Genomic DNA, 144,179 nt, shown 5'->3' with positions numbered 1-144,179 from the left:
TCTGTCGTAACAATGCTCCATGACACCTGCCATCATAATATTCCACGGCCTTGTCATCACAAGGCTCCATGACCCTTGTCATCACAATGCTCCAAGTTCCATGTAATCACAATGCTCCATGCCCTTGTCATCACAAAGCTCCATGACGCATGTCATCAGAATGTTCCATGGTCTTCTCAAAATGCTCCATGCCCTTGTCATCACAATGCTCGAAGACTCCAGTAATCACAATGTTCCATTCCCTTTTTCATCAGAATGCTCCATTAGATTTGTCATCACAAGTCTCCATGGTCATCTCCTCACAATGCTCCAAGACCTTGTCATCACCATGCTCCATTCCCTTGTCATCACAATGCTCCATGACCCCTGTCATCACAATACTCCATGAACATTTTCAGCCCAATTCTCTATGACCTTCTCATCACAATGCTCCATGACCAATATCATCACAATGCTCCATGACCACTGTCATCACAACACTCCATGACACCTGACAACATAATGATCCGGGACTCTTGTCACCACAGTGCTCCATGACACCTGTCATCACAATGCTCCATTCCTTTGTCAGCAAAATGCTAAATGGCCTTGTCATTACAATGCGCTAGGCGCTTGTCATCACAATACTCCATTACTGTTGTCATCACAATTTCCCATGAACCTTGGGATCACATTGCTGCATGCCCTTGTCATCAAAATGCTCCATGCTCCTTGAAATCAAAATGATCCATGACCTCTGTCATCACAATGCTCAAAACCCTTGTGATCACAATGTTCCATAACACTTGTCCTCACAACGCTCCATGATGCCTGTCATCACAATACTCCATGCCCTTTTCATCACAATGTTCCATGACCATTGTCATCACAATTCTCAATACACTTGTCATCACAATGCTCCCTGACACTTGTCGTCAGCATGCTCCTTGAAACCTGTCACCAAAAGGCTACACGCCTTTTTCATCACAAAGCCCCATGCCGTTTTCATCCCAATGCTCCATGCCATTGTCATCAAAATATTCCACAAGCTTGTCATCAGAAAGCTCCATGACCCTTGTCATCACAATGCTCCATGCACTTGTCAGAACAATGCTCCCTGACCCTTGTCATCACAATGCTCCAAGCCATTGTCATTCACAATGCTCCATTACCTTTGTCATCAGAATCCTCCATGACACTTGGCATCACAATGCTCCATGACATTGCCATCATAATGGGCCATTACATATGCCATCACAATGCTCCCTGACACCTATCTTCACAATACTGCATGACCTTTGTCATCACAAAGCTCCATGACCCTTGGCATCACAATGCTCCATGTCATTGTCATCACAATGCTCCATGAACCCTCTCATCACATTGCTCCATGCCCTTGTCATCACAAAGCTCCATGGCACTTGTCATCACAATGCTCGAAGCACTTCTCATCACAATGCTCCATGCCCTTGTCATTACAATCCTCCATGACCCATGTATCACAGTGTACCGTGCCCTTGTCATCACAATGCGCCATGCCCACTCTCATCACAATAATCCATGAAATATTTCAGACCAATGCTCAATGCACTTCTCATCACAATGCTCCATTACCTCTGTCATAACAAGCTCCATGACCCCTGCTATCACAATGTTCCACGGCCTTGTCATCACAAGGCTCCAGGACCCTTGTCAGCACAATGCTCCAAGACCCATGTAATCACAATGCTCCATGCCCTTGTCATCACAAAGCTCCATGACGCATGTCATCACAATGTTCCATGGCCTTCGCCTCACAATGCTCCATGCCCTTGTCATCACAATGCTTCAAGACCCCCGTAATCACAATGCTCCATGCCCCTTTTCATAAGAATGCTCCTTTAGACTTGTCATCACAAGTCTCCATGGTCATCTCATCACAATGCTCCAAGACCTTGTCATCAACATGCTCCATTCCCTTGTCATCACAATGCTCCATGACCCCTGTCATCACAATACTCCATGCACATTTTTAGCCCAATGCTCCATGACCCTTGTCATCACAATGCTCCATGCCCTTGTCATCACAATGCTCCATGCACTTGTCAGCACAATGCTCCCTGATCCTTGTCATCACAATGCTCCAAACCATTGTCACCACAATGCTCCATTACCTTTGTCATCAGAATCCTCCATGACACTTGGCATCACAATGCTCCATGCCATTGTCATCACAATGCTCCATGACCCCTGTCATCACAATGCTCCGTGACTACAGTCATCACAATGCTCCGTGACTACAGTCATCACAATGCTTCATAACGTTTGTCATCACAACAATCCATGCCCGCGTCATCACAAGGCTCTGTGACCTTTGTAACCGCAATGCTCCGTGACCCTTGTCATCACAATGCTCCATGCCTTTGTCAGAACAATGCTCCATGACCCTTGTCATCAAATTGTGCCATGCGCTTTTCACCACAATGATCCACAACCTTGTCATCGCTATGCTCCATAAACCTTGTAATCACAATTCTCCATGCACTTCTCATCCAAATACTCTCTCACATGAGATATCACAATGTTCCATCACTAGTCATCACAATCCTCCCTCACCCCTGTTATCACAATGTTCCATGACCCCTGTCATCACAATGCTACATCCCCTTATCAGCACAATGTTCCATGACCCCTGACATCACAATGTTCCATAACCCCTGTCATCAAAATGCTCCATGACCCTTTTCATCCCAAAGCTCCATGACCCCTGGCATCACAATGTTCTATAACCCCTGGCATCAAAATGTTCCATTACACTTTTCATCAAATTGCTGCATGACCCTGTCATCAAAATGCTCCCTGCCCTTCTCATCACAATGCACCACACACTTGTCATCAAAATGCTCCATGACCTTTGTCATCACAAAGCTCCATGACCCTTGGCATCACAATGCTCCATGTCATTGTCATCACAATGCTCCATGAACCCTCTCATCACACTGCTCCATGTCCTTGTCATCAAAAAGCTCCATGACACTTGTCATCACAATGCTCGATGCCATTCTCATCACAATGCTCCATGACATTGTCATTACAATCCTCCATGACCCATGTATCACAGTGTACCGTGCCCTTGTCATGACAAACTGCCATGCCCACTCTCATCACAGTAATCCATGAAATATTTCAGATCAATGCTCAATGCCCTTCTCATCACAATGCTCCGTTACCTCTGTCGTAACAATGCTCCATGACACCTGCCATCATAATATTCCACGGCCTTGTCATCACAAGGCTCCATGACCCTTGTCATCACAATGCTCCAAGTTCCATGTAATCACAATGCTCCATGCCCTTGTCATCACAAAGCTCCATGACTCATGTCATCAGAATGTTCCATGGTCTTCTCCTCACAATGCTCCATGCCCTTGTCATCACAATGCTCGAAGACTCCAGTAATCACAATGTTCCATTCCCTTTTTCATCAGAATGCTCCATTAGATTTGTCATCACAAGTCTCCATGGTCATCTCCTCACAATGCTCCAAGACCTTGTCATCACCATGCTCCATTCCCTTGTCATCACAATGCTCCATGACCCCTGTCATCACAATACTCCATGAACATTTTCAGCCCAATTCTCTATGACCTTCTCATCACAATGCTCCATGACCAATATCATCACAATGCTCCATGACCACTGTCATCACAACACTCCATGACACCTGACAACATAATGATCCGGGACTCTTGTCATCACAATGCTCCAAGACCCCTGTAATCACAATGCTCCATGACCCCTGTCATCACAATACTCCATGAACATTTTCAGCCCAATGCTCCATGACCATTGTCATCACAATGATCCATGCCCTTGTCATCCCAATGTTCCATGACACTTGTTTTCACAAGGCTCTGTGACGCTTGTCACCACAGTGCTCCATGACACCTGTCATCACAATGCTCCATTCCTTTGTCAGCAAAATGCTAAATGGCCTTGTCATTACAATGCGCTAGGCGCTTGTCATCACAATACTCCATTACTGTTGTCATCACAATCCTCCATGAACTTTGGGATCACATTGCTTCATGCCCTTGTCATCACAATGCTCCATGCTCCTTGAAATCTAAATGATCCATGACCTCTGTCATCACAATGCTCCAAACCCTTGTGATCACAATGTTCCATAACACTTGTCCTCACAACGCTCCGTGATGACTGTCATCACAATAATCCATGCCCTTTTCATCACAATGCTCCATGACCTTTGTCATCACAATTCTCAATACACTTGTCATCACAATGCTCCCTGACACTTGTCATCAGAATGCTCCTTGAACCCTGTCACGAAAAGGCTCCATGCCTTTTTCATCACAAAGCCCCATGCCCTTTTCATCCCAATGCTCCATGCCATTGTCATCAATATACTACACAAGCTTGTCATCAGAATGCTCCATGACCCTTGTCATCACAATTCTCCATGCACTTGTCAGCACAATGCTCCCTGACACTTGTCATCACAATGCTCCAAGCCATTGTCATCACAATGCTCCATTACCTTTGTGATCAGAATCCTCAATGGAAGTTTGCATCACAATGCTCCATGCCATTGTCATCACAATGGGCCATTACATATGTCATCACAATGCTCCCTGACACCTCTCTTTACAATACTGCATTACCTGGTCATCACAATGCTCCCTGCCGTTCTCATCACAATGCACCACACCCTTGTCATCAAAATGCTCCATGACCTTTGTCATCACAAAGCTCCATGACCCTTGGCATCACAATGCTCCATGTCATTGTCATCACAATGCTCCATGAACCCTCGCATCACATTGCTCCATGCCCTTGTCATCACAAAGCTCCATGGCACTTGTCATCACAATGCTCGATGCCCTTCTCATCACAATGCTCCATGCCCTTGTCATTACAATCCTCCATGACCCATGTATCACAGTGTACCGTGCCCTTGTCATCACAATGCGCCATGCCCACTCTCATCACAATAATCCATGAAATATTTCAGACCAATGCTCAATGCACTTCTCATCACAATGCTCCATTACCTCTGTCATAACAAGCTCCATGACCCCTGCCATCACAATGTTCCACGGCCTTGTCATCACAAGGCTCCAGGACCCTTGTCAGCACAATGCTCCAAGACCCATGTAATCACAATGCTCCATGCCCTTGTCATCACAAAGCTCCATGACGCATGTCATCACAATGTTCCATGGCCTTCGCCTCACAATGCTCCATGCCCTTGTCATCACAATGCTTCAAGACCCCCGTAATCACAATGCTCCATGCCCCTTTTCATAAGAATGCTCCATTAGACTTGTCATCACAAGTCTCCATGGTCATCTCATCACAATGATCCAAGACCTTGTCATCAACATGCTCCATTCCCTTGTCATCACAATGCTCCATGACCCCTGTCATCACAATACTCCATGCACATTTTCAGCCCAATGCTCCATGACCCTTGTCATCACAATGATCCATGCCCTTGTCATCACAATGCTCCATGCACTTGTCAGCACAATGCTCCCTGATCCTTGTCATCACAATGCTCCAAACCATTGTCACCACAATGCTCCATTACCTTTGTCATCAGAATCCTCCATGACACTTGGCATCACAATGCTCCATGCCATTGTCATCACAATGCTCCATGACCCCTGTCATCACAATGCTCCGTGACTACAGTCATCACAATGCTTCATAACGTTTGTCATCACAACAATCCATGCCCGCGTCATCACAAGGCTCTGTGACCTTTGTAACCACAATGCTCCGTGACCCTTGTCATCACAATGCTCCATGCCTTTGTCAGAACAATGCTCCATGACCCTTGTCATCAAATTGTGCCATGCGCTTTTCACCACAATGATCCACAACCTTGACATCGCTATGCTCCATAAACCTTGTAATCACAATGCTCCATGCACTTCTCATCCAAATACTCTCTCACATGAGATATCACAATGTTCCATCACTAGTCATCACAATCCTCCCTCACCCCTGTTATCACAATGTTCCATGACCCCTGTCATCACAATGCTACATCCCCTTATCAGCACAATGTTCCATGACCCCTGACATCACAATGTTCCATAACCCCTGTCATCAAAATGCTCCATGACCCTTTTCATCCCAAAGCTCCATGACCCCTGGCATCACAATGTTCTATAACCCCTGGCATCAAAATGTTCCATTACACTTTTCATCAAATTGCTGAATGACCCTGTCATCAAAATGCTCCCTGCCCTTCTCATCACAATGCACCACACACTTGTCATCAAAATGCTCCATGACCTTTGTCATCACAAAGCTCCATGACCCTTGGCATCACAATGCTCCATGTCATTGTCATCACAATGCTCCATGAACCCTCTCATCACACTGCTCCATGTCCTTGTCATCACAAAGCTCCATGACACTTGTCATCACAATGCTCGATGCCATTCTCATCACAATGCTCCATGACATTGTCATTACAATCCTCCATGACCCATGTATCACAGTGTACCGTGCCCTTGTCATGACAAACCGCCATGCCCACTCTCATCACAGTAATCCATGAAATATTTCAGATCAATGCTCAATGCCCTTCTCATCACAATGCTCCGTTACCTCTGTCGTAACAATGCTCCATGACACCTGCCATCATAATATTCCACGGCCTTGTCATCACAAGGCTCCATGACCGTTGTCATCAAAATGCTCCAAGTTCCATGTAATCACAATGCTCCATGCCCTTGTCATCACAAAGCTCCATGATGCATGTCATCAGAATGTTCCATGGTCTTCTCAAAATGCTCCATGCCCTTGTCATCACAATGCTCGAAGACTCCAGTAATCACAATGTTCCATTCCCTTTTTCATCAGAATGCTCCATTAGATTTGTCATCACAAGTCTCCATGGTCATCTCCTCACAATGCTCCAAGACCTTGTCATCACCATGCTCCATTCCCTTGTCATCACAATGCTCCATGACCCCTGTCATCACAATACTCCATGAACATTTTCAGCCCAATTCTCTATGACCTTCTCATCACAATGCTCCATGACCAATATCATCACAATGCTCCATGACCACTGTCATCACAACACTCCATGACACCTGACAACATAATGATCCGGGACTCTTGTCACCACAGTGCTCCATGACACCTGTCATCACAATGCTCCATTCCTTTGTCAGCAAAATGCTAAATGGCCTTGTCATTACAATGCGCTAGGCGCTTGTCATCACAATACTCCATTACTGTTGTCATCACAATTTCCCATGAACCTTGGGATCACATTGCTGCATGCCCTTGTCATCAAAATGCTCCATGCTCCTTGAAATCAAAATGATCCATGACCTCTGTCATCACAATGCTCAAAACCCTTGTGATCACAATGTTCCATAACACTTGTCCTCACAACGCTTCATGATGCCTGTCATCACAATACTCCATGCCCTTTTCATCACAATGTTCCATGACCATTGTCATCACAATTCTCAATACACTTGTCATCACAATGCTCCCTGACACTTGTCGTCAGCATGCTCCTTGAAACCTGTCACCAAAAGGCTACACGCCTTTTTCATCACAAAGCCCCATGCCGTTTTCATCCCAATGCTCCATGCCATTGTCATCAAAATATTCCACAAGCTTGTCATCAGAAAGCTCCATGACCCTTGTCATCACAATGCTCCATGCACTTGTCAGAACAATGCTCCCTGACCCTTGTCATCACAATGCTCCAAGCCATTGTCATTCACAATGCTCCATTACCTTTGTCATCAGAATCCTCCATGACACTTGGCATCACAATGCTCCATGACATTGCCATCACAATGGGCCATTACATATGTCATCACAATGCTCCCTGACACCTATCTTCACAATACTGCATGACCTTTGTCATCACAAAGCTCCATGACCCTTGGCATCACAATGCTCCATGTCATTGTCATCACAATGCTCCATGAACACTCTCATCACATTGCTCCATGCCCTTGTCATCACAAAGCTCCATGGCACTTGTCATCACAATGCTCGATGCCCTTCTCATCACAATGCTCCATGCCCTTGTCATTACAATCCTCCATGACCCATGTATCACAGTGTACCGTGCCCTTGTCATCACAATGCGCCATGCCCACTCTCATCACAATAATCCATGAAATATTTCAGACCAATGCTCAATGCACTTCTCATCACAATGCTCCATTACCTCTGTCATAACAAGCTCCATGACCCCTGCCATCACAATGTTCCACGGCCTTGTCATCACAAGGCTCCAGGACCCTTGTCAGCACAATGCTCCAAGACCCATGTAATCACAATGCTCCATGCCCTTGTCATCACAAAGCTGCATGACGCATGTCATCACAATGTTCCATGGCCTTCGCCTCACAATGCTCCATGCCCTTGTCATCACAATGCTTCAAGACCCCCGTAATCACAATGCTCCATGCCCCTTTTCATAAGAATGCTCCATTAGACTTGTCATCACAAGTCTCCATGGTCATCTCATCACAATGCTCCAAGACCTTGTCATCAACATGCTCCATTCCCTTGTCATCACAATGCTCCATGACCCCTGTCATCACAATACTCCATGCACATTTTCAGCCCAATGCTCCATGACCCTTTGCATCACAATGCTCCATGTCATTGTCATCACAATGCTCCATGAACCCTCTCATCACTTTGCTCCATGTCCTTGTCATCACAAAGCTCCATGACACTTGTCATCACAATGCTCGATGCCATTCTCATCACAATGCTCCATGACCTTGTCATTACAATCCTCCATGACCCATGTATCACAGTGTACCTTGCCCTTGTCATGACAAACCGCCATGCCCACTCTCATCACAGTAATCCATGAAACATTTCAGATCAATGCTCAATGCCCTTCTCATCACAATGCTCCGTTACCTCTGTCGTAACAATGCTCCATGACACCTGCCATCATAATATTCCATGGCCTTGTCATCACAAGGCTCCATGACCCTTGTCATCACAATGCTCCAAGATCCATGTAATCACAATGCTCCATGCCCTTGTCATCACAAAGCTCCATGACGCATGTCATCAGAATGTTCCTTGGTCTTCTCAAAATGCTCCATGCCCTTGTCATCACAATGCTCGAAGACTCCAGTAATCACAATGTTCCATTCCCTTTTTCATCAGAATGCTCCATTAGATTTGTCATCACAAGTCTCCATGGTCATCTCCTCACAATGCTCCAAGACCTTGTCATCACCATGCTCCATTCCCTTGTCATCACAATGCTCCATGACCCCTGTCATCACAATACTCCATGAACATTTTCAGCCCAATTCTCTATGACCTTCTCATCACAATGCTCCATGACCAATATCATCACAATGCTCCATGACCACTGTCATCACAACACTCCATGACACCTGACAACATAATGATCCGGGACTCTTGTCATCACAATGCTCCAAGACCCCTGTAATCACAATGCTCCATGACCCCTGTCATCACAATACTCCATGAACATTTTCAGCCCAATGCTCCATGACCATTGTCATCACAATGATCCATGCCCTTGTCATCCCAATGTTCCATGACACTTGTTTTCACAAGGCTCTGTGACGCTTGTCACCACAGTGCTCCATGACACCTGTCATCACAATGCTCCATTCCTTTGTCAGCAAAATGCTAAATGGCCTTGTCATTACAATGCGATAGGCGCTTGTCATCACAATACTCCATTACTGTTGTCATCACAATCCTCCATGAACTTTGGGATCACATTGCTTCATGCCCTTGTCATCACAATGCTCCATGCTCCTTGAAATCTAAATGATCCATGACCTCTGTCATCACAATGCTCCAAACCCTTGTGATCACAATGTTCCATAACACTTGTCCTCACAACGCTCCGTGATGACTGTCATCACAATAATCCATGCCCTTTTCATCACAATGCTCAATGACCTTTGTCATCACAATTCTCAATACACTTGTCATCACAATGCTCCCTGACACTTGTCATCAGAATGCTCCTTGAACCCTGTCACGAAAAGGCTCCATGCCTTTTTCATCACAAAGCCCCATGCCCTTTTCATCCCAATGCTCCATGCCATTGTCATCAATATACTCCACAAGCTTGTCATCAGAATGCTCCATGACCCTTGTCATCACAATTCTCCATGCACTTGTCAGCACAATGCTCCCTGACACTTGTCATCACAATGCTCCAAGCCATTGTCATCACAATGCTCCATTACCTTTGTGATCAGAATCCTCAATGGAAGTTTGCATCACAATGCTCCATGCCATTGTCATCACAATGGGCCATTACATATGTCATCACAATGCTCCCTGACACCTCTCTTTACAATACTGCATTACCTGGTCATCACAATGCTCCCTGCCGTTCTCATCACAATGCACCACACCCTTGTCATCAAAATGCTCCATGACCTTTGTCATCACAAAGCTCCATGACCCTTGGCATCACAATGCTCCATGTCATTGTCATCACAATGCTCCATGAACCCTCGCATCACATTGCTCCATGCCCTTGTCATCACAAAGCTCCATGGCACTTGTCATCACAATGCTCGATGCCCTTCTCATCACAATGCTCCATGCCCTTGTCATTACAGTCCTCCATGACCCATGTATCACAGTGTACCGTGCCCTTGTCATCACAATGTGCCATGCCCACTCTCATCACAATAATCCATGAAATATTTCAGACCAATGCTCAATGCACTTCTCATCACAATGCTCCATTACCTCTGTCATAACAAGCTCCATGACCCCTGCCATCACAATGTTCCACGGCCTTGTCATCACAAGGCTCCAGGACCCTTGTCAGCACAATGCTCCAAGACCCATGTAATCACAATGCTCCATGCCCTTGTCATCACAAAGCTCCATGACGCATGTCATCACAATGTTCCATGGCCTTCGCCTCACAATGCTCCATGCCCTTGTCATCACAATGCTTCAAGACCCCCGTAATCACAATGCTCCATGCCCCTTTTCATAAGAATGCTCCTGTAGACTTGTCATCTCAAGTCTCCATGGTCATCTCATCACAATGCTCCAAGACCTTGTCATCAACATGCTCCATTCCCTTGTCATCACAATGCTCCATGACCCCTGTCATCACAATACTCCATGCACATTTTCAGCCCAATGCTCCATGACCCTTGTCATCACAATGATCCATGCCCTTGTCATCACAATGCTCCATGCACTTGTCAGCACAATGCTCCCTGATCCTTGTCATCACAATGCTCCAAACCATTGTCACCACAATGCTCCATTACCTTTGTCATCAGAATCCTCCATGACACTTGGCATCACAATGCTCCATGCCATTGTCATCACAATGCTCCATGACCCCTGTCATCACAATGCTCCGTGACTACAGTCATCACAATGCTTCATAACGTTTGTCATCACAACAATCCATGCCCGCGTCATCACAAGGCTCTGTGACCTTTGTAACCGCAATGCTCCGTGACCCTTGTCATCACAATGCTCCATGCCTTTGTCAGAACAATGCTCCATGACCCTTGTCATCAAATTGTGCCATGCGCTTTTCACCACAATGATCCACAACCTTGTCATCGCTATGCTCCATAAACCTTGTAATCACAATGCTCCATGCACTTCTCATCCAAATACTCTCTCACATGAGATATCACAATGTTCCATCACTAGTCATCACAATCCTCCCTCACCCCTGTTATCACAATGTTCCATGACCCCTGTCATCACAATGCTACATCCCCTTATCAGCACAATGTTCCATGACCCCTGACATCACAATGTTCCATAACCCCTGTCATCAAAATGCTCCATGACCCTTTTCATCCCAAAGCTCCATGACCCCTGGCATCACAATGTTCTATAACCCCTGGCATCAAAATGTTCCATTACACTTTTCATCAAATTGCTGCATGACCCTGTCATCAAAATGCTCCCTGCCCTTCTCATCACAATGCACCACACACTTGTCATCAAAATGCTCCATGACCTTTGTCATCACAAAGCTCCATGACCCTTGGCATCACAATGCTCCATGTCATTGTCATCACAATGCTCCATGAACCCTCTCATCACACTGCTCCATGTCCTTGTCATCAAAAAGCTCCATGACACTTGTCATCACAATGCTCGATGCCATTCTCATCACAATGCTCCATGACATTGTCATTACAATCCTCCATGACCCATGTATCACAGTGTACCGTGCCCTTGTCATGACAAACCGCCATGCCCACTCTCATCACAGTAATCCATGAAATATTTCAGATCAATGCTCAATGCCCTTCTCATCACAATGCTCCGTTACCTCTGTCGTAACAATGCTCCATGACACCTGCCATCATAATATTCCACGGCCTTGTCATCACAAGGCTCCATGACCCTTGTCATCACAATGCTCCAAGTTCCATGTAATCACAATGCTCCATGCCCTTGTCATCACAAAGCTCCATGACGCATGTCATCAGAATGTTCCATGGTCTTCTCAAAATGCTCCATGCCCTTGTCATCACAATGCTCGAAGACTCCAGTAATCACAATGTTCCATTCCCTTTTTCATCAGAATGCTCCATTAGATTTGTCATCACAAGTCTCCATGGTCATCTCCTCACAATGCTCCAAGACCTTGTCATCACCATGCTCCATTCCCTTGTCATCACAATGCTCCATGACCCCTGTCATCACAATACTCCATGAACATTTTCAGCCCAATTCTCTATGACCTTCTCATCACAATGCTCCATGACCAATATCATCACAATGCTCCATGACCACTGTCATCACAACACTCCATGACACCTGACAACATAATGATCCGGGACTCTTGTCACCACAGTGCTCCATGACACCTGTCATCACAATGCTCCATTCCTTTGTCAGCAAAATGCTAAATGGCCTTGTCATTACAATGCGCTAGGCGCTTGTCATCACAATACTCCATTACTGTTGTCATCACAATTTCCCATGAACCTTGGGATCACATTGCTGCATGCCCTTGTCATCAAAATGCTCCATGCTCCTTGAAATCAAAATGATCCATGACCACTGTCATCACAATGCTCAAAACCCTTGTGATCACAATGTTCCATAACACTTGTCCTCACAACGCTCCATGATGCCTGTCATCACAATACTCCATGCCCTTTTCATCACAATGTTCCATGACCATTGTCATCACAATTCTCAATACACTTGTCATCACAATGCTCCCTGACACTTGTCGTCAGCATGCTCCTTGAAACCTGTCACCAAAAGGCTACACGCCTTTTTCATCACAAAGCCCCATGCCGTTTTCATCCCAATGCTCCATGCCATTGTCATCAAAATATTCCACAAGCTTGTCATCAGAAAGCTCCATGACCCTTGTCATCACAATGCTCCATGCACTTGTCAGAACAATGCTCCCTGACCCTTGTCATCACAATGCTCCAAGCCATTGTCATTCACAATGCTCCATTACCTTTGTCATCAGAATCCTCCATGACACTTGGCATCACAATGATCCATGACATTGCCATCACAATGGGCCATTACATATGTCATCACAATGCTCCCTGACACCTATCTTCACAATACTGCATGACCTTTGTCATCACAAAGCTCCATGACCCTTGGCATCACAATGCTCCATGTCATTGTCATCACAATGCTCCATGAACACTCTCATCACATTGCTCCATGCCCTTGTCATCACAAAGCTCCATGGCACTTGTCATCACAATGCTCGATGCCCTTCTCATCACAATGCTCCATGCCCTTGTCATTACAATCCTCCATGACCCATGTATCACAGTGTACCGTGCCCTTGTCATCACAATGCGCCATGCCCACTCTCATCACAATAATCCATGAAATATTTCAGACCAATGCTCAATGCACTTCTCATCACAATGCTCCATTACCTCTGTCATAACAAGCTCCATGACCCCTGCCATCACAATGTTCCACGGCCTTGTCATCACAAGGCTCCAGGACCCTTGTCAGCACAATGCTCCAAGACCCATGTAATCACAATGCTCCATGCCCTTGTCATCACAAAGCTCCATGACGCATGTCATCACAATGTTCCATGGCCTTCGCCTCACAATGCTCCATGCCCTTGTCATCACAATGCTTCAAGACCCCCGTAATCACAATGCTCCATGCCCCTTTTCATAAGAATGCTCCATTAGACTTGTCATCACAAGTCTCCATGGTCATCTCATCACAATGCTCCAAGACCTTGTCATCAACATGCTCCATTCCCTTGTCATCACAATGCTCCATGACCCCTGTCATCACAATACTCCATGCACATTTTCAGCCCAGTGCTCCATGACCCTTGGCATCACAATGCTCCATGTCATTGTCATCACAATGCTCCATGAACACTCTCATCACTTTGCTCCATGTCCTTGTCATCACAAAGCTCCATGACACTTGTCATCACAATGCTCGATGCCATTCTCATCACAATGCTCCATGACCTTGTCATTACAATCCTCCATGACCCATGTATCACAGTGTACCGTGCCCTTGTCATGACAAACCGCCATGCCCACTCTCATCACAGTAATCCATGAAACATTTCAGATCAATGCTCAATGCCCTTCTCATCACAATGCTCCGTTACCTCTGTCGTAACAATGCTCCATGACACCTGCCATCATAATATTCCATGGCCTTGTCATCACAAGGCTCCATGACCCTTGTCATCACAATGCTCCAAGATCCATGTAATCACAATGCTCCATGCCCTTGTCATCACAAAGCTCCATGACGCATGTCATCAGAATGTTCCTTTGTCTTCTCAAAATGCTCCATGCCCTTGTCATCACAATGCTCGAAGACTCCAGTAATCACAATGTTCCATTCCCTTTTTCATCAGAATGCTCCATTAGATTTGTCATCACAAGTCTCCATGGTCATCTCCTCACAATGCTCCAAGACCTTGTCATCACCATGCTCCATTCCCTTGTCATCACAATGCTCCATGACCCCTGTCATCACAATACTCCATGAACATTTTCAGCCCAATTCTCTATGACCTTCTCATCACAATGCTCCATGACCAATATCATCACAATGCTCCATGACCACTGTCATCACAACACTCCATGACACCTGACAACATAATGATCCGGGACTCTTGTCATCACAATGCTCCAAGACCCCTGTAATCACAATGCTCCATGACCCCTGTCATCACAATACTCCATGAACATTTTCAGCCCAATGCTCCATGACCATTGTCATCACAATGATCCATGCCCTTGTCATCCCAATGTTCCATGACACTTGTTTTCACAAGGCTCTGTGACGCTTGTCACCACAGTGCTCCATGACAACTGTCATCACAATGCTCCATTCCTTTGTCAGCAAAATGCTAAATGGCCTTGTCATTACAATGCGCTAGGTGCTTGTCATCACAATACTCCATTACTGTTGTCATCACAATTTCCCATGAACCTTGGGATCACATTGCTTCATGCCCTTGTCATCACAATGCTCCATGCTCCTTGAAATCAAAATGATCCATGACCTCTGTCATCACAATGCTCAAAACCCTTGTGATCACAATGTTCCATAACACTTGTCCTCACAACGCTCCATGATGCCTGTCATCACAATACTCCATGCCCTTTTCATCACAATGTTCCATGACCATTTTCATCACAATTCTCAATACACTTGTCATCACAATGCTCCCTGACACTTGTCGTCAGCATGCTCCTTGAAACCTGTCACCAAAAGGCTACACGCCTTTTTCATCACAAAGCCCCATGCCGTTTTCATCCCAATGCTCCATGTCATTGTCATCAAAATATTCCACAAGCTTGTCATCAGAAAGCTCCATGACCCTTGTCATCACAATGCTCCATGCACTTGTCAGAACAATGCTCCCTGACCCTTGTCATCACAATGCTCCAAGCCATTGTCATTCACAATGCTCCATTACCTTTGTCATCAGAATCCTCCATGACACTTGGGATCACAATGCTCCATGACATTGCCATCACAATGGGCCATTACATATGTCATCACAATGCTCCCTGACACCTATCTTCACAATACTGCATGACCTTTGTCATCACAAAGCTCCATGACCCTTGGCATCACAATGCTCCATGTCATTGTCATCACAATGCTCCATGAACCCTCTCATCACATTGCTCCATGCCCTTGTCATCACAAAGCTCCATGGCACTTGTCATCACAATGCTCGATGCCCTTCTCATCACAATGCTCCATGCCCTTGTCATTACAATCCTCCATGACCCATGTATCACAGTGTACCGTGCCCTTGTCATCACAATGCGCCATGCCCACTCTCATCACAATAATCCATGAAATATTTCAGACCAATGCTCAATGCACTTCTCATCACAATGCTCCATTACCTCTGTCATAACAAGCTCCATGACCCCTGCCATCACAATGTTCCACGGCCTTGTCATCACAAGGCTCCAGGACCCTTGTCAGCACAATGCTCCAAGACCCATGTAATCACAATGCTCCATGCCCTTGTCATCACAAAGCTCCATGACGCATGTCATCACAATGTTCCATGGCCTTCGCCTCACAATGCTCCATGCCCTTGTCATCACAATGCTTCAAGACCCCCGTAATCACAATGCTCCATGCCCCTTTTCATAAGAATGCTCCATTAGACTTGTCATCACAAGTCTCCATGGTCATCTCATCACAATGCTCCAAGACCTTGTCATCAACATGCTCCATTCCCTTGTCATCACAATGCTCCATGACCCCTGTCATCACAATACTCCATGCACATTTTTAGCCCAATGCTCCATGACCCTTGTCATCACAATGATCCATGCCCTTGTCATCACAAAGCTCCATGCACTTGTCAGCACAATGCTCCCTGATCCTTGTCATCACAATGCTCCAAACCATTGTCACCACAATGCTCCATTACCTTTGTCATCAGAATCCTCCATGACACTTGGCATCACAATGCTCCATGCCATTGTCATCACAATGCTCCATGACCCCTGTCATCACAATGCTCCGTGACTACAGTCATCACAATGCTTCATAACGTTTGTCATCGCAACAATCCATGCCCGCGTCATCACAAGGCTCTGTGACCTTTGTAACCACAATGCTCCGTGACCCTTGTCATCACAATGCTCCATGCCTTTGTCAGAACAATGCTCCATGACCCTTGTCATCAAATTGTGCCATGCGCTTTTCACCACAATGATCCACAACCTTGTCATCGCTATGCTCCATAAACCTTGTAATCACAATGCTCCATGCACTTCTCATTCAAATACTCTCTCACATGAGATATCACAATGTTCCATCACTAGTCATCACAATCCTCCCTCACCCCTGTTATCACAATGTTCCATGACCCCTGTCATCACAATGCTACATCCCCTTATCAGCACAATGTTCCATGACCCCTGACATCACAATGTTCCATAACCCCTGTCATCAAAATGCTCCATGACCCTTTTCATCCCAAAGCTCCATGACCCCTGGCATCACAATGTTCTATAACCCCTGGCATCAAAATGTTCCATTACACTTTTCATCAAATTGCTGCATGACCCTGTCATCAAAATGTTCCCTGCCCTTCTCATCACAATGCACCACACACTTGTCATCAAAATGCTCCATGACCTTTGTCATCACAAAGCTCCATGACCCTTGGCATCACAATGCTCCATGTCATTGTCATCACAATGCTCCATGAACCCTCTCATCACATTGCTCCATGTCCTTGTCATCACAAAGCTCCATGACACTTGTCATCACAATGCTCGATGCCATTCTCATCACAATGCTCCATGACCTTGTCATTGCAATCCTCAATGACCCATGTATCACAGTGTACCGTGCCCTTGTCATGACAAACCGCCATGCCCACTCTCATCACAGTAATCCATGAAACATTTCAGATCAATGCTCAATGCCCTTCTCATCACAATGCTCCGTTACCTCTGTCGTAACAATGCTCCATGACCCCTGCCATCACAATGTTCCACGGCCTTGTCATCACAAGGCTCCAGGACCCTTGTCAGCACAATGCTCCAAGACCCATGTAATCACAATGCTCCATGCCCTTGTCATCACAAAGCTCCATGACGCATGTCATCACAATGTTCCATGGCCTTCGCCTCACAATGCTCCATGCCCTTGTCATCACAATGCTTCAAGACCCCCGTAATCACAATGCTCCATGCCCCTTTTCATAAGAATGCTCCATTAGACTTGTCATCACAAGTCTCCATGGTCATCTCATCACAATGCTCCAAGACCTTGTCATCAACATGCTCCATTCCCTTGTCATCACAATGCTCCATGACCCCTGTCATCACAATACTCCATGCACATTTTTAGCCCAATGCTCCATGACCCTTGTCATCACAATGATCCATGCCCTTGTCATCACAAAGCTCCATGCACTTGTCAGCACAATGCTCCCTGATCCTTGTCATCACAATGCTCCAAACCATTGTCACCACAATGCTCCATTACCTTTGTCATCAGAATCCTTCATGACACTTGGCATCACAATGCTCCATGCCATTGTCATCACAATGCTCCATGACCCCTGTCATCACAATGCTCCGTGACTACAGTCATCACAATGCTTCATAACGTTTGTCATCGCAACAATCCATGCCCGCGTCATCACAAGGCTCTGTGACCTTTGTAACCACAATGCTCCGTGACCCTTGTCATCACAATGCTCCATGCCTTTGTCAGAACAATGCTCCATGACCCTTGTCATCAAATTGTGCCATGCGCTTTTCACCACAATGATCCACAACCTTGTCATCGCTATGCTCCATAAACCTTGTAATCACAATGCTCCATGCACTTCTCATCCAAATACTCTCTCACATGAGATATCACAATGTTCCATCACTAGTCATCACAATCCTCCCTCACCCCTGTTATCACAATGTTCCATGACCCCTGTCATCACAACGCTACATCCCCTTATCAGCACAATGTTCCATGACCCCTGACATCACAATGTTCCATAACCCCTGTCATCAAAATGCTCCATGACCCTTTTCATCCCAAAGCTCCATGACCCCTGGCATCACAATGTTCTATAACCCCTGGCATCAAAATGTTCCATTACACTTTTCATCAAATTGCTGCATGACCCTGTCATCAAAATGTTCCCTGCCCTTCTCATCACAATGCACCACACACTTGTCATCAAAATGCTCCATGACCTTTGTCATCACAAAGCTCCATGACCCTTGGCATCACAATGCTCCATGTCATTGTCATCACAATGCTCCATGAACCCTCTCATCACATTGCTCCATGTCCTTGTCATCACAAAGCTCCATGACACTTGTCATCACAATGCTCGATGCCATTCTCATCACAATGCTCCATGACCTTGTCATTGCAATCCTCAATGACCCATGTATCACAGTGTACCGTGCCCTTGTCATGACAAACCGCCATGCCCACTCTCATCACAGTAATCCATGAAACATTTCAGATCAATGCTCAATGCCCTTCTCATCACAATGCTCCGTTACCTCTGTCGTAACAATGCTCCATGACACCTGCCATCATAATATTCCACGGACTTGTCATCACAAGGCTCCATGACCCTTGTCATCACAATGCTCCAAGATCCATGTAATCACAATGCTCCATGCCCTTGTCATCACAAAGCTCCATGACGCATGTCATCAGAATGTTCCATGGTTTTCTCCTCACAATGCTCCATGCCCTTGTCATCACAAAGCTCCATGACGCATGTCATCAGAATGTTCCATGGTCTTCTCAAAATGCTGCATGCCCTTGTCATCCCAATGCTGGAAGACTCCAGTAATCACAATGTTCCATTCCCTTTTTCATCAGAATGCTCCATTAGATTTGTCATCACAAGTCTCCATGGTCATCTCCTCACAATGCTCCAAGACCTTGTCATCACCATGCTCCATTCCCTTGTCATCACAATTCTCCATGACCCCTGTCATCACAATACTCCATGAACATTTTCAGCCCAATTCTCTATGACCTTCTCATCACAATGCTCCATGACCAATATCATCACAATGCTCCATGACCACTGTCATCACAACACTCCATGACACCTGACAACACAATGATCCGGGACTCTTGTCATCACAATGCTCCAAGACCCCTGTAATCACAATGCACCATGACCCCTGTCATCACAATACTCCATGAACATTTTCAGCCCAATGCTCCATGACCCTTGTCATCACAATGATCCATGCCCATGTTATCCCAATGTTCCATGACCCATGTATTCACAATGCTCCAAGACGCTTGTCATCACAGTGCTCCATGACACCTGTCATCACAATGCTCCATGCCTTTGTCAGCAAAATACTACATGACCTTGTCATTACAATGCTCTATGCACTTGTCATCACAATACTCCATTTCCATTGTCATCACAATCCTCCATGAACTTTGGGATCACATTGCTTCATGCCCTTGTCATCACAATGCTCCATGCTCCTTGAAATCAAATAATCCATGACCTCTGTCATCACAATGCTCCAAACCCTTGTGATCACAATGTTCCATAACACTTGTCCTCACAACGCTCCGTGATGCCTGTCATCACAATAATCCATGCCCTTTTCATCACAATGCTCCATGACCTTTGTCATCACAATTCTCAATACACTTGTCATCACAATGCTCCCTGACACTTGTCATCAGAATGCTCCTTGAACCCTGTCACGAAAAGGCTCCATGTCTTTTTCATCACAAAGCCCCATGCCCTTTTCATCCCAATGCTCCATGCCATTGTCATCAATATACTCCACAAGCTTGTCATCAGAATGCTCCATGACGCTTGTCATCACAATTCTCCATGCACTTGTCAGAACAATGCTCCCTGACACTTGTCATCACAATGCTCCAAGCCATTGTCATCACAATGCTCCATTACCTTTGTGATCAGAATCCTCAATGGAAGTTTGCATCACAATGCTCCATGCCATTGTCATCACAATGGGCCATTACATATGTCATCACAATGCTCCCTGACAACTCTCTTTACAATACTGCATTACCTGGTCATCACAATGCTCCCTGCCGTTCTCATCACAATGCACCACACCCTTGTCATCAAAATGCTCCATGACCTTTGTCATCACAAAGCTCCATGACCCTTGGCATCACAATGCTCCATGTCATTGTCATCACAATGCTCCATGAACCCTCTCATCACATTGCTCCATGCCCTTGTCATCACAAAGCTCCATGGCACTTGTCATCACAATGCTCGATGACCTTCTCATCACAATGCTCCATGCCCTTGTCATTACAATCCTCCATGACCCATGTATCACAGTGTACCGTGCCCTTGTCATCACAATGCACCATGCACACTCTCATCACAATAATCCATGAAATATTTCAGACCAATGCTCAATGCACTTCTCATCACAATGCTCCATTACCTCTGTCATAACAAGCTCCATGACCCCTGCCATCACAATGTTCCACGGCCTTGTCATCACAAGGCTCCAGGACCCTTGTCAGCACAATGCTCCAAGACCCATGTAATCACAATGCTCCATGCCCATGTCATCACAAAGCTCCATGACGCATGTCATCACAACGTTCCATGGCCTTCGCCTCACAATGCTCCATGCCCTTGTCATCACAATGCTTCAAGACCCCCGTAATCACAATGCTCCATGCCCCTTTTCATAAGAATGCTCCATTAGACTTGTCATCACAAGTCTCCATGGTCATCTCATCACAATGCTCCAAGACCTTGTCATCAACATGCTCCATTCCCTTGTCATCACAATGCTCCATGACCCCTGTCATCACAATACTCCATGCACATTTTTAGCCCAATGCTCCATGACCCTTGTCATCACAATGCTCCATGCCCTTGTCATCACAATGCTCCATGCACTTGTCAGCACAATGCTCCCTGATCCTTGTCATCACAATGCTCCAAACCATTGTCACCACAATGCTCCATTACCTTTGTCATCAGAATCCTCCATGACACTTGGCATCACAATGCTCCATGCCATTGTCATCACAATGCTCCATGACCCCTGTCATCACAATGCTCCGTGACTACAGTCATCACAATGCTTCATAACGTTTGTCATCACAACAATCCATGCCCGCGTCATCACAAGGCTCTGTGACCTTTGTAACCACAATGCTCCGTGACCCTTGTCATCACAATGCTCCATGCCTTTGTCAGAACAATGCTCCATGACCCTTGTCATCAAATTGTGCCATGCGCTTTTCACCACAATGATCCACAACCTTGTCATCGCTATGCTCCATAAACCTTGTAATCACAATGCTCCATGCACTTCTCATCCAAATACTCTCTCACATGAGATATCACAATGTTCCATCACTAGTCATCACAATCCTCCCTCACCCCTGTTATCACAATGTTCCATGACCCCTGTCATCACAATGTTCCATAACCCCTGTCATCAAAATGCTCCATGACCCATTTCATCCCAAAGCTCCATGACCCCTGGCATCACAATGTTCTATAACCCCTGGCATCAAAATGTTCCATTACACTTTTCATCAAATTGCTGCATGACCCTGTCATCAAAATGCTCCCTGCCCTTCTCATCACAATGCACCACACACTCGTCATCAAAATGCTCCATGACCTTTGTCATCACAAAGCTCCATGACCCTTGGCATCACAATGCTCCATGTCATTGTCATCACAATGCTCCATGAACCCTCTCATCACACTGCTCCATGTCCTTGTCATCACAAAGCTCCATGACACTTGTCATCACAATGCTCGATGCCATTCTCATCACAATGCTCCATGACATTGTCATTACAATCCTCCATGACCCATGTATCACAGTGTACCGTTCCCTTGTCATGACAAACCGCCATGCCCACTCTCATCACAGTAATCCATGAAACATTTCAGATCAATGCTCAATGCCCTTCTCATCACAATGCTCCGTTACCTCTGTCGTAACAATGCTCCATGACACCTGCCATCATAATATTCCACGGCCTTGTCATCACAAGGCTCCATGACCCTTGTCATCACAATGCTCCAAGTTCCATGTAATCACAATGCTCCATGCCCTTGTCATCACAAAGCTCCATGACGCATGTCATCAGAATGTTCCATGGTCTTCTCAAAATGCTCCATGCCCTTGTCATCACAATGCTCGAAGACTCCAGTAATCACAATGTTCCATTCCCTTTTTCATCAGAATGCTCCATTAGATTTGTCATCACAAGTCTCCATGGTCATCTCCTCACAATGCTCCAAGACCTTGTCATCACCATGCTCCATTCCCTTGTCATCACAATGCTCCATGACCCCTGTCATCACAATACTCCATGAACATTTTCAGCCCAATTCTCTATGACCTTCTCATCACAATGCTCCATGACCAATATCATCACAATGCTCCATGACCACTGTCATCACAACACTCAATGACACCTGACAACATAATGATCCGGGACTCTTGTCACCACAGTGCTCCATGACACCTGTCATCACAATGCTCCATTCCTTTGTCAGCAAAATGCTAAATGGCCTTGTCATTACAATGCGCTAGGCGCTTGTCATCACAATACTCCATTACTGTTGTCATCACAATTTCCCATGAACCTTGGGATCACATTGCTGCATGCCCTTGTCATCAAAATGCTCCATGCTCCTTGAAATCAAAATGATCCATGACCTCTGTCATCACAATGCTCAAAACCCTTGTGATCACAATGTTCCATAACACTTGTCCTCACAACGCTCCATGATGCCTGTCATCACAATACTCCATGCCCTTTTCATCACAATGTTCCATGACCATTGTCATCACAATTCTCAATACACTTGTCATCACAATGCTCCCTGACACTTGTCGTCAGCATGCTCCTTGAAACCTGTCACCAAAAGGCTACACGCCTTTTTCATCACAAAGCCCCATGCCGTTTTCATCCCAATGCTCCATGCCATTGTCATCAAAATATTCCACAAGCTTGTCATCAGAAAGCTCCATGACCCTTGTCATCACAATGCTCCATGCACTTGTCAGAACAATGCTCCCTGACCCTTGTCATCACAATGCTCCAAGCCATTGTCATTCACAATGCTCCATTACCTTTGTCATCAGAATCCTCCATGACACTTGGCATCACAATGCTCCATGACATTGCCATCACAATGGGCCATTACATATGTCATCACAATGCTCCCTGACACCTATCTTCACAATACTGCATGACCTTTGTCATCACAAAGCTCCATGACCCTTGGCATCACAATGCTCCATGTCATTGTCATCACAATGCTCCATGAACCCTCTCATCACATTGCTCCATGCCCTTGTCATCACAAAGCTCCATGGCACTTGTCATCACAATGCTCGATGCCCTTCTCATCACAATGCTCCATGCCCTTGTCATTACAATCCTCCATGACCCATGTATCACAGTGTACCGTGCCCTTGTCATCACAATGCGCCATGCCCACTCTCATCACAATAATCCATGAAATATTTCAGACCAATGCTCAATGCACTTCTCATCACAATGCTCCATTACCTCTGTCATAACAAGCTCCATGACCCCTGCCATCACAATGTTCCACGGCCTTGTCATCACAAGGCTCCAGGACCCTTGTCAGCACAATGCTCCAAGACCCATGTAATCACAATGCTCCATGCCCTTGTCATCACAAAGCTCCATGACGCATGTCATCACAATGTTCCATGGCCTTCGCCTCACAATGCTCCATGCCCTTGTCATCACAATGCTTCAAGACCCCCGTAATCACAATGCTCCATGCCCCTTTTCATAAGAATGCTCCATTAGACTTGTCATCACAAGTCTCCATGGTCATCTCATCACAATGCTCCAAGACCTTGTCATCAACATGCTCCATTCCCTTGTCATCACAATGCTCCATGACCCCTGTCATCACAATACTCCATGCACATTTTTAGCCCAATGCTCCATGACCCTTGTCATCACAATGATCCATGCCCTTGTCATCACAAAGCTCCATGCACTTGTCAGCACAATGCTCCCTGATCCTTGTCATCACAATGCTCCAAACCATTGTCACCACAATGCTCCATTACCTTTGTCATCAGAATCCTTCATGACACTTGGCATCACAATGCTCCATGCCATTGTCATCACAATGCTCCATGACCCCTGTCATCACAATGCTCCGTGACTACAGTCATCACAATGCTTCATAACGTTTGTCATCGCAACAATCCATGCCCGCGTCATCACAAGGCTCTGTGACCTTTGTAACCACAATGCTCCGTGACCCTTGTCATCACAATGCTCCATGCCTTTGTCAGAACAATGCTCCATGACCCTTGTCATCAAATTGTGCCATGCGCTTTTCACCACAATGATCCACAACCTTGTCATCGCTATGCTCCATAAACCTTGTAATCACAATGCTCCATGCACTTCTCATCCAAATACTCTCTCACATGAGATATCACAATGTTCCATCACTAGTCATCACAATCCTCCCTCACCCCTGTTATCACAATGTTCCATGACCCCTGTCATCACAATGCTACATCCCCTTATCAGCACAATGTTCCATGACCCCTGACATCACAATGTTCCATAACCCCTGTCATCAAAATGCTCCATGACCCTTTTCATCCCAAAGCTCCATGACCCCTGGCATCACAATGTTCTATAACCCCTGGCATCAAAATGTTCCATTACACTTTTCATCAAATTGCTGCATGACCCTGTCATCAAAATGTTCCCTGCCCTTCTCATCACAATGCACCACACACTTGTCATCAAAATGCTCCATGACCTTTGTCATCACAAAGCTCCATGACCCTTGGCATCACAATGCTCCATGTCATTGTCATCACAATGCTCCATGAACCCTCTCATCACATTGCTCCATGTCCTTGTCATCACAAAGCTCCATGACACTTGTCATCACAATGCTCGATGCCATTCTCATCACAATGCTCCATGACCTTGTCATTGCAATCCTCAATGACCCATGTATCACAGTGTACCGTGCCCTTGTCATGACAAACCGCCATGCCCACTCTCATCACAGTAATCCATGAAACATTTCAGATCAATGCTCAATGCCCTTCTCATCACAATGCTCCGTTACCTCTGTCGTAACAATGCTCCATGACACCTGCCATCATAATATTCCACGGACTTGTCATCACAAGGCTCCATGACCCTTGTCATCACAATGCTCCAAGATCCATGTAATCACAATGCTCCATGCCCTTGTCATCACAAAGCTCCATGACGCATGTCATCAGAATGTTCCATGGTTTTCTCCTCACAATGCTCCATGCCCTTGTCATCACAAAGCTCCATGACGCATGTCATCAGAATGTTCCATGGTCTTCTCAAAATGCTGCATGCCCTTGTCATCCCAATGCTCGAAGACTCCAGTAATCACAATGTTCCATTCCCTTTTTCATCAGAATGCTCCATTAGATTTGTCATCACAAGTCTCCATGGTCATCTCCTCACAATGCTCCAAGACCTTGTCATCACCATGCTCCATTCCCTTGTCATCACAATTCTCCATGACCCCTGTCATCACAATACTCCATGAACATTTTCAGCCCAATTCTCTATGACCTTCTCATCACAATGCTCCATGACCAATATCATCACAATGATCCATGACCACTGTCATCACAACACTCCATGACACCTGACAACACAATGATCCGGGACTCTTGTCATCACAATGCTCCAAGACCCCTGTAATCACAATGCACCATGACCCCTGTCATCACAATACTCCATGAACATTTTCAGCCCAATGCTCCATGACCCTTGTCATCACAATGATCCATGCCCATGTTATCCCAATGTTCCATGACCCATGTATTCACAATGCTCCAAGACGCTTGTCATCACAGTGCTCCATGACACCTGTCATCACAATGCTCCATGCCTTTGTCAGCAAAATACTACATGACCTTGTCATTACAATGCTCTATGCACTTGTCATCACAATACTCCATTTCCATTGTCATCACAATCCTCCATGAACTTTGGGATCACATTGCTTCATGCCCTTGTCATCACAATGCTCCATGCTCCTTGAAATCAAATAATCCATGACCTCTGTCATCACAATGCTCCAAACCCTTGTGATCACAATGTTCCATAACACTTGTCCTCACAACGCTCCGTGATGCCTGTCATCACAATAATCCATGCCCTTTTCATCACAATGCTCCATGACCTTTGTCATCACAATTCTCAATACACTTGTCATCACAATGCTCCCTGACACTTGTCATCAGAATGCTCCTTGAACCCTGTCACGAAAAGGCTCCATGTCTTTTTCATCACAAAGCCCCATGCCCTTTTCATCCCAATGCTCCATGCCATTGTCATCAATATACTCCACAAGCTTGTCATCAGAATGCTCCATGACGCTTGTCATCACAATTCTCCATGCACTTGTCAGAACAATGCTCCCTGACACTTGTCATCACAATGCTCCAAGCCATTGTCATCACAATGCTCCATTACCTTTGTGATCAGAATCCTCAATGGAAGTTTGCATCACAATGCTCCATGCCATTGTCATCACAATGGGCCATTACATATGTCATCACAATGCTCCCTGACAACTCTCTTTACAATACTGCATTACCTGGTCATCACAATGCTCCCTGCCGTTCTCATCACAATGCACCACACCCTTGTCATCAAAATGCTCCATGACCTTTGTCATCACAAAGCTCCATGACCCTTGGCATCACAATGCTCCATGTCATTGTCATCACAATGCTCCATGAACCCTCTCATCACATTGCTCCATGCCCTTGTCATCACAAAGCTCCATGGCACTTGTCATCACAATGCTCGATGACCTTCTCATCACAATGCTCCATGCCCTTGTCATTACAATCCTCCATGACCCATGTATCACAGTGTACCGTGCCCTTGTCATCACAATGCACCATGCACACTCTCATCACAATAATCCATGAAATATTTCAGACCAATGCTCAATGCACTTCTCATCACAATGCTCCATTACCTCTGTCATAACAAGCTCCATGACCCCTGCCATCACAATGTTCCACGGCCTTGTCATCACAAGGCTCCAGGACCCTTGTCAGCACAATGCTCCAAGACCCATGTAATCACAATGCTCCATGCCCTTGTCATCACAAAGCTCCATGACGCATGTCATCACAATGTTCCATGGCCTTCGCCTCACAATGCTCCATGCCCTTGTCATCACAATGCTTCAAGACCCCCGTAATCACAATGCTCCATGCCCCTTTTCATAAGAATGCTCCATTAGACTTGTCATCACAAGTCTCCATGGTCATCTCATCACAATGCTCCAAGACCTTGTCATCAACATGCTCCATTCCCTTGTCATCACAATGCTCCATGACCCCTGTCATCACAATACTCCATGCACATTTTTAGCCCAATGCTCCATGACCCTTGTCATCACAATGATCCATGCCCTTGTCATCACAATGCTCCATGCACTTGTCAGCACAATGCTCCCTGATCCTTGTCATCACAATGCTCCAAACCATTGTCACCACAATGCTCCATTACCTTTGTCATCAGAATCCTCCATGACACTTGGCATCACAATGCTCCATGCCATTGTCATCACAATGCTCCATGACCCCTGTCATCACAATGCTCCGTGACTACAGTCATCACAATGCTTCATAACGTTTGTCATCACAACAATCCATGCCCGCGTCATCACAAGGCTCTGTGACCTTTGTAACCACAATGCTCCGTGACCCTTGTCATCACAATGCTCCATGCCTTTGTCAGAACAATGCTCCATGACCCTTGTCATCAAATTGTGCCATGCGCTTTTCACCACAATGATCCACAACCTTGTCATCGCTATGCTCCATAAACCTTGTAATCACAATGCTCCATGCACTTCTCATCCAAATACTCTCTCACATGAGATATCACAATGTTCCATCACTAGTCATCACAATCCTCCCTCACCCCTGTTATCACAATGTTCCATGACCCCTGTCATCACAATGTTCCATAACCCCTGTCATCAAAATGCTCCATGACCCATTTCATCCCAAAGCTCCATGACCCCTGGCATCACAATGTTCTATAACCCCTGGCATCAAAATGTTCCATTACACTTTTCATCAAATTGCTGCATGACCCTGTCATCAAAATGCTCCCTGCCCTTCTCATCACAATGCACCACACACTCGTCATCAAAATGCTCCATGACCTTTGTCATCACAAAGCTCCATGACCCTTGGCATCACAATGCTCCATGTCATTGTCATCACAATGCTCCATGAACCCTCTCATCACACTGCTCCATGTCCTTGTCATCACAAAGCTCCATGACACTTGTCATCACAATGCTCGATGCCATTCTCATCACAATGCTCCATGACATTGTCATTACAATCCTCCATGACCCATGTATCACAGTGTACCGTTCCCTTGTCATGACAAACCGCCATGCCCACTCTCATCACAGTAATCCATGAAACATTTCAGATCAATGCTCAATGCCCTTCTCATCACAATGCTCCGTTACCTCTGTCGTAACAATGCTCCATGACACCTGCCATCATAATATTCCACGGCCTTGTCATCACAAGGCTCCATGACCCTTGTCATCACAATGCTCCAAGTTCCATGTAATCACAATGCTCCATGCCCTTGTCATCACAAAGCTCCATGACGCATGTCATCAGAATGTTCCATGGTCTTCTCAAAATGCTCCATGCCCTTGTCATCACAATGCTCGAAGACTCCAGTAATCACAATGTTCCATTCCCTTTTTCATCAGAATGCTCCATTAGATTTGTCATCACAAGTCTCCATGGTCATCTCCTCACAATGCTCCAAGACCTTGTCATCACCATGCTCCATTCCCTTGTCATCACAATGCTCCATGACCCCTGTCATCACAATACTCCATGAACATTTTCAGCCCAATTCTCTATGACCTTCTCATCACAATGCTCCATGACCAATATCATCACAATGCTCCATGACCACTGTCATCACAACACTCAATGACACCTGACAACATAATGATCCGGGACTCTTGTCACCACAGTGCTCCATGACACCTGTCATCACAATGCTCCATTCCTTTGTCAGCAAAATGCTAAATGGCCTTGTCATTACAATGCGCTAGGTGCTTGTCATCACAATACTCCATTACTGTTGTCATCACAATTTCCCATGAACCTTGGGATCACATTGCTGCATGCCCTTGTCATCAAAATGCTCCATGCTCCTTGAAATCAAAATGATCCATGACCTCTGTCATCACAATGCTCAAAACCCTTGTGATCACAATGTTCCATAACACTTGTCCTCACAACGCTCCATGATGCCTGTCATCACAATACTCCATGCCCTTTTCATCACAATGTTCCATGACCATTGTCATCACAATTCTCAATACACTTGTCATCACAATGCTCCCTGACACTTGTCGTCAGTATGCTCCTTGAAACCTGTCACCAAAAGGCTACACGCCTTTTTCATCACAAAGCCCCATGCCGTTTTCATCCCAATGCTCCATGCCATTGTCATCAAAATATTCCACAAGCTTGTCATCAGAAAGCTCCATGACCCTTGTCATCACAATGCTCCATGCACTTGTCAGAACAATGCTCCCTGACCCTTGTCATCACAATGCTCCAAGCCATTGTCATTCACAATGCTCCATTACCTTTGTCATCAGAATCCTCCATGACACTTGGCATCACAATGCTCCATGACATTGCCATCACAATGGGCCATTACATATGTCATCACAATGCTCCCTGACACCTATCTTCACAATACTGCATGACCTTTGTCATCACAAAGCTCCATGACCCTTGGCATCACAATGCTCCATGTCATTGTCATCACAATGCTCCATGAACCCTCTCATCACATTGCTCCATGCCCTTGTCATCACAAAGCTCCATGGCACTTGTCATCACAATGCTCGATGCCCTTCTCATCACAATGCTCCATGCCCTTGTCATTACAATCCTCCATGACCCATGTATCACAGTGTACCGTGCCCTTGTCATCACAATGCGCCATGCCCACTCTCATCACAATAATCCATGAAATATTTCAGACCAATGCTCAATGCACTTCTCATCACAATGCTCCATTACCTCTGTCATAACAAGCTCCATGACCCCTGCCATCACAATGTTCCACGGCCTTGTCATCACAAGGCTCCAGGACCCTTGTCAGCACAATGCTCCAAGACCCATGTAATCACAATGCTCCATGCCCTTGTCATCACAAAGCTCCATGACGCATGTCATCACAATGTTCCATGGCCTTCGCCTCACAATGCTCCATGCCCTTGTCATCACAATGCTTCAAGACCCCCGTAATCACAATGCTCCATGCCCCTTTTCATAAGAATGCTCCATTAGACTTGTCATCACAAGTCTCCATGGTCATCTCATCACAATGCTCCAAGACCTTGTCATCAACATGCTCCATTCCCTTGTCATCACAATGCTCCATGACCCCTGTCATCACAATACTCCATGCACATTTTTAGCCCAATGCTCCATGACCCTTGTCATCACAATGATCCATGCCCTTGTCATCACAAAGCTCCATGCACTTGTCAGCACAATGCTCCCTGATCCTTGTCATCACAATGCTCCAAACCATTGTCACCACAATGCTCCATTACCTTTGTCATCAGAATCCTTCATGACACTTGGCATCACAATGCTCCATGCCATTGTCATCACAATGCTCCATGACCCCTGTCATCACAATGCTCCGTGACTACAGTCATCACAATGCTTCATAACGTTTGTCATCGCAACAATCCATGCCCGCGTCATCACAAGGCTCTGTGACCTTTGTAACCACAATGCTCCGTGACCCTTGTCATCACAATGCTCCATGCCTTTGTCAGAACAATGCTCCATGACCCTTGTCATCAAATTGTGCCATGCGCTTTTCACCACAATGATCCACAACCTTGTCATCGCTATGCTCCATAAACCTTGTAATCACAATGCTCCATGCACTTCTCATCCAAATACTCTCTCACATGAGATATCACAATGTTCCATCACTAGTCATCACAATCCTCCCTCACCCCTGTTATCACAATGTTCCATGACCCCTGTCATCACAATGCTACATCCCCTTATCAGCACAATGTTCCATGACCCCTGACATCACAATGTTCCATAACCCCTGTCATCAAAATGCTCCATGACCCTTTTCATCCCAAAGCTCCATGACCCCTGGCATCACAATGTTCTATAACCCCTGGCATCAAAATGTTCCATTACACTTTTCATCAAATTGCTGCATGACCCTGTCATCAAAATGTTCCCTGCCCTTCTCATCACAATGCACCACACACTTGTCATCAAAATGCTCCATGACCTTTGTCATCACAAAGCTCCATGACCCTTGGCATCACAATGCTCCATGTCATTGTCATCACAATGCTCCATGAACCCTCTCATCACATTGCTCCATGTCCTTGTCATCACAAAGCTCCATGACACTTGTCATCACAATGCTCGATGCCATTCTCATCACAATGCTCCATGACCTTGTCATTGCAATCCTCAATGACCCATGTATCACAGTGTACCGTGCCCTTGTCATGACAAACCGCCATGCCCACTCTCATCACAGTAATCCATGAAACATTTCAGATCAATGCTCAATGCCCTTCTCATCACAATGCTCCGTTACCTCTGTCGTAACAATGCTCCATGACACCTGCCATCATAATATTCCACGGACTTGTCATCACAAGGCTCCATGACCCTTGTCATCACAATGCTCCAAGATCCATGTAATCACAATGCTCCATGCCCTTGTCATCACAAAGCTCCATGACGCATGTCATCAGAATGTTCCATGGTTTTCTCCTCACAATGCTCCATGCCCTTGTCATCACAAAGCTCCATGACGCATGTCATCAGAATGTTCCATGGTCTTCTCAAAATGCTGCATGCCCTTGTCATCCCAATGCTCGAAGACTCCAGTAATCACAATGTTCCATTCCCTTTTTCATCAGAATGCTCCATTAGATTTGTCATCACAAGTCTCCATGGTCATCTCCTCACAATGCTCCAAGACCTTGTCATCACCATGCTCCATTCCCTTGTCATCACAATTCTCCATGACCCCTGTCATCACAATACTCCATGAACATTTTCAGCCCAATTCTCTATGACCTTCTCATCACAATGCTCCATGACCAATATCATCACAATGCTCCATGACCACTGTCATCACAACACTCCATGACACCTGACAACACAATGATCCGGGACTCTTGTCATCACAATGCTCCAAGACCCCTGTAATCACAATGCACCATGACCCCTGTCATCACAATACTCCATGAACATTTTCAGCCCAATGCTCCATGACCCTTGTCATCACAATGATCCATGCCCATGTTATCCCAATGTTCCATGACCCATGTATTCACAATGCTCCAAGACGCTTGTCATCACAGTGCTCCATGACACCTGTCATCACAATGCTCCATGCCTTTGTCAGCAAAATACTACATGACCTTGTCATTACAATGCTCTATGCACTTGTCATCACAATACTCCATTTCCATTGTCATCACAATCCTCCATGAACTTTGGGATCACATTGCTTCATGCCCTTGTCATCACAATGCTCCATGCTCCTTGAAATCAAATAATCCATGACCTCTGTCATCACAATGCTCCAAACCCTTGTGATCACAATGTTCCATAACACTTGTCCTCACAACGCTCCGTGATGCCTGTCATCACAATAATCCATGCCCTTTTCATCACAATGCTCCATGACCTTTGTCATCACAATTCTCAATACACTTGTCATCACAATGCTCCCTGACACTTGTCATCAGAATGCTCCTTGAACCCTGTCACGAAAAGGCTCCATGTCTTTTTCATCACAAAGCCCCATGCCCTTTTCATCCCAATGCTCCATGCCATTGTCATCAATATACTCCACAAGCTTGTCATCAGAATGCTCCATGACGCTTGTCATCACAATTCTCCATGCACTTGTCAGAACAATGCTCCCTGACACTTGTCATCACAATGCTCCAAGCCATTGTCATCACAATGCTCCATTACCTTTGTGATCAGAATCCTCAATGGAAGTTTGCATCACAATGCTCCATGCCATTGTCATCACAATGGGCCATTACATATGTCATCACAATGCTCCCTGACAACTCTCTTTACAATACTGCATTACCTGGTCATCACAATGCTCCCTGCCGTTCTCATCACAATGCACCACACCCTTGTCATCAAAATGCTCCATGACCTTTGTCATCACAAAGCTCCATGACCCTTGGCATCACAATGCTCCATGTCATTGTCATCACAATGCTCCATGAACCCTCTCATCACATTGCTCCATGCCCTTGTCATCACAAAGCTCCATGGCACTTGTCATCACAATGCTCGATGACCTTCTCATCACAATGCTCCATGCCCTTGTCATTACAATCCTCCATGACCCATGTATCACAGTGTACCGTGCCCTTGTCATCACAATGCACCATGCACACTCTCATCACAATAATCCATGAAATATTTCAGACCAATGCTCAATGCACTTCTCATCACAATGCTCCATTAACTCTGTCATAACAAGCTCCATGACCCCTGCCATCACAATGTTCCACGGCCTTGTCATCACAAGGCTCCAGGACCCTTGTCAGCACAATGCTCCAAGACCCATGTAATCACAATGCTCCATGCCCTTGTCATCACAAAGCTCCATGACGCATGTCATCACAACGTTCCATGGCCTTCGCCTCACAATGCTCCATGCCCTTGTCATCACAATGCTTCAAGACCCCCGTAATCACAATGCTCCATGCCCCTTTTCATAAGAATGCTCCATTAGACTTGTCATCACAAGTCTCCATGGTCATCTCATCACAATGCTCCAAGACCTTGTCATCAACATGCTCCATTCCCTTGTCATCACAATGCTCCATGACCCCTGTCATCACAATACTCCATGCACATTTTTAGCCCAATGCTCCATGACCCTTGTCATCACAATGCTCCATGCCCTTGTCATCACAATGCTCCATGCACTTGTCAGCACAATGCTCCCTGATCCTTGTCATCACAATGCTCCAAACCATTGTCACCACAATGCTCCATTACCTTTGTCATCAGAATCCTCCATGACACTTGGCATCACAATGCTCCATGCCATTGTCATCACAATGCTCCATGACCCCTGTCATCACAATGCTCCGTGACTACAGTCATCACAATGCTTCATAACGTTTGTCATCACAACAATCCATGCCCGCGTCATCACAAGGCTCTGTGACCTTTGTAACCACAATGCTCCGTGACCCTTGTCATCACAATGCTCCATGCCTTTGTCAGAACAATGCTCCATGACCCTTGTCATCAAATTGTGCCATGCGCTTTTCACCACAATGATCCACAACCTTGTCATCGCTATGCTCCATAAACCTTGTAATCACAATGCTCCATGCACTTCTCATCCAAATACTCTCTCACATGAGATATCACAATGTTCCATCACTAGTCATCACAATCCTCCCTCACCCCTGTTATCACAATGTTCCATGACCCCTGTCATCACAATGTTCCATAACCCCTGTCATCAAAATGCTCCATGACCCTTTTCATCCCAAAGCTCCATGACCCCTGGCATCACAATGTTCTATAACCCCTGGCATCAAAATGTTCCATTACACTTTTCATCAAATTGCTGCATGACCCTGTCATCAAAATGCTCCCTGCCCTTCTCATCACAATGCACCACACACTCGTCATCAAAATGCTCCATGACCTTTGTCATCACAAAGCTCCATGACCCTTGGCATCACAATGCTCCATGTCATTGTCATCACAATGCTCCATGAACCCTCTCATCACACTGCTCCATGTCCTTGTCATCACAAAGCTCCATGACACTTGTCATCACAATGCTCGATGCCATTCTCATCACAATGCTCCATGACATTGTCATTACAATCCTCCATGACCCATGTATCACAGTGTACCGTTCCCTTGTCATGACAAACCGCCATGCCCACTCTCATCACAGTAATCCATGAAACATTTCAGATCAATGCTCAATGCCCTTCTCATCACAATGCTCCGTTACCTCTGTCGTAACAATGCTCCATGACACCTGCCATCATAATATTCCACGGCCTTGTCATCACAAGGCTCCATGACCCTTGTCATCACAATGCTCCAAGTTCCATGTAATCACAATGCTCCATGCCCTTGTCATCACAAAGCTCCATGACGCATGTCATCAGAATGTTCCATGGTCTTCTCAAAATGCTCCATGCCCTTGTCATCACAATGCTCGAAGACTCCAGTAATCACAATGTTCCATTCCCTTTTTCATCAGAATGCTCCATTAGATTTGTCATCACAAGTCTCCATGGTCATCTCCTCACAATGCTCCAAGACCTTGTCATCACCATGCTCCATTCCCTTGTCATCACAATGCTCCATGACCCCTGTCATCACAATACTCCATGAACATTTTCAGCCCAATTCTCTATGACCTTCTCATCACAATGCTCCATGACCAATATCATCACAATGCTCCATGACCACTGTCATCACAACACTCCATGACACCTGACAACATAATGATCCGGGACTCTTGTCACCACAGTGCTCCATGACACCTGTCATCACAATGCTCCATTCCTTTGTCAGCAAAATGCTAAATGGCCTTGTCATTACAATGCGCTAGGCGCTTGTCATCACAATACTCCATTACTGTTGTCATCACAATTTCCCATGAACCTTGGGATCACATTGCTGCATGCCCTTGTCATCAAAATGCTCCATGCTCCTTGAAATCAAAATGATCCATGACCTCTGTCATCACAATGCTCAAAACCCTTGTGATCACAATGTTCCATAACACTTGTCCTCACAACGCTCCATGATGCCTGTCATCACAATACTCCATGCCCTTTTCATCACAATGTTCCATGACCATTGTCATCACAATTCTCAATACACTTGTCATCACAATGCTCCCTGACACTTGTCGTCAGCATGCTCCTTGAAACCTGTCACCAAAAGGCTACACGCCTTTTTCATCACAAAGCCCCATGCCGTTTTCATCCCAATGCTCCATGCCATTGTCATCAAAATATTCCACAAGCTTGTCATCAGAAAGCTCCATGACCCTTGTCATCACAATGCTCCATGCACTTGTCAGAACAATGCTCCCTGACCCTTGTCATCACAATGCTCCAAGCCATTGTCATTCACAATGCTCCATTACCTTTGTCATCAGAATCCTCCATGACACTTGGCATCACAATGCTCCATGACATTGCCATCACAATGGGCCATTACATATGTCATCACAATGCTCCCTGACACCTATCTTCACAATACTGCATGACCTTTGTCATCACAAAGCTCCATGACCCTTGGCATCACAATGCTCCATGTCATTGTCATCACAATGCTCCATGAACCCTCTCATCACATTGCTCCATGCCCTTGTCATCACAAAGCTCCATGGCACTTGTCATCACAATGCTCGATGCCCTTCTCATCACAATGCTCCATGCCCTTGTCATTACAATCCTCCATGACCCATGTATCACAGTGTACCGTGCCCTTGTCATCACAATGCGCCATGCCCACTCTCATCACAATAATCCATGAAATATTTCAGACCAATGCTCAATGCACTTCTCATCACAATGCTCCATTACCTCTGTCATAACAAGCTCCATGACCCCTGCCATCACAATGTTCCACGGCTTTGTCATCACAAGGCTCCAGGACCCTTGTCAGCACAATGCTCCAAGACCCATGTAATCACAATGCTCCATGCCCTTGTCATCACAAAGCTCCATGACGCATGTCATCACAATGTTCCATGGCCTTCGCCTCACAATGCTCCATGCCCTTGTCATCACAATGCTTCAAGACCCCCGTAATCACAATGCTCCATGCCCCTTTTCATAAGAATGCTCCATTAGACTTGTCATCACAAGTCTCCATGGTCATCTCATCACAATGCTCCAAGACCTTGTCATCAACATGCTCCATTCCCTTGTCATCACAATGCTCCATGACCCCTGTCATCACAATACTCCATGCACATTTTTAGCCCAATGCTCCATGACCCTTGTCATCACAATGATCCATGCCCTTGTCATCACAATGCTCCATGCACTTGTCAGCACAATGCTCCCTGATCCTTGTCATCACAATGCTCCAAACCATTGTCACCACAATGCTCCATTACCTTTGTCATCAGAATCCTCCATGACACTTGGCATCACAATGCTCCATGCCATTGTCATCACAATGCTCCATGACCCCTGTCATCACAATGCTCCGTGACTACAGTCATCACAATGCTTCATAACGTTTGTCATCACAACAATCCATGCCCGCGTCATCACAAGGCTCTGTGACCTTTGTAACCACAATGCTCCGTGACCCTTGTCATCACAATGCTCCATGCCTTTGTCAGAACAATGCTCCATGACCCTTGTCATCAAATTGTGCCATGCGCTTTTCACCACAATGATCCACAACCTTGTCATCGCTATGCTCCATAAACCTTGTAATCACAATGCTCCATGCACTTCTCATCCAAATACTCTCTCACATGAGATATCACAATGTTCCATCACTAGTCATCACAATCCTCCCTCACCCCTGTTATCACAATGTTCCATGACCCCTGTCATCACAATGCTACATCCCCTTATCAGCACAATGTTCCATGACCCCTGACCTCACAATGTTCCATAACCCCTGTCATCAAAATGCTCCATGACCCTTTTCATCCCAAAGCTCCATGACCCCTGGCATCACAATGTTCTATAACCCCTGGCATCAAAATGTTCCATTACACTTTTCATCAAATTGCTGCATGACCCTGTCATCAAAATGCTCCCTGCCCTTCTCATCACAATGCACCACACACTTGTCATCAAAATGCTCCATGACCTTTGTCATCACAAAGCTCCATGACCCTTGGCATCACAATGCTCCATGTCATTGTCATCACAATGCTCCATGAACCCTCTCATCACACTGCTCCATGTCCTTGTCATCACAAAGCTCCATGACACTTGTCATCACAATGCTCGATGCCATTCTCATCACAATGCTCCATGACATTGTCATTACAATCCTCCATGACCCATGTATCACAGTGTACCGTGCCCTTGTCATGACAAACCGCCATGCCCACTCTCATCACAGTAATCCATGAAACATTTCAGATCAATGCTCAATGCCCTTCTCATCACAATGCTCCGTTACCTCTGTCGTAACAATGCTCCATGACACCTGCCATCATAATATTCCACGGCCTTGTCATCACAAGGCTCCATGACCCTTGTCATCACAATGCTCCAAGTTCCATGTAATCACAATGCTCCATGCCCTTGTCATCACAAAGCTCCATGACGCATGTCATCACAATGTTCCATGGTCTTCTCAAAATGCTCCATGCCCTTGTCATCACAATGCTCGAAGACTCCAGTAATCACAATGTTCCATTCCCTTTTTCATCAGAATGCTCCATTAGATTTGTCATCACAAGTCTCCATGGTCATCTCCTCACAATGCTCCAAGACCTTGTCATCACCATGCTCCATTCCCTTGTCATCACAATGCTCCATGACCCCTGTCATCACAATACTCCATGAACATTTTCAGCCCAATTCTCTATGACCTTCTCATCACAATGCTCCATGACCAATATCATCACAATGCTCCATGACCACTGTCATCACAACACTCCATGACACCTGACAACATAATGATCCGGGACTCTTGTCACCACAGTGCTCCATGACACCTGTCATCACAATGCTCCATTCCTTTGTCAGCAAAATGCTAAATGGCCTTGTCATTACAATGCGCTAGGCGCTTGTCATCACAATACTCCATTACTGTTGTCATCACAATTTCCCATGAACCTTGGGATCACATTGCTGCATGCCCTTGTCATCAAAATGCTCCATGCTCCTTGAAATCAAAATGATCCATGACCTCTGTCATCACAATGCTCAAAACCCTTGTGATCACAATGTTCCGTAACACTTGTCCTCACAACGCTCCATGATGCCTGTCATCACAATACTCCATGCTCTTTTCATCACAATGTTCCATGACCATTGTCATCACAATTCTCAATACACTTGTCATCACAATGCTCCCTGACACTTGTCGTCAGCATGCTCCTTGAAACCTGTCACCAAATGGCTACACGCCTTTTTCATCACAAAGCCCCATGCCGTTTTCATCCCAATGCTCCATGCCATTGTCATCAAAATATTCCACAAGCTTGTCATCAGAAAGCTCCATGACCCTTGTCATCACAATGCTCCATGCACTTGTCAGAACAATGCTCCCTGACCCTTGTCATCACAATGCTCCAAGCCATTGTCATTCACAATGCTCCATTACCTTTGTCATCAGAATCATCCATGACACTTGGCATCACAATGCTCCATGACATTGCCATCACAATGGGCCATTACATATGTCATCACAATGCTCCCTGACACCTATCTTCACAATACTGCATGACCTTTGTCATCACAAAGCTCCATGACCATTGGCATCACAATGCTCCATGTCATTGTCATCACAATGCTCCATGAACCCTCGCATCACATTGCTCCATGCCCTTGTCATCACAAAGCTCCATGGCACTTGTCATCACAATGCTCGATGCCCTTCTCATCACAATGCTCCATGCCCTTGTCATTACAATCCTCCATGACCCATGTATCACAGTGTACCGTGCCCTTGTCATCAGAATGCACCATGCCCACGCTCATCACAATAATCCATGAAATATTTCAGACCAATGCTCAATGCACTTCTCATCACAATGCTCCATTACCTCTGTCGTAACAAGCTCCATGACCCCTGCCATCACAATGTTCCACGGCCTTGTCATCACAAGGCTCCAGGACCCTTGTCAGCACAATGCTCCAAGACCCATGTAATCACAATGCTCCATGCCCTTGTCATCACAAAGCTCCATGACGCATGTCATCACAATGTTCCATGGCCTTCGCCTCACAATGCTCCATGCCCTTGTCATCACAATGCTTCAAGACCCCCATAATCACAATGCTCCATGCCCCTTTTCATAAGAATGCTCCTTTAGACTTGTCATCACAAGTCTCCATGGTCATCTCATCACAATGCTCCAAGACCTTGTCATCAACATGCTCCATTCCCTTGTCATCACAATGCTCCATGACCCCTGTCATCACAATACTCCATGCACATTTTTAGCCCAATGCTCCATGACCCTTGTCATCACAATGATCCATGCCCTTGTCATCACAATGCTCCATGCACTTGTCAGCACAATGCTCCCTGATCCTTGTCATCACAATGCTCCAAACCATTGTCACCACAATGCTCCATTACCTTTGTCATCAGAATCCTCCATGACACTTGGCATCACAATGCTCCATGCCATTGTCATCACAATGCTCCATGACCCCTGTCATCACAATGCTCCGTGACTACAGTCATCACAATGCTTCATAACGTTTGTCATCACAACAATCCATGCCCGCGTCATCACAAGGCTCTGTGACCTTTGTAACCACAATGCTCCGTGACCCTTGTCATCACAATGCTCCATGCCTTTTTCAGAACAATGCTCCATGACCCTTGTCATCAAATTGTGCCATGCGCTTTTCACCACAATGATCCACAACCTTGTCATCGCTATGCTCCATAAACCTTGTAATCACAATGCTCCATGCACTTCTCATCCAAATACTCTCTCACATGAGATATCACAATGTTCCATCACTAGTCATCACAATCCTCCCTCACCCCTGTTATCACAATGTTCCATGACCCCTGTCATCACAATGCTACATCCCCTTATCAGCACAATGTTCCATGACCCCTGACCTCACAATGTTCCATAACCCCTGTCATCAAAATGCTCCATGACCCTTTTCATCCCAAAGCTCCATGACCCCTGGCATCACAATGTTCTATAATCCCTGGCATCAAAATGTTCCATTACACTTTTCATCAAATTGCTGCATGACCCTGTCATCAAAATGCTCCCTGCCCTTCTCATCACAATGCACCACACACTTGTCATCAAAATGCTCCATGACCTTTGTCATCACAAAGCTCCATGACCCTTGGCATCACAATGCTCCATGTCATTGTCATCACAATGCTCCATGAACCCTCTCATCACACTGCTCCATGTCCTTGTCATCACAAAGCTCCATGACACTTGTCATCACAATGCTCGATGCCATTCTCATCACAATGCTCCATGCTCTTGTCATTACAATCCTCCATGACCCATGTATCACAGTGTACCGTTCCCTTGTCATGACAAACCGCCATGCCCACTCTCATCAGAGTAATACATGAAATATTTCAGATCAATGCTCAATGCCCTTCTCATCACAATGCTCCGTTACCTCTGTCGTAACAATGCTACATGACACCTGCCATCATAATATTCCACGGCCTTGTCATCACAAGGCTCCATGACCCTTGTCATCACAATGCTCCAAGTTCCATGTAATCACAATGCTCCATGCCCTTGTCATCACAAAGCTCCATGACGCATGTCATCAGAATGTTCCATGGTCTTCTCAAAATGCTGCATGCCCTTGTCATCACAATGCTCAAAGACTCCAGTAATCACAATGTTCCATTCCCTTTTTCATCAGAAGGCTCCATTAGATTTGTCATCACAAGTCTCCATGGTCATCTCCTCACAATGCTCCAAGACCTTGTCATCACCATGCTCCATTCCCTTGTCATCACAATGCTCCATGACCCCTGTCATCACAATACTCCATGAACATTTTCAGCCCAATTCTCTATGACCTTCTCATCACAATGCTCCATGACCAATATCATCACAATGCTCCATGACCACTGTCATCACAACACTCCTTGACACCTGACAACATAATGATCCGGGACTCTTGTCACCACAGTGCTCCATGACACCTGTCATCACAATGCTCCATTCCTTTGTCAGCAAAATGCTAAATGGCCTTGTCATTACAATGCGCTAGGCGCTTGTCATCACAATACTCCATTACTGTTGTCATCACAATTTCCCATGAACCTTGGGATCACATTGCTGCATGCCCTTGTCATCAAAATGCTCCATGCTCCTTGAAATCAAAATGATCCATGACCTCTGTCATCACAATGCTCAAAACCCTTGTGATCACAATGTTCCATAACACTTGTCCTCACAACGCTCCATGATGCCTGTCATCACAATACTCCATGCCCTTTTCATCACAATGTTCCATGACCATTGTCATCACAATTCTCAATACACTTGTCATCACAATGCTCCCTGACACTTGTCGTCAGCATGCTCCTTGAAACCTGTCACCAAAAGGCTACACGCCTTTTTCATCACAAAGCCCCATGCCGTTTTCATCCCAATGCTCCATGCCATTGTCATCAAAATATTCCACAAGCTTGTCATCAGAAAGCTCCATGACGCTTGTCATCACAATGCTCCATGCACTTGTCAGAACAATGCTCCCTGACCCTTGTCATCACAATGCTCCAAGCCATTGTCATTCACAATGCTCCATTACCTTTGTCATCAGAATCCTCCATGACACTTGGCATCACAATGCTCCATGACATTGCCATCACAATGGGCCATTACATATGTCATCACAATGCTCCCTGACACCTATCTTCACAATACTGCATGACCTTTGTCATCACAAAGCTCCATGACCCTTGGCATCACAATGCTCCATGTCATTGTCATCACAATGCTCCATGAACCCTCGCATCACATTGCTCCATGCCCTTGTCATCACAAAGCTCCATGGCACTTGTCATCACAATGCTCGATGCCCTTCTCATCACAATGCTCCATGCCCTTGTCATTACAATCCTCCATGACCCATGTATCACAGTGTACCGTGCCCTTGTCATCACAATGCGCCATGCCCACTCTCATCACAATAATCCATGAAATATTTCAGACCAATGCTCAATGCACTTCTCATCACAATGCTCCATTACCTCTGTCATAACAAGCTCCATGACCCCTGCCATCACAATGTTCCACGGCCTTGTCATCACAAGGCTCCAGGACCCTTGTCAGCACAATGCTCCAAGACCCATGTAATCACAATGCTCCATGCCCTTGTCATCACAAAGCTCCATGACGCATGTCATCACAATGTTCCATGGCCTTCGCCTCACAATGCTCCATGCCCTTGTCATCACAATGCTTCAAGACCCCCGTAATCACAATGCTCCATGCCCCTTTTCATAAGAATGCTCCATTAGACTTGTCATCACAAGTCTCCATGGTCATCTCATCACAATGCTCCAAGACCTTGTCATCAACATGCTCCATTCCCTTGTCATCACAATGCTCCATGACCCCTGTCATCACAATACTCCATGCACATTTTTAGCCCAATGCTCCATGACCCTTGTCATCACAATGATCCATGCCCTTGTCATCACAATGCTCCATGCACTTGTCAGCACAATGCTCCCTGATCCTTGTCATCACAATGCTCCAAACCATTGTCACCACAATGCTCCATTACCTTTGTCATCAGAATCCTCCATGACACTTGGCATCACAATGCTCCATGCCATTGTCATCACAATGCTCCATGACCCCTGTCATCACAATGCTCCGTGACTACAGTCATCACAATGCTTCATAACGTTTGTCATCACAACAATCCATGCCCGCGTCATCACAAGGCTCTGTGACCTTTGTAACCGCAATGCTCCGTGACCCTTGTCATCACAATGCTCCATGCCTTTGTCAGAACAATGCTCCATGACCCTTGTCATCAAATTGTGCCATGTGCTTTTCACCACAATGATCCACAACCTTGTCATCGCTATGCTCCATAAACCTTGTAATCACAATGCTCCATGCACTTCTCATCCAAATACTCTCTCACATGAGATATCACAATGTTCCATCACTAGTCATCACAATCCTCCCTCACCCCTGTTATCACAATGTTCCATGACCCCTGTCATCACAATGCTACATCCCCTTATCAGCACAATGTTCCATGACCCCTGACATCACAATGTTCCATAACCCCTGTCATCAAAATGCTCCATGACCCTTTTCATCCCAAAGCTCCATGACCCCTGGCATCACAATGTTCTATAACCCCTGGCATCAAAATGTTCCATTACACTTTTCATCAAATTGCTGCATGACCCTGTCATCAAAATGCTCCCTGCCCTTCTCATCACAATGCACCACACACTTGTCATCAAAATGCTCCATGACCTTTGTCATCACAAAGCTCCATGACCCTTGGCATCACAATGCTCCATGTCATTGTCATCACAATGCTCCATGAACCCTCTCATCACACTGCTCCATGTCCTTGTCATCACAAAGCTCCATGACACTTGTCGTCACAATGCTCGATGCCATTCTCATCACAATGCTCCATGACATTGTCATTACAATCCTCCATGACCCATGTATCACAGTGTACCGTGCCCTTGTCATGACAAACCGCCATGCCCACTCTCATCAGAGTAATCCATGAAACATTTCAGATCAATGCTCAATGCCCTTCTCATCACAATGCTCCGTTACCTCTGTCGTAACAATGCTCCATGACACCTGCCATCATAATATTCCACGGCCTTGTCATCACAAGGCTCCATGACCCTTGTCATCACAATGCTCCAAGTTCCATGTAATCACAATGCTCCATGCCCTTGTCATCACAAAGCTCCATGACGCATGTCATCAGAATGTTCCATGGTCTTCTCCTCACAATGCTCCATGCCCTTGTCATCACAATGCTCGAAGACTCCAGTAATCACAATGTTCCATTCCCTTTTTCATCAGAATGCTCCATTAGATTTGTCATCACAAGTCTCCATGGTCATCTCCTCACAATGCTCCAAGACCTTGTCATCACCATGCTCCATTCCCTTGTCATCACAATGCTCCATGACCCCTGTCATCACAATACTCCATGAATATTTTCAGCCCAATTCTCTATGACCTCCTCATCACAATGCTCCATGACCAATATCATCACAATGCTCCATGACCACTGTCATCACAACACTCCATGACACCTGACAACATAATGATCCGGGACTCTTGTCATCACAATGCTCCAAGACCCCTGTAATCACAATGCTCCATGACCCCTGTCATCACAATACTCCATGAACATTTTCAGCCCAATGCTCCATGACCATTGTCATCACAATGATCCATGCCCTTGTCATCCCAATGTTCCATGACACTTGTTTTCACAAGGCTCTGTGACGCTTGTCACCACAGTGCTCCATGACACCTGTCATCACAATGCTCCATTCCTTTGTCAGCAAAATGCTAAATGGCCTTGTCATTACAATGCGCTAGGCGCTTGTCATCACAATACTCCATTACTGTTGTCATCACAATCCTCCATGAACTTTGGGATCACATTGCTTCATGCCCTTGTCATCACAATGCTCCATGCTCCTTGAAATCTAAATGATCCATGACCTCTGTCATCACAATGCTCCAAACCCTTGTGATCACAATGTTCCATAACACTTGTCCTCACAACGCTCCGTGATGACTGTCATCACAATAATCCATGCCCTTTTCATCACAATGCTCCACGACCTTTGTCATCACAATTCTCAATACACTTGTCATCACAATGCTCCCTGACACTTGTCATCAGAATGCTCCTTGAACCCTGTCACGAAAAGGCTCCATGCCTTTTTCATCACAAAGCCCCATGCCCTTTTCATCCCAATGCTCCATGCCATTGTCATCAATATACTACACAAGCTTGTCATCAGAATGCTCCATGACCCTTGTCATCACAATTCTCCATGCACTTGTCAGCACAATGCTCCCTGACACTTGTCATCACAATGCTCCAAGCCATTGTCATCACAATGCTCCATTACCTTTGTGATCAGAATCCTCAATGGAAGTTTGCATCACAATGCTCCATGCCATTGTCATCACAATGGGCCATTACATATGTCATCACAATGCTCCCTGACACCTCTCTTTACAATACTGCATTACCTGGTCATCACAATGCTCCCTGCCGTTCTCATCACAATGCACCACACCCTTGTCATCAAAATGCTCCATGACCTTTGTCATCACAAAGCTCCATGACCCTTGGCATCACAATGCTCCATGTCATTGTCATCACAATGCTCCATGAACCCTCGCATCACATTGCTCCATGCCCTTGTCATCACAAAGCTCCATGGCACTTGTCATCACAATGCTCGATGCCCTTCTCATCACAATGCTCCATGCCCTTGTCATTACAATCCTCCATGACCCATGTATCACAGTGTACCGTGCCCTTGTCATCACAATGCGCCATGCCCACTCTCATCACAATAATCCATGAAATATTTCAGACCAATGCTCAATGCACTTCTCATCACAATGCTCCATTACCTCTGTCATAACAAGCTCCATGACCCCTGCCATCACAATGTTCCACGGCCTTGTCATCACAAGGCTCCAGGACCCTTGTCAGCACAATGCTCCAAGACCCATGTAATCACAATGCTCCATGCCCTTGTCATCACAAAGCTCCATGACGCATGTCATCACAATGTTCCATGGCCTTCGCCTCACAATGCTCCATGCCCTTGTCATCACAATGCTTCAAGACCCCCGTAATCACAATGCTCCATGCCCCTTTTCATAAGAATGCTCCATTAGACTTGTCATCACAAGTCTCCATGGTCATCTCATCACAATGCTCCAAGACCTTGTCATCAACATGCTCCATTCCCTTGTCATCACAATGCTCCATGACCCCTGTCATCACAATACTCCATGCACATTTTCAGCCCAATGCTCCATGACCCTTGTCATCACAATGATCCATGCCCTTGTCATCACAATGCTCCATGCACTTGTCAGCACAATGCTCCCTGATCCTTGTCATCACAATGCTCCAAACCATTGTCACCACAATGCTCCATTACCTTTGTCATCAGAATCCTCCATGACACTTGGCATCACAATGCTCCATGCCATTGTCATCACAATGCTCCATGACCCCTGTCATCACAATGCTCCGTGACTACAGTCATCACAATGCTTCATAACGTTTGTCATCACAACAATCCATGCCCGCGTCATCACAAGGCTCTGTGACCTTTGTAACCACAATGCTCCGTGACCCTTGTCATCACAATGCTCCATGCCTTTGTCAGAACAATGCTCCATGACCCTTGTCATCAAATTGTGCCATGCGCTTTTCACCACAATGATCCACAACCTTGTCATCGCTATGCTCCATAAACCTTGTAATCACAATGCTCCATGCACTTCTCATCCAAATACTCTCTCACATGAGATATCACAATGTTCCATCACTAGTCATCACAATCCTCCCTCACCCCTGTTATCATCATGTTCCATGACCCCTGTCATCACAATGCTACATCCCCTTATCAGCACAATGTTCCATGACCCCTGACATCACAATGTTCCATAACCCCTGTCATCAAAATGCTCCATGACCCTTTTCATCCCAAAGCTCCATGACCCCTGGCATCACAATGTTCTATAACCCCTGGCATCAAAATGTTCCATTACACTTTTCATCAAATTGCTGCATGACCCTGTCATCAAAATGCTCCCTGCCCTTCTCATCACAATGCACCACACACTTGTCATCAAAATGCTCCATGACCTTTGTCATCACAAAGCTCCATGACCCTTGGCATCACAATGCTCCATGTCATTGTCATCACAATGCTCCATGAACCCTCTCATCACACTGCTCCATGTCCTTGTCATCACAAAGCTCCATGACACTTGTCATCACAATGCTCGATGCCATTCTCATCACAATGCTCCATGACATTGTCATTACAATCCTCCATGACCCATGTATCACAGTGTACCGTGCACTTGTCATGACAAACCGCCATGCCCACTCTCATCAGAGTAATCCATGAAACATTTCAGATCAATGCTCAATGCCCTTCTCATCACAATGCTCCGTTACCTCTGTCGTAACAATGCTCCATGACACCTGCCATCATAATATTCCACGGCCTTGTCATCACAAGGCTCCATGACCCTTGTCATCACAATGCTCCAAGTTCCATGTAATCACAATGCTCCATGCCCTTGTCATCACAAAGCTCCATGACGTATGTCATCAGAATGTTCCATGGTCTTCTCAAAATGCTCCATGCCCTTGTCATCACAATGCTCGAAGACTCCAGTAATCACAATGTTCCATTCCCTTTTTCATCAGAATGCTCCATTAGATTTGTCATCACAAGTCTCCATGGTCATCTCCTCACAATGCTCCAAGACCTTGTCATCACCATGCTCCATTCCCTTGTCATCACAATGCTCCATGACCCCTGTCGTCACAATAATCCATGAACATTTTCAGCCCAATTCTCTATGACCTTCTCATCACAATGCTCCATGACCAATATCATCACAATGCTCCATGACCACTGTCATCACAACACTCCATGACACCTGACAACATAATGATCCGGGACTCTTGTCACCACAGTGCTCCATGACACCTGTCATCACAATGCTCCATTCCTTTGTCAGCAAAATGCTAAATGGCCTTGTCATTACAATGCGCTAGGCGCTTGTCATCACAATACTCCATTACTGTTGTCATCACAATTTCCCATGAACCTTGGGATCACATTGCTGCATGCCCTTGTCATCAAAATGCTCCATGCTCCTTGAAATCAAAATGATCCATGACCTCTGTCATCACAATGCTCAAAACCCTTGTGATCGCAATGTTCCATAACACTTGTCCTCACAACGCTCCATGATGCCTGTCATCACAATACTCCATGCCCTTTTCATCACAATGTTCCATGACCATTGTCATCACAATTCTCAATACACTTGTCATCACAATGCTCCCTGACACTTGTCGTCATCATGCTCCTTGAAACCTGTCACCAAAAGGCTACACGCCTTTTTCATCACAAAGCCCCATGCCGTTTTCATCCCAATGCTCCATGCCATTGTCATCAAAATATTCCACAAGCTTGTCATCAGAAAGCTCCATGACCCTTGTCATCACAATGCTCCATGCACTTGTCAGAACAATGCTCCCTGACCCTTGTCATCACAATGCTCCAAGCCATTGCCATTCACAATGCTCCATTACCTTTGTCATCAGAATTCTCCATGACACTTGGCATCACAATGCTCCATGACATTGCCATCACAATGGGCCATTACATATGTCATCACAATGCTCCCTGACACCTATCTTCACAATACTGCATGACCTTTGTCATCACAAAGCTCCATGACCCTTGGCATCACAATGCTCCATGTCATTGTCATCACAATGCTCCATGAACCCTCTCATCACATTGCTCCATGCCCTTGTCATCACAAAGCTCCATGGCACTTGTCATCACAATGCTCGATGCCCTTCTCATCACAATGCTCCATGCCCTTGTCATTACAATCCTCCATGACCCATGTATCACAGTGTACCGTGCCCTTGTCATCACAATGCGCCATGCCCACTCTCATCACAATAATCCATGAAATATTTCAGACCAATGCTCAATGCACTTCTCATCACAATGCTCCATTACCTCTGTCATAACAAGCTCGATGACCCCTGCCATCACAATGTTCCACGGCCTTGTCATCACAAGGCTCCAGGACCCTTGTCAGCACAATGCTCCAAGACCCATGTAATCACAATGCTCCATGCCCTTGTCATCACAAAGCTCCATGACGCATGTCATCACAATGTTCCATGGCCTTCGCCTCACAATGCTCCATGCCCTTGTCATCACAATGCTTCAAGACCCCCGTAATCACAATGCTCCATGCCCCTTTTCATAAGAATGCTCCATTAGACTTGTCATCACAAGTCTCCATGGTCATCTCATCACAATGCTCCAAGACCTTGTCATCAACATGCTCCATTCCCTTGTCATCACAATGCTCCATGACCCCTGTCATCACAATACTCCATGCACATTTTTAGCCCAATGCTCCATGACCCTTGTCATCACAAAGATCCATGCCCTTGTCATCACAATGCTCCATGCACTTGTCAGCACAATGCTCCCTGATCCTTGTCATCACAATGCTCCAAACCATTTTCACCACAATGCTCCATTACCTTTGTCATCAGAATCCTCCATGACACTTGGCATCACAATGCTCCATGCCATTGTCATCACAATGCTCCATGACCCCTGTCATCACAATGCTCCGTGACTACAGTCATCACAATGCTTCATAACGTTTGTCATCACAACAATCCATGCCCGCGTCATCACAAGGCTCTGTGACCTTTGTAACCACAATGCTCCGTGACCCTTGTCATCACAATGCTCCATGCCTTTGTCAGAACAATGCTCCATGACCCTTGTCATCAAATTGTGCCATGTGCTTTTCACCACAATGATCCACAACCTTGTCATCGCTATGCTCCATATACCTTGTAATCACAATGCTCCATGCACTTCTCATCCAAATACTCTCTCACATGAGATATCACAATGTTCCATCACTAGTCATCACAATCCTCCCTCACCCCTGTTATCACAATATTCCATGACCCCTGTCATCACAATGCTACATCCCCTTATCAGCACAATGTTCCATGACCCCTGACATCACAATGTTCCATAACCCCTGTCATCAAAATGCTCCATGACCCTTTTCATCCCAAAGCTCCATGACCCCTGGCATCACAATGTTCTATAACCCCTGGCATCAAAATGTTCCATTACACTTTTCATCAAATTGCTGCATGACCCTGTCATCAAAATGCTCCCTGCCCTTCTCATCACAATGCACCACACACTTGTCATCAAAATGCTCCATGACCTTTGTCATCACAAAGCTCCATGACCCTTGGCATCACAATGCTCCATGTCATTGTCATCACAATGCTCCATGAACCCTCACATCACACTGCTCCATGTCCTTGTCATCACAAAGCTCCATGACACTTGTCATCACAATGCTCGATGCCATTCTCATCACAATGCTCCATGACATTGTCATTACAATCCTCCATGACCCATGTATCACAGTGTACCGTGCCCTTGTCATGACAAACCGCCATGCCCACTCTCATCACAGTAATCCATGAAACATTTCAGATCAATGCTCAATGCCCTTCTCATCACAATGCTCCGTTACCTCTGTCGTAACAATGCTCCATGACACCTGCCATCATAATATTCCACGGCCTTGTCATCACAAGGCTCCATGACCCTTGTCATCACAATGCTCCAAGTTCCATGTAATCACAATGCTCCATGCCCTTGTCATCACAAAGCTCCATGACGCATGTCATCAGAATGTTCCATGGTCTTCTCCTCACAATGCTCCATGCCCTTGTCATCACAATGCTCGAAGACTCCAGTAATCACAATGTTCCATTCCCTTTTTCATCAGAATGCTCCATTAGATTTGTCATCACAAGTCTCCATGGTCATCTCCTCACAATGCTCCAAGACCTTGTCATCACCATGCTCCATTCCCTTGTCATCACAATGCTCCATGACCCCTGTCATCACAATACTCCATGAACATTTTCAGCCCAATTCTCTATGACCTCCTCATCACAATGCTCCATGACCAATATCATCACAATGCTCCATGACCACTGTCATCACAACACTCCATGACACCTGACAACATAATGATCCGGGACTCTTGTCATCACAATGCTCCAAGACCCCTGTAATCACAATGCTCCATGACCCCTGTCATCACAATACTCCATGAACATTTTCAGCCCAATGCTCCATGACCATTGTCATCACAATGATCCATGCCCTTGTCATCCCAATGATCCATGACACTTGTTTTCACAAGGCTCTGTGACGCTTGTCACCACAGTGCTCCATGACACCTGTCATCAAAATGCTCCATTCCTTTGTCAGCAAAATGCTAAATGGCCTTGTCATTACAATGCGGTAGGCGCTTGTCATCACAATACTCCATTACTGTTGTCATCACAATCCTCCATGAACTTTGGGATCACATTGCTTCATGCCCTTGTCATCACAATGCTCCATGCTCCTTGAAATCTAAATGATCCATGACCTCTGTCATCACAATGCTCCAAACCCTTGTGATCACAATGTTCCATAACACTTGTCCTCACAACGCTCCGTGATGACTGTCATCACAATAATCCATGCCCTTTTCATCACAATGCTCCACGACCTTTGTCATCACAATTCTCAATACACTTGTCATCACAATGCTCCCTGACACTTGTCATCAGAATGCTCCTTGAACCCTGTCACGAAAAGGCTCCATGCCTTTTTCATCACAAAGCCCCATGCCCTTTTCATCCCAATGCTCCATGCCATTGTCATCAATATACTACACAAGCTTGTCATCAGAATGCTCCATGACCCTTGTCATCACAATTCTCCATGCACTTGTCAGCACAATGCTCCCTGACACTTGTCATCACAATGCTCCAAGCCATTGTCATCACAATGCTCCATTACCTTTGTGATCAGAATCCTCAATGGAAGTTTGCATCACAATGCTCCATGCCATGGTCATCACAATGGGCCATTACATATGTCATCACAATGCTCCCTGACACCTCTCTTTACAATACTGCATTACCTGGTCATCACAATGCTCCCTGCCGTTCTCATCACAATGCACCACACCCTTGTCATCAAAATGCTCCATGACCTTTGTCATCACAAAGCTCCATGACCCTTGGCATCACAATGCTCCATGTCATTGTCATCACAATGCTCCATGAACCCTCGCATCATATTGCTCCATGCCCTTGTCATCACAAAGCTCCATGGCACTTGTCATCACAATGCTCGATGCCCTTCTCATCACAATGCTCCATGCCCTTGTCATTACAATCCTCCATGACCCATGTATCACAGTGTACCGTGCCCTTGTCATCACAATGCGCCATGCCCACTCTCATCACAATAATCCATGAAATATTTCAGACCAATGCTCAATGCACTTCTCATCACAATGCTCCATTACCTCTGTCATAACAAGCTCCATGACCCCTGCCATCACAATGTTCCACGGCCTTGTCATCACAAGGCTCCAGGACCCTTGTCAGCACAATGCTCCAAGACCCATGTAATCACAATGCTCCATGCCCTTGTCATCACAAAGCTCCATGACGCATGTCATCACAATGTTCCATGGCCTTCGCCTCACAATGCTCCATGCCCTTGTCATCACAATGCTTCAAGACCCCCGTAATCACAATGCTCCATGCCCCTTTTCATAAGAATGCTCCATTAGACTTGTCATCACAAGTCTCCATGGTCATCTCATCACAATGCTCCAAGACCTTGTCATCAACATGCTCCATTCCCTTGTCATCACAATGCTCCATGACCCCTGTCATCACAATACTCCATGCACATTTTCAGCCCAATGCTCCATGACCCTTGTCATCACAATGATCCATGCCCTTGTCATCACAATGCTCCATGCACTTGTCAGCACAATGCTCCCTGATCCTTGTCATCACAATGCTCCAAACCATTGTCACCACAATGCTCCATTACCTTTGTCATCAGAATCCTCCATGACACTTGGCATCACAATGCTCCATGCCATTGTCATCACAATGCTCCATGACCCCTGTCATCACAATGCTCCGTGACTACAGTCATCACAATGCTTCATAACGTTTGTCATCACAACAATCCATGCCCGCGTCATCACAAGGCTCTGTGACCTTTGTAACCACAATGCTCCGTGACCCTTGTCATCACAATGCTCCATGCCTTTGTCAGAACAATGCTCCATGACCCTTGTCATCAAATTGTGCCATGCGCTTTTCACCACAATGATCCACAACCTTGTCATCGCTATGCTCCATAAACCTTGTAATCACAATGCTCCATGCACTTCTCATCCAAATACTCTCTCACATGAGATATCACAATGTTCCATCACTAGTCATCACAATCCTCCCTCACCCCTGTTATCACAATGTTCCATGACCCCTGTCATCACAATGCTACATCCCCTTATCAGCACAATGTTCCATGACCACTGACATCACAATGTTCCATAACCCCTGTCATCAAAATGCTCCATGACCCTTTTCATCCCAAAGCTCCATGACCCCTGGCATCACAATGTTCTATAACCCCTGGCATCAAAATGTTCCATTACACTTTTCATCAAATTGCTGAATGACCCTGTCATCAAAATGCTCCCTGCCCTTCTCATCACAATGCACCACACACTTGTCATCAAAATGCTCCATGACCTTTGTCATCACAAAGCTCCATGACCCTTGGCATCACAATGCTCCATGTCATTGTCATCACAATGCTCCATGAACCCTCTCATCACACTGCTCCATGTCCTTGTCATCACAAAGCTCCATGACACTTGTCATCACAATGCTCGATGCCATTCTCATCACAATGCTCCATGACATTGTCATTACAATCCTCCATGACCCATGTATCACAGTGTACCGTGCCCTTGTCATGACAAACCGCCATGCCCACTCTCATCACAGTAATCCATGAAATATTTCAGATCAATGCTCAATGCCCTTCTCATCACAATGCTCCGTTACCTCTGTCGTAACAATGCTCCATGACACCTGCCATCATAATATTCCACGGCCTTGTCATCACAAGGCTCCATGACCCTTGTCATCACAATGCTCCAAGTTCCATGTAATCACAATGCTCCATGCCCTTGTCATCACAAAGCTCCATGACGCATGTCATCAGAATGTTCCATGGTCTTCTCAAAATGCTCCATGCCCTTGTCATCACAATGCTCGAAGACTCCAGTAATCACAATGTTCCATTCCCTTTTTCATCAGAATGCTCCATTAGATTTGTCATCACAAGTCTCCATGGTCATCTCCTCACAATGCTCCAAGACCTTGTCATCACCATGCTCCATTCCCTTGTCATCACAATGCTCCATGACCCCTGTCATCACAATACTCCATGAACATTTTCAGCCCAATTCTCTATGACCTTCTCATCACAATGCTCCATGACCAATATCATCACAATGCTCCATGACCACTGTCATCACAACACTCCATGACACCTGACAACATAATGATCCGGGACTCTTGTCACCACAGTGCTCCATGACACCTGTCATCACAATGCTCCATTCCTTTGTCAGCAAAATGCTAAATGGCCTTGTCATTACAATGCGCTAGGCGCTTGTCATCACAATACTCCATTACTGTTGTCATCACAATTTCCCATGAACCTTGGGATCACATTGCTGCATGCCCTTGTCATCAAAATGCTCCATGCTCCTTGAAATCAAAATGATCCATGACCTCTGTCATCACAATGCTCAAAACCCTTGTGATCACAATGTTCCATAACACTTGTCCTCACAACGCTCCATGATGCCTGTCATCACAATACTCCATGCCCTTTTCATCACAATGTTCCATGACCATTGTCATCACAATTCTCAATACACTTGTCATCACAATGCTCCCTGACACTTGTCGTCAGCATGCTCCTTGAAACCTGTCACCAAAAGGCTACACGCCTTTTTCATCACAAAGCCCCATGCCGTTTTCATCCCAATGCTCCATGCCATTGTCATCAAAATATTCCACAAGCTTGTCATCAGAAAGCTCCATGACCCTTGTCATCACAATGCTCCATGCACTTGTCAGAACAATGCTCCCTGACCCTTGTCATCACAATGCTCCAAGCCATTGTCATTCACAATGCTCCATTACCTTTGTCATCAGAATCCTCCATGACACTTGGCATCACAATGATCCATGACATTGCCATCACAATGGGCCATTACATATGTCATCACAATGCTCCCTGACACCTATCTTCACAATACTGCATGACCTTTGTCATCACAAAGCTCCATGACCCTTGGCATCACAATGCTCCATGTCATTGTCATCACAATGCTCCATGAACACTCTCATCACATTGCTCCATGCCCTTGTCATCACAAAGCTCCATGGCACTTGTCATCACAATGCTCGATGCCCTTCTCATCACAATGCTCCATGCCCTTGTCATTACAATCCTCCATGACCCATGTATCACAGTGTACCGTGCCCTTGTCATCACAATGCGCCATGCCCACTCTCATCACAATAATCCATGAAATATTTCAGACCAATGCTCAATGCACTTCTCATCACAATGCTCCATTACCTCTGTCATAACAAGCTCCATGACCCCTGCCATCACAATGTTCCACGGCCTTGTCATCACAAGGCTCCAGGACCCTTGTCAGCACAATGCTCCAAGACCCATGTAATCACAATGCTCCATGCCCTTGTCATCACAAAGCTCCATGACGCATGTCATCACAATGTTCCATGGCCTTCGCCTCACAATGCTCCATGCCCTTGTCATCACAATGCTTCAAGACCCCCGTAATCACAATGCTCCATGCCCCTTTTCATAAGAATGCTCCATTAGACTTGTCATCACAAGTCTCCATGGTCATCTCATCACAATGCTCCAAGACCTTGTCATCAACATGCTCCATTCCCTTGTCATCACAATGCTCCATGACCCCTGTCATCACAATACTCCATGCACATTTTTAGCCCAATGCTCCATGACCCTTGTCATCACAATGATCCATGCCCTTGTCATCACAATGCTCCATGCACTTGTCAGCACAATGCTCCCTGATCCTTGTCATCACAATGCTCCAAACCATTGTCACCACAATGCTCCATTACCTTTGTCATCAGAATCCTCCATGACACTTGGCATCACAATGCTCCATGCCATTGTCATCACAATGCTCCATGACCCCTGTCATCACAATGCTCCGTGACTACAGTCATCACAATGCTTCATAACGTTTGTCATCACAACAATCCATGCCCGCGTCATCACAAGGCTCTGTGACCTTTGTAACCACAATGCTCCGTGACCCTTGTCATCACAATGCTCCATGCCTTTTTCAGAACAATGCTCCATGACCCTTGTCATCAAATTGTGCCATGCGCTTTTCACCACAATGATCCACAACCTTGTCATCGCTATGCTCCATAAACCTTGTAATCACAATGCTCCATGCACTTCTCATCCAAATACTCTCTCACATGAGATATCACAATGTTCCATCACTAGTCATCACAATCCTCCCTCACCCCTGTTATCACAATGTTCCATGACCCCTGTCATCACAATGCTACATCCCCTTATCAGCACAATGTTCCATGACCCCTGACCTCACAATGTTCCATAACCCCTGTCATCAAAATGCTCCATGACCCTTTTCATCCCAAAGCTCCATGACCCCTGGCAGCACAATGTTCTATAATCCCTGGCATCAAAATGTTCCATTACACTTTTCATCAAATTGCTGCATGACCCTGTCATCAAAATGCTCCCTGCCCTTCTCATCACAATGCACCACACACTTGTCATCAAAATGCTCCATGACCTTTGTCATCACAAAGCTCCATGACCCTTGGCATCACAATGCTCCATGTCATTGTCATCACAATGCTCCATGAACCCTCTCATCACACTGCTCCATGTCCTTGTCATCACAAAGCTCCATGACACTTGTCATCACAATGCTCGATGCCATTCTCATCACAATGCTCCATGCTCTTGTCATTACAATCCTCCATGACCCATGTATCACAGTGTACCGTTCCCTTGTCATGACAAACCGCCATGCCCACTCTCATCAGAGTAATCCATGAAACATTTCAGATCAATGCTCAATGCCCTTCTCATCACAATGCTCCGTTACCTCTGTCGTAACAATGCTCCATGACACCTGCCATCATAATATTCCACGGCCTTGTCATCACAAGGCTCCATGACCCTTGTCATCACAATGCTCCAAGTTCCATGTAATCACAATGCTCCATGCCCTTGTCATCACAAAGCTCCATGACGCATGTCATCAGAATGTTCCATGGTCTTCTCAAAATGCTGCATGCCCTTGTCATCACAATGCTCAAAGACTCCAGTAATCACAATGTTCCATTCCCTTTTTCATCAGAAGGCTCCATTAGATTTGTCATCACAAGTCTCCATGGTCATCTCCTCACAATGCTCCAAGACCTTGTCATCACCATGCTCCATTCCCTTGTCATCACAATGCTCCATGACCCCTGTCATCACAATACTCCATGAACATTTTCAGCCCAATTCTCTATGACCTTCTCATCACAATGCTCCATGACCAATATCATCACAATGCTCCATGACCACTGTCATCACAACACTCCATGACACCTGACAACATAATGATCCGGGACTCTTGTCACCACAGTGCTCCATGACACCTGTCATCACAATGCTCCATTCCTTTGTCAGCAAAATGCTAAATGGCCTTGTCATTACAATGCGCTAGGCGCTTGTCATCACAATACTCCATTACTGTTGTCATCACAATTTCCCATGAACCTTGGGATCACATTGCTGCATGCCCTTGTCATCAAAATGCTCCATGCTCCTTGAAATCAAAATGATCCATGACCTCTGTCATCACAATGCTCAAAACCCTTGTGATCACAATGTTCCATAACACTTGTCCTCACAACGCTCCATGATGCCTGTCATCACAATACTCCATGCCCTTTTCATCACAATGTTCCATGACCATTGTCATCACAATTCTCAATACACTTGTCATCACAATGCTCCCTGACACTTGTCGTCAGCATGCTCCTTGAAACCTGTCACCAAAAGGCTACACGCCTTTTTCATCACAAAGCCCCATGCCGTTTTCATCCCAATGCTCCATGCCATTGTCATCAAAATATTCCACAAGCTTGTCATCAGAAAGCTCCATGACGCTTGTCATCACAATGCTCCATGCACTTGTCAGAACAATGCTCCCTGACCCTTGTCATCACAATGCTCCAAGCCATTGTCATTCACAATGCTCCATTACCTTTGTCATCAGAATCCTCCATGACACTTGGCATCACAATGCTCCATGACATTGCCATCACAATGGGCCATTACATATGTCATCACAATGCTCCCTGACACCTATCTTCACAATACTGCATGACTTTTGTCATCACAAAGCTCCATGACCCTTGGCATCACAATGCTCCATGTCATTGTCATCACAATGCTCCATGAACCCTCGCATCACATTGCTCCATGCCCTTGTCATCACAAAGCTCCATGGCACTTGTCATCACAATGCTCGATGCCCTTCTCATCACAATGCTCCATGCCCTTGTCATTACAATCCTCCATGACCCATGTATCACAGTGTACCGTGCCCTTGTCATCACAATGCGCCATGCCCACTCTCATCACAATAATCCATGAAATATTTCAGACCAATGCTCAATGCACTTCTCATCACAATGCTCCATTACCTCTGTCATAACAAGCTCCATGACACCTGCCATCACAATGTTCCACGGCCTTGTCATCACAAGGCTCCAGGACCCTTGTCAGCACAATGCTCCAAGACCCATGTAATCACAATGCTCCATGCCCTTGTCATCACAAAGCTCCATGACGCATGTCATCACAATGTTCCATGGCCTTCGCCTCACAATGCTCCATGCCCTTGTCATCATAATGCTTCAAGACCCCCGTAATCACAATGCTCCATGCCCCTTTTCATAAGAATGCTCCATTAGACTTGTCATCACAAGTCTCCATGGTCATCTCATCACAATGCTCCAAGACCTTGTCATCAACATGCTCCATTCCCTTGTCATCACAATGCTCCATGACCCCTGTCATCACAATACTCCATGCACATTTTTAGCCCAATGCTCCATGACCCTTGTCATCACAATGATCCATGCCCTTGTCATCACAATGCTCCATGCACTTGTCAGCACAATGCTCCCTGATCCTTGTCATCACAATGCTCCAAACCATTGTCACCACAATGCTCCATTACCTTTGTCATCAGAATCCTCCATGACACTTGGCATCACAATGCTCCATGCCATTGTCATCACAATGCTCCATGACCCCTGTCATCACAATGCTCCGTGACTACAGTCATCACAATGCTTCATAACGTTTGTCATCACAACAATCCATGCCCGCGTCATCACAAGGCTCTGTGACCTTTGTAACCGCAATGCTCCGTGACCCTTGTCATCACAATGCTCCATGCCTTTGTCAGAACAATGCTCCATGACCCTTGTCATCAAATTGTGCCATGTGCTTTTCACCACAATGATCCACAACCTTGTCATCGCTATGCTCCATAAACCTTGTAATCACAATGCTCCATGCACTTCTCATCCAAATACTCTCTCACATGAGATATCACAATGTTCCATCACTAGTCATCACAATCCTCCCTCACCCCTGTTATCACAATGTTCCATGACCCCTGTCATCACAATGCTACATCCCCTTATCAGCACAATGTTCCATGACCCCTGACATCACAATGTTCCATAACCCCTGTCATCAAAATGCTCCATGACCCTTTTCATCCCAAAGCTCCATGACCCCTGGCATCACAATGTTCTATAACCCCTGGCATCAAAATGTTCCATTACACTTTTCATCAAATTGCTGCATGACCCTGTCATCAAAATGCTCCCTGCCCTTCTCATCACAATGCACCACACACTTGTCATCAAAATGCTCCATGACCTTTGTCATCACAAAGCTCCATGACCCTTGGCATCACAATGCTCCATGTCATTGTCATCACAATGCTCCATGAACCCTCTCATCACACTGCTCCATGTCCTTGTCATCACAAAGCTCCATGACACTTGTCGTCACAATGCTCGATGCCATTCTCATCACAATGCTCCATGACATTGTCATTACAATCCTCCATGACCCATGTATCACAGTGTACCGTGCCCTTGTCATGACAAACCGCCATGCCCACTCTCATCACAGTAATCCATCAAACATTTCAGATCAATGCTCAATGCCCTTCTCATCACAATGCTCCGTTACCTCTGTCGTAACAATGCTCCATGACACCTGCCATCATAATATTCCACGGCCTTGTCATCACAAGGCTCCATGACCCTTGTCATCACAATGCTCCAAGTTCCATGTAATCACAATGCTCCATGCCCTTGTCATCACAAAGCTCCATGACGCATGTCATCAGAATGTTCCATGGTCTTCTCCTCACAATGCTCCATGCCCTTGTCATCACAATGCTCGAAGACTCCCGTAATCACAATGTTCCATTCCCTTTTTCATCAGAATGCTCCATTAGATTTGTCATCACAAGTCTCCATGGTCATCTCCTCACAATGCTCCAAGACCTTGTCATCACCATGCTCCATTCCCTTGTCATCACAATGCTCCATGACCCCTGTCATCACAATACTCCATGAACATTTTCAGCCCAATTCTCTATGACCTCCTCATCACAATCCTCCATGACCAATATCATCACAATGCTCCATGACCACTGTCATCACAACACTCCATGACACCTGACAACATAATGATCCGGGACTCTTGTCATCACAATGCTCCAAGACCCCTGTAATCACAATGCTCCATGACCCCTGTCATCACAATACTCCATGAACATTTTCAGCCCAATGCTCCATGACCATTGTCATCACAATGATCCATGCCCTTGTCATCCCAATGTTCCATGACACTTGTTTTCACAAGGCTCTGTGACGCTTGTCACCACAGTGCTCCATGACACCTGTCATCACAATGCTCCATTCCTTTGTCAGCAAAATGCTAAATGGCCTTGTCATTACAATGCGCTAGGCGCTTGTCATCACAATACTCCATTACTGTTGTCATCACAATCCTCCATGAACTTTGGGATCACATTGCTTCATGCCCTTGTCATCACAATGCTCCATGCTCCTTGAAATCTAAATGATCCATGACCTCTGTCATCACAATGCTCCAAACCCTTGTGATCACAATGTTCCATAACACTTGTCCTCACAACGCTCCGTGATGACTGTCATCACAATAATCCATGCCCTTTTCATCACAATGCTCCACGACCTTTGTCATCACAATTCTCAATACACTTGTCATCACAATGCTCCCTGACACTTGTCATCAGAATGCTCCTTGAACCCTGTCACGAAAAGGCTCCATGCCTTTTTCATCACAAAGCCCCATGCCCTTTTCATCCCAATGCTCCATGCCATTGTCATCAATATACTACACAAGCTTGTCATCAGAATGCTCCATGACCCTTGTCATCACAATTCTCCATGCACTTGTCAGCACAATGCTCCCTGACACTTGTCATCACAATGCTCCAAGCCATTGTCATCACAATGCTCCATTACCTTTGTGATCAGAATCCTCAATGGAAGTTTGCATCACAATGCTCCATGCCATTGTCATCACAATGGGCCATTACATATGTCATCACAATGCTCCCTGACACCTCTCTTTACAATACTGCATTACCTGGTCATCACAATGCTCCCTGCCGTTCTCATCACAATGCACCACACCCTTGTCATCAAAATGCTCCATGACCTTTGTCATCACAAAGCTCCATGACCCTTGGCATCACAATGCTCCATGTCATTGTCATCACAATGCTCCATGAACCCTCGCATCACATTGCTCCATGCCCTTGTCATCACAAAGCTCCATGGCACTTGTCATCACAATGCTCGATGCCCTTCTCATCACAATGCTCCATGCCCTTGTCATTACAATCCTCCATGACCCATGTATCACAGTGTACCGTGCCCTTGTCATCACAATGCGCCATGCCCACTCTCATCACAATAATCCATGAAATATTTCAGACCAATGCTCAATGCACTTCTCATCACAATGCTCCATTACCTCTGTCATAACAAGCTCCATGACCCCTGCCATCACAATGTTCCACGGCCTTGTCATCACAAGGCTCCAGGACCCTTGTCAGCACAATGCTCCAAGACCCATGTAATCACAATGCTCCATGCCCTTGTCATCACAAAGCTCCATGACGCATGTCATCACAATGTTCCATGGCCTTCGCCTCACAATGCTCCATGCCCTTGTCATCACAATGCTTCAAGACCCCCGTAATCACAATGCTCCATGCCCCTTTTCATAAGAATGCTCCATTAGACTTGTCATCACAAGTCTCCATGGTCATCTCATCACAATGCTCCAAGACCTTGTCATCAACATGCTCCATTCCCTTGTCATCACAATGCTCCATGACCCCTGTCATCACAATACTCCATGCACATTTTCAGCCCAATGCTCCATTACCCTTGTCATCACAATGATCCATGCCCTTGTCATCACAATGCTCCATGCACTTGTCAGCACAATGCTCCCTGATCCTTGTCATCACAATGCTCCAAACCATTGTCACCACAATGCTCCATTACCTTTGTCATCAGAATCCTCCATGACACTTGGCATCACAATGCTCCATGCCATTGTCATCACAATGCTCCATGACCCCTGTCATCACAATGCTCCGTGACTACAGTCATCACAATGCTTCATAACGTTTGTCATCACAACAATCCATGCCCGCGTCATCACAAGGCTCTGTGACCTTTGTAACCACAATGCTCCGTGACCCTTGTCATCACAATGCTCCATGCCTTTGTCAGAACAATGCTCCATGACCCTTGTCATCAAATTGTGCCATGTGCTTTTCACCACAATGATCCACAACCTTGTCATCGCTATGCTCCACAAACCTTGTAATCACAATGCTCCATGCACTTCTCATCCAAATACTCTCTCACATGAGATATCACAATGTTCCATCACTAGTCATCACAATCCTCCCTCACCCCTGTTATCACAATGTTCCATGACCCCTGTCATCACAATGCTACATCCCCTTATCAGCACAATGTTCCATGACCCCTGACATCACAATGTTCCATAACCCCTGTCATCAAAATGCTCCATGACCCTTTTCATCCCAAAGCTCCATGACCCCTGGCATCACAATGTTCTATAACCCCTGGCATCAAAATGTTCCATTACACTTTTCATCAAATTGCTGCATGACCCTGTCATCAAAATGCTCCCTGCCCTTCTCATCACAATGCACCACACACTTGTCATCAAAATGCTCCATGACCTTTGTCATCACAAAGCTCCATGACCCTTGGCATCACAATGCTCCATGTCATTGTCATCACAATGCTCCATGAACCCTCTCATCACACTGCTCCATGTCCTTGTCATCACAAAGCTCCATGACACTTGTCATCACAATGCTCGATGCCATTCTCATCACAATGCTCCATGACATTGTCATTACAATCCTCCATGACCCATGTATCACAGTGTACCGTGCCCTTGTCATGACAAACCGCCATGCCCACTCTCATCACAGTAATCCATGAAACATTTCAGATCAATGCTCAATGCCCTTCTCATCACAATGCTCCGTTACCTCTGTCGTAACAATGCTCCATGACACCTGCCATCATAATATTCCACGGCCTTGTCATCACAAGGCTCCATGACCCTTGTCATCACAATGCTCCAAGTTCCATGTAATCACAATGCTCCATGCCCTTGTCATCACAAAGCTCCATGACGCATGTCATCAGAATGTTCCATGGTCTTCTCCTCACAATGCTCCATGCCCTTGTCATCACAATGCTCGAAGACTCCAGTAATCACAATGTTCCATTCCCTTTTTCATCAGAATGCTCCATTAGATTTGTCATCACAAGTCTCCATGGTCATCTCCTCACAATGCTCCAAGACCTTGTCATCACCATGCTCCATTCCCTTGTCATCACAATGCTCCATGACCCCTGTCATCACAATACTCCATGAACATTTTCAGCCCAATTCTCTATGACCTTCTCATCACAATGCTCCATGACCAATATCATCACAATGCTCCATGACCACTGTCATCACAACACTCCATGACACCTGACAACATAATGATCCGGGACTCTTGTCATCACAATGCTCCAAGACCCCTGTAATCACAATGCTCCATGACCCCTGTCATCACAATACTCCATGAACATTTTCAGCCCAATGCTCCATGACCATTGTCATCACAATGATCCATGCCCTTGTCATCCCAATGTTCCATGACACTTGTTTTCACAAGGCTCTGTGACGCTTGTCACCACAGTGCTCCATGACACCTGTCATCACAATGCTCCATTCCTTTGTCAGCAAAATGCTAAATGGCCTTGTCATTACAATGCGCTAGGCGCTTGTCATCACAATACTCCATTACTGTTGTCATCACAATCCTCCATGAACTTTGGGATCACATTGCTTCATGCCCTTGTCATCACAATGCTCCATGCTCCTTGAAATCTAAATGATCCATGACCTCTGTCATCACAATGCTCCAAACCCTTGTGATCACAATGTTCCATAACACTTGTCCTCACAACGCTCCGTGATGACTGTCATCACAATAATCCATGCCCTTTTCATCACAATGCTCCATGACCTTTGTCATCACAATTCTCAACACACTTGTCATCACAATGCTCCCTGACTCTTGTCATCAGAATGCTCCTTGAACCCTGTCACGAAAAGGCTCCATGCCTTTTTCATCACAAAGCCCCATGCCCTTTTCATCCCAATGCTCCATGCCATTGTCATCAATATACTACACAAGCTTGTCATCAGAATGCTCCATGACCCTTGTCATCACAATTCTCCATGCACTTGTCAGCACAATGCTCCCTGACCCTTGTCATCACAATGCTCCAAGCCATTGTCATTCACAATGCTCCATTACCTTTGTCATCAGAATCCTCCATGACACTTGGCATCACAATGCTCCATGACATTGCCATCACAATGGGCCATTACATATGTCATCACAATGCTCCCTGACACCTATCTTCACAATACTGCATGACCTTTGTCATCACAAAGCTCCATGACCCTTGGCATCACAATGCTCCATGTCATTGTCATCACAATGCTCCATGAACCCTCGCATCACATTGCTCCATGCCCTTGTCATCACAAAGCTCCATGGCACTTGTCATCACAATGCTCGATGCCCTTCTCATCACAATGCTCCATGCCCTTGTCATTACAATCCTCCATGACCCATGTATCACAGTGTACCGTGCCCTTGTCATCACAATGCGCCATGCCCACTCTCATCACAATAATCCATGAAATATTTCAGACCAATGCTCAATGCACTTCTCATCACAATGCTCCATTACCTCTGTCATAACAAGCTCCATGACCCCTGCCATCACAATGTTCCACGGCCTTGTCATCACAAGGCTCCAGGACCCTTGTCAGCACAATGCTCCAAGACCCATGTAATCACAATGCTCCATGCCCTTGTCATCACAAAGCTCCATGACGCATGTCATCACAATGTTCCATGGCCTTCGCCTCACAATGCTCCATGCCCTTGTCATCACAATGCTTCAAGACCCCCGTAATCACAATGCTCCATGCCCCTTTTCATAAGAATGCTCCATTAGACTTGTCATCACAAGTCTCCATGGTCATCTCATCACAATGCTCCAAGACCTTGTCATCAACATGCTCCATTCCCTTGTCATCACAATGCTCCATGACCCCTGTCATCACAATCCTCCATGCACATTTTCAGCCCAATGCTCCATGACCCTTGTCATCACAATGATCCATGCCCTTGTCATCACAATGCTCCATGCACTTGTCAGCACAATGCTCCCTGATCCTTGTCATCACAATGCTCCAAACCATTGTCACCACAATGCTCCATTACCTTTGTCATCAGAATCCTCCATGACACTTGGCATCACAATGCTCCATGCCATTGTCATCACAATGCTCCATGACCCCTGTCATCACAATGCTCCGTGACTACAGTCATCACAATGCTTCATAACGTTTGTCATCACAACAATCCATGCCCGCGTCATCACAAGGCTCTGTGACCTTTGTAACCACAATGCTCCGTGACCCTTGTCATCACAATGCTCCATGCCTTTGTCAGAACAATGCTCCATGACCCTTGTCATCAAATTGTGCCATGCGCTTTTCACCACAATGATCCACAACCTTGTCATCGCTATGCTCCATAAACCTTGTAATCACAATGCTCCATGCACTTCTCATCCAAATACTCTCTCACATGAGATATCACAATGTTCCATCACTAGTCATCACAATCCTCCCTCACCCCTGTTATCACAATGTTCCATGACCCCTGTCATCACAATGCTACATCCCCTTATCAGCACAATGTTCCATGACCCCTGACCTCACAATGTTCCATAACCCCTGTCATCAAAATGCTCCATGACCCTTTTCATCCCAAAGCTCCATGACCCCTGGCATCACAATGTTCTATAACCCCTGGCATCAAAATGTTCCATTACACTTTTCATCAAATTGCTGCATGACCCTGTCATCAAAATGCTCCCTGCCCTTCTCATCACAATGCACCACACACTTGTCATCAAAATGCTCCATGACCTTTGTCATCACAAAGCTCCATGACCCTTGGCATCACAATGCTCCATGTCATTGTCATCACAATGCTCCATGAACCCTCTCATCACACTGCTCCATGTCCTTGTCATCACAAAGCTCCATGACACTTGTCATCACAATGCTCGATGCCATTCTCATCACAATGCTCCATGACATTGTCATTACAATCCTCCATGACCCATGTATCACAGTGTACCGTGCCCTTGTCATGACAAACCGCCATGCCCACTCTCATCACAGTAATCCATGAAACATTTCAGATCAATGCTCAATGCCCTTCTCATCACAATGCTCCGTTACCTCTGTCGTAACAATGCTCCATGACACCTGCCATCATAATATTCCACGGCCTTGTCATCACAAGGCTCCATGACCCTTGTCATCACAATGCTCCAAGTTCCATGTAATCACAATGCTCCATGCCCTTGTCATCACAAAGCTCCATGACGCATGTCATCAGAATGTTCCATGGTCTTCTCCTCACAATGCTCCATGCCCTTGTCATCACAATGCTCGAAGACTCCAGTAATCACAATGTTCCATTCCCTTTTTCATCAGAATGCTCCATTAGATTTGTCATCACAAGTCTCCATGGTCATCTCCTCACAATGCTCCAAGACCTTGTCATCACCATGCTCCATTCCCTTGTCATCACAATGCTCCATGAACCCTGTCATCACAATACTCCATGAACATTTTCAGCCCAATTCTCTATGACCTTCTCATCACAATGCTCCATGACCAATATCATCACAATGCTCCATGACCACTGTCATCACAACACTCCATGACACCTGACAACATAATGATCCGGGACTCTTGTCACCACAGTGCTCCATGACACCTGTCATCACAATGCTCCATTCCTTTGTCAGCAAAATGCTAAATGGCCTTGTCATTACAATGCGCTAGGCGCTTGTCATCACAACACTCCATTACTGTTGTCATCACAATTTCCCATGAACCTTGGGATCACATTGCTGCATGCCCTTGTCATCAAAATGCTCCATGCTCCTTGAAATCAAAATGATCCATGACCTCTGTCATCACAATGCTCAAAACCCTTGTGATCACAATGTTCCATAACACTTGTCCTCACAACGCTCCATGATGCCTGTCATCACAATACTCCATGCCCTTTTCATCACAATGTTCCATGACCATTGTCATCACAATTCTCAATACACTTGTCATCACAATGCTCCCTGACACTTGTCTTCAGCATGCTCCTTGAAACCTGTCACCAAAAGGCTACACGCCTTTTTCATCACAAAGCCCCATGCCGTTTTCATCCCAATGCTCCATGCCATTGTCATCAAAATATTCCACAAGCTTGTCATCAGAAAGCTCCATGACCCTTGTCATCACAATGCTCCATGCACTTGTCAGAACAATGCTCCCTGACCCTTGTCATCACAATGCTCCAAGCCATTGTCATTCACAATGCTCCATTACCTTTGTCATCAGAATCCTCCATGACACTTGGCATCACAATGCTCCATGACATTGCCATCACAATGGGCCATTACATATGTCATCACAATGCTCCCTGACACCTATCTTCACAATACTGCATGACCTTTGTCATCACAAAGCTCCATGACCCTTGGCATCACAATGCTCCATGTCATTGTCATCACAATGCTCCATGAACCCTCTCATCACATTGCTCCATGCCCTTGTCATCACAAAGCTCCATGGCACTTGTCATCACAATGCTCGATGCCCTTCTCATCACAATGCTCCATCCCCTTGTCATTACAATCCTCCATGACCCATGTATCACAGTGTACCGTGCCCTTGTCATCACAATGCGCCATGCCCACTCTCATCACAATAATCCATGAAATATTTCAGACCAATGCTCAATGCACTTCTCATCACAATGCTCCATTACCTCTGTCATAACAAGCTCCATGACCCCTGCCATCACAATGTTCCACGGCCTTGTCATCACAAGGCTCCAGGACCCTTGTCAGCACAATGCTCCAAGACCCATGTAATCACAATGCTCCATGCCCTTGTCATCACAAAGCTCCATGACGCATGTCATCACAATGTTCCATGGCCTTCGCCTCACAATGCTCCATGCCCTTGTCATCACAATGCTTCAAGACCCCCGTAATCACAATGCTCCATGCCCCTTTTCATAAGAATGCTCCATTAGACTTGTCATCACAAGTCTCCATGGTCATCTCATCACAATGCTCCAAGACCTTGTCATCAACATGCTCCATTCCCTTGTCATCACAATGCTCCATGACCCCTGTCATCACAATACTCCATGCACATTTTCAGCCCAATGCTCCATGACCCTTGTCATCACAATGATCCATGCCCTTGTCATCACAATGCTCCATGCACTTGTCAGCACAATGCTCCCTGATCCTTGTCATCACAATGCTCCAAACCATTGTCACCACAATGCTCCATTACCTTTGTCATCAGAATCCTCCATGACACTTGGCATCACAATGCTCCATGCCATTGTCATCACAATGCTCCATGACCCCTGTCATCACAATGCTCCGTGACTACAGTCATCACAATGCTTCATAACGTTTGTCATCACAACAATCCATGCCCGCGTCATCACAAGGCTCTGTGACCTTTGTAACCACAATGCTCCGTGACCCTTGTCATCACAATGCTCCATGCCTTTGTCAGAACAATGCTCCATGACCCTTGTCATCAAATTGTGCCATGCGCTTTTCACCACAATGATCCACAACCTTGTCATCGCTATGCTCCATAAACCTTGTAATCACAATGCTCCATGCACTTCTCATCCAAATACTCTCTCACATGAGATATCACAATGTTCCATCACTAGTCATCACAATCCTCCCTCACCCCTGTTATCACAATGTTCCATGACCCCTGTCATCACAATGCTACATCCCCTTATCAGCACAATGTTCCATGACCCCTGACATCACAATGTTCCATAACCCCTGTCATCAAAATGCTCCATGACCCTTTTCATCCCAAAGCTCCATGACCCCTGGCATCACAATGTTCTATAACCCCTGGCATCAAAATGTTCCATTACACTTTTCATCAAATTGCTGCATGACCCTGTCATCAAAATGCTCCCTGCCCTTCTCATCACAATGCACCACACACTTGTCATCAAAATGCTCCATGACCTTTGTCATCACAAAGCTCCATGACCCTTGGCATCACAATGCTCCATGTCATTGTCATCACAATGCTCCATGAACCCTCTCATCACACTGCTCCATGTCCTTGTCATCACAAAGCTCCATGACACTTGTCATCACAATGCTCGATGCCATTCTCATCACAATGCTCCATGACATTGTCATTACAATCCTCCATGACCCATGTATCACAGTGTACCGTGCCCTTGTCATCACAATGCGCCATGCCCACTCTCATCACAATAATCCATGAAATATTTCAGACCAATGCTCAATGCACTTCTCATCACAATGCTCCATTACCTCTGTCATAACAAGCTCCATGACCCCTGCCATCACAATGTTCCACGGCCTTGTCATCACAAGGCTCCAGGACCCTTGTCAGCACAATGCTCCAAGACCCATGTAATCACAATGCTCCATGCCCTTGTCATCACAAAGCTCCATGATGCATGTCATCACAATGTTCCATGGCCTTCACCTCACAATGCTCCATGCCCTTGTCATCACAATGCTTCAAGACCCCCGTAATCACAATGCTCCATGCCCCTTTTCATAAGAATGCTCCATTAGACTTGTCATCACAAGTCTCCATGGTCATCTCATCACAATGCTCCAAGACCTTGTCATCAACATGCTCCATTCCCTTGTCATCACAATGCTCCATGACCCCTGTCATCACAATACTCCATGCACATTTTCAGCCCAATGCTCCATGACCCTTGGCATCACAATGCTCCATGTCTTTGTCATCACAATGCTCCATGAACCCTCTCATCACATTGCTCCATGTCCTTGTCATCACAAAGCTCCATGACACTTGTCATCACAATGCTCGATGCCATTCTCATCACAATGCTCCATGACCTTGTCATTATAATCCTCCATGACCCATGTATCACAGTGTACCGTGCCCTAGTCATGACAAACCGCCATGCCCACTCTCATCACAGTAATCCATGAAACATTTCAGATCAATGCTCAATGCCCTTCTCATCACAATGCTCCATTACCTCTGTCGTAACAATGCTCCATGACACCTGCCATCATAATATTCCACGGCCTTGTCATCACAAGGCTCCATGAACCTTGTCATCACAATGCTCCAAGATCCATGTAATCACAATGCTCCATGCCCTTGTCATCACAAAGCTCCATGACGCATGTCATCAGAATGTTCCTTGGTCTTCTCAAAATGCTCCATGCCCTTGTCATCACAATGCTCGAAGACTCCAGTAATCACAATGTTCCATTCCCTTTTTCATCAGAATGCTCCATTAGATTTGTCATCACAAGTCTCCATGGTCATCTCCTCACAATGCTCCAAGACCTTGTCATCACCATGCTCCATTCCCTTGTCATCACAATGCTCCATGACCCCTGTCATCACAATACTCCATGAACATTTTCAGCCCAATTCTCTATGACCTTCTCATCACAATGCTCCATGACCAATATCATCACAATGCTCCATGACCACTGTCATCACAACACTCCATGACACCTGACAACATAATGATCCGGGACTCTTGTCATCACAATGCTCCAAGACCCCTGTAATCACAGTGCTCCATGACCCCTGTCATCACAATACTCCATGAACATTTTCAGCCCAATGCTCCATGACCATTGTCATCACAATGATCCATGCCCTTGTCATCCCAATGTTCCATGACACTTGTTTTCACAAGGCTCTGTGACGCTTGTCACCACAGTGCTCCATGACAACTGTCATCACAATGCTCCATTCCTTTGTCAGCAAAATGCTAAATGGCCTTGTCATTACAATGCGCTAGGCGCTTGTCATCACAATACTCCATTACTGTTGTCATCACAATTTCCCATGAACCTTGGGATCACATTGCTTCATGCCCTTGTCATCACAATGCTCCATGCTCCTTGAAATCAAAATGATCCATGACCTCTCTCATCACAATGCTCAAAACCCTTGTGATCACAATGTTCCATAACACTTGTCCTCACAACGCTCCATGATGCCTGTCATCACAATACTCCATGCCCTTTTCATCACAATGTTCCATGACCATTGTCATCACAATTCTCAATACACTTGTCATCACAATGCTCCCTGACACTTGTCGTCAGCATGCTCCTTGAAACCTGTCACCAAAAGGCTACACGCCTTTTTCATCAAAAAGCCCCATGCCGTTTTCATCCCAATGCTCCATGTCATTGTCATCAAAATATTCCACAAGCTTGTCATCAGAAAGCTCCATGACCCTTGTCATCACAATGCTCCATGCACTTGTCAGAACAATGCTCCCTGACCCTTGTCATCACAATGCTCCAAGCCATTGTCATTCACAATGCTCCATTACCTTTGTCATCAGAATCCTCCATGACACTTGGCATCACAATGCTCCATGACATTGCCATCACAATGGGCCATTACATATGTCATCACAATGCTCCCTGACACCTATCTTCAAAATACTGCATGACCTTTGTCATCACAAAGCTCCATGACCCTTGGCATCACAATGCTCCATGTCATTGTCATCACAATGCTCCATGAACCCTCTCATCACATTGCTCCATGCCCTTGTCATCACAAAGCTCCATGGCACTTGTCATCACAATGCTCGATGCCCTTCTCATCACAATGCTCCATGCCCTTGTCATTACAATCCTCCATGACCCATGTATCACAGTGTACCGTGCCCTTGTCATCACAATGCGCCATGCCCACTCTCATCACAATAATCCATGAAATATTTCAGACCAATGCTCAATGCACTTCTCATCACAATGCTCCATTACCTCTGTCATAACAAGCTCCATGACCCCTGCCATCACAAGGTTCCACGGCCTTGTCATCACAAGGCTCCAGGCCCCTTGTCAGCACAATGCTCCAAGACCCATGTAATCACAATGCTCCATGCCCTTGTCATCACAAAGCTCCATGACGCATGTCATCACAATGTTCCATGGCCTTCGCCTCACAATGCTCCATGCCCTTGTCATCACAATGCTTCAAGACCCCCGTAATCACAATGCTCCATGCCCCTTTTCATAAGAATGCTCCATTAGACTTGTCATCACAAGTCTCCATGGTCATCTCATCACAATGCTCCAAGACCTTGTCATCAACATGCTCCATTCCCTTGTCATCACAATGCTCCATGACCCCTGTCATCACAATCCTCCATGCACATTTTTAGCCCAATGCTCCATGACCCTTGTCATCACAATGATCCATGCCCTTGTCATCACAAAGCTCCATGCACATGTCAGCACAATGCTCCCTGATCCTTGTCATCACAATGCTCCAAACCATTGTCACCACAATGCTCCATTACCTTTGTCATCAGAATCCTCCATGACACTTGGCATCACAATGCTCCATGCCATTGTCATCACAATGCTCCATGACCCCTGTCATCACAATGCTCCGTGACTACAGTCATCACAATGCTTCATAACGTTTGTCATCACAACAATCCATGCCCGCGTCATCACAAGGCTCTGTGACCTTTGTAACCACAATGCTCCGTGACCCTTGTCATCACAATGCTCCATGCCTTTGTCAGAACAATGCTCCATGACCCTTGTCATCAAATTGTGCCATGCGCTTTTCACCACAATGATCCACAACCTTGTCATCGCTATGCTCCATAAACCTTGTAATCACAATGCTCCATGCACTTCTCATCCAAATACTCTCTCACATGAGATATCACAATGTTCCATCACTAGTCATCACAATCCTCCCTCACCCCTGTTATCACAATGTTCCATGACCCCTGTCATCACAATGCTACATCCCCTTATCAGCACAATGTTCCATGACCCCTGACATCACAATGTTCCATAACCCCTGTCATCAAAATGCTCCATGACCCTTTTCATCCCAAAGCTCCATGACCCCTGGCATCACAATGTTCTATAACCCCTGGCATCAAAATGTTCCATTACACTTTTCATCAAATTGCTGCATGACCCTGTCATCAAAATGCTCCCTGCCCTTCTCATCACAATGCACCACACACTTGTCATCAAAATGCTCCATGACCTTTGTCATCACAAAGCTCCATGACCCTTGGCATCACAATGCTCCATGTCATTGTCATCACAATGCTCCATGAACCCTCTCATCACACTGCTCCATGTCCTTGTCATCACAAAGCTCCATGACACTTGTCATCACAATGCTCGATGCCATTCTCATCACAATGCTCCATGACCTTGTCATTGCAATCCTCAATGACCCATGTATCACAGTGTACCGTGCCCTTGTCATGACAAACCGCCATGCCCACTCTCATCACAGTAATCCATGAAACATTTCAGATCAATGCTCAATGCCCTTCTCATCACAATGCTCCGTTACCTCTGTCGTAACAATGCTCCATGACACCTGCCATCATAATATTCCACGGACTTGTCATCACAAGGCTCCATGACCCTTGTCAGCACAATGCTCCAAGATCCATGTAATCACAATGCTCCATGCCCTTGTCATCACAAAGCTCCATGACGCATGTCATCAGAATGTTCCATGGTTTTCTCCTCACTATGCTCCATGCCCTTGTCATCACAATGCTCGAAGACTCCAGTAATCACAATGTTCCATTCCCTTTTTCATCAGAATGCTCCATTAGATTTGTCATCACAAGTCTCCATGGTCATCTCCTCACAATGCTCCAAGACCTTGTCATCACCATGCTCCATTCCCTTGTCATCACAATGCTCCATGACCCCTGTCATCACAATACTCCATGAACATTTTCAGCCCAATTCTCTATGACCTTCTCATCACAATGCTCCATGACCAATATCATCACAATGCTCCATGACCACTGTCATCACAACACTCCATGACACCTGACAACACAATGATCCGGGACTCTTGTCATCACAATGCTCCAAGACCCCTGTAATCACAATGCACCATGACCCCTGTCATCACAATACTCCATGAACATTTTCAGCCCAATGCTCCATGACCCTTGTCATCACAATGATCCATGCCCATGTTATCCCAATGTTCCATGACCCATGTATTCACAATGCTCCATGACGCTTGTCATCACAGTGCTCCATGACACCTGTCATCACAATGCTCCATGACCACTGTCATCACAACACTCCATGACACCTGACAACATAATGATCCGGGACTCTTGTCACCACAGTGCTCCATGACACCTGTCATCACAATGCTCCATTCCTTTGTCAGCAAAATGCTAAATGGCCTTGTCATTACAATGCGCTAGGCGCTTGTCATCACAATACTCCATTACTGTTTTCATCACAATTTCCCATGAACCTTGGGATCACATTGCTGCATGCCCTTGTCATCAAAATGCTCCATGCTCCTTGAAATCAAAATGATCCATGACCTCTGTCATCACAATGCTCAAAACCCTTGTGATCACAATGTTCCATAACACTTGTCCTCACAACGCTCCATGATGCCTGTCATCACAATACTCCATGCCCTTTTCATCACAATGTTCCATGACCATTGTCATCACAATTCTCAATACACTTGTCATCACAATGCTCCCTGACACTTGTCTTCAGCATGCTCCTTGAAACCTGTCACCAAAAGGCTACAAGCCTTTTTCATCACAAAGCCCCATGCCGTTTTCATCCCAATGCTCCATGCCATTGTCATCAAAATATTCCACAAGCTTGTCATCAGAAAGCTCCATGACCCTTGTCATCACAATGCTCCATGCACTTGTCAGAACAATGCTCCCTGACCCTTGTCATCACAATGCTCCAAGCCATTGTCATTCACAATGCTCCATTACCTTTGTCATCAGAATCCTCCATGACACTTGGCATCACAATGCTCCATGACATTGCCATCACAATGGGCCATTACATATGTCATCACAATGCTCCCTGACACCTATCTTCACAATACTGCATGACCTTTGTCATCACAAAGCTCCATGACCCTTGGCATCACAATGCTCCATGTCATTGTCATCACAATGCTCCATGAACCCTCTCATCACATTGCTCCATGCCCTTGTCATCACAAAGCTCCATGGCACTTGTCATCACAATGCTCGATGCCCTTCTCATCACAATGCTCCATGCCCTTGTCATTACAATCCTCCATGACCCATGTATCACAGTGTACCGTGCCCTTGTCATCACAATGCGCCATGCCCACTCTCATCACAATAATCCATGAAATATTTCAGACCAATGCTCAATGCACTTCTCATCACAATGCTCCATTACCTCTGTCATAACAAGCTCCATGACCCCTGCCATCACAATGTTCCACGGCCTTGTCATCACAAGGCTCCAGGACCCTTGTCAGCACAATGCTCCAAGACCCATGTAATCACAATGCTCCATGCCCTTGTCATCACAAAGCTCCATGACGCATGTCATCACAATGTTCCATGGCCTTCGCCTCACAATGCTCCATGCCCTTGTCATCACAATGCTTCAAGACCCCCGTAATCACAATGCTCCATGCCCCTTTTCATAAGAATGCTCCATTAGACTTGTCATCACAAGTCTCCATGGTCATCTCATCACAATGCTCCAAGACCTTGTCATCAACATGCTCCATTCCCTTGTCATCACAATGCTCCATGACCCCTGTCATCACAATACTCCATGCACATTTTTAGCCCAATGCTCCATGACCCTTGTCATCACAATGATCCATGCCCTTGTCATCACAAAGCTCCATGCACTTGTCAGCACAATGCTCCCTGATCCTTGTCATCACAATGCTCCAAACCATTGTCACCACAATGCTCCATTACCTTTGTCATCAGAATCCTCCATGACACTTGGCATCACAATGCTCCATGCCATTGTCATCACAATGCTCCATGACCCCTGTCATCACAATGCTCCGTGACTACAGTCATCACAATGCTTCATAACGTTTGTCATCACAACAATCCATGCCCGCGTCATCACAAGGCTCTGTGACCTTTGTAACCACAATGCTCCGTGACCCTTGTCATCACAATGCTCCATGCCTTTGTCAGAACAATGCTCCATGACACTTGTCATCAAATTGTGCCATGCGCTTTTCACCACAATGATCCACAACCTTGTCATCGCTATGCTCCATAAACCTTGTAATCACAATGCTCCATGCACTTCTCATCCAAATACTCTCTCACATGAGTTATCACAATGTTCCATCACTAGTCATCACAATCCTCCCTCACCCCTGTTATCACAATGTTCCATGACCCCTGTCATCACAATGCTACATCCCCTTATCAGCACAATGTTCCATGACCCCTGACATCACAATGTTCCATAACCCCTGTCATCAAAATGCTCCATGACCCTTTTCATCCCAAAGCTCCATGACCCCTGGCATCACAATGTTCTATAACCCCTGGCATCAAAATGTTCCATTACACTTTTCATCAAATTGCTGCATGACCCTGTCATCAAAATGCTCCCTGCCCTTCTCATCACAATGCACCACACACTTGTCATCAAAATGCTCCATGACCTTGGTCATCACAAAGCTCCATGACCCTTGGCATCACAATGCTCCATGTCATTGTCATCACAATGCTCCATGAACCCTCTCATCACACTGCTCCATGTCCTTGTCATCACAAAGCTCCATGACACTTGTCATCACAATGCTCGATGCAATTCTCATCACAATGCTCCATGACATTGTCATTACAATCCTCCATGACCCATGTATCACAGTGTACCGTGCCCTTGTCATGACAAACCGCCATGCCCACTCTCATCACAGTAATCCATGAAACATTTCAGATCAATGCTCAATGCCCTTCTCATCACAATGCTCCGTTACCTCTGTCGTAACAATGCTCCATGACACCTGCCATCATAATATTCCACGGCCTTGTCATCACAAGGCTCCATGACCCTTGTCATCACAATGCTCCAAATTCCATGTAATCACAATGCTCCATGCCCTTGTCATCACAAAGCTCCATGACGCATGTCATCAGAATGTTCCATGGTCTTCTCCTCACAATGCTCCATGCCCTTGTCATCACAATGCTCGAAGACTCCAGTAATCACAATGTTCCATTCCCTTTTTCATCAGAATGCTCCATTAGATTTGTCATCACAAGTCTCCATGGTCATCTCCTCACAATGCTCCAAGACCTTGTCATCACCATGCTCCATTCCCTTGTCATCACAATGCTCCATGACCCCTGTCATCACAATACTCCATGAACATTTTCAGCCCAATTCTCTATGACCTTCTCATCACAATGCTCCATGACCAATATCATCACAATGCTCCATGACCACTGTCATCACAACACTCCATGACACCTGACAACATAATGATCCGGGACTCTTGTCACCACAGTGCTCCATGACACCTGTCATCACAATGCTCCATTCCTTTGTCAGCAAAATGCTAAATGGCCTTGTCATTACAATGCGCTAGGCGCTTGTCATCACAATACTCCATTACTGTTGTCATCACAATTTCCCATGAACCTTGGGATCACATTGCTGCATGCCCTTGTCATCAAAATGCTCCATGCTCCTTGAAATCAAAATGATCCATGACCTCTGTCATCACAATGCTCAAAACCCTTGTGATCACAATGTTCCATAACACTTGTCCTCACAACGCTCCATGATGCCTGTCATCACAATACTCCATGCCCTTTTCATCACAATGTTCCATGACCATTGTCATCACAATTCTCAATACACTTGTCATCACAATGCTCCCTGACACTTGTCGTCAGCATGCTCCTTGAAACCTGTCACCAAAAGGCTACACGCCTTTTTCATCACAAAGCCCCATGCCGTTTTCATCCCAATGCTCCATGCCATTGTCATCAAAATATTCCACAAGCTTGTCATCAGAAAGCTCCATGACCCTTGTCATCACAATGCTCCATGCACTTGTCAGAACAATGCTCCCTGACCCTTGTCATCACAATGCTCCAAGCCATTGTCATTCACAATGCTCCATTACCTTTGTCATCAGAATCCTCCATGACACTTGGCATCACAATGCTCCATGACATTGCCATCACAATGGGCCATTACATATGTCATCACAATGCTCCCTGACACCTATCTTCACAATACTGCATGACCTTTGTCATCACAAAGCTCCATGACCCTTGGCATCACAATGCTCCATGTCATTGTCATCACAATGCTCCATGAACCCTCTCATCACATTGCTCCATGTCCTTGTCATCACAAATCTCCATGGCACTTGTCATCACAATGCTCGATGCCCTTCTCATCACAATGCTCCATGCCCTTGTCATTACAATCCTCCATGACCCATGTATCACAGTGTACCGTGCCCTTGTCATCACAATGCGCCATGCCCACTCTCATCACAATAATCCATGAAATATTTCAGACCAATGCTCAATGCACTTCTCATCACAATGCTCCATTACCTCTGTCATAACAAGCTCCATGACCCCTGCCATCACAATGTTCCACGGCCTTGTCATCACAAGGCTCCAGGACCCTTGTCAGCACAATGCTCCAAGACCCATGTAATCACAATGCTCCATGCCCTTGTCATCACAAAGCTCCATGACGCATGTCATCACAAAGTTCCATGGCCTTCGCCTCACAATGCTCCATGCCCTTGTCATCACAATGCTTCAAGACCCCCGTAATCACAATGCTCCATGCCCCTTTTCATAAGAATGCTCCATTAGACTTGTCATCACAAGTCTCCATGGTCATCTCATCACAATGCTCCAAGACCTTGTCATCAACATGCTCCATTCCCTTGTCATCACAATGCTCCATGACCCCTGTCATCACAATACTCCATGCACATTTTCAGCCCAATGCTCCATGACCCTTGTCATCACAATGATCCATGCCCTTGTCATCACAATGCTCCATGCACTTGTCAGCACAATGCTCCCTGATCCTTGTCATCACAATGCTCCAAACCATTGTCACCACAATGCTCCATTACCTTTGTCATCAGAATCCTCCATGACACTTGGCATCACAATGCTCCATGCCATTGTCATCACAATGCTCCATGACCCCTGTCATCACAATGCTCCGTGACTACAGTCATCACAATGCTTCATAACGTTTGTCATCACAACAATCCATGCCCGCGTCATCACAAGGCTCTGTGACCTTTGTAACCGCAATGCTCCGTGACCCTTGTCATCACAATGCTCCATGCCTTTGTCCGAACAATGCTCCATGACCCTTGTCATCAAATTGTGCCCTGTGCTTTTCACCACAATGATCCACAACCTTGTCATCGCTATGCTCCATAAACCTTGTAATCACAATGCTCCATGCACTTCTCATCCAAATACTCTCTCACATGAGATATCACAATGTTCCATCACTAGTCATCACAATCCTCCCTCACCCCTGTTATCACAATGTTCCATGACCCCTGTCATCACAATGCTACATCCCCTTATCAGCACAATGTTCCATGACCCCTGACATCACAATGTTCCATAACCCCTGTCATCAAAATGCTCCATGACCCTTTTCATCCCAAAGCTCCATGACCCCTGGCATCACAATGTTCTATAACCCCTGGCATCAAAATGTTCCATTACACTTTTCATCAAATTGCTGCATGACCCTGTCATCAAAATGCTCCCTGCCATTCTCATCACAATGCACCACACACTTGTCATCAAAATGCTCCATGACCTTTGTCATCACAAAGCTCCATGACCCTTGGCATCACAGTGCTCCATGTCATTGTCATCACAATGCTCCATGAACCCTCTCATCACACTGCTCCATGTCCTTGTCATCACAAAGCTCCATGACACTTGTCATCACAATGCTCGATGCCATTCTCATCACAATGCTCCATGACATTGTCATTACAATCCTCCATGACCCATGTATCACAGTGTACCGTGCCCTTGTCATGACAAACCGCCATGCCCACTCTCATCACAGTAATCCATGAAACATTTCAGATCAATGCTCAATGCCCTTCTCATCACAATGCTCCGTTACCTCTGTCGTAACAATGCTCCATGACACCTGCCATCATAATATTCCACGGACTTGTCATCACAAGGCTCCATGACCCTTGTCATCACAATGCTCCAAGTTCCATGTAATCACAATGCTCCATGCCCTTGTCATCACAAAGCTCCATGACGCATGTCATCAGAATGTTCCATGGTCTTCTCCTCACAATGCTCCATGCCCTTGTCATCACAATGCTCGAAGACTCCAGTAATCACAATGTTCCATTCCCTTTCTCATCAGAATGCTCCATTAGATTTGTCATCACAAGTCTCCATGGTCATCTCCTCACAATGCTCCAAGACCTTGTCATCACCATGCTCCATTCCCTTGTCATCACAATGCTCCATGACCCCTGTCATCACAATACTCCATGAACATTTTCAGCCCAATTCTCTATGACCTTCTCATCACAATGCTCCATGACCAATATCATCACAATGCTCCATGACCACTGTCATCACAACACTCCATGACACCTGACAACATAATGATACGGGACTCTTGTCATCACAATGCTCCAAGACCCCTGTAATCACAATGCTCCATGACCCCTGTCATCACAATACTCCATGAACATTTTCAGCCCAATGCTCCATGACCATTGTCATCACAATGATCCATGCCCTTGTCATCCCAATGTTCCATGACACTTGTTTTCACAAGGCTCTGTGATGCTTGTCACCACAGTGCTCCATGACACCTGTCATCACAATGCTCCATTCCTTTGTCAGCAAAATGCTAAATGGCCTTGTCATTACAATGCGCTAGGCGCTTGTCATCACAATACTCCATTACTGTTGTCATCACAATCCTCCATGAACTTTGGGATCACATTGCTTCATGCCCTTGTCATCACAATGCTCCATGCTCCTTGAAATCTAAATGATCCATGACCTCTGTCATCACAATGCTCCAAACCCTTGTGATCACAATGTTCCATAACACTTGTCCTCACAACGCTCCGTGATGACTGTCATCACAATAATCCATGCCCTTTTCATCCCAATGCTCCATGCCATTGTCATCAATATACTACACAAGCTTGTCATCAGAATGCTCCATGACCCTTGTCATCACAATTCTCCATGCACTTGTCAGCACAATGCTCCCTGACACTTGTCATCACAATGCTCCAAGCCATTGTCATCACAATGCTCCATTACCTTTGTGATCAGAATCCTCAATGGAAGTTTGCATCACAATGCTCCATGCCATTGTCATCACAATGGGCCATTACATATGTCATCACAATGCTCCCTGACACCTCTCTTTACAATACTGCATTACCTGGTCATCACAATGCTCCCTGCCGTTCTCATCACAATGCACCACACACTTGTCATCAAAATGCTCCATGACCTTTGTCATCACAAAGCTCCATGACCCTTGGCATCACAATGCTCCATGTCATTGTCATCACAATGCTCCATGAACCCTCGCATCACATTGCTCCATGCCCTTGTCATCACAAAGCTCCATGGCACTTGTCATCACAATGCTTGATGCCCTTCTCATCACAATGCTCCATGCCCTTGTCATTACAATCCTCCATGACCCATGTATCACAGTGTACCGTGCCCTTGTCATCACAATGCGCCATGCCCACTCTCATCACAATAATCCATGAAATATTTCAGACCAATGCTCAATGCACTTCTCATCACAATGCTCCATTACCTCTGTCATAACAAGCTCCATGACCCCTGCCATCACAATGTTCCACGGCCTTGTCATCACAAGGCTCCAGGACCCTTGTCAGCACAATGCTCCAAGACCCATGTAATCACAATGCTCCATGCCCTTGTCATCACAAAGCTCCATGACGCATGTCATCACAATGTTCCATGGCCTTCGCCTCACAATGCTCCATGCCCTTGTCATCACAATGCTTCAAGACCCCCGTAATCACAATGCTCCATGCCCCTTTTAATAAGAATGCTCCATTAGACTTGTCATCACAAGTCTCCATGGTCATCTCATCACAATGCTCCAAGACCTTGTCATCAACATGCTCCATTCCCTTGTCATCACAATGCTCCATGACCCCTGTCATCACAATACTCCATGCACATTTTCAGCCCAATGCTCCATGACCCTTGTCATCAAAATGATCCATGCCCTTGTCATCACAATGCTCCATGCACTTGTCAGCACAATGCTCCCTGATCCTTGTCATCACAATGCTCCAAACCATTGTCACCACAATGCTCCATTACCTTTGTCATCAGAATCCTCCATGACACTTGGCATCACAATGCTCCATGCCATTGTCATCACAATGCTCCATGACCCCTGTCATCACAATGCTCCGTGACTACAGTCATCACAATGCTTCATAACGTTTGTCATCACAACAATCCATGCCCGCGTCATCACAAGGCTCTGTGACCTTTGTAACCACAATGCTCCGTGACCCTTGTCATCACAATGCTCCATGCCTTTGTCAGAACAATGCTCCATGACCCTTGTCATCAAATTGTGCCATGCGCTTTTCACCACAATGATCCACAACCTTGTCATCGCTATGCTCCATAAACCTTGTAATCACAATGCTCCATGCACTTCTCATCCAAATACTCTCTCACATGAGATATCACAATGTTCCATCACTAGTCATCACAATCCTCCCTCACCCCTATTATCACAATGTTCCATGACCCCTGTCATCACAATGCTACATCCCCTTATCAGCACAATGTTCCATGACCCCTGACATCACAATGTTCCATAACCCCTGTCATCAAAATGCTCCATGACCCTTTTCATCCCAAAGCTCCATGACCCCTGGCATCACAATGTTCTATAACCCCTGGCATCAAAATGTTCCATTACACTTTTCATCAAATTGCTGCATGACCCTGTCATCAAAATGCTCCCTGCCCTTCTCATCACAATGCACCACACACTTGTCATCAAAATGCTCCATGACCTTTGTCATCACAAAGCTCCATGACCCTTGGCATCACAATGCTCCATGTCATTGTCATCACAATGCTCCATGAACCCTCTCATCACACTGCTCCATGTCCTTGTCATCACAAAGCTCCATGACACTTGTCATCACAATGCTCGATGCCATTCTCATCACAATGCTCCATGACATTGTCATTACAATCCTTCATGACCCATGTATCACAGTGTACCGTGCCCTTGTCATGACAAACCGCCATGCCCACTCTCATCACAGTAATCCATGAAACATTTCAGATCAATGCTCAATGCCCTTCTCATCACAATGCTCCGTTACCTCTGTCGTAACAATGCTCCATGACACCTGCCATCATAATATTCCACGGCCTTGTCATCACAAGGCTCCATGACCCTTGTCATCACAATGCTCCAAGTTCCATGTAATCACAATGCTCCATGCCCTTGTCATCACAAAGCTCCATGACGTATGTCATCAGAATGTTCCATGGTCTTCTCAAAATGCTCCATGCCCTTGTCATCACAATGCTCGAAGACTCCAGTAATCACAATGTTCCATTCCCTTTTTCATCAGAATGCTCCATTAGATTTGTCATCACAAGTCTCCATGGTCATCTCCTCACAATGCTCCAAGACCTTGTCATCACCATGCTCCATTCCCTTGTCATCACAATGCTCCATGACCACTGTCATCACAATACTCCATGAACATTTTCAGCCCAATTCTCTATGACCTTCTCATCACAATGCTCCATGACCAATATCATCACAATGCTCCATGACCACTGTCATCACAACACTCCATGACACCTGACAACATAATGATCCGGGACTCTTGTCACCACAGTGCTCCATGACACCTGTCATCACAATGCTCCATTCCTTTGTCAGCAAAATGCTAAATGGCCTTGTCATTACAATGCGCTAGGCGCTTGTCATCACAATACTCCATTACTGTTGTCATCACAATTTCCCATGAACCTTGGGATCACATTGCTGCATGCCCTTGTCATCAAAATGCTCCATGCTCCTTGAAATCAAAATGATCCATGACCTCTGTCATCACAATGCTCAAAACCCTTGTGATCACAATGTTCCATAACACTTGTCCTCACAACGCTCCATGATGCCTGTCATCACAATACTCCATGCCCTTTTCATCACAATGTTCCATGACCATTGTCATCACAATTCTCAATACACTTGTCATCACAATGCTCCCTGACACTTGTCGTCAGCATGCTCCTTGAAACCTGTCACCAAAAGGCTACACGCCTTTTTCATCACAAAGCCCCATGCCGTTTTCATCCCAATGCTCCATGCCATTGTCATCAAAATATTCCACAAGCTTGTCATCAGAAAGCTCCATGACCCTTGTCATCACAATGCTCCATGCACTTGTCAGAACAATGCTCCCTGACACCTATCTTCACAATACTGCATGACCTTTGTCATCACAAAGCTCCATGACCCTTGGCATCACAATGCTCCATGTCATTGTCATCACAATGCTCCATGAACCCTCGCATCACATTGCTCCATGCCCTTGTCATCACAAAGCTCCATGGCACTTGTCATCACAATGCTCGATGCCCTTCTCATCACAATGCTCCATGCCCTTGTCATTACAATCCTCCATGACCCATGTATCACAGTGTACCATGCCCTTGTCATCACAATGCGCCATGCCCACTCTCATCACAATAATTCATGAAATATTTCAGACCAATGCTCAATGCACTTCTCATCACAATGCTCCATTACCTCTGTCATAACAAGCTCCATGACCCCTGCCATCACAATGTTCCACGGCCTTGTCATCACAAGGCTCCAGGACCCTTGTCAGCACAATGCTCCAAGACCCATGTAATCACAATGCTCCATGCCCTTGTCATCACAAAGCTCCATGACGCATGTCATCACAATGTTCCATGGCCTTCGCCTCACAATGCTCCATGCCCTTGTCATCACAATGCTTCAAGACCCCCGTAATCACAATGCTCCATGCCCCTTTTCATAAGAATGCTCCATTAGACTTGTCATCACAAGTCTCCATGGTCATCTCATCACAATGCTCCAAGACCTTGTCATCAACATGCTCCATTCCCTTGTCATCACAATGCTCCATGACCCCTGTCATCACAATACTCCATGCACATTTTCAGCCCAATGCTCCATGACCCTTTGCATCACAATGCTCCATGTCTTTGTCATCACAATGCTCCATGAACCCTCTCATCACATTGCTCCATGTCCTTGTCATCACAAAGCTCCATGACACTTGTCATCACAATGCTCGATGCCATTCTCATCACAATGCTCCATGACCTTGTCATTATAATCCTCCATGACCCATGTATCACAGTGTACCGTGCCCTTGTCATGACAAACCGCCATGCCCACTCTCATCACAGTAATCCATGAAACATTTCAGATCAATGCTCAATGCCCTTCTCATCACAATGCTCCGTTACCTCTGTCGTAACAATGCTCCATGACACCTGCCATCATAATATTCCACGGACTTGTCATCACAAGGCTCCATGACCCTTGTCATCACAATGCTCCAAGATCCATGTAATCACAATGCTCCATGCCCTTGTCATCACAAAGCTCCATGACACATGTCATCAGAATGTTCCTTGGTCTTCTCAAAATGCTCCATGCCCTTGTCATCACAATGCTCGAAGACTCCAGTAATCACAATGTTCCATTCCCTTTTTCATCAGAATGCTCCATTAGATTTGTCATCACAAGTCTCCATGGTCATCTCCTCACAATGCTCCAAGACCTTGTCATCACCATGCTCCATTCCCTTGTCATCACAATGCTCCATGACCCCTGTCATCACAATACTCCATGAATATTTTCAGCCCAATTCTCTATGACCTTCTCATCACAATGCTCCATGACCAATATCATCACAATGCTCCATGACCACTGTCATCACAACACTCCATGACACCTGACAACATAATGATCCGGGACTCTTGTCATCACAATGCTCCAAGACCCCTGTAATCACAATGCTCCATGACCCCTGTCATCACAATACTCCATGAACATTTTCAGCCCAATGCTCCATGACCATTGTCATCACAATGATCCATGCCCTTGTCATCCCAATGTTCCATGACACTTGTTTTCACAAGGCTCTGTGACGCTTGTCACCACAGTGCTCCATGACAACTGTCATCACAATGCTCCATTCCTTTGTCAGCAAAATGCTAAATGGCCTTGTCATTACAATGCGCTAGGCGCTTGTCATCACAATACTCCATTACTGTTGTCATCACAATTTCCCATGAACCTTGGGATCACATTGCTGCATGCCCTTGTCATCAAAATGCTCCATGCTCCTTGAAATCAAAATGATCCATGACCTCTGTCATCACAATGCTCAAAACCCTTGTGATCACAATGTTCCATAACACTTGTCCTCACAACGCTCCATGATGCCTGTCATCACAATACTCCATGCCCTTTTCATCACAATGTTCCATGACCATTGTCATCACAATTCTCAATACACTTGTCATCACAATGCTCCCTGACACTTGTCTTCAGCATGCTCCTTGAAACCTGTCACCAAAAGGCTACACGCCTTTTTCATCACAAAGCCCCATGCCGTTTTCATCCCAATGCTCCATGCCATTGTCATCAAAATATTCCACAAGCTTGTCATCAGAAAGCTCCATGACCCTTGTCATCACAATGCTCCATGAACTTGTCAGAACAATGCTCCCTGACCCTTGTCATCACAATGCTCCAAGCCATTGTCATTCACAATGCTCCATTACCTTTGTCATCAGAATCCTCCATGACACTTGGCATCACAATGCTCCATGACATTGCCATCACAATGGGCCATTACATATGTCATCACAATGCTCCCTGACACCTATCTTCACAATACTGCATGACCTTTGTCATCACAAAGCTCCATGACCCTTGGCATCACAATGCTCCATGTCATTGTCATCACAATGCTCCATGAACCCTCTCATCACATTGCTCCATGCCCTTGTCATCACAAAGCTCCATGGCACTTGTCATCACAATGCTCGATGCCCTTCTCATCACAATGCTCCATGCCCTTGTCATTACAATCCTCCATGACCCATGTATCACAGTGTACCGTGCCCTTGTCATCACAATGCGCCATGCCCACTCTCATCACAATAATCCATGAAATATTTCAGACCAATGCTCAATGCACTTCTCATCACAATGCTCCATTACCTCTGTCATAACAAGCTCCATGACCCCTGCCATCACAATGTTCCACGGCCTTGTCATCACAAGGCTCCAGGACCCTTGTCAGCACAATGCTCCAAGACCCATGTAATCACAATGCTCCATGCCCTTGTCATCACAAAGCTCCATGACGCATGTCATCACAATGTTCCATGGCCTTCGCCTCACAATGCTCCATGCCCTTGTCATCACAATGCTTCAAGACCCCCGTAATCACAATGCTCCATGCCCCTTTTCATAAGAATGCTCCATTAGACTTGTCATCACAAGTCTCCATGGTCATCTCATCACAATGCTCCAAGACCTTGTCATCAACATGCTCCATTCCCTTGTCATCACAATGCTCCATAACCCCTGTCATCACAATACTCCATGCACATTTTTAGCCCAATGCTCCATGACCCTTGTCATCACAATGATCCATGCCCTTGTCATCACAAAGCTCCATGCACTTGTCAGCACAATGCTCCCTGATCCTTGTCATCACAATGCTCCAAACCATTGTCACCACAATGCTCCATTACCTTTGTCATCAGAATCCTCCATGACACTTGGCATCACAAGTCTCCATGGTCATCTCATCACAATGCTCCAAGACCTTGTCATTAACATGCTCCATTCCCTTGTCATCACAATGCTCCATGACCCCTGTCATCACAATACTCCATGCACATTTTCAGCCCAATGCTCCATGACCCTTTGCATCACAATGCTCCATGTCTTTGTCATCACAATGCTCCATGAACCCTCTCATCACATTGCTCCATGTCCTTGTCATCACAAAGCTCCATGACACTTGTCATCACAATGCTCGATGCCATTCTCATCACAATGCTCCATGACCTTGTCATTATAATCCTCCATGACCCATGTATCACAGTGTACCGTGCCCTTGTCATGACAAACCGCCATGCCCACTCTCATCACAGTAATCCATGAAACATTTCAGATCAATGCTCAATGCCCTTCTCATCACAATGCTCCGTTACCTCTGTCGTAACAATGCTCCATGACACCTGCCATCATAATATTCCACGGCCTTGTCATCACAAGGCTCCATGACCCTTGTCATCACAATGCTCCAAGATCCATGTAATCACAATGCTCCATGCCCTTGTCATCACAAAGCTCCATGACACATGTCATCAGAATGTTCCTTGGTCTTCTCAAAATGCTCCATGCCCTTGTCATCACAATGCTCGAAGACTCCAGTAATCACAATGTTCCATTCCCTTTTTCATCAGAATGCTCCATTAGATTTGTCATCACAAGTCTCCATGGTCATCTCCTCACAATGCTCCAAGACCTTGTCATCACCATGCTCCATTCCCTTGTCATCACAATGCTCCATGACCCCTGTCATCACAATACTCCATGAATATTTTCAGCCCAATTCTCTATGACCTTCTCATCACAATGCTCCATGACCAATATCATCACAATGCTCCATGACCACTGTCATCACAACACTCCATGACACCTGACAACATAATGATCCGGGACTCTTGTCATCACAATGCTCCAAGACCCCTGTAATCACAATGCTCCATGACCCCTGTCATCACAATACTCCATGAACATTTTCAGCCCAATGCTCCATGACCATTGTCATCACAATGATCCATGCCCTTGTCATCCCAATGTTCCATGACACTTGTTTTCACAAGGCTCTGTGACGCTTGTCACCACAGTGCTCCATGACAACTGTCATCACAATGCTCCATTCCTTTGTCAGCAAAATGCTAAATGGCCTTGTCATTACAATGCGCTAGGCGCTTGTCATCACAATACTCCATTACTGTTGTCATCACAATTTCCCATGAACCTTGGGATCACATTGCTGCATGCCCTTGTCATCAAAATGCTCCATGCTCCTTGAAATCAAAATGATCCATGACCTCTGTCATCACAATGCTCAAAACCCTTGTGATCACAATGTTCCATAACACTTGTCCTCACAACGCTCCATGATGCCTGTCATCACAATACTCCATGCCCTTTTCATCACAATGTTCCATGACCATTGTCATCACAATTCTCAATACACTTGTCATCACAATGCTCCCTGACACTTGTCTTCAGCATGCTCCTTGAAACCTGTCACCAAAAGGCTACACGCCTTTTTCATCACAAAGCCCCATGCCGTTTTCATCCCAATGCTCCATGCCATTGTCATCAAAATATTCCACAAGCTTGTCATCAGAAAGCTCCATGACCCTTGTCATCACAATGCTCCATGCACTTGTCAGAACAATGCTCCCTGACCCTTGTCATCACAATGCTCCAAGCCATTGTCATTCACAATGCTCCATTACCTTTGTCATCAGAATCCTCCATGACACTTGGCATCACAATGCTCCATGACATTGCCATCACAATGGGCCATTACATATGTCATCACAATGCTCCCTGACACCTATCTTCACAATACTGCATGACCTTTGTCATCACAAAGCTCCATGACCCTTGGCATCACAATGCTCCATGTCATTGTCATCACAATGCTCCATGAACCCTCTCATCACATTGCTCCATGCCCTTGTCATCACAAAGCTCCATGGCACTTGTCATCACAATGCTCGATGCCCTTCTCATCACAATGCTCCATGCCCTTGTCATTACAATCCTCCATGACCCATGTATCACAGTGTACCGTGCCCTTGTCATCACAATGCGCCATGCCCACTCTCATCACAATAATCCATGAAATATTTCAGACCAATGCTCAATGCACTTCTCATCACAATGCTCCATTACCTCTGTCATAACAAGCTCCATGACCCCTGCCATCACAATGTTCCACGGCCTTGTCATCACAAGGCTCCAGGACCCTTGTCAGCACAATGCTCCAAGACCCATGTAATCACAATGCTCCATGCCCTTGTCATCACAAAGCTCCATGACGCATGTCATCACAATGTTCCATGGCCTTCGCCTCACAATGCTCCATGCCCTTGTCATCACAATGCTTCAAGACCCCCGTAATCACAATGCTCCATGCCCCTTTTCATAAGAATGCTCCATTAGACTTGTCATCACAAGTCTCCATGGTCATCTCATCACAATGCTCCAAGACCTTGTCATCAACATGCTCCATTCCCTTGTCATCACAATGCTCCATGACCCCTGTCATCACAATACTCCATGCACATTTTTAGCCCAATGCTCCATGACCCTTGTCATCACAATGATCCATGCCCTTGTCATCACAAAGCTCCATGCACTTGTCAGCACAATGCTCCCTGATCCTTGTCATCACAATGCTCCAAACCATTGTCACCACAATGCTCCATTACCTTTGTCATCAGAATCCTCCATGACACTTGGCATCACAATGCTCCATGCCATTGTCATCACAATGCTCCATGACCCCTGTCATCACAATGCTCCGTGACTACAGTCATCACAATGCTTCATAACGTTTGTCATCACAACAATCCATGCCCGCGTCATCACAAGGCTCTGTGACCTTTGTAACCACAATGCTCCGTGACCCTTGTCATCACAATGCTCCATGCCTTTGTCAGAACAATGCTCCATGACCCTTGTCATCAAATTGTGCCATGCGCTTTTCACCACAATGATCCACAACCTTGTCATCGCTATGCTCCATAAACCTTGTAATCACAATGCTCCATGCACTTCTCATCCAAATACTCTCTCACATGAGATATCACAATGTTCCATCACTAGTCATCACAATCCTCCCTCACCCCTGTTATCACAATGTTCCATGACCCCTGTCATCACAATGCTACATCCCCTTATCAGCACAATGTTCCATGACCCCTGACATCACAATGTTCCATAACCCCTGTCATCAAAATGCTCCATGACCCTTTTCATCCCAAAGCTCCATGACCCCTGGAATCACAATGTTCTATAACCACTGGCATCAAAATGTTCCATTACACTTTTCATCAAATTGCTGCATGACCCTGTCATCAAAATGCTCCCTGCCCTTCTCATCACAATGCACCACACACTTGTCATCAAAATGCTCCATGACCTTTGTCATCACAAAGCTCCATGACCCTTGGCATCACAATGCTCCATGTCATTGTCATCACAATGCTCCATGAACCCTCTCATCACACTGCTCCATGTCCTTGTCATCACAAAGCTCCATGACACTTGTCATCACAATGCTCGATGCCATTCTCATCACAATGCTCCATGACATTGTCATTACAATCCTCCATGACCCATGTATCACAGTGTACCGTGCCCTTGTCATGACAAACCGCCATGCCCACTCTCATCACAGTAATCCATGAAACATTTCAGATCAATGCTCAATGCCCTTCTCATCACAATGCTCCGTTACCTCTGTCGTAACAATGCTCCATGACACCTGCCATCATAATATTCCACGGACTTGTCATCAGAAGGCTCCATGACCCTTGTCATCACAATGCTCCAAGTTCCATGTAATCACAATGCTCCATGCCCTTGTCATCACAAAGCTCCATGACGCATGTCATCAGAATGTTCCATGGTCTTCTCCTCACAATGCTCCATGCCCTTGTCATCACAATGCTCGAAGACTCCAGTAATCACAATGTTCCATTCCCTTTTTCATCAGAATGCTCCATTAGATTTGTCATCACAAGTCTCCATGGTCATCTCCTCACAATGCTCCAAGACCTTGTCATCACCATGCTCCATTCCCTTGTCATCACAATGCTCCATGACCCCTGTCATCACAATACTCCATGAACATTTTCAGCCCAATTCTCTATGACCTTCTCATCACAATGCTCCATGACCAATATCATCACAATGCTCCATGACCACTGTCATCACAACACTCCATGACACCTGACAACATAATGATCCGGGACTCTTGTCATCACAATGCTCCAAGACCCCTGTAATCACAATGCTCCATGACCCCTGTCATCACAATACTCCATGAACATTTTCAGCCCAATGCTCCATGACCATTGTCATCACAATGATCCATGCCCTTGTCATCCCAATGTTCCATGACACTTGTTTTCACAAGGCTCTGTGACGCTTGTCACCACAGTGCTCCATGACAACTGTCATCACAATGCTCCATTCCTTTGTCAGCAAAATGCTAAATGGCCTTGTCATTACAATGCGCTAGGTGATTGTCATCACAATACTCCATTACTGTTGTCATCACAATTTCCCATGAACCTTGGGATCACATTGCTTCATGCCCTTGTCATCACAATGCTCCATGCTCCTTGAAATCAAAATGATCCATGACCTCTGTCATCACAATGCTCAAAACCCTTGTGATCACAATGTTCCATAACACTTGTCCTCACAACGCTCCATGATGCCTGTCATCACAATACTCCATGCCCTTTTCATCACAATGTTCCATGACCATTGTCATCACAATTCTCAATACACTTGTCATCACAATGCTCCCTGACACTTGTCGTCAGCATGCTCCTTGAAACCTGTCACCAAAAGGCTACACGCCTTTTTCATCACAAAGCCCCATGCCGTTTTCATCCCAATGCTCCATGCCATTGTCATCAAAATATTCCACAAGCTTGTCATCAGAAAGCTCCATGACCCTTGTCATCACAATGCTCCATGCACTTGTCAGAACAATGCTCCCTGACCCTTGTCATCACAATGCTCCAAGCCATTGTCATTCACAATGCTCCATTACCTTTGTCATCAGAATCCTCCATGACACTTGGCATCACAATGCTCCATGACATTGCCATCACAATGGGCCATTACATATGTCATCACAATGCTCCCTGACACCTATCTTCACAATACTGCATGACCTTTGTCATCACAAAGCTCCATGACCCTTGGCATCACAATGCTCCATGTCATTGTCATCACAATGCTCCATGAACCCTCGCATCACATTGCTCCATGCCCTTGTCATCACAAAGCTCCATGGCACTTGTCATCACAATGCTCGATGCCCTTCTCATCACAATGCTCCATGCCCTTGTCATTACAATCCTCCATGACCCATGTATCACAGTGTACCGTGCCCTTGTCATCACAATGCGCCATGCCCACTCTCATCACAATAATCCATGAAATATTTCAGACCAATGCTCAATGCACTTCTCATCACAATGCTCCATTACCTCTGTCATAACAAGCTCCATGACCCCTGCCATCACAATGTTCCACGGCCTTGTCATCACAAGGCTCCAGGACCCTTGTCAGCACAATGCTCCAAGACCCATGTAATCACAATGCTCCATGCCCTTGTCATCACAAAGCTCCATGACGCATGTCATCACAATGTTCCATGGCCTTCGCCTCACAATGCTCCATGCCCTTGTCATCACAATGCTTCAAGACCCCCGTAATCACAATGCTCCATGCCCCTTTTCATAAGAATGCTCCATTAGACTTGTCATCACAAGTCTCCATGGTCATCTCATCACAATGCTCCAAGACCTTGTCATCAACATGCTCCATTCCCTTGTCATCACAATGCTCCATGACCCCTGTCATCACAATACTCCATGCACAATTTCAGCCCAATGCTCCATGACCCTTGTCATCACAATGATCCATGCCCTTGTCATCACAATGCTCCATGCACTTGTCAGCACAATGCTCCCTGATCCTTGTCATCACAATGCTCCAAACCATTGTCACCACAATGCTCCATTACCTTTGTCATCAGAATCCTCCATGACACTTGGCATCACAATGCTCCATGCCATTGTCATCACAATGCTCCATGACCCCTGTCATCACAATGCTCCGTGACTACAGTCATCACAATGCTTCATAACGTTTGTCATCACAACAATCCATGCCCGCGTCATCACAAGGCTCTGTGACCTTTGTAACCACAATGCTCCGTGACCCTTGTCATCACAATGCTCCATGCCTTTGTCAGAACAATGCTCCATGACCCTTGTCATCAAATTGTGCCATGCGCTTTTCACCACAATGATCCACAACCTTGTCATCGCTATGCTCCATAAACCTTGTAATCACAATGCTCCATGCACTTCTCATCCAAATACTCTCTCACATGAGATATCACAATGTTCCATCACTAGTCATCACAATCCTCCCTCACCCCTGTTATCACAATGTTCCATGACCCCTGTCATCACAATGCTACATCCCCTTATCAGCACAATGTTCCATGACCCCTGACATCACAATGTTCCATAACCCCTGTCATCAAAATGCTCCATGACCCTTTTCATCCCAAAGCTCCATGACCCCTGGCATCACAATGTTCTATAACCCCTGGCATCAAAATGTTCCATTACACTTTTCATCAAATTGCTGCATGACCCTGTCATCAAAATGCTCCCTGCCCTTCTCATCACAATGCACCACACACTTGTCATCAAAATGCTCCATGACCTTTGTCATCACAAAGCTCCATGACCCTTGGCATCACAATGCTCCATGTCATTGTCATCACAATGCTCCATGAACCCTCTCATCACACTGCTCCATGTCCTTGTCATCACAAAGCTCCATGACACTTGTCATCACAATGCTCGATGCCATTCTCATCACAATGCTCCATGACATTGTCATTACAATCCTCCATGACCCATGTATCACAGTGTACCGTGCCCTTGTCATGACAAACCGCCATGCCCACTCTCATCACAGTAATCCATGAAACATTTCAGATCAATGCTCAATGCCCTTCTCATCACAATGCTCCGTTACCTCTGTCGTAACAATGCTCCATGACACCTGCCATCATAATATTCCACGGCCTTGTCATCACAAGGCTCCATGACCCTTGTCATCACAATGCTCCAAGTTCCATGTAATCACAATGCTCCATGCCCTTGTCATCACAAAGCTCCATGACGTATGTCATCAGAATGTTCCATGGTCTTCTCAAAATGCTCCATGCCCTTGTCATCACAATGCTCGAAGACTCCAGTAATCACAATGTTCCATTCCCTTTTTCATCAGAATGCTCCATTAGATTTGTCATCACAAGTCTCCATGGTCATCTCCTCACAATGCTCCAAGACCTTGTCATCACCATGCTCCATTCCCTTGTCATCACAATGCTCCATGACCCCTGTCATCACAATACTCCATGAACATTTTCAGCCCAATTCTCTATGACCTTCTCATCACAATGCTCCATGACCAATATCATCACAATGCTCCATGACCACTGTCATCACAACACTCCATGACACCTGACAACATAATGATCCGGGACTCTTGTCACCACAGTGCTCCATGACACCTGTCATCACAATGCTCCATTCCTTTGTCAGCAAAATGCTAAATGGCCTTGTCATTACAATGCGCTAGGCGCTTGTCATCACAATACTCCATTACTGTTGTCATCACAATTTCCCATGAACCTTGGGATCACATTGCTGCATGCCCTTGTCATCAAAATGCTCCATGCTCCTTGAAATCAAAATGATCCATGACCTCTGTCATCACAATGCTCAAAACCCTTGTGATCACAATGTTCCATAACACTTGTCCTCACAACGCTCCATGATGCCTGTCATCACAATACTCCATGCCCTTTTCATCACAATGTTCCATGACCATTGTCATCACAATTCTCAATACACTTGTCATCACAATGCTCCCTGACACTTGTCGTCAGCATGCTCCTTGAAACCTGTCACCAAAAGGCTACACGCCTTTTTCATCACAAAGCCCCATGCCGTTTTCATCCCAATGCTCCATGCCATTGTCATCAAAATATTCCACAAGCTTGTCATCAGAAAGCTCCATGACCCTTGTCATCACAATGCTCCATGCACTTGTCAGAACAATGCTCCCTGACCCTTGTCATCACAATGCTCCAAGCCATTGCCATTCACAATGCTCCATTACCTTTGTCATCAGAATCCTCCATGACACTTGGCATCACAATGCTCCATGACATTGCCATCACAATGGGCCATTACATATGTCATCACAATGCTCCCTGACACCTATCTTCACAATACTGCATGACCTTTGTCATCACAAAGCTCCATGACCCTTGGCATCACAATGCTCCATGTCATTGTCATCACAATGCTCCATGAACCCTCGCATCACATTGCTCCATGCCCTTGTCATCACAAAGCTCCATGGCACTTGTCATCACAATGCTCGATGCCCTTCTCATCACAATGCTCCATGCCCTTGTCATTACAATCCTCCATGACCCATGTATCACAGTGTACCGTGCCCTTGTCATCACAATGTGCCATGCCCACTCTCATCACAATAATCCATGAAATATTTCAGACCAATGCTCAATGCACTTCTCATCACAATGCTCCATTACCTCTGTTATAACAAGCTCCATGACCCCTGCCATCACAATGTTCCACGGCCTTGTCATCACAAGGCTCCAGGACCCTTGTCAGCACAATGCTCCAAGACCCATGTAATCACAATGCTCCATGCCCTTGTCATCACAAAGCTCCATGACGCATGTCATCACAATGTTCCATGGCCTTCGCCTCACAATGCTCCATGCCCTTGTCATCACAATGCTTCAAGACCCCCGTAATCACAATGCTCCATGCCCCTTTTCATAAGAATGCTCCATTAGACTTGTCATCACAAGTCTCCATGGTCATCTCATCACAATGCTCCAAGACCTTGTCATCAACATGCTCCATTCCCTTGTCATCACAATGCTCCATGACCCCTGTCATCACAATCCTCCATGCACATTTTCAGCCCAATGCTCCATGACCCTTGGCATCACAATGCTCCAAGTCTTTGTCATCACAATGCTCCATGAACCCTCTCATCACATTGCTCCATGTCCTTGTCATCACAAAGCTCCATGACACTTGTCATCACAATGCTCGATGCCATTCTCATCACAATGCTCCATGACCTTGTCATTATAATCCTCCATGACCCATGTATCACAGTGTACCGTGCCCTTGTCATGACAAACCGCCATGCCCACTCTCATCACAGTAATCCATGAAACATTTCAGATCAATGCTCAATGCCCTTCTCATCACAATGCTCCGTTACCTCTGTCGTAACAATGCTCCATGACACCTGCCATCATAATATTCCACGGCCTTGTCATCACAAGGCTCCATGACCCTTGTCATCACAATGCTCCAAGATCCATGTAATCACAATGCTCCATGCCCTTGTCATCACAAAGCTCCATGACGCATGTCATCAGAATGTTCCTTGGTCTTCTCAAAATGCTCCATGCCCTTGTCATCACAATGCTCGAAGACTCCAGTAATCACAATGTTCCATTCCCTTTTTCATCAGAATGCTCCATTAGATTTGTCATCACAAGTCTCCATGGTCATCTCCTCACAATGCTCCAAGACCTTGTCATCACCATGCTCCATTCCCTTGTCATCACAATGCTCCATGACCCCTGTCATCACAATACTCCATGAACATTTTCAGCCCAATTCTCTATGACCTTCTCATCACAATGCTCCATGACCAATATCATCACAATGCTCCATGACCACTGTCATCACAACACTCCATGACACCTGACAACATAATGATCCGGGACTCTTGTCATCACAATGCTCCAAGACCCCTGTAATCACAATGCTCCATGACCCCTGTCATCACAATACTCCATGAACATTTTCAGCCCAATGCTCCATGACCATTGTCATCACAATGATCCATGCCCTTGTCATCCCAATGTTCCATGACACTTGTTTTCACAAGGCTCTGTGACGCTTGTCACCACAGTGCTCCATGACAACTGTCATCACAATGCTCCATTCCTTTGTCAGCAAAATGCTAAATGGCCTTGTCATTACAATGCGCTAGGCGCTTGTCATCACAATACTCCATTACTGTTGTCATCACAATTTCCCATGAACCTTGGGATCACATTGCTTCATGCCCTTGTCATCACAATGCTCCATGCTCCTTGAAATCAAAATGATCCATGACCTCTCTCATCACAATGCTCAAAACCCTTGTGATCACAATGTTCCATAAAACTTGTCCTCACAACGCTCCATGATGCCTGTCATCACAATACTCCATGCCCTTTTCATCACAATGTTCCATGACCATTGTCATCACAATTCTCAATACACTGGTCATCACAATGCTCCCTGACACTTGTCGTCAGCATGCTCCTTGAAACCTGTCACCAAAAGGCTACACGCCTTTTTCATCACAAAGCCCCATGCCGTTTTCTTCCCAATGCTCCATGTCATTGTCATCAAAATATTCCACAAGCTTGTCATCAGAAAGCTCCATGACCCTTGTCATCACAATGCTCCATGCACTTGTCAGAACAATGCTCCCTGACCCTTGTCATCACAATGCTCCAAGCCATTGTCATTCACAATGCTCCATTACCTTTGTCATCAGAATCCTCCATGACACTTGGCATCACAATGCTCCATGACATTGCCATCACAATGGGCCATTACATATGTCATCACAATGCTCCCTGACACCTATCTTCACAATACTGCATGACCTTTGTCATCACAAAGCTCCATGACCCTTGGCATCACAATGCTCCATGTCATTGTCATCACAATGCTCCATGAACCCTCTCATCACATTGCTCCATGCCCTTGTCATCACAAAGCTCCATGGCACTTGTCATCACAATGCTCGATGCCCTTCTCATCACAATGCTCCATGCCCTTGTCATTACAATCCTCCATGACCCATGTATCACAGTGTACCGTGCCCTTGTCATCACAATGCGCCATGCCCACTCTCATCACAATAATCCATGAAATATTTCAGACCAATGCTCAATGCACTTCTCATCACAATGCTCCATTACCTCTGTCATAACAAGCTCCATGACCCCTGCCATCACAATGTTCCACGGCCTTGTCATCACAAGGCTCCAGGACCCTTGTCAGCACAATGCTCCAAGACCCATGTAATCACAATGCTCCATGCCCTTGTCATCACAAAGCTCCATGACGCATGTCATCACAATGTTCCATGGCCTTCGCCTCACAATGCTCCATGCCCTTGTCATCACAATGCTTCAAGACCCCCGTAATCACAATGCTCCATGCCCCTTTTCATAAGAATGCTCCATTAGACTTGTCATCACAAGTCTCCATGGTCATCTCATCACAATGCTCCAAGACCTTGTCATCAACATGCTCCATTCCCTTGTCATCACAATGCTCCATGACCCCTGTCATCACAATACTCCATGCACATTTTTAGCCCAATGCTCCATGACCCTTGTCATCACAATGATCCATGCCCTTGTCATCACAAAGCTCCATGCACTTGTCAGCACAATGCTCCCTGATCCTTGTCATCACAATGCTCCAAACCATTGTCACCACAATGCTCCATTACCTTTGTCATCAGAATCCTCCATGACACTTGGCATCACAATGCTCCATGCCATTGTCATCACAATGCTCCATGACCCCTGTCATCACAATGCTCCGTGACTACAGTCATCACAATGCTTCATAACGTTTGTCATCGCAACAATCCATGCCCGCGTCATCACAAGGCTCTGTGACCTTTGTAACCACAATGCTCCGTGACCCTTGTCATCACAATGCTCCATGCCTTTGTCAGAACAATGCTCCATGACCCTTGTCATCAAATTGTGCCATGCGCTTTTCACCACAATGATCCACAACCTTGTCATCGCTATGCTCCATAAACCTTGTAATCACAATGCTCCATGCACTTCTCATCCAAATACTCTCTCACATGAGATATCACAATGTTCCATCACTAGTCATCACAATCCTCCCTCACCCCTGTTATCACAATGTTCCATGACCCCTGTCATCACAATGCTACATCCCCTTATCAGCACAATGTTCCATGACCCCTGACATCACAATGTTCCATAACCCCTGTCATCAAAATGCTCCATGACCCTTTTCATCCCAAAGCTCCATGACCCCTGGCATCACAATGTTCTATAACCCCTGGCATCAAAATGTTCCATTACACTTTTCATCAAATTGCTGCATGACCCTGTCATCAAAATGCTCCCTGCCCTTCTCATCACAATGCACCACACACTTGTCATCAAAATGCTCCATGACCTTTGTCATCACAAAGCTCCATGACCCTTGGCATCACAATGCTCCATGTCATTGTCATCACAATGCTCCATGAACCCTCTCATCACACTGCTCCATGTCCTTGTCATCACAAAGCTCCATGACACTTGTCATCACAATGCTCGATGCCATTCTGATCACAATGCTCCATGACCTTGTCATTGCAATCCTCAATGACCCATGTATCACAGTGTACCGTGCCCTTGTCATGACAAAACGCCATGCCCACTCTCATCACAGTAATCCATGAAACATTTCAGATCAATGCTCAATGCCCTTCTCATCACAATGCTCCGTTACCTCTGTCGTAACAATGCTCCATGACACCTGCCATCATAATATTCCACGGCCTTGTCATCACAAGGCTCCATGACCCTTGTCATCACAATGCTCCAAGATCCATGTAATCACAATGCTCCATGCCCTTGTCATCACAAAGCTCCATGACGCATGTCATCAGAATGTTCCTTGGTCTTCTCAAAATGCTCCATGCCCTTGTCATCACAATGCTCGAAGACTCCAGTAATCACAATGTTCCATTCCCTTTTTCATCAGAATGCTCCATTAGATTTGTCATCACAAGTCTCCATGGTCATCTCCTCACAATGCTCCAAGACCTTGTCATCACCATGCTCCATTCCCTTGTCATCACAATGCTCCATGACCCCTGTCATCACAATACTCCATGAACATTTTCAGCCCAATTCTCTATGACCTTCTCATCACAATGCTCCATGACCAATATCATCACAATGCTCCATGACCACTGTCATCACAACACTCCATGACACCTGACAACATAATGATCCGGGACTCTTGTCATCACAATGCTCCAAGACCCCTGTAATCACAATGCTCCATGACCCCTGTCATCACAATACTCCATGAACATTTTCAGCCCAATGCTCCATGACCATTGTCATCACAATGATCCATGCCCTTGTCATCCCAATGTTCCATGACACTTGTTTTCACAAGGCTCTGTGACGCTTGTCACCACAGTGCTCCATGACAACTGTCATCACAATGCTCCATTCCTTTGTCAGCAAAATGCTAAATGGCCTTGTCATTACAATGCGCTAGGCGCTTGTCATCACAATACTCCATTACTGTTGTCATCACAATCCTCCATGAACTTTGGGATCACATTGCTTCATGCCCTTGTCATCACAATGCTCCATGCTCCTTGAAATCAAAATGATCCATGACCTCTCTCATCACAATGCTCAAAACCCTTGTGATCACAATGTTCCATAACACTTGTCCTCACAACGCTCCATGATGCCTGTCATCACAATACTCCATGCCCTTTTCATCACAATGTTCCATGACCATTGTCATCACAATTCTCAATACACTGGTCATCACAATGCTCCCTGACACTTGTCGTCAGCATGCTCCTTGAAACCTGTCACCAAAAGGCTACACGCCTTTTTCATCACAAAGCCCCATGCCGTTTTCATCCCAATGCTCCATGTCATTGTCATCAAAATATTCCACAAGCTTGTCATCAGAAAGCTCCATGACCCTTGTCATCACAATGCTCCATGCACTTGTCAGAACAATGCTCCCTGACCCTTGTCATCACAATGCTCCAAGCCATTGTCATTCACAATGCTCCATTACCTTTGTCATCAGAATCCTCCATGACACTTGGCATCACAATGCTCCATGACATTGCCATCACAATGGGCCATTACATATGTCATCACAATGCTCCCTGACACCTATCTTCACAATACTGCATGACCTTTGTCATCACAAAGCTCCATGACCCTTGGCATCACAATGCTCCATGTCATTGTCATCACAATGCTCCATGAACCCTCTCATCACATTGCTCCATGCCCTTGTCATCACAAAGCTCCATGGCACTTGTCATCACAATGCTCGATGCCCTTGTCATTGCAATCCTCAATGACCCATGTATCACAGTGTACCGTGCCCTTGTCATGACAAACCGCCATGCCCACTCTCATCACAGTAATCCATGAAACATTTCAGATCAATGCTCAATGCCCTTCTCATCACAATGCTCCGTTACCTCTGTCGTAACAATGCTCCATGACACCTGCCATCATAATATTCCACGGACTTGTCATCACAAGGCTCCATGACCCTTGTCAGCACAATGCTCCAAGATCCATGTAATCACAATGCCCCATGCCCTTGTCATCACAAAGCTCCATGACGCATGTCATCAGAATGTTCCATGGTTTTCTCCTCACTATGCTCCATGCCCTTGTCATCACAATGCTCGAAGACTCCAGTAATCACAATGTTCCATTCCCTTTTTCATCAGAATGCTCCATTAGATTTGTCATCACAAGTCTCCATGGTCATCTCCTCACAATGCTCCAAGACCTTGTCATCACCATGCTCCATTCCCTTGTCATCACAATGCTCCATGACCCCTGTAATCACAATACTCCATGAACATTTTCAGCCCAATTCTCTATGACCTTCTCATCACAATGCTCCATGACCAATATCATCACAATGCTCCATGACCACGGTCATCACAACACTCCATGACACCTGACAACACAATGATCCGGGACTCTTGTCATCACAATGCTCCAAGACCCCTGTAATCACAATGCACCATGACCCCTGTCATCACAATACTCCATGAACATTTTCAGCCCAATGCTCCATGACCCTTGTCATCACAATGATCCATGCCCATGTTATCCCAATGTTCTATGACCCATGTATTCACAATGCTCCATGACGCTTGTCATCACAGTGCTCCATGACACCTGTCATCACAATGCTCCATGACCACTGTCATCACAACACTCCATGACACCTGACAACATAATGATCCGGGACTCTTGTCACCACAGTGCTCCATGACACCTGTCATCACAATGCTCCATTCCTTTGTCAGCAAAATGCTAAATGGCCTTGTCATTACAATGCGCTAGGCCCTTGTCATCACAATACTCCATTACTGTTGTCATCACAATTTCCCATGAACCTTGGGATCACATTGCTGCATGCCCTTGTCATCAAAATGCTCCATGCTCCTTGAAATCAAAATGATCCATGACCTCTGTCATCACAATGCTCAAAACCCTTGTGATCACAATGTTCCATAACACTTGTCCTCACAACGCTCCATGATGCCTGTCATCACAATACTCCATGCCCTTTTCATCACAATGTTCCATGACCATTGTCATCACAATTCTCAATACACTTGTCATCACAATGCTCCCTGACACTTGTCTTCAGCATGCTCCTTGAAACCTGTCACCAAAAGGCTACACGCCTTTTTCATCACAAAGCCCCATGCCGTTTTCATCCCAATGCTCCATGCCATTGTCATCAAAATATTCCACAAGCTTGTCATCAGAAAGCTCCATGACCCTTGTCATCACAATGCTCCATGCACTTGTCAGAACAATGCTCCCTGACCCTTGTCATCACAATGCTCCAAGCCATTGTCATTCACAATGCTCCATTACCTTTGTCATCAGAATCCTCCATGACACTTGGCATCACAATGCTCCATGACATTGCCATCACAATGGGCCATTACATATGTCATCACAATGCTCCCTGACACCTATCTTCACAATACTGCATGACCTTTGTCATCACAAAGCTCCATGACCCTTGGCATCACAATGCACCATGTCATTGTCATCACAATGCTCCATGAACCCTCTCATCACATTGCTCCATGCCCTTGTCATCACAAAGCTCCATGGCACTTGTCATCACAATGCTCGATGCCCTTCTCATCACAATGCTCCATGCCCTTGTCATTACAATCCTCCATGACCCATGTATCACAGTGTACCGTGCCCTTGTCATCACAATGCGCCATGCCCACTCTCATCACAATAATCCATGAAATATTTCAGACCAATGCTCAATGCACTTCTCATCACAATGCTCCATTACCTCTGTCATAACAAGCTCCATGACCCCTGCCATCACAATGTTCCACGGCCTTGTCATCACAAGGCTCCAGGACCCTTGTCAGCACAATGCTCCAAGACCCATGTAATCACAATGCTCCATGCCCTTGTCATCACAAAGCTCCATGACGCATGTCATCACAATGTTCCATGGCCTTCGCCTCACAATGCTCCATGCCCTTGTCATCACAATGCTTCAAGACCCCCGTAATCACAATGCTCCATGCCCCTTTTCATAAGAATGCTCCATTAGACTTGTCATCACAAGTCTCCATGGTCATCTCATCACAATGCTCCAAGACCTTGTCATCAACATGCTCCATTCCCTTGTCATCACAATGCTCCATGACCCCTGTCATCACAATACTCCATGCACATTTTTAGCCCAATGCTCCATGACCCTTGTCATCACAATGATCCATGCCCTTGTCATCACAAAGCTCCATGCACTTGTCAGCACAATGCTCCCTGATCCTTGTCATCACAATGCTCCAAACCATTGTCACCACAATGCTCCATTACCTTTGTCATCAGAATCCTCCATGACACTTGGCATCACAATGCTCCATGCCATTGTCATCACAATGCTCCATGACCCCTGTCATCACAATGCTCCGTGACTACAGTCATCACAATGCTTCATAACGTTTGTCATCACAACAATCCATGCCCGCATCATCACAAGGCTCTGTGACCTTTGTAACCACAATGCTCCGTGACCCTTGTCATCACAATGCTCCATGCCTTTGTCAGAACAATGCTCCATGACCCTTGTCATCAAATTGTGCCATGCGCTTTTCACCACAATGATCCACAACCTTGTCATCGCTATGCTCCATAAACCTTGTAATCACAATGCTCCATGCACTTCTCATCCAAATACTCTCTCACATGAGATATCACAATGTTCCATCACTAGTCATCACAATCCTCCCTCACCCCTGTTATCACAATGTTCCATGACCCCTGTCATCACAGTGCTACATCCCCTTATCAGCACAATGTTCCATGACCCCTGACATCACAATGTTCCATAACCCCTGTCATCAAAATGCTCCATGACCCTTTTCATCCCAAAGCTCCATGACCCCTGGCATCACAATGTTCTATAACCCCTGGCATCAAAATGTTCCATTACACTTTTCATCAAATTGCTGCATGACCCTGTCATCAAAATGCTCCCTGCCCTTCTCATCACAATGCACCACACACTTGTCATCAAAATGCTCCATGACCTTTGTCATCACAAAGCTCCATGACCCTTGGCATCACAATGCTCCATGTCATTGTCATCACAATGCTCCATGAACCCTCTCATCACACTGCTCCATGTCCTTGTCATCAAAAAGCTCCATGACACTTGTCATCACAATGCTCGATGCCATTCTCATCACAATGCTCCATGACATTGTCATTACAATCCTCCATGACCCATGTATCACAGTGTACCGTGCCCTTGTCATGACAAACCGCCATGCCCACTCTCATCACAGTAATCCATGAAATATTTCAGATCAATGCTCAATGCCCTTCTCATCACAATGCTCCGTTACCTCTGTCGTAACAATGCTCCATGACACCTGCCATCATAATATTCCACGGCCTTGTCATCACAAGGCTCCATGACCCTTGTCATCACAATGCTCCAAGTTCCATGTAATCACAATGCTCCATGCCCTTGTCATCACAAAGCTCCATGACGCATGTCATCAGAATGTTCCATGGTCTTCTCAAAATGCTCCATGCCCTTGTCATCACAATGCTCGAAGACTCCAGTAATCACAATGTTCCATTCCCTTTTTCATCAGAATGCTCCATTAGATTTGTCATCACAAGTCTCCATGGTCATCTCCTCACAATGCTCCAAGACCTTGTCATCACCATGCTCCATTCCCTTGTCATCACAATGCTCCATGACCCCTGTCATCACAATACTCCATGAACATTTTCAGCCCAATTCTCTATGACCTTCTCATCACAATGCTCCATGACCAATATCATCACAATGCTCCATGACCACTGTCATCACAACACTCCATGACACCTGACAACATAATGATCCGGGACTCTTGTCACCACAGTGCTCCATGACACCTGTCATCACAATGCTCCATTCCTTTGTCAGCAAAATGCTAAATGGCCTTGTCATTACAATGCGCTAGGCGCTTGTCATCACAATACTCCATTACTGTTGTCATCACAATTTCCCATGAACCTTGGGATCACATTGCTGCATGCCCTTGTCATCAAAATGCTCCATGCTCCTTGAAATCAAAATGATCCATGACCTCTGTCATCACAATGCTCAAAACCCTTGTGATCACAATGTTCCATAACACTTGTCCTCACAACGCTCCATGATGCCTGTCATCACAATACTCCATGCCCTTTTCATCACAATGTTCCATGACCATTGTCATCACAATTCTCAATACACTTGTCATCACAATGCTCCCTGACACTTGTCGTCAGCATGCTCCTTGAAACCTGTCACCAAAAGGCTACACGCCTTTTTCATCACAAAGCCCCATGCCGTTTTCATCCCAATGCTCCATGCCATTGTCATCAAAATATTCCACAAGCTTGTCATCAGAAAGCTCCATGACCCTTGTCATCACAATGCTCCATGCACTTGTCAGAACAATGCTCCCTGACCCTTGTCATCACAATGCTCCAAGCCATTGTCATTCACAATGCTCCATTACCTTTGTCATCAGAATCCTCCATGACACTTGGCATCACAATGCTCCATGACATTGCCATCACAATGGGCCATTACATATGTCATCACAATGCTCCCTGACACCTATCTTCACAATACTGCATGACCTTTGTCATCACAAAGCTCCATGACCCTTGGCATCACAGTGCTCCATGTCATTGTCATCACAATGCTCCATGAACCCTCTCATCACATTGCTCCATGCCCTTGTCATCACAAAGCTCCATGGCACTTGTCATCACAATGCTCGATGCCCTTCTCATCACAATGCTCCATGCCCTTGTCATTACAATCCTCCATGACCCATGTATCACAGTGTACCGTGCCCTTGTCATCACAATGCGCCATGCCCACTCTCATCACAATAATCCATGAAATATTTCAGACCAATGCTCAATGCACTTCTCATCACAATGCTCCATTACCTCTGTCATAACAAGCTCCATGACCCCTGCCATCACAATGTTCCAAGGCCTTGTCATCACAAGGCTCCAGGACCCTTGTCAGCACAATGCTCCAAGACCCATGTAATCACAATGCTCCATGCCCTTGTCATCACAAAGCTCCATGACGCATGTCATCACAATGTTCCATGGCCTTCGCCTCACAATGCTCCATGCCCTTGTCATCACAATGCTTCAAGACCCCCGTAATCACAATGCTCCATGCCCCTTTTCATAAGAATGCTCCTTTAGACTTGTCATCACAAGTCTCCATGGTCATCTCATCACAATGCTCCAAGACCTTGTCATCAACATGCTCCATTCCCTTGTCATCACAATGCTCCATGACCCCTGTCATCACAATGCTCCGTGACTACAGTCATCACAATGCTTCATAACGTTTGTCATCACAACAATCCATGCCCGCGTCATCACAAGGCTCTGTGACCTTTGTAACCACAATGCTCCGTGACCCTTGTCATCACAATGCTCCATGCCTTTGTCAGAACAATGCTCCATGACCCTTGTCATCAAATTGTGCCATGCGCTTTTCACCACAATGATCCACAACCTTGTCATCGCTATGCTCCATAAACCTTGTAATCACAATGCTCCATGCACTTCTCATCCAAATACTCTCTCACATGAGATATCACAATGTTCCATCACTAGTCATCACAATCCTCCCTCACCCCTGTTATCACAATGTTCCATGACCCCTGTCATCACAATGCTACATCCCCTTATCAGCACAATGTTCCATGACCCCTGACCTCACAATGTTCCATAACCCCTGTCATCAAAATGCTCCATGACCCTTTTCATCCCAAAGCTCCATGACCCCTGGCATCACAATGTTCTATAATCCCTGGCATCAAAATGTTCCATTACACTTTTCATCAAATTGCTGCATGACCCTGTCATCAAAATGCTCCCTGCCCTTCTCATCACAATGCACCACACACTTGTCATCAAAATGCTCCATGACATTTGTCATCACAAAGCTCCATGACCCTTGGCATCACAATGCTCCATGTCATTGTCATCACAATGCTCCATGAACCCTCTCATCACACTGCTCCATGTCCTTGTCATCACATAGCTCCATGACACTTGTCATCACAATGCTCGATGCCATTCTCATCACAATGCTCCATGCTCTTGTCATTACAATCCTCCATGACCCATGTATCACAGTGTACCATTCCCTCGTCATGACAAACCGCCATGCCCACTCTCATCAGAGTAATCCATGAAACATTTCAGATCAATGCTCAATGCCCTTCTCATCACAATGCTCCGTTACCTCTGTCGTAACAATGCTCCATGACACCTGCCATCATAATATTCCACGGCCTTGTCATCACAAGGCTCCATGACCCTTGTCATCACAATGCTCCAAGTTCCATGTAATCACAATGCTCCATGCCCTTGTCATCACAAAGCTCCATGACGCATGTCATCAGAATGTTCCATGGTCTTCTCAAAATGCTGCATGCCCTTGTCATCACAATGCTCGAAGACTCCAGTAATCACAATGTTCCATTCCCTTTTTCATCAGAATGCTCCATTAGATTTGTCATCACAAGTCTCCATGGTCATCTCCTCACAATGCTCCAAGACCTTGTCATCACCATGCTCCATTCCCTTGTCATCACAATGCTCCATGACCCCTGTCATCACAATACTCCATGAACATTTTCAGCCCAATTCTCTATGACCTTCTCATCACAATGCTCCATGACCAATATCATCACAATGCTCCATGACCACTGTCATCACAACACTCCATGACACCTGACAACATAATGATCCGGGACTCTTGTCACCACAGTGCTCCATGACACCTGTCATCACAATGCTCCATTCCTTTGTCAGCAAAATGCTAAATGGCCTTGTCATTACAATGCGCTAGGCGCTTGTCATCACAATACTCCATTACTGTTGTCATCACAATTTCCCATGAACCTTGGGATCACATTGCTGCATGCCCTTGTCATCAAAATGCTCCATGCTCCTTGAAATCAAAATGATCCATGACCTCTGTCATCACAATGCTCAAAACCCTTGTGATCACCATGTTCCATAACACTTGTCCTCACAACGCTCCATGATGCCTGTCATCACAATACTCCATGCCCTTTTCATCACAATGTTCCATGACCATTGTCATCACAATTCTCAATACACTTGTCATCACAATGCTCCCTGACACTTGTCGTCAGCATGCTCCTTGAAACCTGTCACCAAAAGGCTACACGCCTTTTTCATCACAAAGCCCCATGCCGTTTTCATCCCAATGCTCCATGCCATTGTCATCAAAATATTCCACAAGCTTGTCATCAGAAAGCTCCATGACCCTTGTCATCACAATGCTCCATGCACTTGTCAGAACAATGCTCCCTGACCCTTGTCATCACAATGCTCCAAGCCATTGTCATTCACAATGCTCCATTACCTTTGTCATCAGAATCCTCCATGACACTTGGCATCACAATGCTCCATGACATTGCCATCACAATGGGCCATTACATATGTCATCACAATGCTCCCTGACACCTATCTTCACAATACTGCATGACCTTTGTCATCACAAAGCTCCATGACCCTTGGCATCACAATGCTCCATGTCATTGTCATCACAATGCTCCATGAACCCTCGCATCACATTGCTCCATGCCCTTGTCATCACAAAGCTCCATGGCACTTGTCATCACAATGCTCGATGCCCTTCTCATCACAATGCTCCATGCCCTTGTCATTACAATCCTCCATGACCCATGTATCACAGTGTACCGTGCCCTTGTCATCACAATGCGCCATGCCCACTCTCATCACAATAATCCATGAAATATTTCAGACCAATGCTCAATGCACTTCTCATCACAATGCTCCATTACCTCTGTCATAACAAGCTCCATGACCCCTGCCATCACAATGTTCCACGGCCTTGTCATCACAAGGCTCCAGGACCCTTGTCAGCACAATGCTCCAAGACCCATGTAATCACAATGCTCCATGCCCTTGTCATCACAAAGCTCCATGACGCATGTCATCACAATATTCCATGGCCTTCGCCTCACAATGCTCCATGCCCTTGTCATCATAATGCTTCAAGACCCCCGTAATCACAATGCTCCATGCCCCTTTTCATAAGAATGCTCCATTAGACTTGTCATCACAAGTCTCCATGGTCATCTCATCACAATGCTCCAAGACCTTGTCATCAACATGCTCCATTCCCTTGTCATCACAATGCTCCATGACCCCTGTCATCACAATACTCCATGCACATTTTTAGCCCAATGCTCCATGACCCTTGTCATCACAATGATCCATGCCCTTGTCATCACAATGCTCCATGCACTTGTCAGCACAATGCTCCCTGATCCTTGTCATCACAATGCTCCAAACCATTGTCACCACAATGCTCCATTACCTTTGTCATCAGAATCCTCCATGACACTTGGCATCACAATGCTCCATGCCATTGTCATCACAATGCTCCATGACCCCTGTCATCACAATGCTCCGTGACTACAGTCATCACAATGCTTCATAACGTTTGTCATCACAACAATCCATGCCCGCGTCATCACAAGGCTCTGTGACCTTTGTAACCGCAATGCTCCGTGACCCTTGTCATCACAGTGCTCCATGCCTTTGTCAGAACAATGCTCCATGACCCTTGTCATCAAATTGTGCCATGTGCTTTTCACCACAATGATCCACAACCTTGTCATCGCTATGCTCCATAAACCTTGTAATCACAATGCTCCATGCACTTCTCATCCAAATACTCTCTCACATGAGATATCACAATGTTCCATCACTAGTCATCACAATCCTCCCTCACCCCTGTTATCACAATGTTCCATGACCCCTGTCATCACAATGCTACATCCCCTTATCAGCACAATGTTCCATGACCCCTGACATCACAATGTTCCATAACCCCTGTCATCAAAATGCTCCATGACCCTTTTCATCCCAAAGCTCCATGACCCCTGGCATCACAATGTTCTATAACCCCTGGCATCAAAATGTTCCATTACACTTTTCATCAAATTGCTGCATGACCCTGTCATCAAAATGCTCCCTGCCCTTCTCATCACAATGCACCACACACTTGTCATCAAAATGCTCCATGACCTTTGTCATCACAAAGCTCCATGACCCTTGGCATCACAATGCTCCATGTCATTGTCATCACAATGCTCCATGAACCCTCTCATCACACTGCTCCATGTCCTTGTCATCACAAAGCTCCATGACACTTGTCGTCACAATGCTCGATGCCATTCTCATCACAATGCTCCATGACATTGTCATTACAATCCTCCATGACCCATGTATCACAGTGTACCGTGCCCTTGTCATGACAAACCGCCATGCCCACTCTCATCACAGTAATCCATGAAACATTTCAGATCAATGCTCAATGCCCTTCTCATCACAATGCTCCGTTACCTCTGTCGTAACAATGCTCCATGACACCTGCCATCATAATATTCCACGGCCTTGTCATCACAAGGCTCCATGACCCTTGTCATCACAATGCTCCAAGTTCCATGTAATCACAATGCTCCATGCCCTTGTCATCACAAAGCTCCATGACGCATGTCATCAGAATGTTCCATGGTCTTCTCCTCACAATGCTCCATGCCCGTGTCATCACAATGCTCGAAGACTCCAGTAATCACAATGTTCCATTCCCTTTTTCATCAGAATGCTCCATTAGATTTGTCATCACAAGTCTCCATGGTCATCTCCTCACAATGCTCCAAGACCTTGTCATCACCATGCTCCATTCCCTTGTCATCACAATGCTCCATGACCCCTGTCATCACAATACTCCATGAACATTTTCAGCCCAATTCTCTATGACCTCCTCATCACAATGCTCCATGACCAATATCATCACAATGCTCCATGACCACTGTCATCACAACACTCCATGACACCTGACAACATAATGATCCGGGACTCTTGTCATCACAATGCTCCAAGACCCCTGTAATCACAATGCTCCATGACCCCTGTCATCACAATACTCCATGAACATTTTCAGCCCAATGCTCCATGACCATTGTCATCACAATGATCCATGCCCTTGTCATCCCAATGATCCATGACACTTGTTTTCACAAGGCTCTGTGACGCTTGTCACCACAGTGCTCCATGACACCTGTCATCACAATGCTCCATTCCTTTGTCAGCAAAATGCTAAATGGCCTTGTCATTACAATGCGCTAGGCGCTTGTCATCACAATACTCCATTACTGTTGTCATCACAATCCTCCATGAACTTTGGGATCACATTGCTTCATGCCCTTGTCATCACAATGCTCCATGCTCCTTGAAATCTAAATGATCCATGACCTCTGTCATCACAATGCTCCAAACCCTTGTGATCACAATGTTCCATAACACTTGTCCTCACAACGCTCCGTGATGACTGTCATCACAATAATCCATGCCCTTTTCATCACAATGCTCCACGACCTTTGTCATCACAATTCTCAATACACTTGTCATCACAATGCTCCCTGACACTTGTCATCAGAATGCTCCTTGAACCCTGTCACGAAAAGGCTCCATGCCTTTTTCATCACAAAGCCCCATGCCCTTTTCATCCCAATGCTCCATGCCATTGTCATCAATATACTACACAAGCTTGTCATCAGAATGCTCCATGACCCTTGTCATCACAATTCTCCATGCACTTGTCAGCACAATGCTCCCTGACACTTGTCATCACAATGCTCCAAGCCATTGTCATCACAATGCTCCATTACCTTTGTGATCAGAATCCTCAATGGAAGTTTGCATCACAATGCTCCATGCCATTGTCATCACAATGGGCCATTACATATGTCATCACAATGCTCCCTGACACCTCTCTTTACAATACTGCATTACCTGGTCATCACAATGCTCCCTGCCGTTCTCATCACAATGCACCACACCCTTGTCATCAAAATGCTCCATGACCTTTGTCATCACAAAGCTCCATGACCCTTGGCATCACAATGCTCCATGTCATTGTCATCACAATGCTCCATGAACCTCGCATCACATTGCTCCATGCCCTTGTCATCACAATGCTCCATGGCACTTGTCATCACAATGCTCGATGCCCTTCTCATCACAATGCTCCATGCCCTTGTCATTACAATCCTCCATGACCCATGTATCACAGTGTACCGTGCCCTTGTCATCACAATGCGCCATGCCCACTCTCATCACAATAATCCATGAAATATTTCAGACCAATGCTCAATGCACTTCTCATCACAATGCTCCATTACCTCTGTCATAACAAGCTCCATGACCCCTGCCATCACAATGTTCCACGGCCTTGTCATCACAAGGCTCCAGGACCCTTGTCAGCACAATGCTCCAAGACCCATGTAATCACAATGCTCCATGCCCTTGTCATCACAAAGCTCCATGACGCATGTCATCACAATGTTCCATGGCCTTCGCCTCACAATGCTCCATGCCCTTGTCATCACAATGCTTCAAGACCCCCGTAATCACAATGCTCCATGCCCCTTTTCATAAGAATGCTCCATTAGACTTGTCATCACAAGTCTCCATGGTCATCTCATCACAATGCTCCAAGACATTGTCATCAACATGCTCCATTCCCTTGTCATCACAATGCTCCATGACCCCTGTCATCACAATACTCCATGCACATTTTCAGCCCAATGCTCCATGACCCTTGTCATCACAATGATCCATGCCCTTGTCATCACAATGCTCCATGCACTTGTCAGCACAATGCTCCCTGATCCTTGTCATCACAATGCTCCAAACCATTGTCACCACAATGCTCCATTACCTTTGTCATCAGAATCCTCCATGACACTTGGCATCACAATGCTCCATGCCATTGTCATCACAATGCTCCATGACCCCTGTCATCACAATGCTCCGTGACTACAGTCATCACAATGCTTCATAACGTTTGTCATCACAACAATCCATGCCCGCGTCATCACAAGGCTCTGTGACCTTTGTAACCACAATGCTCCATGACCCTTGTCATCACAATGCTCCATGCCTTTGTCAGAACAATGCTCCATGACCCTTGTCATCAAATTGTGCCATGCGCTTTTCACCACAATGATCCACAACCTTGTCATCGCTATGCTCCATAAACCTTGTAATCACAATGCTCCATGCACTTCTCATCCAAATACTCTCTCACATGAGATATCACAATGTTCCATCACTAGTCATCACAATCCTCCCTCACCCCTGTTATCACAATGTTCCATGACCCCTGTCATCACAATGCTACATCCCCTTATCAGCACAATGTTCCATGACCCCTGACATCACAATGTTCCATAACCCCTGTCATCAAAATGCTCCATGACCCTTTTCATCCCAAAGCTCCATGACCCCTGGCATCACAATGTTCTATAACCCCTGGCATCAAAATGTTCCATTACACTTTTCATCAAATTGCTGCATGACACTGTCATCAAAATGCTCCCTGCCCTTCTCATCACAATGCACCACACACTTGTCATCAAAATGCTCCATGACCTTTGTCATCACAAAGCTCCATGACCCTTGGCATCACAATGCTCCATGTCATTGTCATCACAATGCTCCATGAACCCTCTCATCACACTGCTCCATGTCCTTGTCATCACAAAGCTCCATGACACTTGTCATCACAATGCTCGATGCCATTCTCATCACAATGCTCCATGACATTGTCATTACAATCCTCCATGACCCATGTATCACAGTGTACCGTGCCCTTGTCATGACAAACCGCCATGCCCACTCTCATCACAGTAATCTGTGAAACATTTCAGATCAATGCTCAATGCCCTTCTCATCACAATGCTCCGTTACCTCTGTCGTAACAATGCTCCATGACACCTGCCATCATAATATTCCACGGCCTTGTCATCACAAGGCTCCATGACCCTTGTCATCACAATGCTCCAAGTTCCATGTAATCACAATGCTCCATGCCCTTGTCATCACAAAGCTCCATGACGCATGTCATCAGAATGTTCCATGGTCTTCTCAAAATGCTCCATGCCCTTGTCATCACAATGCTCGAAGACTCCAGTAATCACAATGTTCCATTCCCTTTTTCATCAGAATGCTCCATTAGATTTGTCATCACAAGTCTCCATGGTCATCTCCTCACAATGCTCCAAGACCTTGTCATCACCATGCTCCATTCCCTTGTCATCACAATGCTCCATGACCCCTGTCATCACAATACTCCATGAACATTTTCAGCCCAATTCTCTATGACCTTCTCATCACAATGCTCCATGACCAATATCATCACAATGCTCCATGACCACTGTCATCACAACACTCCATGACACCTGACAACATAATGATCAGGGACTCTTGTCACCACAGTGCTCCATGACACCTGTCATCACAATGCTCCATTCCTTTGTCAGCAAAATGCTAAATGGCCTTGTCATTACAATGCGCTAGGCGCTTGTCATCACAATACTCCATTACTGTTGTCATCACAATTTCCCATGAACCTTGGGATCACATTGCTGCATGCCCTTGTCATCAAAATGCTCCATGCTCCTTGAAATCAAAATGATCCATGACCTCTGTCATCACAATGCTCAAAACCCTTGTGATCACAATGTTCCATAACACTTGTCCTCACAACGCTCCATGATGCCTGTCATCACAATACTCCATGCCCTTTTCATCACAATGTTCCATGACCATTGTCATCACAATTCTCAATACACTTGTCATCACAATGCTCCCTGACACTTGTCGTCAGCATGCTCCTTGAAACCTGTCACCAAAAGGCTACACGCCTTTTTCATCACAAAGCCCCATGCCGTTTTCATCCCAATGCTCCATGCCATTGTCATCAAAATATTCCACAAGCTTGTCATCAGAAAGCTCCATGACCCTTGTCATCACAATGCTCCATGCACTTGTCAGAACAATGCTCCCTGACCCTTGTCATCACAATGCTCCAAGCCATTGTCATTCACAATGCTCCATTACCTTTGTCATCAGAATCCTCCATGACACTTGGCATCACAATGCTCCATGACATTGCCATCACAATGGGCCATTACATATGTCATCACAATGCTCCCTGACACCTATCTTCACAATACTGCATGACCTTTGTCATCACAAAGCTCCATGACCCTTGGCATCACAATGCTCCATGTCATTGTCATCACAATGCTCCATGAACCCTCGCATCACATTGCTCCATGCCCTTGTCATCACAAAGCTCCATGGCACTTGTCATCACAATGCTCAATGCCCTTCTCATCACAATGCTCCATGCCCTTGTCATTACAATCCTCCATGACCCATGTATCACAGTGTACCGTGCCCTTGTCATCACAATGCGCCATGCCCACTCTCATCACAATAATCCATGAAATATTTCAGACCAATGCTCAATGCACTTCTCATCACAATGCTCCATTACCTCTGTCATAACAAGCTCCATGACCCCTGCCATCACAATGTTCCACGGCCTTGTCATCACAAGGCTCCAGGACCCTTGTCAGCACAATGCTCCAAGACCCATGTAATCACAATGCTCCATGCCCTTGTCATCACAAAGCTCCATGACGCATGTCATCACAATGTTCCATGGCCTTCGCCTCACAATGCTCCATGCCCTTGTCATCACAATGCTTCAAGACCCCCGTAATCACAATGCTCCATGCCCCTTTTCATAAGAATGCTCCATTAGACTTGTCATCACAAGTCTCCATGGTCATCTCATCACAATGCTCCAAGACCTTGTCATCAACATGCTCCATTCCCTTGTCATCACAATGCTCCATGACCCCTGTCATCACAATACTCCATGCACATTTTCAGCCCAATGCTCCATGACCCTTGTCATCACAATGATCCATGCCCTTGTCATCACAATGCTCCATGCACTTGTCAGCACAATGCTCCCTGATCCTTGTCATCACAATGCTCCAAACCATTGTCACCACAATGCTCCATTACCTTTGTCATCAGAATCCTCCATGACACTTGGCATCACAATGCTCCATGCCATTGTCATCACAATGCTCCATGACCCCTGTCATCACAATGCTCCGTGACTACAGTCATCACAATGCTTCATAACGTTTGTCATCACAACAATCCATGCCCGCGTCATCACAAGGCTCTGTGACCTTTGTAACCACAATGCTCCGTGACCCTTGTCATCACAATGCTCCATGCCTTTGTCAGAACAATGCTCCATGACCCTTGTCATCAAATTGTGCCATGCGCTTTTCACCACAATGATCCACAACCTTGTCATCGCTATGCTCCATAAACCTTGTAATCACAATGCTCCATGCACTTCTCATCCAAATACTCTCTCACATGAGATATCACAATGTTCCATCACTAGTCATCACAATCCTCCCTCACCCCTGTTATCACAATGTTCCATGACCCCTGTCATCACAATGCTACATCCCCTTATCAGCACAATGTTCCATGACCCCTGACATCACAATGTTCCATAACCCCTGTCATCAAAATGCTCCATGACCCTTTTCATCCCAAAGCTCCATGACCCCTGGCATCACAATGTTCTATAACCCCTGGCATCAAAATGTTCCATTACACTTTTCATCAAATTGCTGCATGACCCTGTCATCAAAATGCTCCCTGCCCTTCTCATCACAATGCACCACACACTTGTCATCAAAATGCTCCATGACCTTTGTCATCACAAAGCTCCATGACCCTTGGCATCACAATGCTCCATGTCATTGTCATCACAATGCTCCATGAACCCTCTCATCACACTGCTCCATGTCCTTGTCATCACAAAGCTCCATGACACTTGTCATCACAATGCTCGATGCCATTCTCATCACAATGCTCCATGACATTGTCATTACAATCCTCCATGACCCATGTATCACAGTGTACCGTGCCCTTGTCATGACAAACCGCCATGCCCACTCTCATCACAGTAATCTGTGAAACATTTCAGATCAATGCTCAATGCCCTTCTCATCACAATGCTCCGTTACCTCTGTCGTAACAATGCTCCATGACACCTGCCATCATAATATTCCACGGCCTTGTCATCACAAGGCTCCATGACCCTTGTCATCACAATGCTCCAAGTTCCATGTAATCACAATGCTCCATGCCCTTGTCATCACAAAGCTCCATGACGCATGTCATCAGAATGTTCCATGGTCTTCTCAAAATGCTCCATGCCCTTGTCATCACAATGCTCGAAGACTCCAGTAATCACAATGTTCCATTCCCTTTTTCATCAGAATGCTCCATTAGATTTGTCATCACAAGTCTCCATGGTCATCTCCTCACAATGCTCCAAGACCTTGTCATCACCATGCTCCATTCCCTTGTCATCACAATGCTCCATGACCCCTGTCATCACAATACTCCATGAACATTTTCAGCCCAATTCTCTATGACCTTCTCATCACAATGCTCCATGACCAATATCATCACAATGCTCCATGACCACTGTCATCACAACACTCCATGACACCTGACAACATAATGATCAGGGACTCTTGTCACCACAGTGCTCCATGACACCTGTCATCACAATGCTCCATTCCTTTGTCAGCAAAATGCTAAATGGCCTTGTCATTACAATGCGCTAGGCGCTTGTCATCACAATACTCCATTACTGTTGTCATCACAATTTCCCATGAACCTTGGGATCACATTGCTGCATGCCCTTGTCATCAAAATGCTCCATGCTCCTTGAAATCAAAATGATCCATGACCTCTGTCATCACAATGCTCAAAACCCTTGTGATCACAATGTTCCATAACACTTGTCCTCACAACGCTCCATGATGCCTGTCATCACAATACTCCATGCCCTTTTCATCACAATGTTCCATGACCATTGTCATCACAATTCTCAATACACTTGTCATCACAATGCTCCCTGACACTTGTCGTCAGCATGCTCCTTGAAACCTGTCACCAAAAGGCTACACGCCTTTTTCATCACAAAGCCCCATGCCGTTTTCATCCCAATGCTCCATGCCATTGTCATCAAAATATTCCACAAGCTTGTCATCAGAAAGCTCCATGACCCTTGTCATCACAATGCTCCATGCACTTGTCAGAACAATGCTCCCTGACCCTTGTCATCACAATGCTCCAAGCCATTGTCATTCACAATGCTCCATTACCTTTGTCATCAGAATCCTCCATGACACTTGGCATCACAATGCTCCATGACATTGCCATCACAATGGGCCATTACATATGTCATCACAATGCTCCCTGACACCTATCTTCACAATACTGCATGACCTTTGTCATCACAAAGCTCCATGACCCTTGGCATCACAATGCTCCATGTCATTGTCATCACAATGCTCCATGAACCCTCGCATCACATTGCTCCATGCCCTTGTCATCACAAAGCTCCATGGCACTTGTCATCACAATGCTCGATGCCCTTCTCATCACAATGCTCCATGCCCTTGTCATTACAATCCTCCATGACCCATGTATCACAGTGTACCGTGCCCTTGTCATCACAATGCGCCATGCCCACTCTCATCACAATAATCCATGAAATATTTCAGACCAATGCTCAATGCACTTCTCATCACAATGCTCCATTACCTCTGTCATAACAAGCTCCATGACCCCTGCCATCACAATGTTCCACGGCCTTGTCATCACAAGGCTCCAGGACCCTTGTCAGCACAATGCTCCAAGACCCATGTAATCACAATGCTCCATGCCCTTGTCATCACAAAGCTCCATGACGCATGTCATCACAATGTTCCATGGCCTTCGCCTCACAATGCTCCATGCCCTTGTCATCACAATGCTTCAAGACCCCCGTAATCACAATGCTCCATGCCCCTTTTCATAAGAATGCTCCATTAGACTTGTCATCACAAGTCTCCATGGTCATCTCATCACAATGCTCCAAGACCTTGTCATCAACATGCTCCATTCCCTTGTCATCACAATGCTCCATGACCCCTGTCATCACAATACTCCATGCACATTTTCAGCCCAATGCTCCATGACCCTTGTCATCACAATGATCCATGCCCTTGTCATCACAATGCTCCATGCACTTGTCAGCACAATGCTCCCTGATCCTTGTCATCACAATGCTCCAAACCATTGTCACCACAATGCTCCATTACCTTTGTCATCAGAATCCTCCATGACACTTGGCATCACAATGCTCCATGCCATTGTCATCACAATGCTCCATGACCCCTGTCATCACAATGCTCCGTGACTACAGTCATCACAATGCTTCATAACGTTTGTCATCACAACAATCCATGCCCGCGTCATCACAAGGCTCTGTGACCTTTGTAACCACAATGCTCCGTGACCCTTGTCATCACAATGCTCCATGCCTTTGTCAGAACAATGCTCCATGACCCTTGTCATCAAATTGTGCCATGCGCTTTTCACCACAATGATCCACAACCTTGTCATCGCTATGCTCCATAAACCTTGTAATCACAATGCTCCATGCACTTCTCATCCAAATACTCTCTCACATGAGATATCACAATGTTCCATCACTAGTCATCACAATCCTCCCTCACCCCTGTTATCACAATGTTCCATGACCCCTGTCATCACAATGCTACATCCCCTTATCAGCACAATGTTCCATGACCCCTGACATCACAATGTTCCATAACCCCTGTCATCAAAATGCTCCATGACCCTTTTCATCCCAAAGCTCCATGACCCCTGGCATCACAATGTTCTATAACCCCTGGCATCAAAATGTTCCATTACACTTTTCATCAAATTGCTGCATGACCCTGTCATCAAAATGCTCCCTGCCCTTCTCATCACAATGCACCACACACTTGTCATCAAAATGCTCCATGACCTTTGTCATCACAAAGCTCTATGACACTTGGCATCACAATGCTCCATGTCATTGTCATCACAATGCTCCATGAACCCTCTCATCACACTGCTCCATGTCCTTGTCATCACAAAGCTCCATGACACTTGTCATCACAATGCTCGATGCCATTCTCATCACAATGCTCCATGACATTGTCATTACAATCCTCCATGACCCATGTATCACAGTGTACCGTGCCCTTGTCATGACAAACCGCCATGCCCACTCTCATCACAGTAATCCATGAAACATTTCAGATCAATGCTCAATGCCCTTCTCATCACAATGCTCCGTTACCTCTGTCGTAACAATGCTCCATGACACCTGCCATCATAATATTCCACGGCCTTGTCATCACAAGGCTCCATGACACTTGTCATCACAATGCTCCAAGTTCCATGTAATCACAATGCTCCATGCCCTTGTCATCACAAAGCTCCATGACGTATGTCATCAGAATGTTCCATGGTCTTCTCAAAATGCTCCATGCCCTTGTCATCACAATGCTCGAAGACTCCAGTAATCACAATGTTCCATTCCCTTTTTCATCAGAATGCTCCATTAGATTTGTCATCACAAGTCTCCATGGTCATCTCCTCACAATGCTCCAAGACCTTGTCATCACCATGCTCCATTCCCTTGTCATCACAATGCTCCATGACCCCTGTCATCACAATACTCCATGAACATTTTCAGCCCAATTCTCTATGACCTTCTCATCACAATGCTCCATGACCAATATCATCACAATGCTCCATGACCACTGTCATCACAACACTCCATGACACCTGACAACATAATGATCCGGGACTCTTGTCACCACAGTGCTCCATGACACCTGTCATCACAATGCTCCATTCCTTTGTCAGCAAAATGCTAAATGGCCTTGTCATTACAATGCGCTAGGCGCTTGTCATCACAATACTCCATTACTGTTGTCATCACAATTTCCCATGAACCTTGGGATCACATTGCTGCATGCCCTTGTCATCAAAATGCTCCATGCTCCTTGAAATCAAAATGATCCATGACCTCTGTCATCACAATGCTCAAAACCCTTGTGATCACAATGTTCCATAACACTTGTCCTCACAACGCTCCATGATGCCTGTCATCACAATACTCCATGCCCTTTTCATCACAATGTTCCATGACCATTGTCATCACAATTCTCAATACACTTGTCATCACAATGCTCCGTGACACTTGTCGTCAGCATGCTCCTTGAAACCTGTCACCAAAAGGCTACACGCCTTTTTCATCACAAAGCCCCATGCCGTTTTCATCCCAATGCTCCATGCCATTGTCATCAAAATATTCCACAAGCTTGTCATCAGAAAGCTCCATGACCCTTGTCATCACAATGCTCCATGCACTTGTCAGAACAATGCTCCCTGACCCTTGTCATCACAATGCTCCATGCCATTGTCATCACAATGCTCCATGACCCCTGTCATCACAATGCTCCGTGACTACAGTCATCACAATGCTTCATAACGTTTGTCATCACAACAATCCATGCCCGCGTCATCACAAGGCTCTGTGACCTTTGTAACCACAATGCTCCGTGACCCTTGTCATCACAATGCTCCATTCCTTTGTCAGAACAATGCTCCATGACCCTTGTCATCAAATTGTGCCATGCGCTTTTCACCACAATGATCCACAACCTTGTCATCGCTATGCTCCATAAACCTTGTAATCACAATGCTCCATGCACTTCTCATCCAAATACTCTCTCACATGAGATATCACAATGTTCCATCACTAGTCATCACAATCCTCCCTCACCCCTGTTATCACAATGTTCCATGACCCCTGTCATCACAATGCTACATCCCCTTATCAGCACAATGTTCCATGACCCCTGACATCACAATGTTCCATAACCCCTGTCATCAAAATGCTCCATGACCCTTTTCATCCCAAAGCTCCATGACCCCTGGCATCACAATGTTCTATAATCCTTGGCATCAAAATGTTCCATTACACTTTTCATCAAATTGCTGCATGACCCTGTCATCAAAATGCTCCCTGCCCTTCTCATCACAATGCACCACACACTTGTCATCAAAATGCTCCATGACCTTTGTCATCACAAAGCTCCATGACCCTTGGCATCACAATGCTCCATGTCATTGTCATCACAATGCTCCATGAACCCTCTCATCACACTGCTCCATGTCCTTGTCATCACAAAGCTCCATGACACTTGTCATCACAATGCTCGATGCCATTCTCATCACAATGCTCCATGACATTGTCATTACAATCCTCCATGACCCATGTATCACAGTGTACCGTGCCCTTTTCATGACAAACCGCCATGCCCACTCTCATTACAGTAATCCGTGAAACATTTCAGATCAATGCTCAATGCCCTTCTCATCACAATGCTCCGTTACCTCTGTCGTAACAATGCTTCATGACACCTGCCATCATAATATTCCACGGCCTTGTCATCACAAGGCTCCATGACCCTTTCATCACAATGCTCCAAGTTCCATGTAATCACAATGCTCCATGCCCTTGTCATCACAAAGCTCCATGACGCATGTCATCAGAATGTTCCATGGTCTTCTCAAAATGCTCCATGCCCTTGTCATCACAATGCTCGAAGACTCCAGTAATCACAATGTTCCATTCCCTTTTTCATCAGAATGCTCCATTTGATTTGTCATCACAAGTCTCCATGGTCATCTCCTCACAATGCTCCAAGACCTTGTCATCACCATGCTCCATTCCCTTGTCATCACAATGCTCCATGACCCCTGTTATCACAATACTCCATGAACATTTTCAGCCCAATTCTCTATGACCTTCTCATCACAATGCTCCATGACCAATATCATCACAATGCTCCATGACCACTGTCATCACAACACTCCATGACACCTGACAACATAATGATCCGGGACTCTTGTCACCACAGTGCTCCATGACACCTGTCATCACAATGCTCCATTCCTTTGTCAGCAAAATGCTAAATGGCCTTGTCATTACAATGCGCTAGGCGCTTGTCATCACAATACTCCATTACTGTTGTCATCACAATTTCCCATGAACCTTGGGATCACATTGCTGCATGCCCTTGTCATCAAAATGCTCCATGCTCCTTGAAATCAAAATGATCCATGACCTCTGTCATCACAATGCTCAAAACCCTTGTGATCACAATGTTCCATAACACTTGTCCTCACAACGCTCCATGATGCCTGTCATCACAATACTCCATGCCCTTTTCATCACAATGTTCCATGACCATTGTCATCACAATTCTCAATACACTTGTCATCACAATGCTCCCTGACACTTGTCTTCAGCATGCTCCTTGAAACCTGTCACCAAAAGGCTACACGCCTTTTTCATCACAAAGCCCCATGCCGTTTTCATCCCAATGCTCCATGCCATTGTCATCAAAATATTCCACAAGCTTGTCATCAGAAAGCTCCATGACCCTTGTCATCACAATGCTCCATGCACTTGTCAGAACAATGCTCCCTGACCCTTGTCATCACAATGCTCCAAGCCATTGTCATTCACAATGCTCCATTACCTTTGTCATCAGAATCCTCCATGACACTTGGCATCACAATGCTCCATGACATTGCCATCACAATGGGCCATTACATATGTCATCACAATGCTCCCTGACACCTATCTTCACAATACTGCATGACCTTTGTCATCACAAAGCTCCATGACCCTTGGCATCACAATGCTCCATGTCATTGTCATCACAATGCTCCATGAACCCTCGCATCACATTGCTCCATGCCCTTGTCATCACAAAGCTCCATGGCACTTGTCATCACAATGCTCGATGCCCTTCTCATCACAATGCTCCATGCCCTTGTCATTACAATCCTCCATGACCCATGTATCACAGTGTACCGTGCCATTGTCATCACAGTGTACCGTGCCCTTGTCATCACAATGCGCCATGCCCACTCTCATCACAATAATCCATGAAATATTTCAGACCAATGCTCAATGCACTTCTCATCACAATGCTCCATTACCTCTGTCATAACAAGCTCCATGACCCCTGCCATCACAATATTCCACGGCCTTGTCATCACAAGGCTCCAGGACCCTTGTCAGCACAATGCTCCAAGACCCATGTAATCACAATGCTCCATGCCCTTGTCATCACAAAGCTCCATGACGCATGTCATCACAATGTTCCATGGCCTTCGCCTCACAATGCTCCATGCCCTTGTCATCACAATGCTTCAAGACCCCCGTAATCACAATGCTCCATGCCCCTTTTCATAAGAATGCTCCTTTAGACTTATCATCACAAGTCTCCATGGTCATCTCATCACAATGCTCCAAGACCTTGTCATCAACATGCTCCATTCCCTTGTCATCACAATGCTCCATGACCCCTGTCATCACAATACTCCATGCACATTTTTAGCCCAATGCTCCATGACCCTTGTCATCACAATGATCCATGCCCTTGTCATCACAATGCTCCATGCACTTGTCAGCACAATGCTCCCTGATCCTTGTCATCACAATGCTCCAAACCATTGTCACCACAATGCTCCATTACCTTTGTCATCAGAATCCTCCATGACACTTGGCATCACAATGCTCCATGCCATTGTCATCACAATGCTCCATGACCCCTGTCATCACAATGCTCCGTGACTACAGTCATCACAATGCTTCATAACGTTTGTCATCACAACAATCCATGCCCGCGTCATCACAAGGCTCTGTGACCTTTGTAACCACAATGCTCCGTGACCCTTGTCATCACAATGCTCCATGCCTTTGTCAGAACAATGCTCCATGACCCTTGTCATCAAATTGTGTCATGCGCTTTTCACCACAATGATCCACAACCTTGTCATCGCTATGCTCCATAAACCTTGTAATCACAATGCTCCATGCACTTCTCATCCAAATACTCTCTCACATGAGATATCACAATGTTCCATCACTAGTCATCACAATCCTCCCTCACCCCTGTTATCACAATGTTCCATGACCCCTGTCATCACAATGCTACATCCCCTTATCAGCACAATGTTCCATGACCCCTGACCTCACAATGTTCCATAACCCCTGTCATCAAAATGCTCCATGACCCTTTTCATCCCAAAGCTCCATGACCCCTGGCATCACAATGTTCTATAATCCCTGGCATCAAAATGTTCCATTACACTTTTCATCAAATTGCTGCATGACCCTGTCATCAAAATGCTCCCTGCCCTTCTCATCACAATGCACCACACACTTGTCATCAAAATGCTCCATGACCTTTGTCATCACAAAGCTCCATGACCCTTGGCATCACAATGCTCCATGTCATTGTCATCACAATGCTCCATGAACCCTCTCATCACACTGCTCCATGTCCTTGTCATCACAAAGCTCCATGACACTTGTCATCACAATGCTCGATGCCATTCTCATCACAATGCTCCATGCTCTTGTCATTACAATCCTCCATGACCCATGTATCACAGTGTACCGTTCCCTTGTCATGACAAACCGCCATGCCCACTCTCATCAGAGTAATCCATGAAACATTTCAGATCAATGCTCAATGCCCTTCTCATCACAATGCTCCGTTACCTCTGTCGTAACAATGCTCCATGACACCTGCCATCATAATATTCCACGGCCTTGTCATCACAAGGCTCCATGACCCTTGTCATCACAATGCTCCAAGATCCATGTAATCACAATGCTCCATGCCCTTGTCATCACAAAGCTCCATGACGCACGTCATCAGAATGTTCCATGGTCTTCTCAAAATGCTGCATGCCCTTGTCATCACAATGCTCGAAGACTCCAGTAATCACAATGTTCCATTCCCTTTTTCATCAGAATGCTCCATTAGATTTGTCATCACAAGTCTCCATGGTCATCTCCTCACAATGCTCCAAGACCTTGTCATCACCATGCTCCATTCCCTTGTCATCACAATGCTCCATGACCCCTGTCATCACAATACTCCATGAACATTTTCAGCCCAATTCTCTATGACCTTCTCATCACAATGCTCCATGACCAATATCATCACAATGCTCCATGACCACTGTCATCACAACACTCCATGACACCTGACAACATAATGATCAGGGACTCTTGTCACCACAGTGCTCCATGACACCTGTCATCACAATGCTCCATTCCTTTGTCAGCAAAATGCTAAATGGCCTTGTCATTACAATGCGCTAGGCGCTTGTCATCACAATACTCCATTACTGTTGTCATCACAATTTCCCATGAACCTTGGGATCACATTGCTGCATGCCCTTGTCATCAAAATGCTCCATGCTCCTTGAAATCAAAATGATCCATGACCTCTGTCATCACAATGCTCAAAACCCTTGTGATCACAATGTTCCATAACACTTGTCCTCACAACGCTCCATGATGCCTGTCATCACAATACTCCATGCCCTTTTCATCACAATGTTCCATGACCATTGTCATCACAATTCTCAATACACTTGTCATCACAATGCTCCCTGACACTTGTCTTCAGCATGCTCCTTGAAACCTGTCACCAAAAGGCTACACGCCTTTTTCATCACAAAGCCCCATGCCGTTTTCATCCCAATGCTGCATGCCATTGTCATCAAAATATTCCACAAGCTTGTCATCAGAAAGCTCCATGACCCTTGTCATCACAATGCTCCATGCACTTGTCAGAACAATGCTCCCTGACCCTTGTCATCACAATGCTCCAAGCCATTGTCATTCACAATGCTCCATTACCTTTGTCATCAGAATCCTCCATGACACTTGGCATCACAATGCTCCATGACATTGCCATCACAATGGGCCATTACATATGTCATCACAATGCTCCCTGACACCTATCTTCACAATACTGCATGACCTTTGTCATCACAAAGCTCCATGACCCTTGGCATCACAATGCTCCATGTCATTGTCATCACAATGCTCCATGAACCCTCTCATCACATTGCTCCATGCCCTTGTCATCACAAAGCTCCATGGCACTTGTCATCACAATGCTCGATGCCCTTCTCATCACAATGCTCCATGCCCTTGTCATTACAATCCTCCATGACCCATGTATCACAGTGTACCGTGCCCTTGTCATCACAATGCGCCATGCCCACTCTCATCACAATAATCCATGAAATATTTCAGACCAATGCTCAATGCACTTCTCATCACAATGCTCCATTACCTATGTCATAACAAGCTCCATGACCCCTGCCATCACAATGTTCCACGGCCTTGTCATCACAAGGCTCCAGGACCCTTGTCAGCACAATGCTCCAAGACCCATGTAATCACAATGCTCCATGCCCTTGTCATCACAAAGCTCCATGACGCATGTCATCACAATGTTCCATGGCCTTCGCCTTACAATGCTCCATGCCCTTGTCATCACAATGCTTCAAGACCCCCGTAATCACAATGCTCCATGCCCCTTTTCATAAGAATGCTCCATTAGACTTGTCATCACAAGTCTCCATGGTCATCTCATCACAATGCTCCAAGACCTTGTCATCAACATGCTCCATTCCCTTGTCATCACAATGCTCCATGACCCCTGTCATCACAATACTCCATGCCCATTTTCAGCCCAATGCTCCATGACCCTTGTCATCACAATGATCCATGCCCTTGTCATCACAATGCTCCATGCACTTGTCAGCACAATGCTCCCTGATCCTTGTCATCACAATGCTCCAAACCATTGTCACCACAATGCTCCATTACCTTTGTCATCAGAATCCTCCATGACACTTGGCATCACAATGCTCCATGCCATTGTCATCACAATGCTCCATGACCCCTGTCATCACAATGCTCCGTGACTACAGTCATCACAATGCTTCATAACGTTTGTCATCACAACAATCCATGCCCGCGTCATCACAAGGCTCTGTGACCTTTGTAACCACAATGCTCCGTGACCCTTGTCATCACAATGCTCCATGCCTTTGTCAGAACAATGCTCCATGACCCTTGTCATCAAATTGTGCCATGCGCTTTTCACCACAATGATCCACAACCTTGTCATCGCTATGCTCCATAAACCTTGTAATCACAATGCTCCATGCACTTCTCATCCAAATACTCTCTCACATGAGATATCACAATGTTCCATCACTAGTCATCACAATCCTCCCTCACCCCTGTTATCACAATGTTCCATGACCCCTGTCATCACAATGCTACATCCCCTTATCAGCACAATGTTCCATGACCCCTGACATCACAATGTTCCATAACCCCTGTCATCAAAATGCTCCATGACCCTTTTCATCCCAAAGCTCCATGACCCCTGGCATCACAATGTTCTATAACCCCTGGCATCAAAATGTTCCATTACACTTTTCATCAAATTGCTGCATGACCCTGTCATCAAAATGCTCCCTGCCCTTCTCATCACAATGCACCACACACTTGTCATCAAAATGCTCCATGACCTTTGTCATCACAAAGCTCCATGACCCTTGGCATCACAATGCTCCATGTCATTGTCATCACAATGCTCCATGAACCCTCTCATCACACTGCTCCATGTCCTTGTCATCACAAAGCTCCATGACACTTGTCATCACAATGCTCGATGCCATTCTCATCACAATGCTCCATGACATTGTCATTACAATCCTCCATGACCCATGTATCACAGTGTACCGTGCCCTTGTCATGACAAACCGCCATGCCCACTCTCATCACAGTAATCCATGAAACATTTCAGATCAATGCTCAATGCCCTTCTCATCACAATGCTCCGTTACCTCTGTCGTAACAATGCTCCATGACACCTGCCATCATAATATTCCACGGCCTTGTCATCACAAGGCTCCATGACCCTTGTCATCACAATGCTCCAAGTTCCATGTAATCACAATGCTCCATGCCCTTGTCATCACAAAGCTCCATGACGTATGTCATCAGAATGTTCCATGGTCTTCTCAAAATGCTCCATGCCCTTGTCATCACAATGCTCGAAGACTCCAGTAATCACAATGTTCCATTCCCTTTTTCATCAGAATGCTCCATTAGATTTGTCATCACAAGTCTCCATGGTCATCTCCTCACAATGCTCCAAGACCTTGTCATCACCATGCTCCATTCCCTTGTCATCACAATGCTCCATGACCCCTGTCATCACAATACTCCATGAACATTTTCAGCCCAATTCTCTATGACCTTCTCATCACAATGCTCCATGACCAATATCATCACAATGCTCCATGACCACTGTCATCACAACACTCCATGACACCTGACAACATAATGATCAGGGACTCTTGTCACCACAGTGCTCCATGACACCTGTCATCACAATGCTCCATTCCTTTGTCAGCAAAATGCTAAATGGCCTTGTCATTACAATGCGCTAGGCGCTTGTCATCACAATACTCCATTACTGTTGTCATCACAATTTCCCATGAACCTTGGGATCACATTGCTGCATGCCCTTGTCATCAAAATGCTCCATGCTCCTTGAAATCAAAATGATCCATGACCTCTGTCATCACAATGCTCAAAACCCTTGTGATCACAATGTTCCATAACACTTGTCCTCACAACGCTCCATGATGCCTGTCATCACAATACTCCATGCCCTTTTCATCACAATGTTCCATGACCATTGTCATCACAATTCTCAATACACTTGTCATCACAATGCTCCCTGACACTTGTCGTCAGCATGCTCCTTGAAACCTGTCACCAAAAGGCTACACGCCTTTTTCATCACAAAGCCCCATGCCGTTTTCATCCCAATGCTCCATGCCATTGTCATCAAAATATTCCACAAGCTTGTCATCAGAAAGCTCCATGACCCTTGTCATCACAATGCTCCATGCACTTGTCAGAACAATGCTCCCTGACCCTTGTCATCACAATGCTCCAAGCCATTGTCATTCACAATGCTCCATTACCTTTGTCATCAGAATCCTCCATGACACTTGGCATCACAATGCTCCATGACATTGCCATCACAATGGGCCATTACATATGTCATCACAATGCTCCCTGACACCTATCTTCACAATACTGCATGACCTTTGTCATCACAAAGCTCCATGACCCTTGGCATCACAATGCTCCATGTCATTGTCATCACAATGCTCCATGAACCCTCGCATCACATTGCTCCATGCTCTTGTCATCACAAAGCTCCATGGCACTTGTCATCACAATGCTCGATGCCCTTCTCATCACAATGCTCCATGCCCTTGTCATTACAATCCTCCATGACCCATGTATCACAGTGTACCGTGCCCTTGTCATCACAATGCGCCATGCCCACTCTCATCACAATAATCCATGAAATATTTCAGACCAATGCTCAATGCACTTCTCATCACAATGCTCCATTACCTATGTCATAACAAGCTCCATGACCCCTGCCATCACAATGTTCCACGGCCTTGTCATCACAAGGCTCCAGGACCCTTGTCAGCACAATGCTCCAAGACCCATGTAATCACAATGCTCCATGCCCTTGTCATCACAAAGCTCCATGACGCATGTCATCACAATGTTCCATGGCCTTCGCCTTACAATGCTCCATGCCCTTGTCATCACAATGCTTCAAGACCCCCGTAATCACAATGCTCCATGCCCCTTTTCATAAGAATGCTCCATTAGACTTGTCATCACAAGTCTCCATGGTCATCTCATCACAATGCTCCAAGACCTTGTCATCAACATGCTCCATTCCCTTGTCATCACAATGCTCCATGACCCCTGTCATCACAATACTCCATGCCCATTTTCAGCCCAATGCTCCATGACCCTTGTCATCACAATGATCCATGCCCTTGTCATCACAATGCTCCATGCACTTGTCAGCACAATGCTCCCTGATCCTTGTCATCACAATGCTCCAAACCATTGTCACCACAATGCTCCATTACCTTTGTCATCAGAATCCTCCATGACACTTGGCATCACAATGCTCCATGCCATTGTCATCACAATGCTCCATGACCCCTGTCATCACAATGCTCCGTGACTACAGTCATCACAATGCTTCATAACGTTTGTCATCACAACAATCCATGCCCGCGTCATCACAAGGCTCTGTGACCTTTGTAACCACAATGCTCCGTGACCCTTGTCATCACAATGCTCCATGCCTTTGTCAGAACAATGCTCCATGACCCTTGTCATCAAATTGTGCCATGCGCTTTTCACCACAATGATCCACAACCTTGTCATCGCTATGCTCCATAAACCTTGTAATCACAATGCTCCATGCACTTCTCATCCAAATACTCTCTCACATGAGATATCACAATGTTCCATCACTAGTCATCACAATCCTCCCTCACCCCTGTTATCACAATGTTCCATGACCCCTGTCATCACAATGCTACATCCCCTTATCAGCACAATGTTCCATGACCCCTGACATCACAATGTTCCATAACCCCTGTCATCAAAATGCTCCATGACCCTTTTCATCCCAAAGCTCCATGACCCCTGGCATCACAATGTTCTATAACCCCTGGCATCAAAATGTTCCATTACACTTTTCATCAAATTGCTGCATGACCCTGTCATCAAAATGCTCCCTGCCCTTCTCATCACAATGCACCACACACTTGTCATCAAAATGCTCCATGACCTTTGTCATCACAAAGCTCCATGACCCTTGGCATCACAATGCTCCATGTCATTGTCATCACAATGCTCCATGAACCCTCTCATCACACTGCTCCATGTCCTTGTCATCACAAAGCTCCATGACACTTGTCATCACAATGCTCGATGCCATTCTCATCACAATGCTCCATGACATTGTCATTACAATCCTCCATGACCCATGTATCACAGTGTACCGTGCCCTTGTCATGACAAACCGCCATGCCCACTCTCATCACAGTAATCCATGAAACATTTCAGATCAATGCTCAATGCCCTTCTCATCACAATGCTCCGTTACCTCTGTCGTAACAATGCTCCATGACACCTGCCATCATAATATTCCACGGCCTTGTCATCACAAGGCTCCATGACCCTTGTCATCACAATGCTCCAAGTTCCATGTAATCACAATGCTCCATGCCCTTGTCATCACAAAGCTCCATGACGTATGTCATCAGAATGTTCCATGGTCTTCTCAAAATGCTCCATGCCCTTGTCATCACAATGCTCGAAGACTCCAGTAATCACAATGTTCCATTCCCTTTTTCATCAGAATGCTCCATTAGATTTGTCATCACAAGTCTCCATGGTCATCTCCTCACAATGCTCCAAGACCTTGTCATCACCATGCTCCATTCCCTTGTCATCACAATGCTCCATGACCCCTGTCATCACAATACTCCATGAACATTTTCAGCCCAATTCTCTATGACCTTCTCATCACAATGCTCCATGACCAATATCATCACAATGCTCCATGACCACTGTCATCACAACACTCCATGACACCTGACAACATAATGATCAGGGACTCTTGTCACCACAGTGCTCCATGACACCTGTCATCACAATGCTCCATTCCTTTGTCAGCAAAATGCTAAATGGCCTTGTCATTACAATGCGCTAGGCGCTTGTCATCACAATACTCCATTACTGTTGTCATCACAATTTCCCATGAACCTTGGGATCACATTGCTGCATGCCCTTGTCATCAAAATGCTCCATGCTCCTTGAAATCAAAATGATCCATGACCTCTGTCATCACAATGCTCAAAACCCTTGTGATCACAATGTTCCATAACACTTGTCCTCACAACGCTCCATGATGCCTGTCATCACAATACTCCATGCCCTTTTCATCACAATGTTCCATGACCATTGTCATCACAATTCTCAATACACTTGTCATCACAATGCTCCCTGACACTTGTCGTCAGCATGCTCCTTGAAACCTGTCACCAAAAGGCTACACGCCTTTTTCATCACAAAGCCCCATGCCGTTTTCATCCCAATGCTCCATGCCATTGTCATCAAAATATTCCACAAGCTTGTCATCAGAAAGCTCCATGACCCTTGTCATCACAATGCTCCATGCACTTGTCAGAACAATGCTCCCTGACCCTTGTCATCACAATGCTCCAAGCCATTGTCATTCACAATGCTCCATTACCTTTGTCATCAGAATCCTCCATGACACTTGGCATCACAATGCTCCATGACATTGCCATCACAATGGGCCATTACATATGTCATCACAATGCTCCCTGACACCTATCTTCACAATACTGCATGACCTTTGTCATCACAAAGCTCCATGACCCTTGGCATCACAATGCTCCATGTCATTGTCATCACAATGCTCCATGAACCCTCGCATCACATTGCTCCATGCTCTTGTCATCACAAAGCTCCATGGCACTTGTCATCACAATGCTCGATGCCCTTCTCATCACAATGCTCCATGCCCTTGTCATTACAATCCTCCATGACCCATGTATCACAGTGTACCGTGCCCTTGTCATCACAATGCGCCATGCCCACTCTCATCACAATAATCCATGAAATATTTCAGACCAATGCTCAATGCACTTCTCATCACAATGCTCCATTACCTCTGTCATAACAAGCTCCATGACCCCTGCCATCACAATGTTCCACGGCCTTGTCATCACAAGGCTCCAGGACCCTTGTCAGCACAATGCTCCAAGACCCATGTAATCACAATGCTCCATGCCCTTGTCATCACAAAGCTCCATGACGCATGTCATCACAATATTCCATGGCCTTCGCCTCACAATGCTCCATGCCCTTGTCATCATAATGCTTCAAGACCCCCGTAATCACAATGCTCCATGCCCCTTTTCATAAGAATGCTCCATTAGACTTGTCATCACAAGTCTCCATGGTCATCTCATCACAATGCTCCAAGACCTTGTCATCAACATGCTCCATTCCCTTGTCATCACAATGCTCCATGACCCCTGTCATCACAATACTCCATGCACATTTTTAGCCCAATGCTCCATGACCCTTGTCATCACAATGATCCATGCACTTGTCATCACAATGCTCCATGCACTTGTCAGCACAATGCTCCCTGATCCTTGTCATCACAATGCTCCAAACCATTGTCACCACAATGCTCCATTACCTTTGTCATCAGAATCCTCCATGACACTTGGCATCACAATGCTCCATGCCATTGTCATCACAATGCTCCATGACCCCTATCATCACAATGCTCCGTGACTACAGTCATCACAATGCTTCATAACGTTTGTCATCACAACAATCCATGCCCGCGTCATCACAAGGCTCTGTGACCTTTGTAACCGCAATGCTCCGTGACCCTTGTCATCACAATGCTCCATGCCTTTGTCAGAACAATGCTCCATGACCCTTGTCATCAAATTGTGCCATGTGCTTTTCACCACAATGATCCACAACCTTGTCATCGCTATGCTCCATAAACCTTGTAATCACAATGCTCCATGCACTTCTCATCCAAATACTCTCTCACATGAGATATCACAATGTTCCATCACTAGTCATCACAATCCTCCCTCACCCCTGTTATCACAATGTTCCATGACCCCTGTCATCACAATGCTACATCCCCTTATCAGCACAATGTTCCATGACCCCTGACATCACAATGTTCCATAACACCTGTCATCAAAATGCTCCATGACCCTTTTCATCCCAAAGCTCCATGACCCCTGGCATCACAATGTTCTATAACCCCTGGCATCAAAATGTTCCATTACACTTTTCATCAAATTGCTGCATGACCCTGTCATCAAAATGCTCCCTGCCCTTCTCATCACAATGCACCACACACTTGTCATCAAAATGCTCCATGACCTTTGTCATCACAAAGCTCCATGACCCTTGGCATCACAATGCTCCATGTCATTGTCATCACAATGCTCCATGAACCCTCTCATCACACTGCTCCATGTCCTTGTCATCACAAAGCTCCATGACACTTGTCGTCACAATGCTCGATGCCATTCTCATCACAATGCTCCATGACATTGTCATTACAATCCTCCATGACCCATGTATCACAGTGTACCGTGCCCTTGTCATGACAAACCGCCATGCCCACTCTCATCACAGTAATCCATGAAACATTTCAGATCAATGCTCAATGCCCTTCTCATCACAATGCTCCGTTACCTCTGTCGTAACAATGCTCCATGACACTTGCCATCATAATATTCCACGGCCTTGTCATCACAAGGCTCCATGACCCTTGTCATCACAATGCTCCAAGTTCCATGTAATCACAATGCTCCATGCCCTTGTCATCACAAAGCTCCATGACGCATGTCATCAGAATGTTCCATGGTCTTCTCCTCACAATGCTCCATGCCCTTGTCATCACAATGCTCGAAGACTCCAGTAATCACAATGTTCCATTCCCTTTTTCATCAGAATGCTCCATTAGATTTGTCATCACAAGTCTCCATGGTCATCTCCTCACAATGCTCCAAGACCTTGTCATCACCATGCTCCATTCCCTTGTCATCACAATGCTCCATGACCCCTGTCATCACAATACTCCATGAACATTTTCAGCCCAATTCTCTATGACCTCCTCATCACAATGCTCCATGACCAATATCATCACAATGCTCCATGACCACTGTCATCACAACACTCCATGACACCTGACAACATAATGATCCGGGACTCTTGTCATCACAATGCTCCAAGACCCCTGTAATCACAATGCTCCATGACCCCTGTCATCACAATACTCCATGAACATTTTCAGCCCAATGCTCCATGACCATTGTCATCACAATGATCCATGCCCTTGTCATCCCAATGTTCCATGACACTTGTTTTCACAAGGCTCTGTGACGCTTGTCACCACAGTGCTCCATGACACCTGTCATCACAATGCTCCATTCCTTTGTCAGCAAAATGCTAAATGGCCTTGTCATTACAATGCGCTAGGCGCTTGTCATCACAATACTCCATTACTGTTGTCATCACAATCCTCCATGAACTTTGGGATCACATTGCTTCATGCCCTTGTCATCACAATGCTCCATGCTCCTTGAAATCTAAATGATCCATGACCTCTGTCATCACAATGCTCCAAACCCTTGTGATCACAATGTTCCATAACACTTGTCCTCACAACGCTCCGTGATGACTGTCATCACAATAATCCATGCCCTTTTCATCACAATGCTCCACGACCTTTGTCATCACAATTCTCAATACACTTGTCATCACAATGCTCCCTGACACTTGTCATCAGAATGCTCCTTGAACCCTGTCACGAAAAGGCTCCATGCCTTTTTCATCACAAAGCCCCATGCCCTTTTCATCCCAATGCTCCATGCCATTGTCATCAATATACTACACAAGCTTGTCATCAGAATGCTCCATGACCCTTGTCATCACAATTCTCCATGCACTTGTCAGCACAATGCTCCCTGACACTTGTCATCACAATGCTCCAAGCCATTGTCATCACAATGCTCCATTACCTTTGTGATCAGAATCCTCAATGGAAGTTTGCATCACAATGCTCCATGCCATTGTCATCACAATGGGCCATTACATATGTCATCACAATGCTCCCTGACACCTCTCTTTACAATACTGCATTACCTGGTCATCACAATGCTCCCTGCCGTTCTCATCACAATGCACCACACCCTTGTCATCAAAATGCTCCATGACCTTTGTCATCACAAAGCTCCATGACCCTTGGCATCACAATGCTCCATGTCATTGTCATCACAATGCTCCATGAACCCTCGCATCACATTGCTCCATGCCCTTGTCATCACAAAGCTCCATGGCACTTGTCATCACAATGCTCGATGTCCTTCTCATCACAATGCTCCATGCCCTTGTCATTACAATCCTCCATGACCCATGTATCACAGTGTACCGTGCCCTTGTCATCACAATGCGCCATGCCCACTCTCATCACAATAATCCATGAAATATTTCAGACCAATGCTCAATGCACTTCTCATCACAATGCTCCATTACCTCTGTCATAACAAGCTCCATGACCCCTGCCATCACAATGTTCCACGGCCTTGTCATCACAAGGCTCCAGGACCCTTGTCAGCACAATGCTCCAAGACCCATGTAATCACAATGCTCCATGCCCTTGTCATCACAAAGCTCCATGACGCATGTCATCACAATGTTCCATGGCCTTCGCCTCACAATGCTCCATGCCCTTGTCATCACAATGCTTCAAGACCCCCGTAATCACAATGCTCCATGCCCCTTTTCATAAGAATGCTCCATTAGACTTGTCATCACAAGTCTCCATGGTCATCTCATCACAATGCTCCAAGACCTTGTCATCAACATGCTCCATTCCCTTGTCATCACAATGCTCCATGACCCCTGTCATCACAATCCTCCATGCACATTTTCAGCCCAATGCTCCATGACCCTTGTCATCACAATGATCCATGCCCTTGTCATCACAATGCTCCATGCACTTGTCAGCACAATGCTCCCTGATCCTTGTCATCACAATGCTCCAAACCATTGTCACCACAATGCTCCATTACCTTTGTCATCAGAATCCTCCATGACACTTGGCATCACAATGCTCCATGCCATTGTCATCACAATGCTCCATGACCCCTGTCATCACAATGCTCCGTGACTACAGTCATCACAATGCTTCATAACGTTTGTCATCACAACAATCCATGCCCGCGTCATCACAAGGCTCTGTGACCTTTGTAACCACAATGCTCCGTGACCCTTGTCATCACAATGCTCCATGCCTTTGTCAGAACAATGCTCCATGACCCTTGTCATCAAATTGTGCCATGCGCTTTTCACCACAATGATCCACAACCTTGTCATCGCTATGCTCCATAAACCTTGTAATCACAATGCTCCATGCACTTCTCATCCAAATACTCTCTCACATGAGATATCACAATGTTCCATCACTAGTCATCACAATCCTCCCTCACCCCTGTTATCACAATGTTCCATGACCCCTGTCATCACAATGCTACATCCCCTTATCAGCACAATGTTCCATGACCCCTGACATCACAATGTTCCATAACCCCTGTCATCAAAATGCTCCATGACCCTTTTCATCCCAAAGCTCCATGACCCCTGGCATCACAATGTTCTATAACCCCTGGCATCAAAATGTTCCATTACACTTTTCATCAAATTGCTGCATGACCCTGTCATCAAAATGCTCCCTGCCCTTCTCATCACAATGCACCACACACTTGTCATCAAAATGCTCCATGACCTTTGTCATCACAAAGCTCCATGACCCTTGGCATCACAATGCTCCATGTCATTGTCATCACAATGCTCCATGAACCCTCTCATCACACTGCTCCATGTCCTTGTCATCACAAAGCTCCATGACACTTGTCATCACAATGCTCGATGCCATTCTCATCACAATGCTCCATGACATTGTCATTACAATCCTCCATGACCCATGTATCACAGTGTACCGTGCCCTTGTCATGACAAACCGCCATGCCCACTCTCATCACAGTAATCCATGAAACATTTCAGATCAATGCTCAATGCCCTTCTCATCACAATGCTCCGTTACCTCTGTCGTAACAATGCTCCATGACACCTGCCATCATAATATTCCACGGCCTTGTCATCACAAGGCTCCATGACCCTTGTCATCACAATGCTCCAAGTTCCATGTAATCACAATGCTCCATGCCCTTGTCATCACAAAGCTCCATGACGCATGTCATCAGAATGTTCCATGGTCTTCTCAAAATGCTCCATGCCCTTGTCATCACAATGCTCGAAGACTCCAGTAATCACAATGTTCCATTCCCTTTTTCATCAGAATGCTCCATTAGATTTGTCATCACAAGTCTCCATGGTCATCTCCTCACAATGCTCCAAGACCTTGTCATCACCATGCTCCATTCCCTTGTCATCACAATGCTCCATGACCCCTGTCATCACAATACTCCATGAACATTTTCAGCCCAATTCTCTATGACCTTCTCATCACAATGCTCCATGACCAATATCATCACAATGCTCCATGACCACTGTCATCACAACACTCCATGACACCTGACAACATAATGATCAGGGACTCTTGTCACCACAGTGCTCCATGACACCTGTCATCACAATGCTCCATTCCTTTGTCAGCAAAATGCTAAATGGCCTTGTCATTACAATGCGCTAGGCGCTTGTCATCACAATACTCCATTACTGTTGTCATCACAATTTCCCATGAACCTTGGGATCACATTGCTGCATGCCCTTGTCATCAAAATGCTCCATGCTCCTTGAAATCAAAATGATCCATGACCTCTGTCATCACAATGCTCAAAACCCTTGTGATCACAATGTTCCATAACACTTGTCCTCACAACGCTCCATGATGCCTGTCATCACAATACTCCATGCCCTTTTCATCACAATGTTCCATGACCATTGTCATCACAATTCTCAATACACTTGTCATCACAATGCTCCCTGACACTTGTCGTCAGCATGCTCCTTGAAACCTGTCACCAAAAGGCTACACGCCTTTTTCATCACAAAGCCCCATGCCGTTTTCATCCCAATGCTCCATGCCATTGTCATCAAAATATTCCACAAGCTTGTCATCAGAAAGCTCCATGACCCTTGTCATCACAATGCTCCATGCACTTGTCAGAACAATGCTCCCTGACCCTTGTCATCACAATGCTCCAAGCCATTGTCATTCACAATGCTCCATTACCTTTGTCATCAGAATCCTCCATGACACTTGGCATCACAATGCTCCATGACATTGCCATCACAATGGGCCATTACATATGTCATCACAATGCTCCCTGACACCTATCTTCACAATACTGCATGACCTTTGTCATCACAAAGCTCCATGACCCTTGGCATCACAATGCTCCATGTCATTGTCATCACAATGCTCCATGAACCCTCTCATCACATTGCTCCATGCCCTTGTCATCACAAAGCTCCATGGCACTTGTCATCACAATGCTCGATGCCCTTCTCATCACAATGCTCCATGCCCTTGTCATTACAATCCTCCATGACCCATGTATCACAGTGTACCGTGCCCTTGTCATCACAATGCGCCATGCCCACTCTCATCACAATAATCCATGAAATATTTCAGACCAATGCTCAATGCACTTCTCATCACAATGCTCCATTACCTCTGTCATAACAAGCTCCATGACCCCTGCCATCACAATGTTCCACGGCCTTGTCATCACAAGGCTCCAGGACCCTTGTCAGCACAATGCTCCAAGACCCATGTAATCACAATGCTCCATGCCCTTGTCATCACAAAGCTCCATGACGCATGTCATCACAATGTTCCATGGCCTTCGCCTCACAATGCTCCATGCCCTTGTCATCACAATGCTTCAAGACCCCCGTAATCACAATGCTCCATGCCCCTTTTCATAAGAATGCTCCATTAGACTTGTCATCACAAGTCTCCATGGTCATCTCATCACAATGCTCCAAGACCTTGTCATCAACAT

This window comes from Mesoplodon densirostris, unplaced genomic scaffold (genome assembly GCF_025265405.1).
Source record: "Mesoplodon densirostris isolate mMesDen1 unplaced genomic scaffold, mMesDen1 primary haplotype scaffold_41, whole genome shotgun sequence".
NCBI classification, from domain to species: Eukaryota; Metazoa; Chordata; class Mammalia; order Artiodactyla; family Ziphiidae; genus Mesoplodon; species Mesoplodon densirostris.
Note: the sequence above shows the minus strand (reverse complement) of the source record.